Here is a 121,174-nt window from a genome sequence, read left to right as displayed (position 1 = left end):
AGCAACAACAAAAGCAGCTTGAGCAAAAGCTGCAAAATATACCGTTTAATGTCCAATGGCCACGCCCACCAGTTCCCACACTTTGAGCCACACATTCAACCGTATAGTTGGTTTTAGCAAACGAGAGAAAAAGGATGGTCGGGGGGCCATACTATGGTTGGGTGCGGAAAGGGAGTTGGCTAGGTGGCCAAGTCGAGCATAAGGATGAGCATGTGGGTGAGGGCGTTGCCCAGAGTCTGTTCGGCCAGGAGGAGACGTTTAAAAATGCGTAAAAGAGTCAACTTTGACTACAAAACTGCAACTGAAATGTTTGTTTTTCTGGGTTTTAGATCCTGGATCCTGAGTTTTGCCCCTTCAAAATCAAAATACCCTGTAATACCCACATCAAGTTCAGTTTTGGAATCTAAATACATATGTACATACATATATTCAATGAAATCATTAAAATATATAGTATATACTTTCAAAATTTCTTGATCATTTGATAAATGTTTAGGGTAAAGATATTGTCGTGGAGTTTGTTTCTTGGCCATTTGACACACACACACACACACACACACACACATACAGAGACACACACAAATTGATGCTATGCAGTTTTTCAGCTACGGTATTTTAGTATTTTGCAGTTTTGTTTACCCTCAGTCTGTGTCTCCGAGTTGATTGCAACAGCAGCTACCTACATTTGTCACCAGCTACTGCCTCCCCTTCGCCCTCTCTGCTCTCACTGGTCTTGGCCACCGCCACCGCCATCATCCATCCCATGAGGCAACTTCATTCCCATATGTACAACTTGTCGTGTTTTTGTGTTTTTTGATTAACACAAATAAAAAGTTTTTTTTTTTTTTTTTTTTTTTTTTTTGCCTTAAGCAAAAATGGAAAAGTTTTCTTGCTGACGTAAAAATAAACTTTAATAAAATTGTACTCAAAACAAGAGAAAAACATATATACATAAACATATATTAATAAACATTTATGTGTATAAGAAATTGTTATTGTCGACAATGAAATAAATTGTTTTTTCTTTTTTGTGGTAGTTAGTTAACTTTGATTTTTAATTTGTGATTTGTGGGCCAAAGTCAAGAGCAAAACAAAAAAACATTAAGCATTTTTTGTAATTTGATAAGTGTGAGTACTTACTTACTCTAACCGAGAGAAAGAGAGACGGAGCCTACGTGAGTTATGTTCGAGGCAATGTTGGGCACGTGCCTGGACCAAGACTGACGTCTTGGGCGACTGCGCGACTGGGCGACTGGTGACTGGACTGGGTCGATCTCTAATAAACAAGTTTCGGAATGGGAATGAGAAGAGTTGGCATTTTCCAGCTGCCTGGCTAATCGTTGAGGTAATCTTAAACGCGATGCGGCAATTGAAATGCTTGGGAGCTACCTGGAGAGGAGCACCTGGCTAAAAACGCTAAAGCTGTAGCTGTAGCTGTAGCCATGGCTGATCTTTCTGTAGTCCGAAAATGCTGGCGTCCAATAAGCGGGTTTATTTCTCGCTTGTATTTTGGTGGCCCCTGTCAATGCTCAAATTTCATTGGACAAACAACGAAACCAACAAAAAATGAACAAGCGAAGGGGGAGCAAAAAATAAAGAAGTAAAACCGAAAAAAAGAACAAAAAAAAAAAAAATTAATTTTACGCTTGAAAAACGCCAAAGTGTCTGCCCTGTGCGCCGCTGCCTGTCTATGTTGAGGTCGACGCCGAAGCCGATGCCGATGCCAAGAATAGTTGCAAGCCAACTGCACCTAATTGCAGTCGAGTTGCAAAAATAAAAGACAACAATTTTTTTTTTTCTCTCTGTGTATGTGTGCTGCTTAATTTTTTGTTTTTAGATGCAGTGAAAGAGGATTAAGTAGAGTGTGTGAGTGAGGGACATGTCATGAAGGGGGGAGCGGGTGTGAGGGGCCGGGAGGCAGATAGGCGGGTAGGCTGATGCGCCTTGGGTCATCATAAAAACATTATTATGGGTAGGCGCGCGAGCAAAAACAAACAAAAGCATCCATATGAAAACACTGAGAGAAATAGAGAAATAAACAGATTTCTTTTGCTGTTTCTCTTAAAAGATTCCGTTTCCATTCCCATATGTGAGGACTAAGGACCATAAAACTCCTCTTCTTGTGTAAGATATTATCATTAGATTAGGACTCGCTCTAAGGAAGACTTAATCTTAGAAGACGCCTAATAAACCTATGGATCCGACCGAAGGCAAATGTTTTGGAGGTTCCTAATGATTCTCTTTTGGCTTTGCTTTCAACCAGATAATTTCTTTCAATGCATTTTTTGCAACTGGTGGAATTTGTTCGTAAGAATTGGCAGCACCAGCAAAGGGGAGGCTGAGTTAAAGCCGAATGGGAGCCAGTTGAGTTGAAGCTGCAGCTGCAGATGGCGTTGCCCCACGATGATGTCGTCGTCATCATCATTATCATCATCATCATCATCATCATCATCATCTTCATCGTTGTCGTTGTGTGTTTGTGTGTGTTTGTTTGTCACTGGAGTTGGAGTTTGACAGGCAACATGCGAGAATTTGATGAGCAAGTAGAATTTCTCTGTGCCCCCCACCACCTATCTCTACTTTAGTCACTCTCTCTCTTTCTTTTCTCTAAGCCCTACCTTCCAATCCATGTCTCTTTCTCACTCTCTCTCTTTATGTATCTCAACATGTTGGGTGGGTGTGTTGTCTTCTGTTGGGGGTCGGTGTCACAGCCGTCACAATAAAGTTTCTATATGGAATATTGTTGGAAAGGTCAGGTTGCTGTTGCCGCTGAGCTTAGCCAAGGTAAAAGCCAGCGTGCGAACACGTTTCCTACTAGCAGATTGGCACAGACATTGGAGCACAGGTGTCTCTCCCTCTCTCTCGCGTTGTCTTTTTCAAGCGGGGGAAGGGACCCCATTGGGCAGTGTGGCCAAAAGGCACGAAATCGACTGCGATTGGCTTTAGCTGCTGCGGCTGCGGCTGCTGCTGCCTGTTGCCTGTCAACTTTGTTGGCAGTGGTTACTTTTTATTTTATTTTATTTGTCTTTTTTTCGTTGGATTTATTTTTAATAAAACTGGTGTCATTTATTTGTACGTTTATTGTTTATTATTGTTAAATGGCTGTCGAAGAAAAGAATGCTTAATTCTCAACATGAATATCAAAGAGAGAGAGACAGAGAGCAAGAAACATACAAGTTAAATGCATGAATATTATATAGAGAATTTCTATATCATATCTCCCTTGTACATATATCAAGACTATTTTTTCCATTACGTGACTGATTTCTTCTTATTCTTTTCATAGCATAATAACAACATTTGGGCCAACATTTTCTTTTATGATGCTCAAGTTACTCAACTCTTTTTGCTCCTTAGAATTACAACTTTCAATTGGCAAATATGATGAAATAACGTGGATCATAACTTGGATGTGGTTAAAACTGACAATAATGACGGTTCACATCAAAGAGCATCCATTAAATCAGCTGTTTCATAATGAATGATAAACTTATGGCAGCTGTAACGCATCTTCAGACAGCAGTTAACAGTTGTGTTGCTTTATTGTTTTAATTCCGATAATTAACTAAAGAAGAAAACAACAAAAAACAAGATTTCAAGCCCGAATCAATTTCCCCCTGTTTCTCTGTGGCGCTCTCTCTGACTCTTTTTCTGTCTACCATCGAAGTATCTCTGTCTATTGTGAGATGATGTCTGTCTTGGCTCACAACGGGTGGTCAGCATATTTTTAGTTTTATATACAAAAAAAAAAAAAAAAATTGCTACTTACAGCAAACATTTTAATTATGCGAATGCGAAACCATAAGCCAAAAACTAAATGATGAAAACAAGGTCAGGGCTAAGACTATGGCTATAAATTAAAAGTGCATTACAAGCAACGACGAATCGACCTGAGGCTCAAGCTCGAGACAGAGACTGCTGCCGATCGAGATGGAGACGACATCCATTACAACTTTTGCTGCACAACACAACATTTTTTTGACAGCTGTTCCACATTTACTGGGCCATAGTTTGCCGAAGCATCATCATCCACATCCACATCCACAGCCACATCAAAGTCATTTCGAGAGTCTGTTACACTATATTTCTGCGATAAGTGCGTTTCATATTTTTGCGCAAAAAAAGAGACATTGAGATGTTAAAACTATCGCCTCTTAGCTACTGCTCAAGTGTTGATGATGTTGTCGCTGATGATGATGACATATCAAGGTGGTAAATGGATGATTTTGTTTGCCTTTTACTTGGAGAGAAAACCCATTGGAGTGATAACAGTCAAATAAAAGTTTTATTTTGGTTTTTGGCAACTGTTTGATAAAAAACAAAACCCCAACATAAAATATTAAACCTTATGATGAATAGCTTCTTTCACGAGACGAAAGATGTAACCCAATTTAATGGATTTCTCCTAAAACTCTCATTGAGTTAATTTTATTTAATCAAAGGTCCTAGCAGGTTAAGGTTAAGTAGAGTTCGTTTTGCTGTCTTTTTATGTTTTTGTTGGCTAATTGAAATGCTTTGTGGGTATAAATATGAAATCTTCTAATTGGCTAGTTGGATTGTCGTCTGTTGTTTTGCTGCTGTTGCTGTTTCTGTTGGCACGTTGTTTGGCATGCAGTTTATGTATATTGTTGTTGTTGTCGTTGTTGTTATTGCATTTTTACCTATGCAACGTAACCTCACCTCAGCCGCACTGCACCGCAACAAACTCCCCCATGTGGCAACGACATGCACTTCCTTTTTGGGCTTATAGAAAATTTTCTTTATAAATCAGTTTTGTTGTAGGCAAGTTGTTCGTTTGTCCGTTCGCTCGCTCGCTGATTTTCTTTCTCTTTTCCTCTCCCTCTCTCTCTCTCTCTGTTTGTCTCAGCCTCTGGTTAGCTGGTTCGACAACAACAAGGCAAAAGTACAAAGCAAGTTGTTAAAATTCCTGTTTAAAGTTTTCTACGCACATGCAATGTGGATGGGCTGCACTTCAAAGGAAGCTGCTGCTGCATGTTTGCATTAAAGACGCATTTTGTTTGCCCAGTAAAAGCAAAAGCAAAAGACAAAGATGATGATAATGATGATGATGAAAAAGATGATGATGATGAAGAGGATGCTGATGCTGATGACGATGACGACGACGACGACGACGACGTCCTCAGCGTGTTAGAATCTACAACATGTAAGCCAACAACAACAAAACAGTTGGAGCCACTCATAATCAGGTTTTAGCCAGTGGATTGGAATAGAGCAAAAAAGGGAGTAAAAGCCCATGAAGCCAGGCCAAGGCATAGGCATTAAAAAAAGAGCAGTCAGCAGCACAGTGGTTGAAAATACATGATTTCTAAGCGGAATATATTTAATATATCAGCTAAGCAAATTGTTGACTTCTAAAGGATGTTCCTACAGTTGAATAACTGAATCAACGTGTTTAAGGCTAAAGTTGAAATCTATACGATCATTAAGCTATAACAAACTTTTCATTTACCTCATATACCATTCTTATCTACATTTAAATTGGTAAATTTATATAAATCAAATTGCAGAAAAGTCCTTTTGATTTATTAACTTTATATCTGTGCATTTCTCTCGACCTCTCAACATTTCTGTTCTTCCTTCAGGTGGGTAACGTTCGTTTAATTATGGCGATCGCCCAGGTATGTATGTCTATAAGCCAGATGATGAGGTTTCGAATGATGATGAGCGACCACAATGTTGTAGTACCTAGTGTTGCCATCAGTTCCTGGGCTCCACATCCTTCTTTTTCCTTTACCTTACATCTCTCCTTCTTCTCATCGTTTTTCTGTTGCTGCTGCTGCTTCTTGTTCATTGCTCGCGTCCATCTAACAATTCGCGTCGTATCTATGCATCTATAGTTATTTGTATTATTATTTTTTCCTTGTTGTTGTTTTTTGTTTGCTTCCTCAGCTGATGCTTGATGCTTGATGCAGTAGAATCGCATGTGTGTATGTGTGTGTGCCCTGCGCCCTCCTCTTTGGCCGCCCTCAACTTGTTTGTTTTTGTTGAGTTTTTTTTTTGCTATTGTTGTTGCCTTTCGGTTTTATTTATAGTTAGTTTGGTTTTAACGCTAGCTCGGGCTCTTTGACTGGCCTGGTTGCTTGGTTTGGCTGGCTAGCTGGCTGGCTTTAGCTTTGGGTTGCATTGCTGATGATGCCTCCAAGCTTAAAATCATCATAAATGCATGGTTACACAAACAGCAGACGCAACAGACGGCGTTGAAGACGGAGACGAACGCATTTGGCCATGCGGAGAAGGGTAATTGTATGGCCAATGGGTTGCTAGTGAAGTTTACAGGTTTTATATGAAACCAAAAAGGATATTATATGAAAACATTTTATTGATTCAAAGTTCTAAATCATTTGAACCTACTTTGTTTAGCTATACATTATGTTTAGGCAACTTTTGTGGCAACCTTCGCATCTTTTGTGTCATTCATAAGGGAGCAAAATGCTTGATGCTAGTTGCTGCTGCATATTTCTAGTGTTCCTGTGTACTTATACTCGTACATATGTATAAATATATATGGATATACATACATATGTATGCGGTTGCATTTTCTTTTTTTGTTTTTATTTTCGTCATTTTCAAGTGTTTTTCTCTATTTCCTTTTGCCAGTCTACCTCTCTCCTCTGTTCTCTCCCACCCACATGCCATTTTCTTGCTGTCGTTCTTTTTTTATATTTTTAGTTCTTTTTTGCACGTGTTGCTATTTTTACCAAGTTTTTTGTATTATGATTTTTTGTTGTTGTTTTTTGCTTTTTTACTTCAATTTGTTGTTGCTGTTCTTATTGTGACTATAGTAGTGACTTGGCAAGAAAAAAAGTTATCAGAATATCAGACTAGGTCTTTGCTTATTTGTATACCCTTTCGATTTGTTGGAATAGACCGAATTATTTAAATCACAAAAAGGATCGATTCTAAAAACATTCGAGTTAAAACTAAAAGACATAAGATAATATTAAAGAAGACTGAATGTTAGTAGAAGTCGCAGATTTGAGCATTGACTATACCCAATTTTAGTAGAGAATATGAATAGCAAAATAAAATAATAACTAGAACTACAAATCGCCCCCGCCCTGTTTTAACCTCACCTCTCTTTTGGTCTTTCTCTGACCTAACACGACGCGCTGCCAGCGATTTGTGTGCTAATAATTTAGCATTTGTTTCAATTTTTTTCTGTGTGTGTCTTTTTTGTTTTGCAATGTTTTGTTTTCTTTTTTTCTTGTTTTGTGCTTTGCTTTAGCTACATTTGTTTGTAGCTACTTGGTTTTTTTTTGTTGATTTGTTTGTTTGTTTTATGTTTTTTGTGTTTTTCATTCTACACATTTTTTGCCCTTGCCTAAGCTGCTGGTTTTTAGTTTTTAGCTTTTTATTGTTTTTTGTGTGTGTGTGTGTATGTTTTTTTTTTTTTGTAGCTCAAACATAAATACACTTTAGCCACAATTTATCAAGTCAGCTTATGTTTAGTTTTCTTTCAGTCGGTTCTTTTGTGTGTGTGTGTCTATCTGTTTTAGCTCGTTTATCAAACTTGAAAACATATTGAACATCATCACTTAATAATATTGACACTTCTCTTTCATTTGAGCCAACAACGACAAATCCAATCGACCAAAAGCCAAAAAAGCAGGCAGCGGGCAGCAGGCGGCATACGCGCATATAATCAGTAAAATGAAGTGATTATGTTTTTAACCGGTTTTCGTTTCGTTTATTTTTATTTTTTCTTTCTTTATTTTTTTTTTTTTTTTTTTTGTTTTTGGGTATCTTTCATCTGTCCCATCCAAGATGAATCGAAAATTTACATGAAAATTAACTTGTTATGTGGCCAAAACGCCAAGACGACGACGACGACGACGATGAAAAAGAAACCAAATGAAACAAGAACCAAACGAACCGAAAGAGCCAAAAACCAACGTGAAAAACTGACATATCCACTTCACAGAACTCTCCGGCGCAATAATTTGGTATAATTTCAAAAATTAGAGCTCATCATCAGCCCCCATATCAAAGTCGTTGTCGTCCAATTCCGTAGACTCTGAGGAGCAACTTGGTCTTGAACTTGGATTCGGTCTTGGCCATGGTCTGTTGCCTTTTGTCAGTCTCTCTGTGTTTCTTCTCTCCTTCTCCCTCGCTCTCCCTGTGTGTGTGTGTGTGTGTGTGTGTGTGTGTCTCATATTGGTTAAACAAAGTCTTCATTCCCCATAACATATATTGTTGGTAAGTAATGTTCTCTCATTTTAGATTAGATAACAAGAATACAAAAAAAACTCTACCAATTTGCATTCTTTTATTTGTATTCGTTTCTTTTATTTTTTGATTAGTTGAAGTGATTGTGGAAATGGGTTATAAAACTGTCAGATAGAATTATGAATATTCAGTAAATTTGTTGAAATGAAATCCTAGGCTGAGGGTAGCAAATAATTGCCTACTAATAGTATAATTTATGCAATTTAAAAGATCTCACTTTGATTTTAATTAAAACAAATGTATTCTAGAATAATATTAAACACAAAAAATTCACTTGAAAATATGCGATTAGGAAAGTGTATTAAGAAATTTATTCTTCTTATGAAGAAGGATCAAGTCAGAAGAAACGCAATGTCCTATACTATCCTTTAAGAAAAGAAATAAGTCACATGTTTTATGTAAATCCTCTTTTAGCCATGACTTAAAGACTATAAAGTCCTTGATATTGTTTTGACGCTTTCGAAACTGAACTGGTTTCTATAACTTTTGAGATATGAGAAGCATGTGGAAGTTTTTGTTACCTTTTTGGTATGTTTTTTTTTTTTGCCATACTAATTAAATGCTGAAAGTTTTTCATTCAAAGTTGAGATAAACCATAATTTAGTTTAGGTTTTTGTGGGCTACACCTGAATCGAAACGAAACCCAACTAAACTTAATTATGTGGTATAAATAGTATCAGGCAACTAATTTAAGTACAAAGTAACTAAAAGGGGGGCATGAGAGGGAGCAAAAAGAGGGCGTTGGGGGGGACGATAATGTAATTGGCCAATGAGCACGTTTAGTTGGCAATTACCATGAGCTCAAGCAAAAGTTAAGCACCGGCAACTCAAACAGCTGCAAAAGCAACCAAATATCAAGTATACGCACTGTGGCACACGAAACAAAAATTAAAGTAACAGAAAATTTCAATTAAAGCAATGTAAACTTAATATTAATTATAATATACATACACATATATATATATATCATGCAAATCGGCTTATTCGTAAGGATTTAAACCACGTAGACAAATGTAGATAATTTTATATATATATATATATATGTATATCAAAACAGAAATTGCTAATTAAAGTCTTGACAATAATAGACACACACACCGAGGAGTGACAAGGATGAAAATTGAGGGATGTGATGGGGCTAAATGGTGTGGGAGAAAAGCTGCCACTAAGCGGCTCAGACATCAAGATCCTGGTTAAAACAAAAGGTGTCTGGAGAGTAGAGGGTCTTGGCATGAGAGATGATGACTGTCTGGTTGACTGAATGTGTTTCTCTATGTTTTTCCCTATATGCTCTGCCCTTATCATTCTTCGTCCAGGCTGGGGCCCCATTTTTATTCATAAACCAAGCCATGTAAGGGGAGTAGCAGCAACAAAACAAAAGCAAAAAAGAAAAAAAAACACACACACACACACACACAAGACGCAAACCAAAAGGGTTTCTCCCGCCCCTTATCAACCACCATACGCAAATGCAGTAACCCACACACACACACAAATGCAGAATCCCAGGGAGAGAAAAATAGGGTCTCAAGTTCAAGTGCACAGGCTGGGCATGTCCCCAGCTGGCGGGATGGTTGGTCGGCTGGCTGGCTGGCTGGCTATTGGCATTAGCTTCCGTCTAGACTGGCAGACACAAAAGTTCAAGAAGCCCAGCCATCATCATAAGAAAGCCAGCAAAGACAATAATTTGAATAAACATTTAGACAAAAAGTAGCAAAAGATATACACAAAATATGTAAGAATATCTCAGAAGAATTGAAAAGAATTATCAGTTGAGGTCGTAAATGAAAACAAGTCCAAATAAAGCGAATCGACTAATTTGAATTCAATTCTACGTGTCGTCAAAACTTTTCCCCTCCAAGAAATCCCCAATTCACTGAAAATCATTTTTTGTCTCATGGAAGTCACAATTTGTGTGTGTGTGTGTGTGTGTGGACAGTCGTGCTATGGGTTCCATAGTTAAGGGCAAATCTTTTGGCTTTGATTCTTTTATCCAAGAGGTGTGCCTCAAACTTTTGGCCTTGTGCTAGATTTCTTTCACTCTTCGTCTCTCTCTCTCTCTCTCTATCTCTGTGTGTGTGTGATTTTATTACTTTTTACTATTTTTTGTAATGTTTTAGCTTGTTGCACTTTGCACACAGACGGAGACTCAAAGTGGCATGACTTGAACACAGAAGTAACAAAAAACACACACAAACACACACACACAGACAGTTTTCTGTTTGTGCGGAAAAACAAAGTTTTTTTTTGGCAAAAAAAAAAAAAAATAATAAAAGTTTGTCTAAGATTTTTGGCACGTTTTAGTTTACTTTCTCAATTTTGGGCTTAGCTTATGAAAGTTTTATCAACATACATATATTGATATATATACTTTATTTATTTGTTGTCTACATTAATTTTCTTGACTATATTGATCTATGTATTTTGTTTCATCATAGAAAATTATTGAGTCTGTCATCAAACAGATTTATGTTGAAAGATATTAAAAGGGTCAACTCTTTTGAAGAAAGATTTGGTCTGAATAGTATTTCATTCATAAGGGATATATATATTTGAATGATACTTAAAATAGTCCCAAGTCAAGTGGATAAAGTTTTCTTTCTATTAAAATTAGTTTTAATAGTTTTTAGAAAGTTTGTTCTTTGATGAATTTGATTTTCCATCAGGTCCATAATTATAAAGTTTCTCATTTAAACAACTTAAACCTATTTTCTGTAAATAACATGTTGCCCCCGCCCCCATACCCTTTTCCCACCATCCACTTGGACGTCTGCTCAATGTCGTGCGTTGTCATTGTCGAGCCACCTGTTAAATTTCCCGCTCATTTGTTAAATATCTGTCATTAGACCATCACAAAACTAGGCTCTTGAAAATAAAAAACCATAAAAAAGAAGAAGAAGAAACTAAACCGAGCCGAAAAGAAGTAAATGAGACAACGTTTGATGGCAATAAACAAGTTGAGGCTCATTAAATCACGCCCTTGTCGGTCTAGTTAATAACATTTATATATACATATATATATATTCAGTTCAAATGCCAAGTGAATTGACAATTCAACATGCATAAGACTCATGTGCGTGTGTGTGTGTGTATGTAAGTAGAGCGATTTTAACAAAAGTAGATAAAGCACAAAACGTTGTCAACTGTCAAATTTAATCATCAAACAGGGGCAATAAAAACCAACAACAACAACAACAACAGCAGCAGCAACTCAGAAGCAAAACAACCGACAAGATACAAGATACAAAAGCTTTAAGATGCAAAAGAAACTGCAAATAATGCCAGCAGGTTGACATTAATTTTATTTTGGCCGTGTGAAAACTAAACATATAAACACAGTATATTTCAAAAATTCACGCACGTCTTGGAAATTTGTCGCCTTTTATTTAAACAAAACTCGAAACTTGAATAAATTGAGATCACGTTTTCTAAAACTAGGCAGACAAATACAGGACTAAAACTCAGCAAAACTCACAGTGGGTAAAATAGCTTTATGTGTGTAGCAAAAAAAGTATGAAGACTCTTGTTCATAAAATTTTAAATTATAGTTAGTTTATGGTTCTAGTTTTGACTAGGAAAATTTACCTCTTTCCTTTTTTTTTTTGCTTTCTATGTTTGCAAATGTCCGTTGAGATTTCCTTGGCGTTTCCTGTTTTTGCAACTAATAAAAAATATCCAATTAGAATATGGCCAGAAGCAGCATTGGCATTGGCAACGGCATCGGCCCAGTCATTGGCATCGGAATCGGTTGCGCAGGCGTCGCAGAACACACACCGAAAACCGAATTTCTTTCTTTTCGCAAAACTTTTTCCTAATCCTTTTCTCTTTTAGCTTAGCTTTGTTGTACAATTTTGTATATTTTGGTGAATTTTGCACATTTAGTTTGCACTTTAGTTATAATTTTTTTATTTTTTTTTTTGCACAAATTGGTTTATTTTGCACTCAACACAAAACAAAAAGAAGGCAAAGACGCATAAATAATTTTCGAATCTTGTTGTGTGTAGGGGACAGGCACTTTTTTTTTTTTTTTTTAAATAATTTTCACATTCCAACAACAACAACAAGAACCAATACACAAAAGAAAAAGAATTTAAAAAAAAAACAAAAAAAAAAAACGAACAGGAAATTCAAACAAATTCGTTAAAATTATTGATAATTTTTGTCTTTTTTTGCAAATTTATTATTATCGAGATTATTTTTTTTGGCGAATTTTATCTGCTATTGAAATAGTCGCAAAAATAAAAGTGTGAAAAGCGAGCGCGTGTTGGGTTTTTGGTGAACGAACGTCAGAAAGCGCTCAACTTGAACTGAATCAAAAATGTATCTTGAAGTCAGGCGAACGTTTGTGAATCTGCTGCGCCAGCATAAGCAGCAGCCGTGCGTCGATGTTGGCAGCGTCAGCAGCACAGCGAGGCAGCATAGGCAAGTTTGTTTGTTCCACGTGTCCCAGTGTTCCCACACGGCAATGAAACACTCCACTCAACTCCAACATGATAGCCAAAATGTTCCATTTCACTCGAAAGCTGCTTGAACAGGTTCCGTTTCGTTTCGTTTCATTTCGTGTGTGTGTGTGCGGGTGGGGGGCCGGGGAGATTGAGTGAAAATATTGTGAGTAAAGTATCTCAAAGTTAATTACTCAATTATGCTGCTGCTGCGGCTGCTAGAGATACGTACAAGCGACTCAACACTAACCGAAATAGTCATGTGCTATAGATCTCTCTTCGAGGAACCTGTATCCAAATGTATCTGTCTATCTCTACCTCTATCTGGTGTCTGTGTGTGTGTGTGTTAGGTGTATGCAATTTAGTTGGATAGAAATTTATTGTTTTTTATCTGGCAAAGTTCACAGGTAGATGGCAATAGAGATTTTTCTTATATTTTTTGGTTGTTTTGTTTTTTTTCCTTTTACAATGCTTGGGCGTCGATTTGATGAGCGTGTGAAATGTGAGTGAAATATGTTTCCGAGGGGTTGTCGAGGTGCCATCATAAAGCAGGCTCTCGATGCATGAAACCCCTAATTAGCCTATACATAAAAATGTGAAATGAAATGAAATTGTATTGGTAATTAGCAAATATTTTCAAAATGTTAAAAAACTTAACAAAAACTCTTTTTAAAGACTTTTGTTTTGAACAAAAATTTAAATAAAATCCCTTACTAACATTCCTAAAAGTTTTTTTTTTCCTTTTTTTATTCCTTTTTCTTTCTTGTGATCCTTTTATAATATTTTTTGGGATTTTCGCCTGTCTTAAGTGGACAATTCACATTTGTAGATACTTTTAGGGGAAATGATGTGGTATTTGACTTTGACATTGGCAATATGGTGGGCATTTATAGATATGTATGTATGTATGTACTTTCGTGGTTATTTCTTTCACCTCCTCCATTATTTATGTATATTTAAAGAAATGCACAATCTCCAGTTGCTCAACCTGTACCAGATGGTGGCCCGGGATAAGGACGGTAGTTTTGCGGGGGAGGGGGGCTGGGAAAGGGTTGGAGGGAATGCGAATGCAAATCCCTTGACTTGACTTTGGCATTCATAAATATTTATGTGACCGAAACTCTTCATTATGGACTTGTCTCCATCATCCTAACTTCTCATTCCAAGAACATTTTCTCCCTCTCTCTCTCTCTTTCGTTTCTCGTCAAATTCTTTCACTTTGCAAATTTGTTACGGTACTTTGGTTATGTGTCTTTTTTTGCTGTTTCGTTTCGTGTTCATTATTATCATCATCAGCATCGTCATCATCATCCTTTGCATCTTTCTAGCCAAGCACTAGACCAAGTTTTAGTATTTATGCGAAGCAACGTTGACTTCGCACTTCAAGAAAAGATGCCGCATGAGGCAACGAGGTAAACAGCGGGGGAAAGGAGACTTTGTTTGTGTGTGTGTGTGTGTGTGTGTGTGTGCATGTGGATATATCTGTGACAAGTGTCTTTCATTAGCATAAGTAAATCTTCTTGTCGAAATCCTCAAATTTATTTGTCAACACTTGACAATTTCATTGTTTGACATTGAAAGGGGCAAGTTGAAGATGAGAGGCAACATCAGCAGCGGCAGCACCAGAAGTAGATCCAGCTGAAGCATCATCATCTCCATCTCTATCTCCAGCACCAGTTTGTTTTGGGATTGGACAAGAAATCATGATTTGTGTCTGCTTGGCATGTCATTTTTGCCATGCCTATTGGTGGCAACGCAACGGTTTAAAGCCAAAGTCAAGACAATGCAAATGGTCGTCGTCATCGTTGCAAGTGTCGCCTTAAGACCAACCTATCTTCCCCTTCTGAAGCCCTCTTTCCTCATCTACTCCCTCGGCTTAAATCAAAGACAAATATTTGTGTCCATAACACAGAAGAGAAGAGAGAGAGAGAGAGCGAGCTAGAAAGAGAGGCGACAATTTAGCTTTGCGATTGCCGCCTGCCCAGCTCGTCTTTTACCCTCCTCCTATACACATCTTACACTACTCTTCTCCCATACATACATATGATGTGTGAAAATCCACAACTCGAGCTTAGGCAAAGATGCTGTTTCTCTTTCCCTCAGACACACAGTTTTTATTACCCCAAAAAGACATTGCACATTTTTCCAAGAAGAAGAAAACTTTGGCTTTGTGATTTGTGCAAGTTATGACCGCTGAGCCCATCGTCACCCATCCACATAACCGTATGCATGGAAATGCCATTGACCGACCTACCAACCAACGAACCAACCATCCAACCAACTAACCAAACTCTGTAAATGAAACTAAAGACTAACCCGATCATAATTTATGCCCATATCAACATTCTCCATTAAAAGCATACATACATATATAATTTATGAGCTATGGCATTAAAAATGGGAATATGAACAAATATATAGATAGATTCGTCATCCCAATGAGATGAAGCTGTATATAATATATGTAAATACAAAAAAAATTCCCAACCTTTGGCAAAAGACACCTTTTAATAATATTGCATACTTTATGGCTGAGAAAGGACAGCATCATTAATGTATTTATGATATCGTAAAAACGAAAATACTCTACTCTTAACATACAAGGATTAAAAATTCGAAGGGAAATTTTCTTTTTTGTTTTCTTCTCAGACGATTTTCTAGGATTTTTTGTGCTCTTTCCTTTTCTTTTTACAAAAAAAAAAAATGTAAAGCAATGTCGAAAAAGAAACTATCAAGAAGCCAAACTACAATAAGAAAGCGAAAGAAAAAAAACAAACTTGGTTAAATGCATAAGGAAAAAGAAGTTTCTCTTATCTGGGCTTATCTGGGCAGTGTCAACTCCGTCATCGTCATCGTCATCGTAGCATTATGGCCAACACTTCATTAGCAACAAAGCCATTGCCATTCATTAACAGCTGCGTGGCTTTTGTTGTTTGCCTGGACGAACGACAACAGCGAAGACGAGGAGTTGAAGTTGGAGATGGAGATGGAGTTGAAGTTCGACTTGGTTGGTTGGTCGGTATTTTTATACCCTTGCAAAAAGGGTATATTAATTTTGGTCAGAAGTGTGCAACGCATAGAACGAAGCATCTCCGACCATACAAAGTATATATATTCTTGATCAGCACGACGAGACGAGTTCAACTAGCCATGTCCGTCCGTCCGTCCGTCCGTCCGTCCGTCCGTCCGTCCGTCTGGATCAACGCAAACTCCTCCTAGACCGTAAGAGCTACAGAGCTGAAATTTTGCACGTAGGCTTGTATATACTGCAGGCGTTGTATATCTCGGATTCAGCCGGATCGGACCACTATATCATATAGCTCCCATACAAACCCCAAAGTCACGAACAGTGACTTTTGTCAATAACTTCGTTATTTTCTATGCTATTATCGTGAAACTTAATATTAGAGAGTTTACTACGCCTATAAGCGACTATGCCAAATTTGATCAAGATCGGGTGACTATATCATATAGCTCCCATACAAACGGCCAAGTCACGAACAGTGATTTTTTCAATAACTTCGTTATTTTCTGAGCTATTGTCGTGAAACTTAATATTAGAGAGTTTACTACGCCTATAAGCGACTATGCCAAATTTGATCAAGATCGGGTGACTATATAATATAGCTCCCATACAAACGGCCAAGTCACGAACAGTGACTTTCTCAATACCTTCGTTATTTTCTGAGCTATTGTCGTGAAACTTAATATTAGAGAGTTTACTATGCCTATAAGCGACTATGCCAAATTTGATCAAGATCAGGTGACTATATCATATAGCTCCCATAGGAACGATTGGTCGAAAACAGTGACTTTTGTAAATAACTTCGTTACTTTTAACGCGATTGCTTTCAAATTAAACATTTCTTAATTTAATATATACCTATGTTAATGACTGTGCCGAATTTGATAAAGATCAGGTGACTATATCATATAGCTCCTATAGGAACGATCGGTGGAAAACAGTGACTTTGATCAATATCTTCGTTATTTCCTATGATTGTAGGCCTTTCTTTCTCAAGCTTAAGCCTTTTTAGATAAAACGTTCTTCCACATTGATGGCTAATAGGTAAGGATAGAGTTACCAAAAAAGTTGCAAGGGTATACAAACTTTGACGCGGTCGAAGTTAGCCCCGGCCCTCTGGTTTTGTGTTGTGCTTGGTTTTCTGTTTTTTTTCCTTGAGTCGTCTACGCTCATAATGCCAACGTAATCTCAAATTACTGCAAATTTTCACTGCTTACCTTCTTTGTGTTTTTCTTTCTCTCGCGGTCTTTCCTCAACCCTCCCATTGTCGTCGTCGTCGTCGTCGTCATCATCATCTTTCGTCGTCTTTGTGCATATTTATTTTTATTGTGCATTTTCATTGGTTTTGAAGCTGTAAATCTTTTATGTATTTTGATTGTTATGTCAATAAGCTGGCTTTTATATGCTACCAAACCGAAAGAAAGAAAAAAAAAGAAGCCAAAATCACCTGTATGTCAGGAGGAGGTGAGGCGGTTTGCGCGCTTCCGCGCCGACAGGTGCACACACACACACACACACACACAATATTTTCCATTTCCACTATTCTAATGAGCTTAGAGAGGAAGAAAGTAAGCGGGATAAGCCGAGGCTTCAGGCAGATGATTAGAATAAAGTTCTTACGGCATCAGAAACTTAACTGTTTAGATAGGGTATTCTCACAATGCTTCTCAATGGATTCAAAATTATGATTAGTTGCTTTAACTTTGGTTTATCTATATCCAACCATAGTGTGTAACTTACCAATGTTCCAAAATGATATTAAGAAAGTAGCTTCAAATGAGAGTTTTAAGTTGATCCTTTAAAGAGTATTTTAAAGTCTGCTCCTGCCAAAATATGCAATTTTTATGGTTTTTGTTGTTGTTCTGACAAGTATTTGAATGATTTAGCAAAGTCTTCCTGTCGTTAGTTGAAGAATCAGATTTAAATTGCTTGGCAATTGCCGGATGATGATGACAAAGGCAGAAAATGTAAGAATTTGATTGATTATGGAAATTAAAGTGAACAATTTTCCTCATATAGCACGTGCACCTGGCTTTTTTGTGCTCGTTTTGCTGGTTCATATGAGTTTGATTAAATTGAACAAGGCAAACCAAATTAGGATATGTGACAATTGCTAAACACAAACATCTACAACATCATTATCATCATCATCAGCATTATCATCATCCTACCATTGGAGCATCATGGTAGAGCACTTTAATTGTGCCTGGCACTCAATCTTTCAATCACTTGCAGCAACAGGAGGATCTGGAGATTGCGGATGGGGGTTGGGGATAGGGATGAGGAGGCAAATATGTGGATTACATCGCGGCTGACTGAACACACTGACGACTCTAAGGAAGAAAGAGAGAGAGACAGACAGAGAGCCATTGCAAGAAGAGCCAATATAATCTATATAATCATAAGAGTGTGGCCAAGAGTTGCCTTTGTAACATGGCCCCAAAGTCCGGCACGCCGCGGTGCTCCCCCTGCTTGCTGATCCGCAAGCATTTGCGACATGTTGTCAACTCGAATTGCGTTCGACTGATTGAAGGCAGGCCAGTTGCAGTTGTGCCCAGCCCAACTCGAAATGGCTGGCTAACCCAACCCAACTCAAGCCAAAGCATCTTTCTCATCTTCTCATCCACAGTTGATGGCCAAAGTTGGCCACAAAGTAGACAAGTGGCCAAGCCGCAAGTCCAACGAGACAGGTTTGTCGCCAAGACCCCCAGACCTCCAGATCCGAAGATGCAGTTGTTGGCTGCTGCAGTAGAAGTTGCGTTTTTGGGTAGGCGTCCGCAGATTGATCAACACAGACACACACAGAACACTGGAAAAAGAGACATAGACCAGCACCAGACGACCGAAGAACGATGCGATGCGATCCGATGTGAGGCGACGTGTTTTGTCTAAGTCTTGTGTGCCTTGTTTACGTTTTAGGGTTTGCACTGTCATGGATGGAATCCCAACCAACCAACAACAGGAGCGAAATATGTAGCTGATAAAAAGAATACCATTGAAACTTCTCAATCATAGGCGTAACACCTAAATTACCCTAAATACTTTAGTCTTAATTGAGACTCCTTAACTATTGCCAAAACGATATAACAAATGTTTGTTGATCCTTTTGATCTTTTTCTGGGCCCCTCTTGCAATAATTGAACCGCTCGCGTTTACCTCTTGCGCTTACATCGCGCAAACATTTAAAGTAATTTCGTCATCAATCTCTCACTTTTGCACTCATTTCGGACAGCGACCATGCGACCCAGACCCAGACTCGCGGCTTAGTCGTCGTCCATCCAAAGGATGGATGGATGGATGGATGGAATGGTGGAAGGTAGAATGACCTTGTCCAATGTCCAATGGCCAGAGATGCCGTTCTGCCCACTCACTCGCTTACTCGCTCACCTGAGGCCAGAGAGTGCTCTGCGTGCAAGCGTAAAGTTTATTTTGATCTTGGTGTCTCCACGATTTGCATAACTTGTCATCTTCAGAGGCTGCGACGACCACAACAATAACAGCAACAACGACAACAACAACCAAAGGATAAAAGGAACAACAAAAAGAGGGTGGAGATAGAAAGAGGTGAAGTAGAAAGGAAGAGTTCATTGTCAGTATCAATAAATATCAACGCGCTGAGCGACAACTTCTTTCCATGTGACGGCATCGTCATCATCTTCGTTGTTGTTCTTGTTGTCGTCGACGTCGTCGTCGTCGTCATCCTGATGCCGCTTGGCATTGATGAGAGGTGGAAGTACCATCAGTTCGATTCCATCGTACGTCAGCAGCATCTTTATTTTTATTCTGCCTTTTTTCGCATTGCGAACATTTTGCTATTTTATGAACACTGATATAAATGATCTTTTAATTAATATCACTTTAGATAGACCACAAATTGATGGAGCATTCTTATTATGCAAAGTGATGTTTACGATTATAAGGTGGAGCAGCAGCAACAGCCATGTATGCATGTAGTCTGCTAGCTCGGTCTGCAAGTTGTCTTCTTCTCTTCTCCTCAGGAGGAGAATCCTCAACGATTGGCTTTTAAATATTTTTAATGACATTTCGCGTTGGATTAGGGACCCATGGATGGATGGATGACTGGGTGAGGCTCAAAAGGTAAGCAGTCAGGCAGCAAGCCATATTCTCTTTGAGATGTGAGACTAGTTCTGGTACTAGGTCTGGTTAGAGTTGGTCGTTTGGCTCGCTGGCTGGTTGCCTGGTTAGTTGCTTGGGTAATGTGCACTGCCAATGATAATCCGATCAGATTACTAGGTTGATAATGTTAAAAGCTTTTTGCAATTTGCTCTACAAATTTGTTGCTGCAAACATTGAAGATGAAAACATATATATACAAAAAAAAAAAAAAAGAAAAACCCATTTTGAGCCAAAGATATCTCTTGCACTTTAGGCTCAAGGACAAATGTGTGTGAGAAAGAAAGGAAAAGTCACTGAAAGGAAGGGGGGAACGATAATCAAATAGCTGATTAATTTACATATCTTACAATCAACAAACTTGACATACTTACAAAATATACAAATGTCAGAATTTGGACAAGTCATTTATTTCTAGCCCATCTAGCCCAATGGCTAGAACCAGTTGGGAATCGTTAAAATACTTAGAAATAACAAAAAGAAACAGAATTCAACCATATATACTCAGTTAGTTGAGAAATATCGATATTTGTTTGGCAGTCTCGATATATAATGAACACCCCTAATTGAGAGTTCAAGTCTAAGTGTTCCGTTATCGTTTCCATTGCGCTAATTAACAACATCAATTACCTAGCTCTTTTGAACTTCAATCGCTTAAATGTTTCCATTTTGATGAACGAATACACACAAAAAGAAAAATAAAGGAACCAAGAAATTAAGCAAAAGCTAAATTGAAACCAAATTAAGACTCAATGAACAAAATGAAGAGATTAGGAGATAGAATAAAGAAGAAAATGAGAGCGCAAAAAAGGAAAAGATTCAAGTCATTTCCACATATACACACACACACACACACTGAGATACTTCAATTAGGTTCGAACTCAAACCCGAAAAAGAGAGAAAAAATATAAGGGAAATAATAAGGCGTAACTAAATAGGCCGCTTTAGTCTATAATCATGACACAATTTCCGCCAAAGCCACCAGATGAAACATAAGAGAACGAGGCAAGAGAATATGTATGTAATTCTGTTTGAGTTCTAAAACGCCCGCGTTTGTCCAGGAAGTTCACATGACTTCTGGCGATGACTTGGCACAATGTTGCCAAAGAAGAAGTTGAGAGTTCAGCAATGAGAACGAACAATGCTGATGATGATGATTTGTAATAAATTGAATATTAACCAGTGGCAACGGCAAATTGCCAGCATTTGGATAAAGTCGGTACACAAAAGGCCACATAATGTGTAGTATGTTAATTTACTTGCTCAACTGGAAATGGAAATGAAGGAATGTCACTCATATTCAGATATGACAGGTGCACACACACACACACCAACACACCCAACGACTCTAGGGGCAGCGAGTTTGGCCTAGTAAGTCTATAATTAAGATGCCTAAGTGGTGTAAATGTACATTGTTTTGCTGCTGGGGTTAAAACTCACTAAACTAAAGAAGGGTTTGGGTTTGGGGTTGGTGGCATTCGGGTTGAGGTTGGGGTCTCTGTCAATAGGAGTAAGTCTTGTGCCGTTCCCGTTGCCGCTACCTCTGTGTTCCTGTATAATTTGTGAACAATTACGCTTTGTAATAGCATTTAATGACTTTATTTCTTTCGAAACAAAAAGGCGCCTAGCGGGCGCGAGATCTTATCATCAGACACATCATATGAGTGTTACAGGAATTTTGTAGTTTGCATTCAAATGAAGTGCACATTATGTTTGTAGATATTTGTGGGAAACTACATACTTACATATTGATATGGAGCGAAGAGATTCAAGTTGGAGTTTTTATGTTTCAAGTGAAATGAAATTGGTACGAAAATTGTAATAAAAAGCCCACGTTTCTGCCACGAAAAAACAGGAAATCGAAAAATTTCATTAGTTTTTCAATCGTAATATGTTTTTATCATTAGTCAAGATTATAGCCTGGGGAAAACGGTTTTTCTTTTTTGTTCGTTGTTCAGCGTTTACAAAAAATATGTACATATAATACTTGAACATTTTCCAAATAAAATTTTCTCCCCATTTAATTTACTTTGGCACATTTTCTCTACTTGTTGATTATTCCCGAAGGCTGAGCTTAGTGTTTTGTTATTTTAATTTCCCCCCTCTCCTTGCGTTAGAGAGGCTGTTAAAATAAATTAACATTTATAGTTGAACATATTTTTTATGTCTTTTTTGCGATTTTCCTTATTTTCCTTGATTTTCTTTTCTTAGTAAGATTTTCATATACATTTGATTGATTTTTGAAAATTATCTGAAATTTAAGGATAAATATTCAGATTTGCCAGAAGCAAGTGAGAGTCTTGTTGTGATTCCTTCATTTATCATGTTTGAAATGTTAATAGAATCAGTTAAAAGATCATTTAGGCCATTTAAAGATCATTGAATGACTGATTTGAAGCACTCATGTGAACACACTGAGAGATATTGCAACTTGAAACTTGTTCCTTGTAGCCAAAAGATCAATGAGGTTGCAAGACTGCGTACTCTTGTGGTTTTTTTTTTGTTGTTTTCAGCTCATCAATAGTCGAGTCACATGGCCATTGAGGCCCCATCCCGATGCTTTGGAAATTAATCAACGAAACTGCACGAAGAATTCATTTGAAAGTTGTCTATGCGCAGAAAACGCTGTGGCATCAATTAAATGCTTAAGCTACCGTGAGGAATCTTTCAAAACGGCACATTGTCTTACCCAAATTAAAAGTCTGGGTTCGGGTTCGAGTTCGGGTTTGGGTTTGGGTTTGGTTTGGCGTCTACATCCTGGCAGCAGCAGCACCAGCAGCACAGCATCAAGTAGCAATCCAAGTCGACACCTGAGTTTTTGAACATATTCACATGCGGAAGCGTTTTTCGCGTCATTTTTCATGCTGAAATTTAATAAAGAAAATTAATTTGTGGACATTTGACTCGAGGCGAGACAAAAAACAAAACCAAAACCAACCAAAAACAAAAAAAGGAGGGAAAATACAGAAAAGATGAAAAAGAAACAAGTACAAAATAAAAATAAACTGCGTTCAGCATTCACTGTCTTCGTCGCCGCTGCCACCGCCGCATCCTCTTGGACTACTCAAACTGCACGCAGACTTTGATCGATGGCACTCATGATGCTGCAGGCAAAGCAGCAAAGCCCAAAGACGACGACGACGACGACGATGAGGACAATTTCAACTACCAGACCGGTGCAGACCTCAAAGAGATGTTCTCTGGTAATGGGAATGAGAATCTGGAATCTCTATAGTAACTCTTTCCATCTCTGCGATGTGTGTGTCGCCTAAGCCTTGGCCTAAAACTATATATACTACTACTACTACCTACTCTACCTAGCCAACCTAGGCTGAGCAAATGAGCAGTGCAGAGCAAATGCTGTGACCAAAACTCTGTAAAGGAACTCGGAGTGCCGCATGAGTTGCAAGTTAGCGCAATTAATTTATTTCAACACGAATTTAACTCTCATCGTGTGTGCTTGAATGCTTGCTTTGTCGTCCCCCTTCCGACCTTCCTCTCAGCTCTCTTGTAGGAATGGACTTCATACTTCTTTAAAATAGACAGAAAATACTCAAAATAATGTGAATATCCTTTAAAATTAATCTTGACTTGTGTATTTTATATATAATTTTCTTCCCAGACAGTTTATGAAGTATCTAACATAACATCTTCTATTTTCTGTTTCCCATTTTTTCATATAATTAGAATTTTTCGGTGTTATAGAGTGTTTAAATCCCTTAATTGTCCCACTGTGTTCAATGTGTTTTTAACATTATTTTTATGAACGAGAATTCCTGTGTGAGGGCGGCGAGAGGGGAGGCGTGGAGCGGGAGTGCAGTGTGGTTACAGCATTTATACTTATTGTAGAAATTTTTGTCGTTACCTTATCTAAATATGGCCATTGCATATAAAGACTTGCCATACGTTGTCAGTTTGGGTTTGCAGTTGAAGTTGGAGTTGAAGGCAAAAGGAAAAAGAAAAGGAAAAGCAAAGGCAAAGGCAATGCAGCTGCCAAGCCAAAAGGATTCCAATCCCCCATCGTCTTGTCTTGTGTTCTTGTGATTGTTGTTGCTGTTCTTGTCTACGTCGTCGTCGTCTTCGTCGTCTTCGTCGTCTGATGCTGCGTCACTCATTTTTGCACAGTCCATTAGTTCGCGGATGCAGTCAGTGTTGAAGGTTGGACTTGCCGCTGCCGTTGTTCAGAGAGCTTGTCCAGTGGGATCTTCAACCATCTCTCTCCCCACCAAACCAACCCATTAGTTGTGCGTTGTGCGTTTTATTTTAAGCTCTCCTAGGGCTAGACTTTTGCCTTCGTCTTGTCCTCGTCCTCGACTTGGCTCTTGCCCTTCCTTCATTTGTATGTAATTTTCGGTTATGCCAAGTAATTTGAGATCGCGCCACACGCGCCGCTTTTAATGACTTCATTAAATGTTCCACGGGAAACTAGTTTGCCGCCATTTCGTCGTCGTCGTTGTCGTTGTCGTCGTCGTCAGCGTCATCATCGTCATGTTCCTTTGTACTAGAAATGATGATAATTCCTTTCAGGCATTTTACTCTTCGGCTAGAAGGCCAGCTGAAAAATGAAGAATTGTCTGTGTAATGAGACTAGACCACCTTGGTTATAATCTAGTATCTTTTTTGTTTTGTTTTTCGGTTTGCCGTTTAACACAAATATTTCGGTCAACTTCCTTGAGAACCTTGAGAGAGGTGGGAAAAAAATATGTAAAATGTAAATTTTCATTTCTTACTTATTATAAGTTAAATTGCATCTTTTTTTCTTTAGTTTAGTACGGCATTGAAATGAAATGGTTTGGATAACAGAAGTAGTTATTGTCGTTGTTGCTGTTGTTGCTTTTGTCCATTTACCAAGCTTAGTCGTTACTCATTCTCTAGGGCTAAGAGGACGTGGTTGGATAATTATGACGTTGCAACAATTTCAGACGTTGGCCAGAAAGAAGAGCTTATAGAATAGACGTGCACTGCGATTCGCTTTGCGATTGCGAAAAACCAAGTTGAGTATGTGTCTCTGTCTCACTCTCTCTCCAGCTCTCTCTCTGTATGTTGGGGTAAAAAGAGTTGGGGGATTTTTCAGCCATGCAAGTGACAGTGCAACATGATTGCTCTCGGGCTAGCCACATGCCACATTTATCATTCGTCGAAAACGTTGAAAAATTAGTCATTCCTTTATTTTACACCCAAATGCCGAGAGCTTCTACTAGCTAAAAAACCAGTCGCAAAATCCTTGCATCTACAGTGGTCCCTGGGCACTGGCAAACAGGTATGATGGCAAAAAACGATGCTACTCGAATGACTTGCTTAATGCTCACTGTAATAATGGCTTCAACTCGACCACTCGACCAACATGCAAATGACTCTTTTAATTTTTATGAATTTCTCTGATTACGAAAATTGCTTCTGGGCTTTGACTCGACTCGACTCGACGCGACGCGACGCGACTCGACTCCACTTCACTCGACGAGGTGCAAAGCAACGCGATGCCATGCATTGCACTGGCTTTGGAAAGCATCCATGGAAGGCCCCATGATGCATTGCGCATCTTCATTAGTTGACGCTCTGCTCCAATGTCAACTAGGAAAAGATTCTATGGCCAAACGCTGGCGGGCTTTGACTTTGCGATCAGTGTCCATGTTTGCCTCTGCCTGTCGCATGTTCATGTCTCCTTCTTCTTCTTTAGCCTTTATGTGGAGCATCTACAAGTACTTCAAGTCTAGCTCTATTGGCGATTGCTGGTGGTGTTCACCTTCGATTTTGTTTTTTTTTTTTTTTTTTTTTTTGCAGCAGGCATGGAAATTACAAACCAATAAATCATTGACGGGCAACTAGAGTGTTGTTTGGTACTGCCCACATGCACATGCCAGACCCTCCTGTGCCACAGCTCTGTCCTGTTTCTGTCCCTGTCTCTGTCCTGTCCTGTCCTGCCCTCCCCTGCCCTGCCCTGCTAGTAGCTTCTTCTCTTCTCCTGTAATTAGTTGGAATTGTAATTCATGGCGTTTGGATTAGATAAAAATCTGCTGGCAATTAGTAATGCACCAGTCGTGAATCTAATACTTATGGTTATGACTCTATTTGATGTGAGTATGTGCAGAAAAGCCTACGGCCTACATGTCCACCGATGTAAAAACTTAATGAAGAAATCAAAAGAAGAACCACATACTTCATTTGGAATTTACAGTAAAAAACAAACAACAAAAACGAATAAAGTGAAGGTTAATTACAACAATAATTCTTGTCAAAGTATTTTACTGTGTTACCCATTAAAAATGATCAAGTTTCATTTCAATACAAAATCACTTCACTATTTAGTAGTAAAAATAATAATAATAATAAAACAAAAAGAGTTTAGATTTAAATCCCCGACAGAGCTTGTCCATGCTACACACTCAATTCCGCCTATCAGAGCAAGACCACCTAGTGTGAGTTAAGACTATTTGACTACTTCTTGTTTGGAGCGCCCAATTAGAGATCCTTTAGAGATCCAATCAGAGCAACATTTACCGCCTTGGACACAACCTCGTTCTCTTTAGCCAACCTTTTGCCCCGCCTTGGGCCCCGCATTCTACCAACTTGATTTCAATAAAAATCCATTTAATTCGACATTTGTGGCCCACAAAAAAAAAAAAACTCTAAAAAAAATCAAAAACCGAAAAAACACTTGGCGAGCGATTAGTTTGGATCGGTTTTTGGCTGCCGGCTGCGTTCCTTTTGAACTCTACGTGCGGGTGTTTCTCCTATATAAATCTCGCGTTGTAATTGCCACGATAAGGCCAGACAAAAAAAAAAAAAAAAAACGAAAAACTTGTAGAAGGGGGGAAAGAGAGCGCCGGCTGCCGCTTAAAACCGGTGGCCAAATCCAAGTACCAACCGCACAGTTTTTTTTTTTTTTTTTTTGCAGTTCAGGCCACCAAACTACATAAATTTCGCGTGAAATGCATTTGCGGGCGATAAATTCGGCAATGGCCAACGCCAACTTGGACAGCGATAATCAACGCAATTTCAATCGATTTTGGCGTAATTTAGGTTTGGCTTAAGTGGCTTTGGCTCTCTGTGGCTTCAAGCTGCAGAGCTAACAAGCCAACAAAAAAACAAAAAGTCCAAGAAAAAAACAAAACCTCCAAAATGTATCACAAAAACTTCACTTGCAAATGGATACATTGATTGGACCAAAGAGAAGAGAAAACTTAGAAGTAATTGATACCCCGTAAAGTAAATTGAATTTCACCGTTTTGAGTTGCAAAATTAGAAAAACAAATATTTAGAGAGAAAAAGGAGAACAAGGAATATCGAAAATAAGTTCCAGATGAGCGTAGATATTTCCTTAGATATCGAAACAAGAAATTACAGCTACAAATAATAGCTACTTATAGGTTTCGGTTTGGTTTAGTTTCTAAATGTTTGAATGGCTAATGATCAATAAGACTTTTGAATATGGTAGGCCAAATGTCCTTTTTTTTATATCTGAGACATTTTGTGATTATGAATAGCATCTACTTGGCCAGGTCTCGATCAGAGTGTCTGTGTGTGTGTGTGATTGGGTGAAACAAACAGCTCAACCGGCAGCAGCAGCCAACAATAGTGAACAATTTAAATTCAAACAGCGTTGAACGCAATGGAATTGTAAGACAAACTACCGTTAAACTCACTTTCACAGCGGGTTGTCATGACCAAAAAGAAAAAACCAAAAAAAAACCAAGAAATACAAAAAAAAAAACATGTATATGTATATTACTCATACGCACTGTAGAGGCTGACCCCAAAGTTTGAGAGTTGATTTGAGACAGCAGCCACCGTCTTAATCTTATAAGAAAACGATTGGTGTGATACGAGGAGGTGGAGGAGGAGAAGCAGGAGCTGGAGGAGGGTGGTTAGCATGGCGGGGTAAAGTTTGGATGACTTGGGTCTTGTTGCCGCCTTTTGCTGACACTCGACCTCGCCCGTTTCGCGCCGTCGTCGTCGTCGTCGTCGTTCAAGACCATGTCCAAGTCTCGCTAGCTCGTTCCATGTGCCTCTGATTAATTACACCGCCCGCTGTGCGAATTCCTCAATAAAAATCATAATTTCAAAAAATGATGATTATTGCCGCATTTATGTAAGCCTCAGCTTATTAGCTGCACGAGCTGCTAGCAGCAGCAGCACCGGCAGCAGCAGCTCCCCCAATCCCCAAAATTCCCTCACTCTTCCCTTTCTCCCTCACTCTTACCGCAAAGTGTAACGAATTTTTGATTGAAACTTTACGAAAAAAAAGAGGCAACAACAACTTACTCGTTAGGAGAAGGAGAGGTTGTCGATGCGCGTGAGTTTATCTTTTGATTAGATTCGTTAGAGTCTGAGTTTGTACAAAATTGGGCTTCTATATACATTCATACACATACATATACATACATATGTACGTGTGTGTGTGTGTATTTTGAATTCGATTCATGGATGGAGTCATTATTCACAATTTAGTAACACTTGATTTGCGTTTTGGCGTTTTCTATAAACTCTCATAAATTGTTTTTTTTCTCTTGTTGTTGTTGTTGTTGTTTGTGTGTCTTTTGTACGGAAAAAAAATAATAAAAAATACATAGTTTAATTTCGTTTTGGTGTAGTTGATGGCAAAAAAAAAAGGTTTTTTTTTTTTGGTAACCATTATTGGCCAACTAAAATCCATAAAACTTGACCCAAATTTCAATAAAAAGGAATGCCAAAGATGTTTGCTTGACGTCTTGAAGCTTTAGCGAAAACACAAATTGGTTGGCCACAAAAAAGGACATACATATGCTATCTTAAGGACGAATTCAAATTTCTCTCAAATTGTAAGCCAATCTCGATTAAAACTTGATCAATTTAAGCTGAGACTCTCCTCAAAGACAGATTAATAAGAAAACTTTAGAAAAATCACAAACCAAAGATATTTATTTGATTTTGATATCAATTAGAGTTCAAAGTTTCAGTACAGTTTCTGTCAATTACAGGGTATCCTCAGAGTCGACTCTTTAGTAGAACTTTTAATAACTTTGAACGTTCTCATAAAACGAAAACTCAATTAGCCTTAAGAAATTCTTCACAGCTAACATGAATGTTTAAAAATAAAATACCTCTCCTTAATTTATATCGATTTTTTACACATTCGCTTTTTGGTTTTTGTTTTTGTCTCTCTCCTCAACAGCATAATTATTAACCTTTAACATTTTCACGCATGAAAGTTACTGATGATGAGAACGAAGCAAACACAGAAAGAAAAAAAATCTGTAAGTATATGCAACAAATTTTATTTTCCGTAAGTTTTTTTTGTTTTTCTTTGGTGGAGATTATTTATGAGTGTCTATTTGTCAGAAGGAGGAGAAGTAGGAGGAACAGGTAGAGGAGTAGCCGGAAAAAAAAAATCAACAATAAGGGGAATGCGCAGGCAAGCATGACTAATCAGCTTGCGCTTTTCTGTTTCTTATTTTTTTTTTTTGGCTACGGAAAGTTTGTCCGGCTGCTAATTGCCATGAAGGCGCCGCAACTAAACAACAAGACTCCCACTGCCAGAACTCTCTCTCTCTCTCTCTCTATCTCCTCACTCTCTTTGTCATTGTATCCCCGTTTAGGTAAGCGTTGTCTCCTTATGCAAATTGCATCCAACAAGTGCAAGAAATCCTCAGCTTAATTATCATAGAGCACAAGGAATGGAATGAAATAAATGTGAATATATATGTTTGTATGTTTGTAGAGCCAATCAGCAGGCAAAAGCTGTGTGAGATTCTCCTAAATGAGCATCTCATCTAGAGTCTAGTAGTGCAAGGTAACCAAGCGGGGGGGAGGGGAGTGGCTAGGATAGGGACAACGAATGGAACTCCATGTGTCACCCAGTGGCGCAACGTGTTGCGCTAATTTTATATGCAAATTATGGCAAAAGTGCAGCTTGTATGCTAATTTACCATCTCTTGTTGTTGTCCCTCAGCCAGTTAACACTCCTTTATTTATTTTTTTCTGATTTTTTTGGTTGCCTGCACTTTTCTGTTTTTTAATGATCTCAAAAATATTTGGAGAATGCGCACAACTGGTCGGGGTCTTGGTCTTGGTCTTGCTCGTGGTTTCGGGGCCTGTGACGGCTGCTGAGGCTGCACTTCGTCATCCTTCATGTCTTCATGTTTGTCTTGCTTTTTTATCTGGGCTTAAAAGTGTGAAATTTTGACGCAACGTCAAAGCAATTTTTCGCTTCACTTTGCCAGATATGTGGATCAGAGAGCTCCTTTCACCATAAAGTCGGCAACCACCAGAAACACCAGCAACACCAGCAAAAATATGGCCGTTAATGATTTTTGAATACATCATGCTGAGCTCATTTTAGCACATTTCTTTTCTTGTTTTTTTTTTTGTTCACACACCCTATGCAAATACCCTGGACCCGAATATATCAACAATTTCATTTCAGTTAATGTACAATTTCAATCTAAATGAACTGAAGATGAATGCCCAACACTTAAGCAGGGTATCTTCTTCTCGATACTTCAAAATCAGCTGGGAGTTTTTTTTTTTTTTTGGTTTTTTGCACTTGTCAGTTGTTGGTTGTTTTTTTTTTTTTTGGGAGGGAAGAGGTTTTCTTTTCGTTGTGTATCTTAATTAGAAGTGCCACAGCAAACGAGCCAACGATGCTGAAAAAAACAGCAAAGAGGATCGGGAAGGGGGTGTGGTCAAAATGATAATACAACTTTCACAATATTGTTTTCAAAATTAATTCTCAAAATAAGCAATTTCTTTGATTAATTATTATGTAAATGGGGGAGAAAAGCAGAAAACAATCATAAATAATTTAACAAAAGACATTAATTTTTAACTAAGTAAATTATTTTATTTGCTGAGATATTCTTAGAAATGAAATTTTTCACTTTAAAACACGAATTTCCCATTAATTGAGATTTAACCTTGAAAGTTTTTTTTTTATGTCGTTAATAATTTTCTCTCAATTATAAAAGAATTATACCCAAATGAATTGCAATCGACATTGTCATATGCATTTTTAATTTATATAGAAAATTGTATAATACATTAATAAGAATTTAAATAAATATTTATAGTTATATAATTGCATGTCAGATAAAAAATTAAAAAATTATGTGCATGAGACGAAAAGGGTAAAGGAAATTAATTCGATTGCAGTTTATGACAGGCGATTAAAATTGAAATCGACAAAGATACAGGCCCAGTGAGGTGGGTGGAGGGATGGAGGGTGGAATATGCAGTTGGAGGGGAAAAATCGCTGCTTTGGCTGCTTATTTTTAATTATGCCCGGTTTTCGTTTCTGTTTAGTGCCTCAATTAAGTAGCACAAAGCAGAAAAGAGATGCCATAAACAGATAGCTTGTTTCTTTTAATTCGAGACCCAAGAAATATCGATAAGGTTTTATCTAAAGTGGCATGGGAGACAGCTACCGCAGACAGTGTTCATTAGTCAAACGTTAGGTGACAATACCGAAAACGACCAAAAACAAAAAAAAAAAAAAACAAAAAATGGGACAAACCTGTAAAGCGACAGCACCAGCAGCAGCAACAGCAACAGCATTCCCACCATGTCAAACAGCTGGCTGCTGGTTATCAGATAGATTGATATGAACCGAATAGAGAAAGTCGTAAGACATAAGTAAGGGCCTTTACTACTTAAACTTACTAGCATTAACTTTAGCTCGGCCTAGTGGATGGCTGGATGGTTAGGCTAGTAGCTAACCCGCTGAGCCTCCCAAAAGCCAAGTGTCAATAAAATTGCGTAGATTATTGCAAGCGAGCTCGTAAAATTCTTTATAATCGTCGCTCGCACACACACAGACACACATACTCCCCTTGATCCCTCATCATCCATTCAAGTGCCATTTGTGTGCCATAGCCTTGTTGTGTGTGTGTGTCTTGTGTGTTGCGTGATCTGAAGTATCTTGTGTGTGTGTGTGTGTGTGTGTGCCCTGCCAGCGGCAACATTCCATATGAATTTATTAAATAAATGCATTACAAGAGACTAAAACACATTGAAAAATAAACAAGGAAGAAGAACAAAATCTTAATCACAATTTCACCGACCATTACAGACTCTGTCTTCAGATGTTAACTCATCTAATCAGCTTTAATAAGCAACTAAGTTGATTATTCTAAACGTTCAATTAAAATATAACACTTAAATAGAAATCTAAGCAAGTTTATTTAAATCTTCAAAACAAACATTAATAATCTTAAGAAACAGTAATACAAAATGATATACATCTGATATACATAAATAGATCAAATTGGTAATACATATTTAGTGAATTGCAAATAGATGTAGTTAAGAAGTTTTCGATTGATTGTCATGGAAACAATTAGTTAAGTTAAATAGTTAATTAAATGCTTAAATTCGAAACTTTGTCTTTTTGTTTTATACTCTAAAGCATTTGTGTTGTCTTTGCTTTAAAACCCATGTGACTAGACTAACTAGTAAGTATTCACAGCATAGTGCACTAGATTTTAAGCGTCAGTCTATAGACTTGGGCTCTCCCTCTGCTTCACTCTCTCTCTCTCTCTCTCTCTCTTTCTATCTCTGTCTTTCTTACATCCTACGTATTTTAAGCAACGGGTGGTTTCTGCAAAAATTGTCCCATCAGTTAGTTGGTCTTCTATTTTTGTATGTATTCTGGCAATATTATTGTTAATTTCATCGTAAATTTGATATTCTTATGCTTATTGAATTTTCATGTTAAGACACACAGACAGAGAGAGAGAGAGAGAGAGAGAGACACACACACATAGACAATGATTGGCACACAAATTGTCATTCTCCCTTTTAGTTTTACTTGGCATCCTTTCATGTTTGCATGCAAATGATTTTAGTTATGATAAGAGCAGTGTCAATAAATGCAGATCCAGATGCAGATGCAGATGCCATACACACACACACACACACACACACTTACACACACAGGCTCCAAGCAAAATTAACTTTATGGCAATTTTATCAATTTGGCTAAAGATTTTGTTGTGTGTTCAGTTTTCTTTAAGCTTGTTGTTGCTGTTGCTGTTGTTGTTTATTGTTAAATAATAACAATCAAATGTTTATGCTGATTGCCTTTAATTGCAATTTGATTGTTTACTTTTATTACTGCATTGAATTAAATTAGTTTCAAATCGTATGTACTCCCATATATGTGTATGTATATATATATATGATGTCCTTAGCTTTCCATCAATCCTTAACTTGTAGGGATCAGTTTACCAATAACGACAACATAGATACTCTATATTTAAGCAAAGGTATGTACCCATCTTGAAAGGGTAGAAGAAACAGAATGACTATTCAAAAATTATTCCAATTTCCTTCTAATAATGTTTCCACTTTAAAATTCAATTTGTACTTTTAAGCGAAACGATAAAATCTAAAACAAACACTTCACACACACACACACCAAAAATATATAAAAAGCGCGTCACGAAAAAAAGATGTTTCAAGTGCTACCTGAAATGAAAAAAAAAACTGTAACAGAAATATGTTAAGAAAACAAAAAATATAATGAATCTTGAAGCCAAACCAAGCCAAGCCAAGCCTCTCCCATTTGGATTCATCATTATCATCAAATGTGATAAGACCTTGTGGATCGCCCAGTCAGCTGTCAGCTGAAGGAAATATATGTACTTCGAATGCACTTGAGACATTTCTCTTGAACTTCAACGCCTGCCATGCCGCTGTCAAAATATTTCATTGGCATGAGGCGACGATTGCGACAAGGAGGTACAAAAAAAGGTGCGGAAGGGGGGGTAGAGGTGTGTGTGTGTGTGTGGAACTTGTTGTGCGGTCTTTTGATGAGATCTCAATATATGACAGGCTGTCCCTCAAAAAAACTTTTCCACTTGCAGTGGTAGACAAATTAAATCTGTGTGTGTATGTGTGTGTGTGTGTGTGTGTGCGAAATGAAGTGACTTCTAAGTAAGTGCATCTTGTTCCCAATTGGCCATAGAATCAACTGCATTCCCATGTTCTGGCCACCACGTATTTTTTTGTTTTGTTTTCGCCGTAACCACAGATGATCGGATGATCGTCGATGTTGCCCATCAAAGACGAAAAAAATAAGAAGAAGACACGCTATACTCTCACACACATTCAGAGAGCAGAACCAGAGCTAAGCAGATATTCTTGTATTTATAAGGTTTCTGTCATTTCTGTTAAGGATTGAGTTATTTGCCAAGTGAAAAGATGAAGAAAACAACAACAACAACGGGGCTGGCATGGCCAGGGCAATAGTGAGGAACAGATTCTGTATGCCTTGGGGATGCGGTTGTTTGTTATGGTAAAACGATACTTTACCACGTTCTCTATACCCTTTGCTAAATCAGTTAACTAACTTCTACAAGATGTTTCATACAACAAATAAGATGAAAATTAGATCAAGTCATTATAAAGCTAAACTGATTATTTCTGATTTCTTTGCTCCAACACACAACAAGATATGGGGTCAAGTGCACTTTTTCTCAGTGATGAGCAACAGAAATCTGTGGCCAAAAAGCGTATTCACAATTCAGTGAATCGAATTCTCTTTGCTTTTTTTTTCTATTCGCCATCGATCTTGGCTCTGTGGATGGATGTATTTGTATATAAGAATGCAAAAATATTTGAATAAATCAAAGTGATGATATTTTAATGATATTAAGTTTCCATTAAAGGATAGATATGTATGTATGTTCATCGATGCAAGTTGGCAAATCGAGATTCTTAAGTTCTTACATTGTTGTTCAAGTTCTTTGTAAGAAACTTGGAGCTTTGATTATAGAAATGTTGAAAACCTAATAAATTTCCTGTAAACAATTTTAAATCCATGTGTTAGCTTTTCCCTGAAATCTTTCTAAACGTTGCTGTCAACTGCAACATGAAATTCGTTCTACAACACAAAAATCTCTTGCATACATTAACACATACATACATAGATTTATACATACCTCATTCCATACTTCATTATCATATCCCACACATGTGTTTATCTCTTATTTGTTATTACAACAAATTGATTTGGACATACAAGTTGATTGCAAAATACAACTGTCTGAAATGGCATTTAAAAAAAGAAAAAAAGAGAAACCTACGCCAAAAAAGAAGAGAAGAAATAAAACCGAAGCCCTGAAGTTCACTTACATATCCCTCTGCTACTCTCCCTGTCTCTGTCTCCCTATCTCTCTGTCTCTTTTTCAGTTGACAGCTCGCCAAATGCGAAACAGATCAAAGCAAATTATATGCAACGCCTCTTAGCTGCTTAGCAATGGACGAGCATCAAGAGGTCCAGCCTCTTAGCAACTCATCCATAAAGGAGAAAAAAAAAAAAACTACGAAAAATTTGTTTGGCTAGATCAACAAACGTAAAACGCAAAACGCGTGCCTCTTTGGTCCGTCCAATGGATTTTCATTTGCAAAAAGGAAAAATTTCATAAATCAACAAACCGAACGAGAGACCGATTCAGAATCAGTATCAAAATGAGAATGAGAACCAGAACTGGGCAAACAAAATGATGGCTCGATTAAATGGATTTCAATGCCAACTCGCGACTCGCAGTTGAAGTCTTTTGCATTCCCATTTCATCATCAGCAAAACAACATAGAATCAAATAGGGCTCAGGGGATGGGTATTGTAAGACACACACAGAGAGAGAGAGAGAGGAGAGAACTCTCATAACAAATTTGCGCGCTTTTATGCCCACAAATTGCCATGTCTTCAGCCAAGTGACAGTGCAATTATCGAGGACCTATGAGGCCTAAGAGTATGGCCATCAGATGATGTCCATAGGAAGCGCGCGAGAGAGGTAAAGCAACTGCAGATGACAGTTTGAATGATTTGGGTGGAGAATAGGATGGCGATGATGATGATGATGATGATAATGATGATGATGATTATATCCATGATAATAATAATGGCAGAATTGATAAATTGATGAATTCTCCATTATGGTTAAAGACCCTTAGTAAAACATCATCTCACAAATGGCGCCATCTCATCAAAACGCCATGCAATGCTGTAAACATTTTAATTGGATTCTGTAGCTACATATTTGCTTAGCTCAAATTACTGCATTACAACATTTGACGTGGTTGCAAACGAATGAAAGTCTATTGCAATATATTTGAGTTAACAACTAAGTGAACTACCAGGAAACCGATATAGAATATCCTTTTGGCATTTCTTCATATGTAAATAAATTGCCATTTTATGAAAATGAATAAGTTTGGTTTAGAGTCTAGAGTAAACTGAATATTGCCGGTTAAATATTGCCATTAGAATGCAATTTGTTTATTTTTTGAAAGTTTAACATACAAATGGCCTAGAATAAAGTTCTATGGCATTTAAAATTGTGGGAAAGTAAGGCAAAAGAGGCGAAGCTGGAAAAAGGATATGAGTTGTAGAAATTGAAAGAGTAATTACCAAATTAATTTGTTGCGTATCCGCCATGTAGGCTAATATAATTGTCAAGAGTAGATGAACAAATGGCCAAAGTGAATTCAAAAGTCCCTGAATTGGCTGAATCCACTTCGAAAACAAGTGGTGATTTGTGTTTTGTTGTTGTGTGTACAGTTATGCTTCTAAAGCTTATCTAAAGATTTCAAACATTAGGCTTAACATTCTGGTCAGATGAATGCCGATTTTCCGATGCCAATGCCAATGCCAATGCTTAGAAATTATCATACCAGAGTCTATAATTATGCGCCTAGCTGGAATGCTATACATTCAATAAAAGCAGGCAACAATAACAACAACAACAGCAACACAGAAGCAAGCATGCCGCCAGCCAGCCAACAACAATAGCAAATACAGAAAAAGAAACAACAACAACAACAACAATTGTGGCAAGACGAACGAATGGAACAATGGATAGGAAAACCGCCTTACCAATGCTGCTGCTGGTGGTGGTAGTGCCGCCGCCATCGAAGTATCTGGCGGATGCAGTTTTCGGTGAGTTAAGTTGAGTGTGTGCGAGTGCCATTTGTCGAAATAGCCGACGTGTTGTTGTATACTTATTCCTATTCGCATAGAATCAAATGCCGAAAATACAATTATGGCCGCGGACGATCGCTACACGATCTCACTGAGTAACATTGAAAAGCATTCCTTGTTTTGCGCCCAAGACGACAGATGGATATCCTTAAATGAAATTGTTTCTACTTCAGATTAAACCGAAACCAGCCTGCAATTGTTTTATGTGAAATATAAATTATTTGATTGTAAAATATCTTCTAGTATTAAATGTGACCAAAAAGAAAGAGTGTACGAGAAAACAAAAATCAAAATCAAATAGTCAAAAGTCAAATGGATAAGAAAGCACAATATAAACTTTAATCGGCGGGCATTCCTACATACATACAAACATACATACATACATACATAGGCAGCTAGGCTAGGCTAGGCTAGCTAGCTAGATAGGCGGCGGGGTCGGCCCCATTGCCATTCCCTGGTTGTTGTTACCCTGGCATAGCTCATTCTAATGCAAACACTGGCACCTTTTGGCCAAAATGCCGCCTTAGTCTCAGCTGCCAATTGATGGTTATTGCCAATTTGTATGCGGCTACAAAGAGATAGAGAGAAACAAAGAAGTAAAAGACATAGAATGAATGACCGAGAGCCAGCATATCATTTTCAAATGTAGGAAGTGGCAACAACTCAGCAACAACAACACGAATAACAACAACAGCAGATGCTGGCGATAATGGCGATAATAATTGTCTTTATCTTTTCTTATTTTTTTTTTTGTTTTCTCCTTTTAGCTCAACTTGGCTCGTTCCGTTCCGTTTCACAATCAAGCCAAGCCAAGCCAAACCATTGAAATTCCTTCAAACCCCAAAATGCTTTTGACCCGCACCAACCAACAAAAAAAAAAAAAAAAAAAAAGAAGAAAAAGAAAACAAGAATGAAGCTTAGTCCAATTTTTCCTCTATATGAACATCACAGGGCTGGATTTGGTTGTTGGCGGTTTGAATTTCTTATTGTTTGTGGGCGATTTGAAGCTTTCGAATCATAGATAGAACAGAACTTAATCTATATACTACATACTTTATTTTGTTTTAGTATACAAGTCGTACATTCTGATAGTTACGAGGTTGATATTCTGCCTTTGGTTTTATCTGCAACGACCCTGTGTAAACTAGTTTGCTTCTAAATTTTCTTTGTGTATGCTAAAGTAATAAAATTTACACAAAACTATGTGTTGAAAAGCAACAAATTTAGTTATTTGCATATTAGAAGAAGGGCAATATATGTAATTTGTGGAGTCGTTAAAATTGATAAATGCTAATGAACTATGAAGGTTTTGGGAACATTTGTTTTTCTCTCCCTCTCTCTCTCTCTCTCTCTCTCTTTCACTCTACTCACTTATCATTCTGGTTTTCTTAAGATTTTCCTACAGTTATGACAATTCTGTCAAAAGTTAAACTATTTAACAATATTTATTCTTTCAACTGATGAACTCTTTCCTCACAGACACACTCGCACACACACACACACACGCCCAGTAGTAAAGAAAGAGCAACGAGTGGTAGGGGGCGACAGTTTATGTCTTTTTTAATTGAAAACTTAAATTTGAAGCGACATGGAAAGGCTTTTATCTGGCCCTACACCTACCTACCTATCTATCTACTGCTCTATTCTATCCCTATCTCTACCCCTTGATGAATCTAGTAGTTGCTGCAGCAACAGCAGCTCTTACTGCACTTCTTCTCTTGGTTGTCTACAACTACTACTACACGGGCTACTGTCTGTCGAGTTGTCCCTCTGTCTGCCTGTCCGCCTGTCAGCAGCGTTGAAGCTTAAAATGTTGCTGGATGATAAATAAAATAACGAGTTGGCATTAAAATGATGACAGCCGCCGAGAGAAACGTTGGTCGGGAGGCCCATTTGACAATGACATCCACCCCATGATGGCGCTTATTAATAATTAGTTTGACTTTTTATTTTCGGCAGAGAGACCAAAAGACAGATAGACACAGAGAGAGAGAGAGAGAGAGATAGGGGAGTGGGATTGCGCTCATTATAATTAGAAAACTTTCCAAGCTAGTTACAACAAATTAACATAGCTTTCAATTGGCTGCCTGCCCTGGTTACCTCCCATAAAACTTTTGCCACAAAAATTCATCAACATTAAATGGATGGCAGTCAAGTGCCTTGACTCTGACTCTGATTCTGACTCCCAATCCCCTCCTCACATCATATCTTTTGACAACAGATCTTTTGCATCTTGTAATTACCCATATTTTGGGGTTTTCTCTTCAGTTTTTTGACCACCTCATAAAATGTTTTTCGAGCGGCAGGTTTCAAAGTTGCCTTCAATCAATAAATTGCATGTTACATCGTTCATCCTGGTTGCTTTTATTTTTGTTCATTGAAAACGAGTTCATTTAGACAGACGACAGCGATGACGACGATCGAGCTTCATTTCAATAAAGTGTTTTTGGGTTTTCTTTCCCCCTCGTGCTGTCCATATTACACTCACATTACCATTGGAGGCTCTTTCTTCTTCGGTCATAATCATTACCGGAAGGTGAGTGGTTCGTTTTTTTTTTTTTTTGCAATGAAGCCAAAAAAAAAACAACAGCAAAATTGAAAACAAAACAGAAAAACATGTGAAATGAGAGCTTGTTATTGAAATGATCGTGTGTAAGTACTTAGGGGTAAGAAAATAACAAAAAAAAAACTGGGTTTATTGAATTGTTTCACGGTAGTTGCTGAAATTGTAGTACTTACAGCATTATACCTACCGAATCGAAGGAGGAACCTCTCGTAAAATATGAAGCCATAAGGGAAATCGTTTTGTGAGAATGGAACAGGATGAAAACAGAAAAAAAACTAGTGAAAAAGTGAAATTTCTTTTGTTCATTGTCTTCTTGCTCTTAGAAAGGTAAAAAAATACTTGACTCTTAAGCCTTTCGCAACACTAAAATACGTGCTGTCAGGTGCAAGAAAAAATTTGGCCTCTAAACAAACTAGAAGAAATGTCAATTGAGTGGTAACAAAATTCGTTTACTGATTCTTCTTTAAGTACAGTACAGACAAGAGTTCTCTCAGTGTTGAAAAGTAGCATAAAATACATTTTTCTTGGAGCAACCATTTCATGTGGCGAACTGTACAAATTCCATTTGATAGATTGTGTGACAACTGATACCTAAATGGTTCTTTCGTCTGCATTTAAATAAAAATGGCAAATAACTCTTTGGGCTTTGACTCTTGCCGTTGCCGTTTCCGTCTCTGTTGCAACTTCTACTCCTCCACTTTGCTGAGTGAAACAGCTGTCCAATTTCTTAAATGCACACAAACACAGTAGGACCTGGACTAGCCTTTCGGCTGCCCTGCCTTGCTGGCTGGCCGCCTGCCGTTGCCAACGTCAATGTGTCAGTGCATCAAAAAGTTGTCAAATATCAGTTATCAGCAGGCCAAGCAACATGCTGCAAAACACACACTGGGCAACAACAACATTAAGGCCAAGGGGCAGGGGCAAAAACAAAAAGCGAACACAACAACAACAACAAAAAAGAGAGTGCCACATAGACACATATTGATGTCCAGGTTCCAGCCCAACAACTGACTCTGACTCTGACTGACAGTTGACAGTTCAGCGAGGGACACAGACAGAGAGTCAGAGACAAGGAACAGGGGCTGAGTTCGAGTTCAGGTCCGAGTCCAGAGCCAGAGAACAAGAGCCAAGCTGTCTGCTCAGAAATTGTTGTTGCTGCTGTTGCTGTTATTGCCATAAAGATAAAAAAAAAGGGCAACATTTGACAATTAAAGCACAACAAAGTGTGGCAAGTTATCAGCACAAAGAGCTGCCAATAAAATTGGGTAGCAACAGAATGATTAAACAGGCTGAGAATGTATCTAAATAGCTTTAGATATATCAGCCACTTTGGCATTTTGGCAGTTCAATATGGTTTTTGGCTCGGCTCTTTAAAATTTAGCTCTCAGAATATGATAGCCATAACTTTTCGTATTCTGAGTTAGTTTTAAGGAAATATTTTCCAATTAGTAAATAAATGTAGAAAAATAAAACAGACTCGAGTGACGAAATGAACACAGGCGGAAGCCCAGGTACATTTTTTGCCACAACTTCTAGCAGGTAAAGCAAACTTTAAATATAGTGTCCCATCGGGGCGTTGGTTTTATAAACATATATGTATATACAGGTATTCCTAGGGCATTAGCAATTCGTTGAGTTTCCGTTGGTATTAAATTTATGATGGCCTAACTAAACATTCATTAGTGGCTGCTTCCTATGCTTTATACGTTTGGGTGGTTGGCATTCCACACACATACACAAACACAGTCTATGTGGAATTAAATGGGAATGGTCACAACTCACCCGATGCTGCTACCCCGAATGGAGTGGCGGCGGCGGCGGCGATTTCACATCTTAGCAGAGGCAGAGCGGCAAAGGCAGCGGCAGGAAGGATGGTTGGATGGCAGGCACAGGCAGGTATTCATTTCAACGCTGGCCCAAGCTCGTAAAACTGTCAAAATCCACCGGCTACCGGGGGCTTGGGAAATGGCGGTGACTGGCAATGCAATCTATGCCACACATGCAACAATTAGCAAAACAAACGCGATATCATAAAATAATATTAATTTGTAAAACAATCGCTAGCGTAAACAACAACGACAACTAAACTGGCTCTCTAGCATTCACTTCCATGCTCCTCCAGACTCCATACTTGCCTCTCCGGCTCTCTCCCGTTCCTTGCGATCCCATCCATCCTTGCTGGCTTTCGGCTGGGTTGGTGCTGTCTGTGTTTGTAGCCCACAATTATAAGACGCCGTTGCGCATGCGTAATAAGCACTTTTCCGTCTGACAACACAATAAAATGTCATGATATGCCCCACGCTCTGTGGGGGACTCCAGCGATTCCAACTTCGACTTTAACTCCAAACTGGAAGTCTTTGCCTGGTATTCTTTATTTTTCTCTCTTTCTCGGGTTTTTCTTAACATATTTTGTATTTTGTTTTGTAACTTGTCTAAAACTAAGTATCGACCATGGTCATCGTCTGTTGGTCTTCAATGCGGCCTTTTGCCACCAATTCTTATTGCAAATAAACGTCTCAGGTTGCAATTAAAATCAATAAATCGGTAACTAGCCTGCCAGCTGGTTTATAACCATAGAAACAGCCAGAACAGAATTGAACGGTAACCATTTTACAATAATCTTGTAGATTTAACGACTCATGCTCTGGTATTTAGTTAATGGCAATTATTTCCTTATGAAGCGGAAGAAAGGAGAACAGCATACATACATATACACCTAATGGCATGCAATTCAGGAGCGAACAACGTTTCATACTTAAAACTTATGATGCTCGAAAACCAATGCGGAAAATACTTTAGACCTACTCGTAATAGTCAATTACCGCAAATCAACTAAACAAATCGTAAACAAATCTAACTACTAACTAAAAAGTCTTTTAGTAATGCTCGTCAGAACTCCGGAAAACATTTTTAAGTAAAGCCCTTAAAAAATTGATTGCAAGGCCTTCCACTTGTCCTTTTATGAACCTGCCCCAATTGACGCAATCCAGTCCAGTGATTAACCTGATTATTTGGCGAGCCAACAGCCACAACAATCATCATTGATGTTGATGATGATCATCCATCCATCCATCCATCGATCGATCGATCGTGCGATCGAATCTTCGATTGATCGACCACCAAGTTAACAGCAGCTCCTTAAAAAAGGAAAAAACGCGAGAGGGCGACAGAGAGAGAGAGAGATAGAGAAAGAAAAAAGTATGTGCACCTTTTAATCGCTTCGAATGACATGTTGAATGATGCCTCACTTATGTGTGAACCTACCGGGCTGCTGTCAAGAGCTGCCTCGGCCTGTTTGTAACGATCGATAAAGATGATCTCGAGCCGTCGACGGTCTGCCAATAGAAATGTTTTGTGAGGGCCAATGGGGCTGTCCGTCTGTTTGCGGCTGTTGCTGTTGCTGTTACCGGTGCCCAGAGCAAACATTTTGTTGATCATGATTTAATTTTTTTTTTCTTTTTTTTTTTTTTGCGCTGTTTGTTTGTTTGGTTAGTTGTGGCTTGGCTTTGGCTTTTTGTTTAGAGTTGACAAGATGTCACCGCCGGCCATGGAAAGATGGCCAAAGACGTCGCTAGAATGTTGCCTGGCATGTTGCGTCCTTGTTGAGCAACATTTTGCAGAGGTTTCTGTTTTAGTTAACGTTTTCCTTTTTTTTTTTTGTGTTTTTTGCTGGTCTCATCACTTTCTTTGCTTTGGCAAAAGATCGAGCCAACGGATAATAGATCAGTTGGCCAGAATCAGAGTTTTTCCCTCCTCTTTACCTTCTCATCGTTCGGGGTTTTTCAATTGGGAGCACACACATTACATAGTAGATTGCCAGCTAGCTGATAAGTCAGCAGATTGAACCTGAGATCATGGTCGTTCGCAGGTGCCGATCGTGTCCATGGCCGCATTGGGGACATGCTTCCTACCCCATACCCCACAACTCTCCTTCGCCCCCACCCCGGTCTGGTGCACCTCGCAGTGGAATTTTAATCAGCCTTTTGGCTAGTTTTTTGTTTTTGTTTTTTGTTTTTGTAATTTTCAATTACATGCCACGCTTGAGTTACAATTTTACCCTGATCTTGTTGCGTGGGCTTCTTCAGCGATTGTAAATCTTTTGACATCTCCCCTCATTTATCCAACAAGAGAAGAGTAAGGTGGCCGAAGGGAAGGGAGGGAAGGAGGAGGGGGGCTTTCTGGTTGCATTGTGATTGATTTCGGATAAAAGTGACCGCGCAGTCACAGTTCATGGTGACAGGCTTTTTGGTAAATGGCTTCCGGCAACACTTTTGATTGCAATTAAAAACAAGGGAAAACTAGCAGCAAAACAAAAAGGGCACACCATACGAATAGCATCAGAAGAAACGCCGACAGAAGAGTTCTCTCTATTTCTCTCTCTGTCTAGCACCAAGAAAACCAACGCCATCTAAATAGAGGTATGTATCTTTAGTTTAGCTGCCGTTTACGTTTTCGTTTACCCATTGGCGCACAATTGTGCGATTAATCATTGAGCGCGGCTCAGTGAGTTGTCAGCTGTGACTTGGACTTGGACTTGGTCTTGGTCTTGGACTCCCTGTGCCGGCGTTGCCGCCTCAAAAGATCAGATCGCCGCATCGTTCGTCACAAGCGATTGGACAGAACCGACAACCCCAACAGCCACAGCACAGTCAGTTTAGTCAGCTCAGTTCAGTTCTGTTCTGCTCTGCTCTGTTCTGTTCTGTTCAATTCACTTCAGTTTGGTTCAATTCGATCTTGACCAGCCAAATGGGCGCTTGGAGAACGGCCCGAGTTGAAATGCATTTCAAATGCCCAGTTCAACACTTTTTCTTTTCTTGTTTTCTTTTTCCCATGCACTTGTAGGAAAATTTTCAGCCATATCGATTTTTAATTCCCTTAATATAGAAGTGAATATTGTAAAACTTTTGCTTAACTATTTACTAATCAACCGAAGAAAGATCTTCATTTGAATTGAATTAGAAATGGGTATAGATTTTTTAGCGAAACTTGTTGATTTCGAAAGGGAATTGAATTCCTCGGTGTTTAATAGGTTTCTGTTTTTCATTCTTGTTTCAATTTCTATTTGATATGTTTTTTTTCTTTTTCTATGGGCCTTTGCCATTCATGCGTTAAGACTTTGTTTCAGTTGTTGTTATTGTTGATTTGCAGCGCCGTCAATTTGCTGTCTTCTCGGTTTCCCTCTCTCTCCATGGCAACTCTTCTATAGATTCTAAACTCCTTCTTCGATACTTCGATGTATAGCCCTTCATTTGGGGTCTGGTTTGTTTGCACTTCTTGGCTTTTTGGTGGAGTTTTCTCGGTCTATACATACCTACATACATAAATATATGTACATATATAAATGTGTGTGTTTTGCTCCATTTGAGCTGCGAACGCTTCGAACTTCCGCACTAGACTTGCCCACAACAGGGTAAAAGGGAAACACGGCGGAACGGCAGTGCCCAGCTAGAGTTCAGTGAAGCGAGCAATTGTGTGGATGTGGCTCAGTTGACTTCTTTTTCTTGGGCATGGCTCCCCAGTTCGACTACTGTTGACTCCGTCTGTTGCTATTGCTGCTGGTGGTGCTGCTGCTGCGTGCTCTTGGGCAATTCCATAAAGTGTTTTATTTAATGGAAAATCTTTCAATTGTGGAAAATGGTGTTAATTAGCCGCCATTAAGATCATAAATTAGTCGCTACAAACGATTATGACGCGCGATTGTGTGTGTTCACTGCTTGGGAATTTCTATTATGACTTTATATAGGATGGCGCGGCATGGAAGAAGGCCAAATGAGACCCCTAGACCCGGGACCCAAGACCCAAGACATGTTTTTGTTTGTTTTACGGTACATTTGCTGTTATGGCTTTACTTTTAGCCTAGGTAAATGGTGGAATGGTGATGTTTGATTTATCGGAATTGATTTTAATGCAATAATGAGAGGGAAAGTCTTGCCTTTTTTTCATTGTTTTTTTTTTCCCTTCGTTTATTTAATAATTGAATAGAAAAATTCCATTGAAAAGTTGTCGATTCGTCGACTTGACGATACCCAAAAGGAAAAGTTTTTGAAAAATTTGAGATGAAATTGATTAATTTGCAAAACTTACTTTAACTCTACTAAAGATTGATTAAGATGACCAAGATGGACTTAGTACATAATCTAATTTAAGATACTTATTTGCATCTATCGAATAGTGTATGCCCCTAAGCACATGGTTACAGGGTATTATAACAAGCTGAAGGTAATGGTAAATTAAAAGAGAGGAATTTCAAAATGATTCAATCTGTTAAGAATGCGGGGAATACTTTCAAGCTAAAAAACGACGCGAAAATTTTAACTACAGGACTATAAAATCACTGAAACCTAGCATTATTTATATGAAGAAATTAACAAACTTTTTATATGCAGAGCATATAATTCATTTTCATTTCCACCTACACAGAAACATTTTATCCAAGTGCGGTCCCTCAGGAGTCATGGGTCTTGGTTCTGGCTTCGCAGTTTCTGGCTTACATAAACCTAATCAGTGATCACACTTAAAAGTGCTTTCATTTCAGTCCAGTCTGCTCTAATTGAAGTGCCCACCAAGTGTTCGACATCCTTCTTATCCCAAACTCCTATCCACCAACCCCCTTGCCTCTTGCCATGTTTTTTGGTCGCATTTGTCGAGGCAATCGCTCATTATCAGTTGTTTGTTGCCCTGGCGATTGTTAATCAATGTGGTGTGGGCGTGGAAGATTTGTCAAGCCATGGCCATAGCCAATAGCATCCAGCATCTGCATTATATGTAGGTTAATTCCAACTCGCAACTCAAGATACCAGAAGACGACGACGACGACGACGACAACGTCTACGAATAGGCCGAAGAAGCCCACGATGGCTAGGACTGGGATTGAGGGGACTCTGGGTTTTGATTAGCATTACAAATGATGCGAGTAATGTGCACTTAAGGCCCATAGCATCCTGTGTTCTCTAGCCAGCTTTATCCTAGACAGAGTGACGTGTGTGCTGGATATGCTGGAAGATGCTCAGACTCCTTGCGAATGACTTGCAATTCATTTTGTGCTCGTCCTCATCTCTCCCTCAACTGTGTGGGCAAAGCTTTAGCCTTAGACTTTGCCAGATCGCTGAAGACTCTCGCTGGTCCGCTGTCTGGCGCCGACACAGAAAAATCGAAAAAAAAAAGAAAATACGTAAAAGCCGAACGTTGAAACCAGAAGAAAGAATCGCAAACTCGTATGCAGATTCACACTTGTGTGTGCGGCTGACTGAGCGGCTCTTCTCCACCTCCACCAACGTTTCATACACATTGGCCATAAAATATCGGCATTTTATTAGCGCGTGCATCCCATTTGCCGCTTTTCATTGCGATTTTTAAAAGTGTTCCCGTGTTTTGATAGCCACACTATCAGTGACCCATGGAAATAAATGTGGCCTATAGAGATTATGCCATCTCCAACTCCAGTTTCCCTCTCCACCTCTCTCCTATCCCTGTCTTTGTCTTTGTCTCTCTCTCTCTTTCTTTTGCTCTCTTTCCCTGTGCTCTCTGTGTGCATTGGAGTTGTCGTTCTATCTGGATGGCAGAGACTTTTAATGAAATATGGCGCAATAATCTGGGTATAACGGCTATTTAGGATCCACTCATCGCCATGTTGCCATGTTCATTAGGGCTACATTTCTTCAACCTCATCATCAGCAGCACTCCAGAGCATCAGCTCCCATCGTTTCGTTCTCTAATGCGTTGCCCCATTCGCACTTCTGCTTTACGAAAAACCACAAATTAACTACACATCAAACATAATCATTTGTGAAAGCTGCCAGGACCAACAGAGCCACAACAACAAGTTACCAGAGAACAGCACCTACAGAGAGTGTGCTCCAACCTGCAACAAGTTTAACTCTAAATTCAAGCTGTGGCAAATTACTTAAATACAAGGCATACACAACAATAAGGGATTGCCAATCGGCATACGTCAAGTTCACCAAAAAAAAAAAAAACAACAAAAAAATCATATATGTATATTCCGAATTCTCAAAGAAAAAAGTCGGTTTCTAAATGCTCTTTGGAACTATTTGAAAATTATAATCCGACATTGGTTTGCATTGGTTTTTGTATTCAAATCTAAATATTAATATTGTTCCAGTTAGAAAAATTAAGAATATACAAATGAGACTTAATTGAGAATTAAGTATCTGAAAAATGAAAACAAGCTTGTTAAATTTCTTATCAATAAATTCAGAGATTTGTTTAATGCTAAGTTGACCCTTGACTACCCTAAGAAGTAAATATAAATAAGTATATACAAATGTGCATCATGTTAATAAACTCAAACTTTCCGACCTTGTCTGTGTGTCTCGGTTTGCTTCCCTCTCTCTCTCTCTGGCTGCAATCCTTTGACTCTATCCCAAAAACCAATTGGCCAGTTGACAACAAAATTTTTGGTGGTTCGCCCGCCACAAGCGATAATTCTTTTAGTGCTATGACAACTAAATTGCCATGGCCCATGTCCCAGGTCCCAAATCTAAAGAGAGTTGGGTTATTTGACCAGGGCGGTTAAGAGTCGAACTCGAGCGATGCGAGAGAGTCCCGAAACCGAAAAACCCTTCTTGGGGTTATTTTGGGTTCCTGTTTTTGGGATAATTCGCATGATGATGAATTCCAGCGAAAAAGGCTAAGTAAATGGGCTTTTGCATTGGCCAGAAAGAAAACGGATGAACTTGGTTGGGTTGCGTTGTAGAAGAGGCAGGGGATTGTGGGGGCAAAGCATTCGAACTGTTTTGGTTTTCGGTTCAGGCTTTTCGTTTCGTTTATTCACTTGACTGTAATTGCTGGCCTCAGTCTGGGTCGCGAGTCCCACACCACCATCACACACAAACACCACACACACACACACACACACACCAATCGAAAAGGCAACAAAGTCACCAGTTAAGTTCTCACTCTTGGCTTCGTTTATTTGAAAATTTCTTCATTTTTCGGAATTTGGTAATTGCCGGCTTTCGGACTGGGGTTTCGCTTTGGCTTTCTGAAAGAAAGAAGGAACTGAACCTGGTGGAACTGCTGCAGTTCTCTGTGTGTTTGCTGATCTCTCACTGATTTTTTTTTTTTTTTTTTTCGGGTTACCTTCTGGGTATTGCCTCCTTTTTGGGATTTCGGTATTCACCCTCCCCCCACCCCTTTCACTCGCTTGGCGTGTATGTGTGGCTGTGTGATTGTTGTTATCATTGGAGCGACTTGGTGCCAGTGATTGCCACTTTAAACCGTTAAGCAAACGCCGTGTGAGTTGGAGTTGCAGTTGGTTTGGTGGAGAGTTGGTTTTTAAATGAACTTCGTTTGGTTGGGCTTGGTTATTTTGTTTTTTGTTTTTGGTTTTTTTGTGACCGAATGGAGAATTGGAGTTCTTTGCGCCGCGGCATTCCATTGCACTTAACGCATTCTTCAAGAAGATAAGTTTCAATTACAAATTGTGTTGCCTGTTTTTGGAGTTTTAATTGACAATCCCAGCTTGGCTTGACTCAGCTTGACTTGCTTGATATAGATCAGTTGATTTGTTATCCAGTGAAACAGAAGTTATTTGGTAAGGATCTTTAACTCACGTGTTACAGGGCATTATCTATTATGCAAAATTAGCTACCTTATTGACTACTATCCATAGAGAAGAGGTCAAGAAAGAGAAGGGGTAGCTAAAATATGCCAAAAGCTGTTGTTTTGCTTGCTATACTTGACAATTTCTTTAAGCCATGCGCCTCCGCCTCCGCCTACTCCTCTTGCTCCTCTGCCTTTCGATTGGCGACAACAAGCGGCAACAATTCGAAAGCCATAGAAATGCCAAGCAAAGGCGACACACAACCAAAGACCGACCAAATGGACCGATGGAAAGACAGACGATCGACGACCGCAATCTCCTACTCTATGGTGAAACAAGCCCTTAATCAGAGGCAGTCAAAGAATCTCGGCTTGGCTAAAACAACTGCAAAGATTTAATTGCCTGCTGGCCGTCCAGCCGAAGAAGGGAAGCGAAGAGACGAAGAGAGCTACTGAATGCGCTAAATAGTTGGCATCATTCTTATGCCTTACTTTGCCTGCCTGTTTGAACCTCGTCGTCGTCGTCCTCCTCCACCTCCTTTTTGTCTAACTTCTCCCAGTCAGAGCGCATGCCAATTGGTTGGCTAAGTGAATGGGGGAGGTGTGGAGTACTGCGGGGGATTGGACAGTAGCTAAAGAATTGTCATTTAATTGCGTTGCGTACGTGAGATCGAAGCATTTGCTAGCCACAGCCAAGGATCACCTCTAAGTCCTCTACAATTTCTCCTTCTACTCCTAGAGACAAAAAGCTAGTCCCAAAGAGAGAGCGAGCGAGGGGGGAGAGTCTGAGATCGGGACTGGGGCATATATAAATTTATTTCATACTATAGCCAACTGTTGAACAATTCGTTAATAATCCAAATTCCCACATTCCCATCGCCATCGTCGCCGTCGCCGTTGCCGCCGATGTTGCCGCTGATGTTGTTGCTGTTGCTGTTGCTGCCTCCTGTACTGTCCTGTCAATTATTATTATTTTCATTGGAAAACTTCGATGCGAAGCGGGAAAAATGAAATGCCAAACGAGAATGCAGTTTGTTTCTCTTTTTTTTTTTATTATTATTATTATTATATATATACATATGTATGTATGTATGTTTACCTTTTATTGTTGTGTTGTGTGTGAGTGTGTGTGTGTGTGTTTGCTTTTTTTTCTAATGCGTTTTGCAGAGTCGCGCATAAACCGTGATTAAATCTACGGAAAAATTGGCCTTTGTTCTGCGCTTTTGAAGCGGCTACCGAAACACGCATCTCTTTTGCTCGTTTACCTTGCTTTTTTCGGGGTCTTTGGTAGGTAGTTTCTTGCGACCAACTTACCATAAAGCACCGTTACATACATTCTTCCGCTAACAAAGCGAAGGAAAAGGCAACCAAAACAACAACAACAACAAAAAAAAACCGAAACAATGCACCAAGAGGCAACATTGTACCCCAATCGAAACGCTATCGAAAGCTAGGCGCATGCGTAGCCAAGTAGCCACCAAACACTCCACATATTGGCAGTGGTCGATGGCGAAACCAAACGCAGCTTTCAAATTGGTTTGTTTCCTTCAGTCAGACACTAGACTACAAAAGAAATGTAACAGTTCCTTCATTGTCCTTGAGAATCGTAGGCCTTTGTTGCCTACTTTTTTTACAGCTTTTAGTTCAAATGTTTTTGGTTTGAAATACGAAATAGGCTTAAGAATAGAATTCGCTAGATTTTTCTATAGTTTTTCACCTTTTTGTTTCCCCTTTTGGTGTGTGCCCTAGGCCTAAGTGGTTTCTCTTTCCTTGTAGCCAAGTGTAAAATGAATACAAATGAGAAAAGTGAAAAAAAGGAGAAACAAAAATTGAACTCAAAAGCATATCTCACTTACAGAAACTGCTGCGCAAATTCTTGGCTAGGTCAGGCAACACATTTTTGGAAATTGGCCAAAAGACTGAACAGTTCGATTGACCGACCGACCGACCGACCGGCCAGGCACAAGAACCGAAACTTCTCCGATTCTAAACTGGAAATGCATTTTGGTTAATTAAGCGCGTTCCGGCGGCGATTTCCCGCTGCTTGGCAACCAATTAAGTCGCCCCCCAGAGCCAAGACTACCACTATGAGTACGATTCTCAACTCCAATTCTAGACTTTGGCCCAGGATATTTCCTTTCCTGTCACTGTGTGTGTCTGTGTGTGTGTGTGTGAGTGTGTGTGTGCGTTTGTGTGTCGAGTGTATAAATTTTCAAAGGCAGCTGTGTGTGCCCAAGTTGCGATGCTCAAGGCATTTGGCATTCAGAGTGCCTGCCCACGGGTTTTGTGCCTCATTTTTGGACGACGGACAACTACAACGACGACGACGTCGCGACGAAGAAGACGATGCTTTTGGTAGACTAGCGAGTAGGTGTCATATTTATAATTTACAACATTAGCTCGCCATGGGGTAGCTTCGCAATCTTGCTGAATTTATGCATAAAGTAGTTGATGTTATATATTTGCTTCATTCTCAAAACCCGACCCACTTGTACACCCCCTTACGCCGCCATACTCAGGTCCTCCGCTCAGTCTGACCAGAATGCCTAGCGCACCAAGTTTGCCATCCTTTCCCCATCCCCTATCCTGGGGGCCCTCCTGGCGTGTGTGCGTTGGTCCTAGGCATATGTAACACACGTTTACGAGCATGTAAAATGCGTGTATTTTATTTCGCCTTCAGTTTCACTGGCGTGCTCATGGAGTGCAAACCCGGCTAGTTAAATTACCCATGGTCTGGTTGCTAACGAGCCGTATGAGATGAAATAAAATGCCATTTTTATGTTTCGCATATCCAAAACTTGTGAAAATTCTTGCCCTCTTTCTCTCTCTCTCTTTCTATTTGAAAGCGAAAATTTTTGGTTAAGAACTTTTACCAAAAACCACTAACATAGTTTTCCTTCCACCAACTGAAAATGATTATGTGATGTTAGAATCGATCTGCAGTGAAACTACCCTTAGCCTACCTATCCAAGCGAAGTCTAAGTCGAACAATACGAACTCTGTAGTGTTTCCACTCTACAAAGTCCTGGTCAATGGGTTAATCTTTTTACTTCAGCCTACATTTTATGGCCCATTATTCAAATTATTTCCGACATATCTGATGATACATGGATGGAAAGCCTGACCCACTTCCATTCTACCATAACTGCAAGCGAAATATGTCACATTTAAAATGCAGAGACCTCTTATATGAGACAAGCTTAATGAAGTTTTTAGCAGCAGCTTTTAGCGGCTTACGGTTGAAAGAAGAAGAAATGTATTTTTTGTTTTTAAAGTGCCGCCACCGCCGCCGCCGCTGTCATGTGATTCGCAGAATCACAACCGCAAGAACCAAAAAACAAACCAGAGAAAAAAACCAAAGCACAACAGTGGTTTGAACTAACTTTGATCATGCCAAAGATTGTATACCCTTGAAATATGAGAGTTTTATGGTTGATTATAAATTTTCTTAAAGAAATCTGGCAATGGCCAACAAAATTGTATTCTTTCTTGAGGTATTAGTGAGATGTGTGAAACAGATTAAGAATGTTTCATAAAATATGAATTTGTAGATGAAGAAACATTTCAGCATCTAAGTTAGGCTGAAGATGCCCATGGTGTGAGGTGTGAGATGCCAAAAAGTGGGCGATCCTTGACCTGATTTTGTCTCTCTCTCATATCCTTGAGGGACCTTAAAGAGGATCTCTCTCAGCATGCATGAGAAATGTTTTGAGTCACTCTCCCTCGAAATGGAGTAAAAATCTTATGCTCACATGTCAACTTTACTTTGATTCAAATAAAAACAATAATAATCTAATACATAATGTTACATTCTGATGATCGGATTGAACATACACTTCTGTTAGGGTAGCACGAACAAAAAATTAAGAAAAAAAAGGCAAAAAACAACGAAATGAAATATGAAATATTTCTTAATGAAGTCATTTTGTGGCGGCTTAGCGAACCTGGGCCCGCATTGCCCTCTCAACTGTCTCACCTACTCGAAAAAAGCAGAAAAAAAAAGATGAAGTAATAAAAATAAACCTACACACGACAAAAAAAAAATAAAATAAATACAACAACCACGTTAAACTTAACATTTTTTTGGTTTTTTTTTTGTGTAATAATGTGAAAATGTGGATTAAAGTTTATCACAAATTGTCGCGGCGGCGTCGGTGGCGACGTCCCACCTGGTTCTTAAGTTCTAATCATATAGGTACTCAATGATATTGAGTCTGGAGCATTTCCTGGAATCGTCACCATCCAGTAACGATCCGTCCACCACCGTCGATGGCATTCAACGCCAACGCAATTTGCTGAGCCCGGCTTAAGCTTTCGACTCGGGCTTAAGACAATAAATAACCAATTTTTAACAATTAATTTTCCGGCTGCAGGTTTTTGGTTGTTTCTTTTTGTGGAACGGAAGCTGTTGTTGCTGCCCACATGTGGGTGAAAGTTTCATCTGCTTTTTGGTGGGTGCCACTAATTAAGTGTAAATAACTTGTAAATTGTTGTTTCAAATAAATAAATCTTGTTAATTGCTTGACCTTTGACCTAACTCTTTTCATTTCTTTCTCTCTCTCACTCTCTCTCTCTCTCTCTTGTGTTTGATACTTACTCTGCATCTAGGTTTGTTTATTCTCGCAGTTGTTTCTTGATTATTCAACTTTATTCTTACGTTTCTTCGGGTTCATTTTGACCATTTTTGGGTAGGCTCTCCACTCTCTTCCTAGTTCCTTCATCTACTTCCATATGGCAAAACTTCGTTTCGTTTCGTTTTGGTTCTTATAATCAAATGCAGCAGCAACTGGCTGGATGGCTGGCTGCTGCTCCCGAAAAATTCAATCAACATATTTCAGCAGCACTAACGAATTTACAAAATAGGCAAGCCAAAGGATAAGCCGCCAAAAACCTGGAAAGAGACGACGGCGACGACCAAGATCATCCTCATCATCATCATCATCATCATCATCGTGATCATCATCATGATGAAACTGGTTGCATCCAGAAGCTGCAGCTGGTCTGGTCTGTTGATTTTTGTGTTGTTTTCGGTTTTGTTTTCTATTTTTTTGTTTGTTTTTTTTTTTTTTGGGAGTAACCGCTAGGCAAATCTCCGACTGACCACCAAGTCTCGGTGGCTCGTCTTCAAAAAGTCTTGGGCAATTTGTAAAGATTTCCATATTTGGATGGTTTCCTTTACGCTATACTACTACTGCTTTTCCCACTGATTAGAGAAATGGATGTGTATGCTGCGATGTGGCCAGTCTGCTTGGGTAGTACGGGGAAGGTAACTATTTTTTTTTTTTTGAAAGTGAGATTTTATTTCAGGAATTACTTCCAAAAATTAAATTTGCGTGCAAAAAAAAGAAGATGGGAAGGATGGATGAAAGGAAGGAAGGAAGGAGTGGTCGGTATTAGTCGGAAATGGCGAGTCATTTCGTACTTGAAATGTAATCGACAGTGAAGGCACTTGAATGACCGACCGACCAACCGAACCAACAACCAACCAAACCAACCAACCAACTGGTCGACCCTTTCAATTATTTGTTTGTTTGCTTATTCGGCTCTCTTTCTACTTGAAGTAAGCGAAAAAAACACAAACAAATGCAAACATTCATACTGATGGGTAATGAAGGTCTCCTCCTCTATTCGACTCTTTCTCACTGTCTTTCCCTCTCTCTCTTTCTCTCTCTCTCTCTTTCTGTTTCTCCTCTGCTCATTGCATTGTCCCAATGCAGGAGTTCTCGTTTCGATTCCAAGGTCCCAAAGGATTTCCTTCGTTATGCGTAGTGGCAATGTTTGGTTTTAACCCTCCTGCTGGACGTCGACGACACAGGCTGCCCTTTGTCCAGGTTCAGGTCGGTCCGCTCATCCGACCCTCCCGCTACAGTACCCCGTTTCCTCGCCTCGTCCTTAGACTGCATTCGAATGGTTTCGTTTACATTTTACGTGCGAATGTTGCTGTTTTTTGAATTATGGCGACAGGAACACGGCCACAGCCGCCGCACACTCCACACAGAGACCAAAGACCAGAGAAACGTAGAAAACGAGTGAGACTAGTGGTGGTGGTGGTGGAGGGGAAAGGGAAATCCAAAGGAGAGTGAGAGCCACCGAAACCCCTTTTCCGTCTGCGGTTTTTACCAAATCCTCTACACCAGCCACAGTGATCTAGAATTGTTATATAAATCTGTTAATCCAAAAGAAGGGACAACAAAATGCAGCCAACAAGAAAAAAAACTAGAGAACCAAACGGGAAGCAGGAAGCTTAAGAAAGAAAGTTTAAATTCTTTAAATAGGGGAAAATAACAAAGACAAAACAACACAGCTACTAAAACCTAAGTGAAATTTACTTGGACTTTAAAGACTACTACTACAATTTGATGTCCTCGTTAATTGCTCTAGTTCATTGGGCTTTACCTCGAGTCACTGTGCTGTATGGTTGGATACTACATTCCTTCCTTCCTGCTGCTGTTCCTGATGATGATGCGGCTGTTGGTGCTGCTTCTGCTTCTGCTGGTTGTAGAAACCGCAGTCGAAAGTGTTGTGTTTCAGTTTTAACCAACGACATCGTCGTCGTCGTCGCCGTCGTCGTCGTTCTCAACGTTCTCGTTCTCGTCCTCGTCGTATTTTATTCAAAAATGCAGCCACGTAATAGAATTTTTGATGCCAGCTTGTCTGGGGGTAACCCATAAAGATGCCACCAGTAGAGATAACGGTCAACGCCCGTTTCGGATCCTGTCCACTTCAGTTCACTCTCTGAAATTGTTGTAGGCTCGGTTTTTGAGTTCTCCTTTCCAGTGCCTTTGGTTGTCTGTTTTTTTTTTTTTTTGGGCTTGGGCTTGGGCTTGGTTTTGGGCTCTGGTTAAACTGACCATTTCAATTGCATCTCTCTCTCTCACGGGGTACACTCTGTGAAACTTGGGCTACTGGGCAAAATCTCATCATAAATTCATTAGTTGCGACTGCAACACGCAAAATTCCAAACGAAATGTGAGTGGAGAGATCTTCCAGTTTGGCCAGCTGGTAGCTGTCTGTAGGAGGTGGAACCCAAAATGGCAGCCTCAATGATTTATGCTTTAAGTTGTTTAGAAAATATGCCAAGTGTAGTTCAGCACAAAAGCGCAAAAAACCAAAGAACAGAACAGAACCGAGGGAGAGAGGGGGCCCATCGCAGTGCTAGTGTCTTATGTTTTTTGCTTTTCTTTTTTTTTTTTGTCTGTTTTGAAGCCGATTCGTTGTTTTTTTTTTCTTGTTGTTTGGCCTTCCTTATGTTTGATTAAGCGAGGCCCTAGCCATTTTCGATTCCAGCGCCAGGGCAGGACAGGCATTGGCACATAGAGTCACTAAACGCAAATCAACGACGGCGCTGATAATAGCCAGAAGGCTCCCCAAGTTCAAGTCCAATTCGAAGTTCAGCTACAGGTACGACTTGGGCCACATCCACTCATGTCAAGAGTTGTGAAAATATACACCTAGCACCTCTCACTAAATGTATTTTGTATCCCTTTCTCATTCGCTCTTATTGGGCATCAGGTGTTAGGTTTAAGTGTTGCTTAAGTTGGATTCTAATTCAAGGCGTGACTTGAGTTCTGTTCCACAGCTCCATAAACGTTAGACAGTTAAATCGCTTGTTCCACTTAATTCTTTTTTTTTTTTGCCTCCATCGACATTCATTCGAATTGACGCCAGTTTAATTTATTATATGATATCTAGTTCCATTTAGACCTAATCTAAATGTTTCACATCGAAGTGCTTTCGTCACTTTGATTACCTAAACGTCTCAATCAACGGCACAACCAAAAACAAAAAAATTTATATGTGAATAAATATGTATATTTATATATTTGATATGCAATCCACCTACACCAAGAGTCTCTAAATTAAGTGAGAAGGGGTCTCAGGCGTGCCTGCCCTTCTGGCATCCTCCCCTCAATTGTCATACCATTTTTTCTCTCTTCATTTGAAATTTATTATAATCTTTGTTAAACGAAATCAATGCAAGATTTAAGCCAAAAGCTAAACGAATTCAGTCGATACACAAACAGTGGCGTAGAGTGAGGGGATTGTCCTTAGAATATAAATACTTACGACTGTATTTCCATAACTTTTAGATATAAACAGCATTGGAAGGTTCCCTTTCGACTACGTCCATGGATTGGCATACGTATGTGGGCATGGAACATTTTTCGAATCGTTATCGTCAATTTGGTTTAAACAAAAACCAAAGAAGAAAAAAAAGAAGAGAAAACCTTTTGTTTTTTCTGAAATTTTTTTTTTTTTCCATCATACATATTTGTGTTTTTTTTTTTTTTTTTTTTTTGTTTCTTCAATTTTTTGTCGCATTTTGTTTTTTGCTGCTCTTCCGAATGCTTATGACCATAAATTGCTTAGCAAACCGTGACCATAAATTGGAGCTAACAAAGAAATTATGAAATTCAAATGAAGTGCGTTGTTGGCCCAGACCAGAGACCAGATGAGAAGAGAGCTCTCTGAGTGTGCACACACACACACACACAAACATACAGTTCCAGTTGGTGTACTGGGTAGTGGATACTGGTCCTTGTGGTGCACCTGAGGCCTCTGCCTGGCTCAGATTAATCCCCACTGACAACCGCAAGGCAAGGCAAGGCAAAGTTGAGGCCACTTTTTTTTTGTTGCTGCTCGTTTTCTGTTTTTATTTTTGCTTTTTTTTTTTGTTTTTTATAGAGCAACAATTGCCCCCTTCCCCAGATTTGCCGAGTAAATTGTGCAACTTGTTCACTTTTTGCATAAAAATTGTTCATTGAAAATGCATAAATGTGCAGCAAACAATCTGCACAAAGGAAATGGGCCCGATACTTCGGCTCGGACTCCCATTGAAAGAATTATTATGGGTAGACATTGAACTGCGAGTTCGTCGTCGAGTCGTCGATATTGTCGATGCAATTGCTGATTGGAATGCCAGGCCCAGGACCAGCGCCCAACTGCTGCCTGCTTGCTTGCCTCTTGTTATTTTTGTTGTTGTTGCTGTTGTTGTTGTTAACTATGAATTGTCTTTAAATACATGGCATTAAATAACATTTTTTCGGTTTTTAATATATTCATGAGCGATACGCTTCCCGGTATTGCTCGAAATCTAATGCCTTCCTACCTCTTATGGCCCCGCCAGTCTTGCTTTACTCTTCCCCCTTTAGCATCAACATCATCATTATCATCTACATCAACATCATCATCATCATCATTCGTATCTTTTGGCCATCTATCTACCACCAGAAAAGGCTTCTTTTTAACCGTAAGCATATTGGCCCACAGGCCAGCATCAGAGACCACAATGTAAGCCAGCGTGGCCCATTTTGTTCGCCTTAGGGGCCAAGTCAAACTTTGTCTGTGTGTGTGTGTGTTAACCAACACAAATAAAATACCCAGAAGAATCATAGAAATTCACACACACCCACAAAACAAAACTAAATCCAAATGCTCTTATCAGAAAATGGCAAAATGCAAGATGCAATAATTGATAGAGAAACGAAAATTCCAAAATATTCAAGCAACGATATAAATCCAAAAAAAAAAGTTAATTGGGGGAACAAAATTTACTTCAATATGAAAAAACAAATCATAAGTTGACCTTAAGGACAATATAATATAATATATTATAGAAATATATGAACGATTTGTTTCTAAAACTTCTTAGAACTTGAATTTTGTTTTAATTTCATTTACTTTTCGATACTTTTAAAGAAATCAACTAAAATGAATTGAATTCGTTCCGAGCTTGAACCTAACTGAAAAAGGTCACAAAAAAAGTAATTTTTTTCAAAATTTAAAGCGTATTTATATTTGTTGTACAATGCTTTGGTGACTTCTAGAGTATTGTATTGTATTTGGGGTCCGTTTACTGCCTGAGAATTGTGCGTCGTCTTAGTTGTCCATGTCTATTGTCTATTCTAGGCTAACGCAGCAGTTCGTTTCTATATTTGGTCACTCTGGCAAAATCTACGCACCCAATCCAAACCATTTGGCCACGCCAAGTCCAGTTGAGGCCAGCTTCGAGCAGACCAGACCATGCCAGACCATTTGCTGGCTTGCCGAGATTTGCCTTCTTGCTCCGCTCACGATGCGCGCGCGGCGTTCCTCCATCAAATTCAATTCAATTATATTTCGCTTGAGCCCGCTGTTTGCTGTGTGTGTGTGTGTTGTCGTCTGGAAATTGGCCTCTATTGTCTTTATGCAATGCGTGAAATTTATAGTTATGACCAAGGCGGCGGCATTATGACCTCGTGCCTTTTTGTTGTGACATTTGGAGGTGACAGAAGGGGCCAGGCCACGAATTATATGGTCGAAGGAATGTGAGTGGGAACATTCACTTGGGAAGCGAACGCCAGATAAATTCAATTTCATAGATATTGATATATTTGCAGAATAAATGCTTAATGCTTAAGGGATCCTAAAGTATCTTAGTCAAGATCAATGGTCTTATATAAGTTCTCTATCAATAAAATGTTAAAGGTTGCAGAAACTGGGATTAAGCATCATTGATTCGTCCTTATATACCTATAAATATTTAAATGGTAGTTACCAACACTAGTTCCTAAATCATTTTCTTATGGCATTACCAACACTAGTTGTAAAATTCAATTGGTCAAGCGGCTTAAGCAAAAGCTAATCAAAACACAAAGGATAGAAGGAGGAAGGAAGAGAAAGTACAAGGAGAAAATACATTGCAATTTATGAAAAGTAATCCACTTTTGAGCCAATTTGTCAATGACGTGATAGATTAATTAAAGTTGTCAAACGATTTGTTTAAAATAGACTTCTGAGATTTTAAACAATCAGAATCAACTGAAAGTCTTTGATAGAATCAATAAGTCTGGGCGTAGAAGAAGTTACAAAGGACTCGACAGAGATGCAGGATTAAGTAGAATAATAAATTGATTTTATCTATTACTATGCTTAAGCTTGTATATATTGGATAAAATTGAAATTATCTTTGATTAAAAGAAAGAAAATCAGCCAGAAACAAAACAACAAAGAACTGCAATTCACAAAAATTCAATTCGAAATCTGTAAATGCACACACACAGGCACATACACTCACTTAAACACACACATCTTGATGAGATCATTATCGTTTGGCCAACAACGACAGGCCAATTACATTAATTAATTATTAAGGGAACGGAGCGGGTGGAGTGAAGCGAGGGGCATGGGGAGACGGGAAGAAGGATGCCAAGTAACTTTTGCAATCGCCGGATTGCAGCAGCGTTGTTCTCAGGGTTACTACCCAGCCGCAGCTTAAGCCCAGAACCAGCAAGATATCAAGGAATGCCATCAGCGATTCAAGCAAACGAAATCAAACCACACCAAAACCAGACCTCGGCTACTAGGGGGCGTTTGCCTTCTTCTCTCTTGACTAAGCAAGTGCAAGTCGCCAAGACAAAAGATCGATCGACATTGCCTGACTGGCTTACTGTAAGTGTGTGTGTGTGTGTGTGTGTGTATGATTCTCTCCTTTAGCTACACCACTCCACATTCAACCTCATCCACATCCATTTCCATCCGCTTTATGATTTGCAGATTTTCAAATATGCATCGCCTGTTGCCTGCTGTCTCCTTGGCCCTCCGTTAGGTGTGTGATGATTAATTGCTGCCGGCTCACGCAAAAACCAGCTTCTCAGTTCTCGTGAATGTTGCGTGCTTCAAATGAATCTGTGCATCCTCCAATGCTGCTGATGCTGCTGCTGTGGCCATCGTTGAATTAATGATCTTTAGAATGTCTTGTTTCAAAAATCCTAATAAGATCATTTATAACACAGTTTAGAGGATTTCCTGCCCTTGTCAAGAGGGTAATATGATTTTTACACCTTATACGTTAGCTCTTTTATCTACTAGCACTTCATTTTTATGTTTATAAAGAGTATTATATATTTCTTAGTCGATATTCTGATATCTTATTTGGGTTTATCTCTGTGCTGTGGTGTTCTGTTCTGTTCGGTTCGGTTGGTCCAAATAAAAATGCCTCTGCCTCAATTAATCGACAACTCGGCATGGTATCCGATTTCCAATATATACAGATCCTACCCGCAGCGTGTGACGTCAGCAATTTGGCTAGCAGACAAATGTTAGACAATTATTGGAAAATTAACGCCTTGGAGTCTGGAGAGAAGTCTGTGAAGTGGTTAAATTGGTTAAGAAGATTGAATATGTATAGAATGGTGGGGGGGAGTGGCAAGGATAGGGAATGGCAAACAGGAAGTGAGACATGCGTATGGGTCTTAAGTAGGACACTTTAAGCCAAACGCTGACAGCTGATTGGATGATGTACAGGATGTGAAGAGTGAGAGATTACTGCTCTCTCTCACACACACACACGCTTTTACTCTGACTCTCTATCCTGATCTTGGAAGTCAATTAAACTGCCAACACTTGTTAACAAGCTGCAATCACACGCAAACACGCCCCAAGCCCAAAAATAACCAGAAAGAAAACCGAAACGAATTATCACCAAAAAAAAAAAAAAAGGAAACAGAAACCAAAAATGAACTCTGTGGTCCTTGCAAAATTGGGGCGTGTCGCCTCGTCCCTTTTTCGCCTCTATCTCACTCTCTCTCTCTCTCTGTCTCTCTCGCCGTTGCAGTGTGTGGTTATTGTTGTTTTATTTATTTGCAAAAGGCAATTTAAACTTTTTTGTTTCGCATTGAATTTCAATTTGTGTATGTGCTGCTTTCGGTTGTTCCCCCGCACAAAGCACAAAAAAGTCCAAACAAACACCGAAAATATTTTTTCTGCCTTCTACGTATGTTTCTTCCTTTTTTTTCGCTTGATCTTTTAATGTTGATAAGAGGAGAAAAACGAAGGGCGTTTAAGCCAGGCACGCCCATGCTTTTGGGCTGCATCTCAGGAACCCCTCCGCCGCCTCTTCGGTCATCGCTAACCCAACTCTCTCTCTCTCCCCCGGTGCCGTTGTCTGTATATGTTTGTTTGTTTTACAATTTATTTATTTATTTTTGTATATTTGTTTTATTCTTCTTCATTTTTCCTGTTGCTGGGTTTGTGTTTTGTGTTTTTAAGGCTGTTTGTTAAACACCTTCCGCTACACACCACAAAGAAGAAGAAGAAGAAGAAGGCAAAGTTGGCGAATGATGACCAGGGTTACGGCGGGGGGGTAAAATCGCCTCCGTTTTCATCCTTTGTCATGTTTTTTTTTTTTTTTGGGAGATTTAAGAGGAAGCCCCCTCTAGGCCTGTGTGCCCTTTGATGTTTTGTTGTTGCTGATGCTGCTGCATCTTCGCATAACTTTGCTTGTTAACAATTGCATTGTACACGGTTTGCTCGATCTGGGGCTCAATCGATCGATCCTCAACAGATCTGCAACGAGCCGCTCGCCAACCATCCGACCAATCGGTACTCAAAAAGGTGTGGGGGACGTGGACGATCTGCGGGGATATCTTTGCCATTTTTAGAGGTTGTAGCGCGTTGTCGGCACCCCAAAACCCGAGACCAGAGACCAGACCAGGATACACAATGGCCACTCAAGTTTGTTGTTCTTGTTGTTGTTGTAGTTGTTGTTGTAGTTGGTGGTTTTTTAAGAAAATAGGTGGCTTGATTTATTTGTCTGCAAATTCGCTTTCTCAAAAGGCATTCGAGTGGCATTTGGAACTGACCCAACAATAGCAACAACAATAACCACTAACTCTACTTATGGGCAACCCAACTTCCGAAAAACCAAAAACCAAACGACGACTTGACACAACACCAAAATGATTGAGATGGTGATGGTGTGGCGGTAGGAGGAGGGGATCGGTAAAGTAGTGGATACTTTTTGAATATAACTAAACTCACGTCTCACTTGTCTCGGCATTTATCAAACAAAACAATATAAGCAAACAGGATATATCAGATTTATGTTAAAGATGCACAGAGAAAGGATTCCTAATAAGCATTTATGAAAAATCATATCACAATTTGCATAAGGTTATAAGGAATTTGAAATTCAATTGACATTTGCCATAAAATCGATGAGGTATCGATTACCTTGTTCCCTGCAACGATCATAGAGGATCACATGTGTGTGTGTGTGTGTCTCCGTGTTTGCCTGGCTGCTGCCCGGCCGAACCCTTCACTTTAACAATAAAACTTAAAATGTTCTCTTGTTGTAAGTATTTTTTTGTTTGATTTTATTTTATTTTATTTGTTCATGGTTCATTGGTTGCTAGCAATTCCAAGATACACACACACACACACTCACTTTGCTGACTGCTGACAAGCCCATGTATCGACAAAGCGTTCTAAATCACAGCCAAGTAAATGTCGCAACAAAACCCTTACACCAGCTAGAGGCTAGAGCCTAGAGCCCAAGCTTCACTCTGGGAGGAGAGCAAGTGTTCAAATTCCATTAAAGAACATTTACAAATTTGGCAAAGATCAGCGCGCACAGAAAACTACACCAAAAACAAAACGACACAAAAAAAGGCAGTAAAACAAACCTCTCTAACCAAGCGGCGACACCTTCGAAACGACGGGAGAAGAAGACCTTGAGATCATGCCTCCTCAGAGCACACAAGCAGAGGCCCCAACAATGCAGCAACAACCACAAGAGCCACGTAGGTACACCAAAAAAAGGGGCCAGAGGGGGGGGACACCCATTGAAAAGGGGGTTCAACGATTCGGATTCTTTTTTTTTTGGTTTTGGTTTTGTTTTGTCTCCAACAGCGTTTTCCCTAACAACCCGAAGGTGATAAATAAAATTCTTTATATGCAATCTTTTAATGCAATTTACAATAAAATCAACATGGAGTTTAGTTTTGCGCGCTGCTGCTTGGGCTGCTGCTCTGGCTTCTTCCTTCTGGGCCTTCGCTTCAATAACAAGGAGGCAAAGGGGCACAGCTTGATTTGACATTAGCACAATCCCACAGATCACCTTCCCAAAATGGATTTTGCCGCCGCTGCCAGAGCCACCGTCCCTAGAAGTCTACTACCGATGCTGCTGGTGGTACTTGGTAGTAGTGGTAGTGGTGGTGGTGGTGGTGTTTGGTGGTTTTCTAGTGATTGTGGCGGTGGTGGTGCAGTCAAGAAAACGGAAATGGAGGCCCCAAAGCTGGCAATGCGATGATCATTGCGACCAGGGCAATAAATACACCATAGAAATGATGTACGGAAAATTATCGTAGCTCTCCCTCTCGCTCTCTCTCTCTCTCTCTCTCCCTCACTCTCTGCTGAAAGTCAGAATGTTGCCACAGCAACTAGCCAACAACTCTTCAGGCCAGCAGCACAACGGGGGTGCCTGGGTGCCGGCTATGACGCTCCTGATGATGATGACGACTGTGGCACTGTGGTTTGATACCCACAGAAAATTCCAATTTTCTATGAATCCTGCCATTCAAAACATTTTATTTAAGGCGTCCGTAAACTAATCTTCTTAGCCAAACTTATTTTATTTAAATTGTGCTCTTAACTTAAAATTAATGCTTAATTGAAGACAACTTTGCATTATTAAGATTGACTGAGTTTGGTTAAAAGTGAAATTGAGGATTGAAACCTGAAGTCCTGGACTCACTTGTGCGTAACTACAAACCAAAATCGCCAAAAACTATTAGCCAAAGAATTTTACGAACCACTGTAACATGTTAAAGAAGAGGAGAAGCTGCAGCAGCAGCTGCCTAGGCAGATGTGGAGATGCTTGGGGGCTGCCGCTTCTGCTCGTTTGGGCTACCACTTTGCGTCTGGAGCTGCCGCTGCCGCTATTTCTGGTGCTGCTTTGCTTCTTGGTCGGTTGGTTGGTCGGTCGGTCGGTCGGTGCGGCGCGGCATTATTAATGATAAATGTGAGCTGCACTCATGATAAATACAGAGAATCGTTGAAAGGTATAAATCAATAATAGAGAAGTTTGTTTTGCAGTTAGGAGGCGCGCGAGTCTGGTCTGATGCCCGATGCTGGAGCTATTCGAGCTATAGCCGTGATTCAGCCTGCAGACAATGAGTATGCCAAAACATAATTCAAGTTAAAGGTAAAGGTCTTCGTGTGGAAGCTGGCATACGAATCTGATTAGCGGTGCGGCACAGCGGTAGAAGTCCGAGGAGCCGACATCTGCAGACATTCAGACTAAGACATCGTTACAATGTGGACATACAAGCAATTCAGGATTCAGCACTTTCAAGTTCTCTCTATCTCTCACTCGCTCACTCGCGTTTTGTGTCCCCTTTTCTTTGCTTTTCATAGTTTATTAATTGACTAATTAATCGAACGAAGGTCGTCCTTAAAAAGAGAGACATTATCAATAACAATTAGTTGACGCCTGCGACAACTTCCATTCAAGTGAAGGAGGCCATGGAGTGTGGACTGTCAAATGTTCGCAGAACTTTGGTTTTTCAGTGTCAACCTTATCCCTGGCCCCTAGTGGATGGACTCACTCACTTGTATTTGAATGCACACACAAGTTACGCATCCATCAAATGTCAATTGTTTGTCTTGGCGCTCCACCTCCAGCCTCCAGACAGCCATCGAAACAACCAGGCAGCCAGCCATCGTCCGATCTTTGCTAACTTTGCCATTTCTCATAAATCATTCCGGCAAGGCTCTCTGGCGGGCATTACATCAGCAACAGCAACAGCAACAGCAACGGCAACAGCATCGGCACCAACATCAGTTACAACAACAGCAACGACAACGGCAAAAACGTCTTTAGGCCTGTCAAGGAGTACAGAAGTAGGAGGAGCACTTTGATGTCCATTCATGGCATTGAACTTGATGTTACTCTCGTTGCTGTTGTCTAGGCACGAATGCCAGCCAACTGAGTGTCGGTGTTTGTCACAAAACGTGAATTAATTGCCTTATGGACAAGCAAAAAAAAAACAAGGATAACATAAGAAACAAACACGAATTTCTTTATAATTCAATTAAATTACAAAAAAAAAATATGTATGCAAACAAATATTTCCCCTTTTTTTGAAATCGTTTCCCACAAAAGATTTATTTGTTTTAAAGTTTTCTAATTCTCTCAACTTTTTAATATATTTCAGATTATCATAACAAATGGTCAAAATGATTTCAAAACGTAAGTCATTATTTCAATTAATACTTTAGTTTAAGAGACTTTAAGTCATTTAAAATTTAAGTTACTATAAGAAAATGCTTTTGTTTCCCAATGGTTTATTTTTTGTTTGCCCACAAGAATTGTCCTAATTTTGATATGAAAAGGGAATTGTTAAGGAGATTTCCAAGAGTCTCCATCCGTTTTAACTTTGGAACATTCAATCTCAAATTTTGTTCTTTTTTTATATTTATCTATCCAAACGTATTCATGCATTGAGGGGTGATGAAGTCGCCAGTCTGTCTTTGGTCTAAATGGCAGGACGAGTTGGTGACTTCTTTCTGCATGCTGTTGTCCAGCAGTTTGAGTGCCTATCATGGGTTTCTAGTGTGGAGAGGTACCGAATGTCTTCGGATATCGCATTTAGTCGACGGGATGTTAAGGTCTCTGTGGATGAACGACCTTCATCTTCATCCTTTTCATAGTTAAACTAGTCTAAAATAGAAAGAAATGAGACCACCGAAGCTTACTTTAATAACAATTAACTTAGTTGCTGTGATATGTCCGATTTTTCCAACCCAAAGCCTATAAAAGCAAAACAAAATGTTATACCAAATGCCGTGGCTTTGTTTTAGTAAACGAGTCAAGTGTAATAGGGACAGACAGGGAAAACGTGGTCTTTTTTTCTTTTTTTTTTTGGCGTCCTTTCTCTGCTACATTGCATATAGAATATGCCATGCATAATAAAACGAGGGGGGCGTCACTTCAGCTACTTGCATATTATACACAAGGGTGATGGGAAACAGCACAGAATATACGGCCAGACACAGACTAGTCTAGTTGACCCCTGTTCAGGTGGATGACCAGACCTCCGACAGACCCTACCGTGAACGACCTATAGCCTAAGTCTCTTGATAATTGAATGCCAACGACCTGCAAAAAGGATTAAGCATTACTGCACTCCGAGTGCTTACTGAATCTTGTTCTTTTTGGTTTTGTAATAAGAATATGAATATTTATATTAATTGTGAACTGCAATGAGATTTGAAATTATATGGGATGTGCCTGTATCGTCGTCTCACTTTCTTTGTAATGCGACGACGACCCACATAAATCATTCACAATTAGACACACACACACACAGGCACAGCACCTGACCGACTTGTGCCACCAATTGGTTGGTTACTGACTGACTGACTGAACTGAACTGAGTGAGTGGCAATAAGTGAGTGAGTTTCACTCAAGCCAAAACATATCAAAACTCATTCACAACTCACTCAACATTCGTTCCGAATGCCAAAACGTTCCCCGAACGCAGACGAGACACCGTGGACCTGTTCCATGGATTCAGTATGTACTTGAGACCGGTTCGAAGCGTTGCCAACCGACTACCATTTGGCAGTGTCGCGGACGTTTTTCAAAAAACACCACTAGACACACTACAAAATTACCAAAACAATAAGAAGGAGCAAATACCACGAATCGAAGCCGATCAAAAAATTAAAAAAAAAAAAAAAATTTATATAAAAATAAATCCAAAAATTTAAAACCGTGTTCACAATAAGAATCAATGTTGTTTCGTTTCGATTCGATCTTTGTATTATCGTTCGTTTGTTTGTTTGTTTATTTTTTTTAATGTGATTTTTAAAGATATTTTTTGAAAAATTGAGTGAAAGAAAACGAAGGAAAATAGCTATTATCACTATCATCCTTAACCTCATCATCATCATTATCATTCCGAAGTGAAGTTCTATGGGTTAATTGAGCTGTATTCAAAATACAAAACAACAACAACAAAAACAAGGCAAAAAATAACAACAAAACAAATACGAGAAGGAAAAAAAAAACAAAAAAAAGAGAAAAAAAATAAGCAGCGAAAAGGAATTTGCATAGGTACAAGCCATAAACAAATCTCGGCCTTTTTGGAGAGCGCGCGCGTCTTGGTTCACTGATTTAATGCCGCAAACAGATTGCAGATTGTAAACTGCACTCCAACTCCGATTCCTGCTTCTTCACGGTCCTTTCCTGGCGGGCTGGTGGATGGTGGCGGTGGCCAACCTGACTGCTTGTTGTTCTTTTTGGAAGCTTGTTTCTGCGGAAGACCCAGACCCAGTCCCAGCACCCAGACCCAAACACTGACTGAGCGCCAGAGACCGACCCGGTGAATACACCAGCAGCAGCAACAACAACAACAACAACTGCAACAGCAAAAAAAACCTCGCCGTTTGTTGTCGTCCAAAAGAATTTTCTTTAGCAAAAAGTTGGTAGAAGAAAAACAAAAAAAAACAACGAACCTCATCCAAGATTTACAACGACGAGGAAGCCAAAGCAAAAAGTGTAAAGCAACAAAGAAAGAAAAAGAAAAAAAGTGAAATAAAGAAAGAAAAAAAACAACAACAAGCAACAAAAAAATTAGCGCATAGTAAAGTGCATTCTGTGTGTGCGTGCATGTGTATGTGTGTGAGTGTGCCACACAATGTGTGCACGTGTGTGTGTATGTGTGTGTGTGTGTGTAGAAAAGAAAAAAAAGTTGCTTAACTAAAAGAAAAAGTTTGAAAAGTGTCAAGCAAAACGCGGCTCAGGTTTGCTTAACTTGCCTCGGCTTTGGGTCTCGGCCAATAACCTAACGACATTTTGTGGCATGCAACGCGACGGCGACCCCAGTCTGCGGCTTAATTACCGTTATCCTTGCACAGCAGAAACAACAACAAACCCAACACCAACTAAACGGCATACACTGGAGACAGGTGGAAACTACAAACATATACAAACAAACAACTAGCCTCAGAAACATTCCAATTGGCACACAAAAGCCAACTAATTGGTAGCTAAATTAAAACAGGTGAGTTTCCGTTTTAACTTTTTTGTTTTTATTTTGATTTTGGTTCTTAATTGTGCTGTCAGCAACTAGAATTATCATAGCATCTATTATTGCAGCTAAGTATATTAATCATATTCCGATTGACCATTTAGATATGTCGCATACAAAAAATTCTTTAAATTCTCTACCCAGATTTATCAGTTAGCTCTTTGAGTCTTACGTGTTTATCAGCTACATTCTATCTAATTTCGAATAAGCATGCAAATTTATGATTCAGAAATAATTAAGTACTTACATTAATATTGTTAGTAGAAATTCATGAATTCTTAACGTTTGAAGTTCAAATTAAATTGAAATAGTCTCTTAAAGGAAATCTATTAACAATTCGAAGAATTTCAACTGCTATTAAGTGAAATTCAATTGAGAATCAAATGGACATCTTCTCAAGTTTAGATAAGGATAAGCTTAAGAGAGTCAAAACTTTAAGGAATATTCAAACCAAAACTAAAACAAAATCAAACCTTTTTGGTATGGGGGAAATTAAGTCGTGTTAGTAGTTTTGTCCTAAGTTTGTCAAGGTTTTTGTCTAGAAATTAAGTGGTTTGGTAATCGGATGATTAATTTGTTAATTAAAAACAAAACGCTGGAATTAGCGGAAAGATATATATGTATGTATATATATTATTAGCATAACATTCCAGATTATTCAGTTGAAATGTGTGTATGTACACCTTTTTGGAAGCTACCTAGAAGACAAGAAACTTTGATCTTTTAAGCAAGTTTTTTTCTCTTTTATTATCATTCGTCTTCTTCTACTTATGTATTTCCCTTTGTGGCGGCGGTTGGCGGTGCGACATGAAAGAGGAGGGCCGAACAACATAGCTTTCCAAAGCCAATTCCAGGGAAGTCCACTTTAGTTGCATATTGAGTTTTCCTTCATCTGGCTCGAACATACATATGTACATCTGTACATATTGAGGAAAGACAGAGAGAGAGAGGATCAGAGTAGGGGAAAGAGTAGAGGGCACTTGGACAAACGACTGACAGGCTGGCAGACTGCTTGGCTTCATCTCTAAATCTCTATTAGACAGAGACAGACAGCTACAGATGGATAGAGATAGATACAAAGCAACAGTGAGTGTGAATGAGAGAGAGATAAAGGAATAGAGGGGGAGAAAAAGTGAATTTATCTTTAGCTGCACGCTGAAAAATGATGGCAATGACAAAGTGATTACTGAAAAGCGGCATTCAAAAGTACAAGCAATCAAAGTTCAAGTTGAAAAATAACATTTTCAATTTACAATTGAAGTCGTCGACCAAGCACCTCCCTCCCCCCCACCCAACCTCACTAGCCCCTTCAGTGCTCCCCACTCCCCCCGTAGAATGTGTTATGTGTTATGTAGTAGTTTGCCTCTGAGGCAGCAGAAAAGTGAAATGCTTTTTGGTCCAGACAACAAGCACAATACAACAAAAAGAGTTTGATCATTAATCATTTAGTTGTTGTTTTTAACCGCCTTAAATTGTATATATGTATGTATGTATGTGTGTATATAATCGACTCTCTCGAGTGCAAGCCTTACCTTGTATTGGAAGCACGTTCTTGATTTGAATCTTCTTTATACTGTTCTTTTTTTTTTTTACTCTCGCAGTATTTTTGGTTGGCTTTTTTTTTTTGTTCTTCTTCTTCTTCTGTAAATTGCTCGTCGTCATGCTTTTATGATTTGGTATTTTGGTTTCTTATTTTGAAAATTTGATGCGCTCAACTTGATAAGGCCCCCCAACTCCCACCTCCCACCTCGCACCCTTCCCCATCACCTCACCTCACCCATGGATGGATGGAATTGGAGGCCAGGTTATTGTTACACGTATCTTTTCATCCTCACTCCTCCCTCCTGATCGAGTGTAGTTGTAGGTGTAGGTGTGTCCCCAAGCCCATGCCCAAGCCCTACCCTGCCTTACCCCACCCTGTACCCATTCTAAAAACAAACACAAACACTCTATTCAAACAGTAGACAATTTTCCAAAATAAAATCCAAGTATTCATTGCATTGACTATATTTAAAGGTAATGACTAGTAGAGAGTAAATTATATTTAAAGTAACTTATAAATTAAATTTAATTCAAGTGAGAAATATTTTGTAACTTTGTTTAACTTTTAAATATAGAAATCAACTTGAATCAAAGTTCAGTCTTAACCGGGCCAAAACTCCCTTCAATGCACTGCAATTAAGCCAGTAAAAAGTGCTCTGTTCTTGCCCCTTCCCCCCTCAAAATGACAGCACATGTCTCTACCCCTCATCGGCATAAGACCACCCCCTTGTGGACCTACAATGGGAAGAACAAATAATTTTACTTGGTGTACAGTTTATTATATAATTTTTGTCCCTTTCTTGACTTTTATCTTACGTTTATTATGCCCCATGGAATTTTTCCGGGTGATTTTCACTGGCGGCTGGAGGTCAATGTCTTAATATGCCCATCCAAAAGCCCAACCCCCTGCTCAATGCCTTGTCTCACTCTCATTTTGCTCTTCACAGTGTTTAAGAGTTGTAATAACTTTTGCACAAGTTTGTTTAGACATTTCCTTGTTGTTTCCATAGATAGAGAGAGAGAGAGGAGGAGCAGAAGACCCCCCGCCCCCTTCACCCCCTCACTCACCATCGAGGTGGATATACTTGGAGTAAAGTCTTGGTACAACCCTCGTAAGGGGAAAAACGTTGACTTGTAATAATCATAATCGTAAATTTGCAAAAACAAAAAAAAAAAGAAACAAGGAAAAGCGAAGCAAAGAAGCTGGCCAAAAAGCTTCTGCGGCTCGTCCTTTGGGGCCATTTAGCATTTTGCGCGTGGACGTAGGGCGTGGCCATGGGCGTGGGTTGTTGTATTTGTAGGCGTCATCATCATTATTATGGCCTCCTTTATTTTTTTCTTTATACCTACATATACATATATATCTTCTTCTTGGTGTTTTTTTTTTTCTGTATTTTCTTTTGCTGCTTCTAGGATGCGTAGGTTGAGAATGTGTTGGCCCTGCCGCCTGCCCACTTGGCCAAAGCATTTTGTGAAAGCAAAAAAGAAAAACTTTTCTAAGCTTCATTTTCAAGTTTTATTGCTCGGCATTTTTTCCGCGCTCTGAAATTTGCTCTATTAAAATTCCAGGAGTCTTCTCGCTGGTTGTGCTGCTCCTTCGTCTCTTTAGGATGCCGCAGATGCCACACAATCAGCGGGTTGCAGCCTGGTGGCAGTGCTATCATTTATGCAGGTTGCCGCGCTGCAAGTTTCCCCCCCCTCTCACCACCTTCCTCATTTCCTCAATTTCCCTTCACTCTCCTAGTTCTTCTTCTTTCATACTTCATCCTCATAGCTTTATCCTTATTCTTGCTGGCGGCTTAGCAGTTTTGTAAGAGCCAGCTGCTCCGCCATCTTCTTGTCCTCTTGGGCTGGCTGGTTGGTTGTAAGCCTTAGTTATGTCTCTCTCCTTCTCTCTATTTCTGTGTGTGTGTGTGTGTGTGCGTGTTTGTGTGTGTGTGTGTATGCGTGTGTTTGTGTGCGTGTGGAACTGGCATTTATCTTTTGATAATAGTTAGTTGTGCTAGTTGGCTCCCAGCATCGCATCGCATCGCATAGCAGGCACCAGTGGTGTTGCCAGGATGCTAGTCCAATCCAGAAGAGGGTTAAGTGCCACTTGGTTCGAGTGTTTTCTCTAGGAAATCACAAGTTTTTCACTTGTTTACAGTTTGTCAGCTGGCAGTTTCTTTCATGTTCTGAATCGAAAAGCAACTGGTTCTCATTTCCAGAAGACTTTTGAAAGCGTTTTAAAGTTTATTCCATATTTTTAATATTGTCCATGTTAGTCATCCTATTACTTTATTTGATTTTAATGTTAACAGTTGATAGTTTTTGAATCTCTTTATGCTTTTGGCTTAAAATCACCTCAGCCATGTGGAATGTTTGTGATGTTTGAACCCTAGTAAGTAATCTCTGCATCCTACCAAACCCCCTTCTACTTGCAATTCTTGTGACCATGTCTCTGCTCTCAGAAGAAAGTGCTGCAAGCATATGCTACGCTAGTAAATTCGCCATTTTCCTTTTTCCCAGACGGAAAAAAATATGCATTCAAACAAGTCACACACACACACAGAGAGAAGGAACCAGGATAGAGATGGGAAATGAAAGAAGGGGACATAAATATACGTAATATGTATATGTATATATTGGGGAAAGATACTGCTGCACATCCACAAAGCTAGAGGCACTGGCAGTTAGTGGGAGGAGCAAACGTTTGGATCCTTGCTGAATCCTTTTTCCCGGGCATCGTCTTGCAGTTTTTGGTGCGTTTGTCTCTAACAAAAATATTTATCTATATAACTGTAAGCAGGATAAACGCACACACACACACACACACACACTGAGAGACACAGAAGAAGTGTGACCCAGGGAGTGATGAAGAAGAGGATAAGGCGGGGAATGGTGGGAGAGGATAAAGTTTAGCTACAACAACAATAGATCAGTTTAAGTACAAATGCCCAACTTGGCCTTCTACAACTTGAATCCTTGCAGGTTCTTTTGGTCACAGTCATTCCCTTCCCTTCCCTTTGGTCGTCACCATCATCTCATCTCATTTCGTCTTACCCCCCTTTGTCCCCAACATTACTTCAAAATACTTTTGCGGTTATTTTTTTGTTTCTTTTTTCACGCGTCCATTGTTAAAGTTTAATGCCCAATGGGCATGGTTGTGGGCGGCTGCGGTGCGGTGGCGGGGCGTGGCTTTTTACAAATTTCATGAAAATTGTCCACAGCATAGGGAAAACTTTTATTTTTATTATTTTATTCTGCTTCTTGGTCGTTTTTTTTTTTTTGTTTTTTTGATTTTTATTTTGTCTCTTTCTCTTGTCGTCTTTCTCTTTTTAGTTTAGTTCTTCCTTCTGCATTTTCTTTTTCCTTTTTTTAACTTGCTCAAATGGAAAGCGTTATTTTATTGAATTTCTTCTTCTTTTCTTTGTTTTTTTATCCGATGCCAAAAAGAAAATTGTTGCCACAAAGTTTTTCGTTTCATTTTCCATTTTGCTGCCCCTCCACATAACGTAATAGTTGACGAGGCGTAGGTGAGGGAAGAGGGAAAGTGGAAGTGGAGGCTGCTCATTTACTTTACAATGTTGTTGTCCTTGCCGGGTTGGTTGTGGTGTCTCTTCCGGTTTTTGTTGCAAGTTTGTAAGAACTTGAAAGTTTTTTTTTTTTTTTTTGTTCTGTTGGTTTTTTCTCTCATTTTAGTTTTTCCTTTACTTTTTTTTTTGCGCCGTGGCTGCTGCTGCTTTTGTTGCATTAGCTGGCCGTTGAGGCGTAAAGTTCAATGGCGGGTTAAATGGACTTAATACCGGAACTTTTTCCTAACTTTTTCTTTTTTGTGTGTTTGATCGGGCAAAGTTTTTGGTTTTTTTGGTCTCTCTTCCTCCCCTCACTCTTGTTGTTGTTGTTGTTGTTGTGCTGGAACAGCTTAAAAAGAGATTGGCCGGGCCAAAGGATTTGTCAGGTTGCAAGTGTGAGTAAAACTGATTTTTCCTTTTCCTTCCCTCGATCCTGTCGCATTCGTTGACAGTAACCATAAGTGATAACCCTGAAACTGAACTGAACTAGAGAGAAAGAGTAATTCCTTTTGAAAGTTTTCCCTTTCCAACCCCCTGACCCCCTTGAAACGTAAACTTTTCTATTGATGATGACAAAAGAGGGAAAAGTTTTTAAGCATTGTTTAGGAAATACTTTTCCAATTGCTCAATGAATGAAATATTTGGCCAAAAGACACAGAAGAAAAAAAAAATATTCCTAGCCTATGTAAATTTTTGATTCAATTTATGTATGTACTTAACTTTAAGTGCGGTTAGCCATTTGTGTCCTTCCAATTGTTGAAGTTGTAGTGTGAGTGTTGTTTCTTTTAAGAAGAAGCCTATTTCGGAGGCTATAAAATTCTTTGACTTTTGTTTCACTTAATTTTTGCGTTAACCACAAAACGAACACCTTCAACTTAATATTAAATTTCATCTCTACCCACAAATTTTCCTCACCTGTTTTCACCTTAGACGAACACTTAGGGGAGGTTTTCTATTTGTTTTAATTTTAAACAAGCCGCAAAGTCGCCGCAGGAGCCACATGAAGGAGTAAAGTCCGAGAGTTAACTTAAAACCCAATGAGAGAAAGAGATAGCTCGATAGATAGATAGTGAGAGAGGGAGAAAGTCGAAAAACCTTAAGCAAATGATGCGTGAAATTCAATACAGCAGCAAAACCAAGACCCAGCTTAGTCTCAGGCTCAAGTCCAGGCCGAATACCAATTCCAGGGTAAACATAAACCGCAGACAGTATGAAGAGGAGGAGGAGCAGCAGCAACAACAACATCAACAACAAATTCTCCACCCAAGTTTTTGAAGAGCCTTTAAGGATATATGGGCACAGGAAGAAGTCGATGAAAATGATGGGTTGAGTAGAGGAGTAGGGGGAGGAGCAGGAGCAGGCAGCGAGGGATTGAGACTGAGGCTAAGTGTTTCGCTGGTTGTTTGTTTTAACGCTGCTTTTTGCTTTTGCCGAATGTGTGAAAAGGCATCAAATGGCGTTAAAAATGTTTAAGACAACAAACGCTCACACACACACACACACACACAGTCGAGGGGGAACTGGTGACCTATGGAATGGGCTTGTAGAGCCAAAAGGGTGGAGAAGAAAGAAAGGGATGGGGAACCTTTTGGGTTTAGCGACAACATAAATTCCATTTCCATTGATTGTCGCCACGACGAACAGTTTTGTATGACAAGTTCGAAGTCTTGTTGCCGACATTTGTATGACTTCTGTTGGTACTCTCTTGGTTGGTTGGCTAGCTGGTGCTCCTCCTGCTCCAGTGAGTGTCTGTATGTTTTTTTTTTTTTTTGTACCTCGATAACTGCCACTCACCTGCCAGCATTTGTACTTCGCCCGCATGTCACAGAACAACCGCCGCATCCCAGCGCACAAAAGCGAGAAGTGTGAAGCGGAAACCAAACAAAAGCCGCCTCAAAAACACATTTGCAGAGGCCGACCAAGACCAAGAGCAAGAGCAAGTCCACGACCACGGCCAAGAGAAGACAGTCTTTAGTCTTTCTTTTATTTCATTTTTCTTTTTTTCTTCGCTTTTTTAACGAATTTTAATATTGTATTTATAGAGAGAAGAAAAGAAACGAAACCAGAAGAAAACAAGATATTATTCCTCCCTCCTTCTACGTTTCCCATCATGTCGGAATCTGAATCATTTCAATCTCTACGGCGCTTGCTTTTCCTCTCACTTGTTTTGTTTGTTTGTTGACGATGAAAAATCTCCAATGAATATAGTTTCTGCCGCCTTTTTTTTCACACCTTCTACAAACTATGGCTTCCTTTTTTTTCGGTGTGTGTGTGTGTTTTTTTTTCGGAAGGCACTTTTATTTAAGTTGTCGCTGCTTACTTAACAACTTGTCGCCTTGCCAAAAAAAAAAAAAGCCCAAAAGAAAAACCCTCCACACAAAAAAAAAAAACAAGAAAAGAAAACAAAAAATATAGCGAAGAAGTGGAAGTAAAAATTGCTAGCATGTCCTTTGGGCAAAAGGCATAAAAAGTTGACACGGGACGATGTGTTTTTTTTGTTCGTTCTCTTCCTACTCCTTTCTTTTTGTCGTCTTTTGACGGTTTTGTTTGCTGGCCCGACTGACCCCCTTCCATTTTCTGTGTTTTCTTTCTTTTTTTTGCATAACTCAGTCTCTCTCTCTCTCTCTCTTTCTCCCATTCCCTATCCTCTTACTTTTGGCCAAAAGTGTTTCTTTGGGCAACTGAAGTTCTGGTCTGGTTTTGGGTCGAGGGTCGTAGTCTTCGTCGTTGTGATGGAAACTAATTTTTTGACACGCGCTGACACAAAAAAAAAAGGGAAAAAAATACATCAGCAGCGTAAAGAACAGGTGGTGAGAAGTGAAAGAGTTGAGGACTTAAAGGGTGCAAAAAAAAAGCTGCGAAAAATAGACATTAAATACTTGAAAATTAAGCAAAATATAGTGAGCCTTGAAAGAGAATAAAATTTAACCCAAAGATCTTGTTGGTTTATCTATCAGATAATGACTGTTAGAGTTATCAATTGCTTAGTGGAAAAAAAGTGTGGCTGCAAATTTCAAATGCAAAAATGCCACAAAGCATCGCACTCACACATAAAAGCCAGTTAACCAATTTATTTCTTTTTCAGACCAGCTTTTCATCAGCCATATAGCTTTATATGCATATCCCATATATGTATATAGATATACATATATACATAGGTATATGGTATATAGGTATTTACTCACTCGGCTTTTTATTTAATTCGATTTCATGGCAAAAAATTTAAATTTTCCTTTACATGTTGTATATATGTACATATATATTGGGTTTCATTCTGTTTCGATTTCAGTTTTTAATATATATTTTTTGTTGTGTTGCTTTTGGTTTATATATTTTTTTCTCGTTACCTTACAACCGCAAAGCACAGATATTTCGTAATTCCTGTATTAATACGGACAACGAAAAAAAAAACCAGAGATATAAATTTGTTTTTCTTTTTATTGTTGGTCGGGTGGTTGGTCGGTTGGTTGGTTGGTTGGTGTTGGGGTATTGGGGTTTCCCGATTGCTGATTAATGTAGATGGCGGCCAGAGCACAAATGTGTGCACGTTAGCATTAAACAAAAACCAACAACAAAAAAATATACTACAGAAATTTTTGTGTTGAACTTTTATTAGAGCAATTAAATTGCGGTTGAAGGAAACGAGAAAAAAAAAACCGAAAAACTGAAAAAAGAGTTGAATTGAGTTGGATTTTTGTGTTTTTTTAGCTTTGCGATTTAATGTTTAGTAATTTTCACCCTACAAAAGAGACATTGGGACACAATGCATACATAAGTATAGACGATATAAAGTGAAAGAGATAGAGAATAGTGAATGGCCTATTGTCGATTCTAAGTGAGGTGAGTTGAGGTTGGTTGGTGGTTGTTGGCCCGGTGCGGGAAACCTGGCTCAACTAATTAGCCATCATCAACAGCGGCGTCTACACATTTCCCATTAAATAAACTGCAGTCTGACCACAGGTAAGCCATCAAATAGAAATAGAGACATAGAAATGCGGAGAAAGACCAACAGGCAGACAGACAGCCAGAGATAGAGAGAGAAAGAGACACAGTAGGGATTGAGGAAGGGAGCAGGGTAGTCGGGCCAGTGTTAGTAACTAAATTAGCGGCGTGTTTTGTGTACCCTGTAAACGTCTTTGAGGGAAGAAGGGTATGATCAAAAATGGCAAAACTTAATGCTTTCCAATAGCAGCAAAGGAGAGGTTAGGTAAAGTAGAAACAAATAGATAGAAAGGTATATACATACATAAGTAAAAATAAAGAAATCAGATGATCCATTGGCTCACATTAAGACAGGTTCATTGGGTAATTCTTGTTTAAAAGATTCTCAAAAGGACTAAAAGTCAAGTCTTTGTTTCCATTGCTAGGATAAAAGTTGTTTCAGTTCAATGCAGTCTAGGGTATCTTTGCGATCGATGTTTTCCAACTAAATGGTGGGCCATAGTTTTGGTTTTGGTTTTACTTTAGCGTTTTCGGCGCTCACTAAATGCAGCCACAAATTATTGAGCTTCAGTCCCGTCTCGCCGAGACTTGGACCCCTCGCTCCCTCCATCCTAGGTTCCCTTTTGGTACTTCTTTTGTTTCATTTCGGTGGACGACTCTAATACAGACATCTCAGTGTCAGAGTTGGTTCTCTCAGGCACTGTTTTTCGTTTTCTTTTTTTAGATAAAAGGTTTTTCATGTTGTTTTGTGTGGTGTTTCCATTTGATGGTCATGGTCATGGATGCAAAAAGACAACGGTAGTGCTCCATTCCCCGTCGCACCGTCACCATCGTCATCATCATCATCATCATAGTCATCAACGTAGTGCAGTGGTGGCTAAGTGGAGGGTGGAGCGGACTGCGGAGTGCGGAGTGCAGAGTGTCGAGTGTCTCGTTTCGAGTCGGTGGAAAAACTTTTAGTGAAAACCGTTCGACAGCCCAAAAATTATGCATGCAGCCAGCCAGTCAGAAGAACTGACTAAAAGCCTCGACTTTATTAATGTTTGTTCAAAAAATTTAAGTGTCTTTCTTTCTTTCTTTCCCTGCTGTCTCTCTCTCTTTCTTTTTTTGGCTAAAATGATTTCTGGCTGTCATTAATTTTACCAAGAAAGGAAAACCAAAAAACAAAAAAAAAAAAAAAAACGATATCCAAACGAAAGATGAAAAACAAAAAAAAAAAAAAATGTTATTAGCGTGCGGGCCAAACCAAACACGTTTCCTTTCCTCTTCTTACCTCTCTCTCTCTCTCTATCTCTCTCTCCTTTAACTCTAAGTAGTTAGATTGGCTCTAGGCCTTTTTCAGTCTTAGCCGCCTTCTGAAGAAGCTCTTCTTCGTCAACGATGACAACAAATTAGACAGTTAATGTTAACAATCTTCTTTTATGATATTTACATTTTTTTTTCCCCTCTTTTTCTTTTCTTTCTGGCGTCTTTTTCTGTATGGAAAAATGTTTGTTAATGTTGATTTATAAATAGCTTAAGAGAAAAGAAAAGCTTTTTGTTGGCGGTGAGAAAACTTTTAGACGCCGACACATTAACTCAGGTAACTTGCTAAGATAATGTATACACACAAACACACGCATACATAAGTAGAATAAACTTCAATATGATAGATTCCAATCAATCTTTAAAGAGAGAAGTTTCGTATGAGAATTGAAGTTGGCAGAAGATGTTCCTTAGGACCCAGTTAATTCTAAGTTAAGAGACTATTAAATTAAGTTTTGTTTAACTAAATGCTTCTAATAGGTTTTCTTTTTTGTTAAATAGGATTTTTTTATTTGGTGACTTCAAAAAATAACAAAAAAAAAAAGTTTGGCTTTTTTGTTTTTTTTGCATTTTAAATAGAAAATCGTCTCTAAAGACCATCAATCATTTTTCGCTAGTCCCTTTCCCTGCCCACCCACTAAGGATGGTCTTATCCACACAGATGTCTACTCAAATCTGTATCCCTCCCTCTTGGAGCTCCCTTCCCTCCCTAAGGAAACCTCCAACACTGTGAAGCATGTCAACAATACAAATGATGGGCGCGCATCAATGAAAAATGGAGGCGTGGCAAAGGCATCAGCTAACTGTAATAGAGATAAATTTCGCTTCATTTTTTTCTGATAAACAAAAAACAAAAAAAAAAAAAGTGCCGCTGCCTTTGTGCTCAATCAGCGAACGCGCTGACAATGTCATTTGGCGGCAATGGCAAAATCGTCGTCGTCGTCGTCGGCGGCGGCGGCGGCGGCGGCGACCACTTTATTGGCTTTAATGGCAAGGTGTCCCCAGCAAGAAGATTGGAGCAGCTGTTGGCCATCCAGCTGTAGCATTAAAGTGTTCCCAAGTTGCTCTTATTCCTCTGCTCTGTTCGCTCAGTATCTATCTGACTGTCTGTCTGTCGGTACGTGCGATTATTATCATCAATTTTCTGCCGACTGAGTGAGTGATGATTGTTACGGAACGGAACGGAAACTTGGGCTATGGTTTGGCCCATTGCCCCGCTGCTGTTAGCCCGATTGTTGTTGTTCTAACTGTTGGTGGGTGGCAAACAATTTTTGTACGCCCTGAAGTGTAACCTACATAGAATAAGAGGAAGGTAAAGAAAATATACTTAGAGTGGGATGATATTTGTCTGTCTAACTGTCTGTCTATCCGTTCCACAGTCTCTCTGTCTTTCTGTCGCTTTGGCTCTAGCGTTAAAAACGAACTCAAGTGGAAAACAATCTAATTTGCTAAAATTCCTTCCGCTTTTTGCTTTAGCTTTGCCATTTTCCTTTACTCCTTGTCTCTTTTTCCCCACTCTCTCTCTCTCTCTCTCTCTTTCACTGCCTGTCTCTTGTCCCCATCAACTCAATTAAAGTTGATGGCCATTTTGCCATCTCTCTCTCCATCTTTTAGCAACAACTCTGCCAATATAAATTGTTGACTGCCGCCTTTGACTTTGACTTTGTCTTGTTTTATGAGCTCGGGCAGCTCAGAAGAGTTTCTTATTCTTGTTTATAGACATTTTATTCTCTTATAATTTGATTGAAGTTAAGTCAATTGCCATTTTGAATTGGTCGAAATTTGTGAAATTTTGTGCTCTTGGCTCATTTTAAATCTTTTGTACACTTGCTAAAGAATTTCCATGGTTTATTAAGTATAAATTTATAGCAAATATGTATGTAGTTTTGCCATTTCTTGATTGGCAAGTAATTCATTAAGGACGCTTTTCGTTTCTTTCGACATTTGCTTTTCTTTCAGTGTTTTCTTCCATATAAGAGTCGTATCTTAAGTAACAACAATTAGATAAGTTGGTCGTTTAAAGATTTCAGGCCAATGATCAGATCTAGTAACCTACTTATAACTATAACTATGTACCAACTCACACCGATTTAGTTGATATGTCTATCAATTTATCTTATGGCTACTTCACATGCTCTCTCTTATAAGGTTGCTTCTTGTTTGTTCGTTCAATTTCTTGATTATTTGGACTTGGTTGGTTTTTTGTTTTTACTTTTATTCTCTTGTTTTTGCCTTGACCTTTTTTCTCCACAACAATTTTGTTGCCTTTGGACAAGAGCCACGTTAATCTATTGTTTTGGCCAGGGCAAACATGATGACAACCATCTAGACTCCTCCCTCTATTGGCTCATTGGCATTATCGCAAGATGACTTTTAGCATATATGTATGTAGAAATACATATATTTATATATGTATGTATGTAGTATATTTTCTTATTTTCCCATTTTGCCATTAATGTCGGGAAAAATTGTTGTTGCTATTGGAAAATTGTGTGTGCGTGTGTGTATGTATGTATGTGTGTTTGTTTGTTTGTTATCCTTGTCCATGTCCATGTCCTGCTACTCTTGGCTTGACATTGTCTTATCCTTGCTGACCATGACTGCTCCTCCGGCTGCTCTTACTGCTTCTATTGCTATTTTCTCTCATACCACTTCTAGCCCGTTGATATATGAGGCATTTGCATGTGCCATAAATTTTTCGCCTGACTTCTTTCTCTTTCTCCATCCTTGTTTGCTCTCTCTCTCTCTCTCTCTCTGTGTGTGTCTCTGAGCCCTTCCCTGTCTCTGTCTTTTATTCTCATTTAATATTCATAAATTTTTCGGGGTTACAAAAAAATAAAGGAATGAAAATAGAATAAGGACTAAACTAATTTCCACAGCTGTGTGTATTTTGTGTATATATGTGTGTGTGTGTGTATGTGTCTTATTGTCATTTATTTAAGCCAACGCCTCTCTCTCCCTACTTCTCTCCTTCTCTGCTACTGCTTATCCTTGCTAATTGTTTTATGTGCCAAGATTTGTGTCGCTTCTTTTGGATGGCTTTTTTTTGTTTTGGTTGCTTGGAGTCTGCCCTTAACTTGTTTGTGTGACACGCCTCCTACTGAAAGGAAGTATGTGTGTGTGTGTGAACATGTGAAGCATATTGGGCTAAGAGAAGGAACGAGGAGAAGGCGATGGGGATACATTGTTTTCACTTGCTTTTCGATTAGATGTTGCCTTGTTTTCTTGTGCCAAACAACATGGAATTAATTCATTTTATGTTTCCTGTTTAAGAAAAATGAAATCGTTGTATCTCTACTGTTTCCCCTTCCCCTCCACACTTCTTGGCTGCTGCTGCTGCTTACGCCTACATATTGATTTTTGTATTTATTTTCCTTCATTTCGTTTCCCATTTTTTCTCTCTCTCCGTCTCTCTCGACCAATTTTCATTATTTCTAAGGTAAAGAGTCTGTCTTTGCTTGAAGGTTTTTAGCTTTTGTGCGTAGTAGTAGTAGTACAGTGTAAGCTCGTTACAAAGGCCAACGTTGACTTCAAAATCTTCATGGTAATCTTAAGTCAAGTCCCTGAACTACTGTACTCAGAGAGCTCATCCTTTCATCTTCTTTGACTGCCTGTTAGCCTGCTTGCAACGGCTTCTCTCATTGTGTAAAGAAAAATGATGGCCATAAGAGCCAAGAGCCAAGAGCTGAGTGCTGCGAACTGCGAGCCGAGGAAAGGTGAAGTCGTTTGCCGTTTGCTGTTCTGCCCTTCCTTCTGATTCTCTGAACAATTTTTGCGCGTGTGTGGCCTGCGGCTGCCTGAGCAAATCTATCAACTGCCGCTGCTGCTCTCAGCTCCCAACCATGTTGCCTCCTTGGAGCCTCATCGCCTCCCTATTGCTGCCTACGCCCCTGCAGGGGGCAGTCTTTATTGAGTTTGTGAGCAAGCAAATTGCATTAGACACTTGGCAAAAAAAAAAAAAAAAAAAAATAGGGAAAATAATAATGCGAAGAAAAGATGTGGAAAAGAAGCAGGAAAAGTTGAATAAGAAATATTCTTAAAGTATCTTTAAGACATTTTTTTTTATGTTCAAGTCATAACTTTTGCAGCTGCAAAATGAAATTAAAATTTTATTTTTTTAACACAAGAATATATCATAAATATGCATAAGAAAAAGTATAAAAAAAAACCCCAAAATGAAAAGATTCAACTCAAGTGATTTTTCTTTCAAACATTGCTTTCCCCCTCCCTCCCCTTCCCTTCCCTTTCTCGGTTTCTTTCACCATCTCAAGTGTTTGTGTGTGTCTGTGTGTGTGTGTGTAAGGCATCCTTTTTCACTCATCAAGAGTAAACTGCGTTCCGTTTCATTTGGTTGTAACTCGATCGGTTTAGCTGCCCTTTCCCTTAAACATTTCTCTTATGAGTTTAAGGCCTTAATGTCTTATTGACAGCTCAGGATTAGAATGTGAAGCCTCAAGTGTGTGTGTGTGTTTGAAAAGGGATTATAAAGCGATTTGTTTGTCGAAAATTATGAATCTGGGAATCAGTTAGCAAGCAGAGCTCCCACACGCTGTGTGTGGTGGCATTAAACTGATGAGAGAATGAGAGATTGTAATGGAGATTTTCAGACTGTAACAGAGCAGCGAACAGATTACATACATATATGCACATTCATCTCTTTGGGGCAAGTCTCGTTGGCTTATCAATTTTGACAGTCTGTGATGAGAACAATGTCGACAAACCGGCAGAGCAGAGTTCAATGAATGAAAAGGCTTTTGTGGCATTTCATGCGCCAAGGCGATACCAAATTAGTGCATTGTTAAACAATTGCATGAAAGGATTGTACCTGATATGAACCAAAATATAATTAGTTTGCCTTGCTCGTTAGTCCGCCGTTCTGAATGTATCGATAAAGGTAAAACGGTTACGGTTATATAATAATCAAAAATAACCTTAACATATGCTTGGTCTTTATCTTAAATTTTGGAAAATTGTTTGCTTCGATTTTACAGTGAACAAAAAAAAAAAGACAGAAATCTTTTTCCATTTTCGTTTTCAAGTTCGATTTGAATTTGAATCGGCTATAAAATGTCAAGTTTATCAGCTGCCGATGGGTCAGTTTTCCTTCTCTTTGCTTCGGTCTGTCTATCTCTCATTCATTTGATGCGGTTTTCCAGTTTCGCCCCTCCTCTTCCAACTCGTTATACAACTCTATTAGCTTTCATTTCCAGAGCTGATCGCATACAAATCAACTAATTTGTGTGTTGTCTCTTTTGAAATGCACTCAAAGTGGATTTTCGTTGAGGTCTCATTCTCAATAATTTATGTAAATCTTCTCAAAGAGCTTGAAAGCGAAAAAGAAAGAGAATGGGCTTCAAGGAGACAGAAAAATAGAGAGAGAGAGAGAGATAAGTTGATTTCAATTATCATGGAAATGTTTTTTTTGTTTCATTTCGTTTCGTCATTGTCCGTTTTCTAGTTAACTTGGCTCAAAGATTTTCTCTATCTTTATTATCCGTAAGCAAATTATGTTGTTTCTCTACCGCACTCTCTCTCTCCACCTTTTCCAGGAAAGCTTTTCTTTCCAAGAATTAGGTGTGGGCTTCAGACAGGTTTTCTTTTTCGCCCTGTTGTTCTGGTGTGCAAATTTTTTTCCATTTCGAGGGCTTAAAATGCCATTTACAACAAAAACCTCAAAACCAAAAAGAAAACTCAAATTTCGCTGGTGAATGTCCTGAGATGAAAATCAGGCATACAAAAAGTGTGGCTGCAAATTTGTACTTATAAAATGCTAAAAATAATTAATTAGCTTTTACAATTCACTTACTTTTAGAGCAATTATTAAATTTTTAATTAAATGTTTTCTCACTTTGGTAATGCGTTCTTTTCCACTAAATTTCATTCCAAAATACACACACGTTTAGGTAATTAAGCCAAAGAGACAAGAGAAACGGGAGGGGGAGGGGGGGACCAAATGGAAACAATTTGGTGTGTGCCAAATTAAAAGCCAACTCTTATGCCATAACAAACATATTCGACAATTTCCTATATTTGCCCCCTCAGACCCCCACCACACAACCCAAAAATAAAACAACAACAAAAATATGAGCACGCACGCATACAATATTATGTTCAGGACCTCCAAACGTATGTACGTTTATTTGATGGCAAATAAAACTTCCATGCGAAAATATAAATGAAAATAATGTTCAAACATTTCGCACTAATTAAAAAAAACACTGACATAAATGCAGCAAGCGAAGTCGCAAAAGGGGGTGGCGATGGGGAGATGGAGGTGAAACATTTTCTGGGTATTTGAGTGGGTGGTTTTTGGGTTGAATTCAATTGGATTGGGTAAATACAAATATTTAAACGCTGCCAGCGATTCTTATTGAAGGACATGTGTAATTGCTTTTGCCATACAAACGTTGTGCGAGTATGTGTGTGTGTGTGTGTGCGTGTGTATCGCTTCAATTGTTTCGAATGCCATCAATACAGTTATTAAGCGTTTAATGGCCAAATGCCAATGCGAACATTTTAATAATTCAAGCAAAGTACCTCAAGTTGAGACAACAGTGATTACCACATAATACCAAAATCATTCATCAATTCGAAATATCTTAAATTAAAGAAAATTTAAATTAACCAAATCGATTATTAACCGAATGAGGGTCACTTGGACGTTTGTCATTTGAATTTTTCATCAATTGATCAGTTGATAAAGATGGAATAACTTTTAACTGCTTAGATTTGATGTTGGAGTAACTAATAACTAGGTTTTAATCGCAAGAGATAACAAAACCGTGTACATTCAACGCCGAATGGTAAATAAGTTTTTTTTTAAAGGTTTTTCTCCATTTAAAACTTTGAAACGAATGTTTTTGTATTGTTTGATTTTCGGTGGGCGTTACCTCATCCTCGTTCAATTGATAAACCGCTAGAGGCAACAATTTCACACACACGCACACACACACACACTCGCTTCGGACATTGAATTGAAGTTAGCTGAAAGAGGCCCACGCAATGGTGTCGTCATAAGGCAATGAGGCAGTCAGGCAGCTGGCAGCTGTCACAACATGGCCAAAAGACGCAACTTTAAGCCCGACTCCCTCTCTCCCACTCCCGTGGAAACCCTCCAAAAATCAAGGCCCCCTTCCCAGAGCCCCTTTTCCATCTCCATTGAAGGCAAATCAAATAGAAACAACAACAGCAAACTGATACTCACGTGACTTTACAATTTATTTCAAGCATGCAGTAGAGCTAAAGGCAGAGAGAGAGAGAAAAGAAAGAAAAAATGAATTTATTAATAGCCCAAGTCGACGATGTCGAGAAGAATTACTGCCACCCACACACAGGCACACTCCCTCTATCACCTCCCAGTCCCACCACCAACTTTAACTCCATCTGCAATTTCAACTCCATGTCCACCTCCACCACCTTCTTCGTTTTCCTTGTCTTCTTCTCTACTCAGTCACTTCAGTCAGTATTCATTCAGAGATTCGCAATTCGCTTGGTTGCGTTGCGTGAAGGAAGTGCCACACACTCATTCGCCCCCCCTCTTGCTGCTGGTCGTCTCTCTCATCATGGTTTTGGGTCTTGGTCTCTGAGCCCGGCGTCAATTTATGCGCATCACGTTTTCTCATTTTCGAGAATGACTAAATATCGTTTACTCCACACCACCAAACCCATTCACTCCACCTTCCACGTCCCTCCGATCCTTACCACTCTTCCTCTTCACCATCAGCTCTGGCCAGAGTTTTATGCAGTTTGCAGATGCATTTTGGCCAAAAACAAAAACAATATTATTTAACTTTCTGTGTTGCCTCCAAAAAGGCGCGTGGCAAGTGCCAAAGACCTCACCTGAAGTTTTCTGTTTTTTTTTTTCCTTGTATTTTGATTTTGTAATAGGAAGTTCTTCTTTATCTTTCTTTTTTTTTTGGCTAATGCTAGAAACGTGCCAAATAGTTGATGGTTGTTAGTGTCTAGAATTACTCTTCAGCGTGTAGGATATTTCCCATGCATTCCACATAAATTTGCACGTATTGATTAGTTAGTTAGTTGGTTTTTTTGTTTTAAGCAATTTCCCTCCAAACCCATAGAAAACAAAGTAAACCAAAGCCAACTTGAGCTGCCACTGCAAATTAGTGTTAATTTATCATGATTATTGTTTCACAACGTTTTGCCAATTGAGTTCGTTTAGTCAAGTGTGCAGACATTGATACACAGATACACAAATGCACAGATACAGATACAGATACAAATACATTCTTGTACTTTCTCTTCCTAGGATGCTTTTTAATAAAGCAAATTCGTAGGGAGAACTGTAACTAATTCCGACTTTCAGTCTTGATATCAAACTGTCAAACTGTCAATTCTTGTTAGCAGCGAATCGACTGTCATGTGTGTGTGTGTGTGTTTGTGTGTGTTTCGATGTGAGGAGTAGCAGCTACTTTTCAAGTATCTGCTCAAAAATTCAATTTCCAGCTGAAAAGATACAATATCCAAGGCAAAGGGGCTTGGGACATTGCAGGAACGAGGGATAGAAGTAGATAGATACAAATTGGAAATAGGTAGAAAACAGTCATTGAAAAACGATTGCTGACATGACATGATTCTGGCATGCTGCTCTATACATACATACATACATACATGTATAGATGGAATGGAGTAAAGTGTAGGATATGGAGCATGGAGCAGAGATGTCTATAAGAGTAGGTAGTAGAATGAGCAGCAGTCAGCAGGATTACCACCAAAAATAGAAGACCTGGCTTAGCATAGATAAAGTGTGCATGTGTGCAAGTGTTTGTGTGTGTGAATGTGTGTGTGTGAAAAATGAAACACACTACTTGGAAGCATTAATCATTAACAAATCACCAAAAAAACAACAGAAAATATCATTGTATCTTAGAACCTCGTTGCAATTGCATAATATTTCACTCAAGTGAAATGTTTTTCCTCTTTAACTTTGTGTATTTTCACTCTCCACTGACAGCACAATTAAGGTTCCAGTTCAATAGAGAGTAAGCCAAAGAAATAGAGAAACTAATTTAATTCAATTCCTTTTAGAGCTTGGAATAAACTCACCATCATTTACCATGCTGCAAGCCAAGCTACTGCGGCAATAGACAAGCGACAAACGGAAGTCCAACAACACCCAAAATCTAAATCCTTAAACCAACCAATACCAATACCTATTTTTAAACTCGAAGACGAGTAGGAAAGATGCCATCCATAGCGAACGTCAGTAGTAACTTCCTGCCATTGCCATTGACGCTGCCACCAGCCTCGAACGATGTGCGACTGAGTTACGTTGTAAATCAAGTTGCATCCTCCGCATCGTCAAGCTCCTTCTCATCTGCCACATCGTCAGTCTCATCCGCAGCGTCGTCAATATCATCATTATTAGCATCCTCTGCATCCTCATTGCCTGCATTCAGTCCACCAAGGATTGAGAGTTTGGTGGCCAGTTCAGCGGAGGATTTGAGCAGCTTTGGCGGTGATGTGACATTCGACATCTTCGATGACGATGACGATTTGTTTGGCTCACCCATGGCCTTTGATGCCAGCGAGCAGGGTCTATGGAATGGACGTTTTGTGCCCCCACCGCCGCGACCGCCATTCTTTGTGGATGAGCCAATGCCCGTAAGCGATGGCCTTACCACATGTGATTTATGCTCCTGGGCCATGCCCACCAAGAGCACATTTATGTTCGAGGGCACAATAGGTGAGGAAGCTGCGTAATTTTCCGTTACTCGCTCGACATGCTTTCTACCACAATCCTCAATGTTTTTTTTTCGTACTCACTCTCTATTTCTTCTTCCCTCTTTTTTTTTCTTTTTTGCGTGTGTGTGTGTGTGTTTACGTTTCAGCAGAAAAGGCCACGGAACTGGGCTGGCCACTGACGTTGATCATTGTCTCGGTGTTGTCGGCGCTGCTAGGCGCCATCATCATGATTGCCGTTGTGCGCTGTCGGCGCAAAAAGTCCTCCAACAATCGAAATGGTGAGTACATGAAAACAAACTAACCAAGCATCTATTCGCATGTTGAAGGCAAATAGTTTACAATTGCACAATGCACAGTGGGCCTAAGAATCGAACCATTGGAACATACCCAAAGTATAATGATGTAGACCTAATAAGTCTAAAGCGTTTTTAATGCCAATCAAAGGTCGATCATTTTCGCTGATATGCAATATCGTTTACAATAATCTTAAATATTGCTTAAATATCAAGAAATATGTAAGAACAGCAACAACTCTTAACTCTTTTCGAGCATTTGCGACAATCGTTAACATTTCGCAATGTTCCTACTTCATTTTTCAACCACTGTGCATAGTAGTTAGCCTTTCGTTCATAGCCTACATAGTATGTATGTACATATAGACATACATGATGCATTGATGTGCGTTCTGTTGACTCTCTTTCTTTTCTTTTTGCTCTCTACCAACATTTGCCAACTGCCAACTGACTGTTTTCGCATCTGGTGTTTCCTCTTCATCTTTTTCATTGCAGACACGCACGTGCAATGGTGGTCTCGCAACAAACGCGCCCACGGCCATGGAGGCAGCGGTATTGTCGGCGGTGTCGGTGGAGTCGGTGCGGGTGTATTGGGTGGAAGTAGCTCAGCGATTGCTGGCAGCAGTGCCCACAACAACAATAACAGCAGCAACAACAACAACCATTTGAGACGCAGCAACATATACACGGCACACCCGGCGGATAGTATACGTGGATTGCAACCGCTACCGCTGCCTATGCCCATGTCTATGCCACTACCTATGGCAATGCCGATGCAATTGCCATTGCCACCAACAACTCAACCCACGCTAGGGGGCAGTAGCAACATGTCTATGGCGACCATGCCGCCATCAGCAGCAACATCTGCTGCAGCGGCAGCAGCAGCAGCAGAAGCAATGGTAGCCAGCGCGCCGCCAAGCAGCAGCAGCAGCAGCGGCGGCGGCAGCAACAGCTATTTCCATCCATATCATCATGCACATCATCATTCACATCCACATGCACATGGACATGTCCATGGACATGGTCATCCCCACCAGCATCATCACCAACATCAGCATCAGCATCAACATCATCATCATCAACAACAGCAACAGCAGCAGCAGCAGCAACAGCAACAGCAACAACATATTCCTCTCTACCCGCATGACTGTGATGATGTTGATGCTGCCTGTGCTGCTGATGATGAGGATGCCGCCTACGAAGAGCCCGAGTATCATCAGCCCCAGCAACTGCGTCCACATAGCAGCTCCTCCATGTCATCGGTCACGTCTTCGCCTTCGCCTTCGCCCGTGCCCACAGCAGACACGGTTGCATGCCGTTGGCCTCAGGCCTCCACTAGTGCCATGGTGATAGCCAGCTGAGATTCGGCCGACAGCTGCTCCTGGCGGCAGCAGCAGAGCGACGGCGGCGGCGGCGTCGGCGGCAGTACTAGTAACTGGATCTGGCAGTGACATGTTGCTGGCAGCATTGTTGCAGCAACATTGCAGCCTACTTTAAATGCGGCACACAAATTCGAGCGCAGATCATAAAAAGGATTACATGTAACAATTTTGTGAAGTTTATTTTGTGCCACCAGCTTAAAAAGCAACAGCAAAAACAACAAAAATGTAGCAAGTCCATAAGCAAAATCCCAAAACCAAAAAAAGAAGGAGAGAAAAAGAAAATATGAACGCAAAACCGAAACGAATTTAGTGTCACTTCCGTTTCTGTGTGTGCTCCCAAACACTATCGAACCCAGGACCAAGCAAAGGAGTCAATGTCAATGGGTGTCTCGGTGCGGTGCGGGCAGTACCGCCCCGGAATCGGAACTCCGGACTCCGGAGTGCTGTGTGTGCGGTGAGTGAGCTGTGTGTCAAGCTCACATGCTTTTCCTGGCCTGAGCTCTTTTTCATGCCATGCACGTTTTATCCTTTATTGCCGTTCGGCATTAGAACAGGGATTTTGTCAGATTAAAGCAAATAAAAGGGCATGCTTTTTGTTTGCAGCTTGCCAAACTGGCAACTGGCAACTGCCTGTCTGTCTGTCTATCTGTCCGTCTGCCCGTCCCATTGTTGGGATAATGTCTCGCTGCTTATGATGATGACGACGATGGCGGCGATGCCACAAGTTTTCAAAACTTTTGTTTTTTTGTTTCTTTTCTTTTTTTTTTTTTATGGGATGACTTTCGGCGCAGAAAGTCGTTTTGGGGTTTACTCCCAATGGTCTGTCCCTTTTAGCCATAGCCACAAAAATTGTTAACATTCAAATGAATTTTCCAACTCTCTATGAAAACAAAAACTTTTCATATGAATGGAATATTAGAATATTAATATCGGTTACATCGATATTCTCAAAATTTAATGATAAACGAATCGGCCAAGCCGAATCAAAAATTAAATGAATATCTTTTTAACTTATATTTGAATAACTCATTTTTGGATTTGAAAAGTGTCGATAATATTCATACATTATCTGATAAAGATCCAAAAAAGATCTCATATATGAATATTAAGAGATTGCAGGGTATTTCTTGGTCGTCTTCTAATTAAACACCATGCTAAGTATGCAGTCTTCTTTATTGTGTTTAAATAGACAAAATGTTTGGGGTTTAAGCCTTTTTGCAGAAATATCCCATTGGTTTCGGTTTCGGTCTCATTTTCGTTTACTGTTTTTGTATTTTTGTGGCTAATTTTTTGTTGTTTTTTATTTGTGTTTCTTTTGGGGACCTGCTGCTCTTTGGGTTTGCTGTGTTTTCGTTGGCTTTGGGTTGGAGGGCCAAAAGAATTTTGTGGCTTTTCACTTCATTCCTGTGCTGTGTGCTTTTAATTTTTGTCTCTCGTAATTACAACAACAACAAAAAAAGAATATAAGAAATCAAAAATATAAACAGCCACAAAACCTAACCAAAATGAAAACAAAAACAAGATAAATAAATTCATATTGAAAAGCAAGGCAAAGAATATTGAATAATAATAGCCAACATACATATACATATATATGCGAATACTATTATTATTATTATTATTATTATTATGAATAACAACTATTATACACAAAATCATTAATCAAATTACGAGCTCTGAGAGAAGGGGCATTTGCATTTTTAAATAGTTAATAATGCAATTTTTTCATGACAAGCATATCAATTTAACAAACAAACTTTAAACAAAGTACTTAAAAACAATCAAATACCATTACAAACTCGCGCCATTGTAAATACAAACAACAACAACAAAACAAATATTGTATAAAAATGTTTTTTTTTACTCTTTATAATTTTTTTTTTTTTTTTTCTTTTTGTTCTTGTTTGAATTTGCTCTAATTAGCAATTAACTAAGCGTGCATGCAGCAACAAAAAGTTTTTTCTACAATACAAAAACAAAACAAAAAACAATCGTAATAATTAAATACTAAAAAAAAAATATGAATAAAATTATTATATACAAATATAGAAATTCAAATACGTGAATAAGTGAAATGGTAAACGAAACATTCCTCTTGAGAAAAAAAAAAAAACAAAACAAAACAAAAATTAACATAAAGTTCAAGTTTTCATTTTACAAACAATTAAACAACAAATACAACCAAAGACTAGTCACTTAAGTCATCATGTTGCTATGTACTTATATACATATATATATATATATATATGTCTAGTATACATATATATATATATATATGTTAATGAAACTTAAACTTAATTTTTACTCTAATTAAAGCAATATTTATAAGTATATATATATATGGTTTTTTTTTTGGCATGTGTTAGATTTAGAACCAATTGAAAGAACAACTGCAATATTGTATTTTAAATATTTATTCATTAAATGCACACACACACACACACAGAAAGACAGACGATCAGACAGACAGACAGACAGATAACAGACACTTGCTACTTTTCACATAATAAAACAATAAATGATAATTAGCAATTATAATTACAAATTACAAAACAAATTATGATGATAATGTTGTTGCTGCAACAGCAACAAAACGCTAGCAACTTTTCAACTATGAGCAACTCGAAATGTTCCAATTTAGCATAACGAAACTAATTATGTGGCAAGATAAACACAATAACTAAATACTGAATTAATCATTTTCATAAACACACAAAATCCATTCAATTGTGCAGAAATAATTTTTGGCACACACACACAAAACAACAACAACAACAACAAAACAATTTAATGAAACAAAATAATACAACAAATAAATAAAAAAGAAAAGAAACAACATTAAAAAACAAAAACAAAAACAAATAAAAATAAATACAAAAGAAAAATAAACATAAAATGTATGCAAAATGTATTTGTTTTATTCATCTCTTAGCAAAAATTTCATTTCAATTTTTATACAGCTTTTGGGAATTTGTTTTGCCTCAAATCAGATTTGCGCTTACAATTGAAAATTTGTTCAAATAATGGAAAAATTTATCACATTCTTTTAGCCTGGCTATAATTTTCATCCAAGGATCGAAAAAGCCGTCAATTACTGAAACAGACATTTTAGTTACAAACTAAGCTTAATTAACTTTAGTTTTAAAATATAATATAATTGGTGAATTGACCATTATAGCTTTATCGATTTCTAACCCTTTTATTGTATCTCCTTAAACGTTTATATATCTGGAATATCCATCTTTCTATCAGTTTATTTTCTAATCCTTTCGGCTGTTTATTTGCCTTATTACATTGCGAATTGAATCGTTTAGCACTGAGAGACATCATCTTTTGAGAGGTAATCAGCAAATTTTTCTTTTCTCCAAACCGAAACGATTCATTATAAATTCAAATTTCCTTAGAAGATTTTCAAGCAGGTCGAATCAAGTTCATGCACTAATTCCCACTTTCCCATGTAATAAAAGACAAAAATGAATTTTTAGATAACTATCTGGAAAATCGTGTGACATTTTCCCCCTACTGATGTTTGATGATGTTTTCCTATATACCCAATTTGCTGACATGCGCCAATTCCCTGGAAGTTGGGGAAGAAGTTAAATCAGTAGTTAGGAAAAGTTGCAAAAAAAAAAGGTGTCAAACATTCAGTGAGTTAATCATCGAACCATGCTTATAGGACAAATGCCATGCACGACTTCATTATTAGGCAACCTCATATGCACATTGCCATTGGACAGGCGAGTCCGTCGTGCAGACATGCAGAAATACAGACGATATAGACACAGATTCAAAGTCGAAGTCAGCATCATTTGAGTCTAGACGACTTCTCGATGTACCTAAGATGCCTGGTCACAAAATGAAAAACTTTCATTTCCTATACAAACGAGTGGCACACGAATACAAAGTAAAAATATCTACCTCAAATTTGTTTGTCAACTGGAAAAGGGAGTGTGTGTGTGTGTGTCTTTGTCTGTGTATGTTTTATGGAGGGGTGGAGGAGGTGGAGGGCCATTAAATTCCTTGCTGGCTGTCGCTAATGAAGTCATAAAACCGCATGACATTTTCGCTACCTCCAAGGAAATTCCCCTTGATCTTACATTTTGTCAAGACGATCTTGTTGTGCACACACACACACACAACTTACAAATGCACTAAGAGCTTGAGAGAAAGACAGAGAGAGAGAGAGAGAGATCGAAAGGGATAGAGATATATATATGCAATTGTCTGTGTTTCTCCTTGTTCAGGCTTCATTCACTACCTTCATTCGATCGTTCCAATATGCAAATGAAACCTTCACCCGCTGCCACCCACAGACACAGCGACGACAACGACGATGTAGTTGTTGTTGTTGTTGGACCGAGGACTGGTTGAGGATTCAGACGATCCATATGTCCATATGTTTTATATCTGAGCATGAAATCTTTCGCTTTCGATTGGCCTTTATTTTGCCTTTTGTTTTGTTCGTGCTGAAAATATGCAAAAATTGTTGGCAATCTCAGACAGTTAATCCAAAAACGTTCGGAGGGCCTTTCGTGTCATAAATGGCATAAATATTCCCTGTTTGACCGAACAACCTAAATTTTTTTTCCCCATTTTTCTCTTTTTACATGTATTAAAGCCAAAACCAAAAATGAAAAGGAGCAACAACAAGCCAAAACCCAAAGAAAGAACCAGAAAGTAGAAGGAAGTAAAATGAAACGCAGAAGAATCACAATAAACAATGCAGAAGACTTTCACTTTTTTTCTTTCTTTTTTTTTTTCTTGAATCTCTGCTCTTCGGGCTCTTTCCGAAAATGAAATTAAATCGTTTTTCATTTTTATGCATGATATTTGTGATTGGTTACCAATAAATGTCTCGATTGTTAATGGCCAGAGTAAAGTTTATGAATGGAGGTCAATGAGTGAGTGAGTAAGAGCAAGATTGTGAATCGCAAAGAATTCAGAAATAATTGCATTGTGTTTTTTGTATTGAAACATTTTTGAAGATATAACCATTCAATTCCATTCAAAGTAATTTTGGACACTGATTTCCCTAATAAAGTTATTTTGTTTAAGTTGCTTTGAAACTTCACTCAGCCTTTTCAAGTTGAGTTGAATTCTAAGCTCTTAAAAGTGCTTTCTTCTTCTTCTTCTTACTTGCAAGTCGAATTGAGTTCAAGAACTAGTTCGACATGTTAATTGAATTGCTCACGACTTTCTCTGGAACTGAGGTTCTTTAAACTTTGTTAAAGTCCTCGAATAGAAAATTGAAAAAAAAAAAAAATAGTAAAAAATATTGATCACAGTGGAAACGAGCACTTTCCTTTACCAATTTCGTATCCACGCTGGCCTTTCAATAATAACTTTCCTCTTTTCTACATTTCAACAAGCCCACACCGAAAGATCCATTATGCTGAGATAAGGATTGAAAACAGCAATAGCAACAACTACAAATAACTAAGCTAAATTCATGCTAGAGAGCTTCAAACTGACATCGTTGACTTCTGACTGCCAGCTGACGATAATGTCGTCGTTTGTTATGCTTGAATCATCAGCCAAGAAGACTATCGACAGTAAACTTTTGCCTACGATACCCCCCCCTTTCCATGGTCGGTTAGCCTGTTGTTTGCCTGTTGAACTAAAGCGCATGCATCATCATTATTATCATCATTGTCAGCTAGAGAATGGAGGGGTAACAACAAAAAAAAAAAAAAATACAACTACTGCGCATGAATGAATCACATCATCATCGTCCTCATCATCATTCTCATCCACATCCCCCATCGAAGGAGCCTAACGAGAGATCGTTGTGTTCAGATGCAAAAGAAAAGAAAAAAGGAAGCAGAAAAAAAAAAGCAGAAACTGGCATCTCATGCAAAAGCCATCGTCAAGCGAAAGTCGCGACAAAACTCTCTCAATAGCAAAAGCCAAAACCAAAAAACGATACCCCCCAACCATTACCCTACGCTCCTATTTCGTTGCTCCTCCTCTGAGGAGGCTTGTGTAGCCATAATGATGAATTAGGCTGCTGTCATGTCATGACAAAGGCGCACGGCATGCAATGGCATACAGATTGGTTGATCAGAAGCCAGAGAGAGATGGCATGACAGTGGCAGAGAGTTTGAAGAGCAGGCGGGAAATGCAGCCAGGAGCAGCCAGGCAGTTGGCCCAGACTAGACCAGACTCGTCTAAGTAAATACAAGGCACACAAAATGCAAAATGCAATTGCGAATATTCAAACTTAAGTAGGAAGTTGAGTCTTAAATGAGCTACAAAGAAAAACAGTAAACTGACAAATCGTTTGGCTGTAACAGCGAGTTCAGTACAGTGGGGCAAAACGTATTTCAAGTATTTTTAGGTTAGGCTATTATGAAACGAACTCTTCAGCTTACTTCCATTTAGTTTCCTAAAGACTTACCTAAGCTCTTGATAATCTTTGCATCCTGCTTTGGATTTGCACCACTGTAAAAACGTCTGTTGCCTGTCTGCATAAGTTGTGGCTATGGCCGCTCCCCTGGATCTTAAGTGAAATTTTGTGTACAATATGCGCAAATCAAAAGCTTTTTACTTTTCGTGGTTGGGACAGGTTTTTTTTCTTTTCCTTCCATTTGTTCATTTTCGTGTGCATGCAAATTTGATATTTGTTGCGGATCTTGGCCTAGTACGTTGGCGTTTTGTTAATTAATTTGAGGCGACTTGTCGTTGGCAATTAGTTGTTGGTCTTAAGCAGATGAGATGACATATTATGCCATGTTGTTGGGGCAAATGAAGTTATTATGCCCAAGGAGAGGCCTTCCGTCCGTCCATCAGTTTGTCAGTTGGGAGTGGATGGACGGATGGATGGATGAATGTTTGAAATAATACTAAGTATATACATCTATCCATTCGAGTGGCTCTGATGGCCTCTTAGCTGCGAAGGTTAATTGCCAACAATAAGATTCAATCAAGCTAATGATGGAAGCAACTGAGCAGCAGCAGCAGCAGCAACAGCTTCCAGTTCGACAAGGTCCGCCAACAGAAATGCAATTTATGAGGCACAAAATCGTTCAACGGAACCGGACTTCACTCTGGGTCTGGGTCTGGGTCTCCGTCTCGCTCTCGGTTTAGGTCTGACTCTGCTTATGCTTATGCTGCTGTTGCTGCTGCTGCTGCTGCTGCTGGTGTCGACCTTTCGGGGTCGCTGTGCATTAAATGCAACCTCATTCGATGAAAGTTTTTCCCTCTTCTCCTTCATCTGCACTCTTGAATTATTGATAAACCCAAAATCAAGTACAATATAATTTGTGGTACACAATGTTTTATAGTTTCAAGATTAAGCTGGTCCCATAGAATTGTATATAAAGACATCAAGATATAAAAATTGTTGAAGGCTCAAGAATGTAATATTCATTTGTTCTTTAATCCAGGAATTCCAGCAAGATAGTTAGTAAGCCATAGCTTTGCTTTAATATCTATGAAAAATAATTGTAAATGTACGTAATTGATAAGATGATCTTCTTACTACAACTTACAGCCATGCAAGTGACCAAATTGAAGGCAGGCAATGGAGACCTGGCTCCAATATTCAATGGCTTCTGGGCACGCTGAATGAGAAACATAAGATCTCGTTGAATGGTGCTTGATCTGGTTATCCATAGAGGACAATCGTAGGCCTCAAAAGCAGCCACAGCAACATCCTGAGATGTTTGCGTAACTAAATCACCGCATTTGGACCAATAAATTAGACCACCAAAGACTATGGGCATGGTCATCACAAATCTACCGGCCACAAGTGGTTGATGTCTCGCCGCAAGAGCCGCAAATGTGCACAAAAGTAACAAAATGAAATTGGCCAACAAAAATGTAAGTAAAGGATTATAGAACACATCATTGACGCGATCAACAATGCTGGAAAAAGGGGAAAATTTATCAGCTTATAAGTAATCTCTAGACTCTCGAAACTCACTGCATAATTTTCTGATGAAATTCAATTAACTTTTTCAATTCCATGGCAACGATTTGCTCATTGTCTCCCTGGCCGGTGAACTGATTGAGATTTCTTAATTGAATGCAAAGTATTTCCAAGTTGGCTGCCAATTGAAAAAAACAATGGCACGATAGGAATTCGGTTAAGATAAGCCACGGCAGAAAATAGAGCACACAAAATGATTGTGATATGAAGATCAATATATACGAAGTTGGATGCTCCTCTGGATTATGCCAATTAAAGGGATAGACAGCATGAAAGGGCAATTGTTGACTTGTCCACATGGGTGCCAAAATGAGTAAGGCTATTAGAAATAATATCCCAATATGCCAACAAATACTCAGACTGGTTTCTATGTGATAATACCAACGTCTGCGTGATTGCGTTTCTTCAGAATTAGGACCTACATTCCACTGGTGATGGCATTCCTCTAATGCATCGACTATTTCGTCAACTTGATCGGCTTTCAAATAGTAAAATGACCACCGGGCGATCACATAGAGGCCCTAGAACAAGATATTTGGCAAAAGAAATGAATATAATCTCTTGTTAGCGAATCACACAGTTAACTTAGCCAACCGATATTGTCCACAGAGCATCTTCGCTAAACTCGACAATGCTATCTAGTGATTCGGTTAGGCCAATAATCGTTGGCACAATGAACGTGGTTAATTTGACTAAAAGAAAAGCATGCCACACTCGCCGACGGGTCAAAAGGCGTTCTTCGGCATTGGCATAGTTCCCCATAATCCTGTGGGGAAAACAAATGAAAGCCGAACATTCATTTTATCCTAAGACATTCTATTCACCTGACTTACTTCATTTGCTCCCGTGAGTAATATGGCGTCATATGCCTGGGTATTTGTTCTAGATTCTTGTACAGTCGCCAACCGACATTATATTGCTCCAAAAGTCGGACTAAAATGCCATCCCTTGATGGTACTGCCATTTATCTTTAATTCTATGGACACATTCTTATGAGTTTATCTACTTATATATGCCACGAGTTTCAAATTGCCCATATAAAATATGCATACCAATTTGATTCATTTTCATTTTCCTTTCTCATTACGATAATAACGTGTGAATTGTGGATGCATTTAGCATCTGTAACATGCGATTAAGTTAAGTATACAGATTAATTTTTTAAGAAATTCGAAGGCTTATCAATTATCGGCTTTAAAAATTTCTTAAATTCTAATACCTTTTCGAATGGAAGCACTTTTAGTAGTTCATGAATCGAATTGCCAAAGATCTTAACTAAAACAAACTATTGAAGCTTTCTAGCGCGTGTTTGGCAAAGTTTAATGCTGTTAAGGGGCGCAACCTTAATTGAGTTCATATGGCTGCATTTTTTGATTGTCAACGTTGTCATGGCGAGGCAGGACAACAACATTGTTGCTCCTCTCTAGACTCTAGAGAAGACTTCGTTATCACACAACATGCCAGCACTTGGGAATTGTTAAGCGAAGAGGCCTGAAGCCGCCAATGCCGCCGCCTAGTGAACAATGAATGAGGACAAAACATTGGACATTGGCAACAGCAACAGCAACTGCAACTGCAAGAACAACAACCACAGAAGATCCTCAATCGTCGTTCACCAAGCAGATTCGATCAAGCATTTGGCATTTCATGCCCATCAAATGCGTTGACATTGAACAATTGCGCGTAATGTTGTCGTACACTTGACAAGCGCGCAAATTGTAGCCTAGGCTAACGAAATGAAATTGCAAACTAAAGCGAAAGCTTCTCCAGCAATTGCAATCCATCCATCTATCCACCTATCGATCGAGCAATGGATCGATCGACTTCATTCGTTTGTTAGTTTATATTGGTCTAGCCGAAAAAAAAAAGTAGAAAACTAGCAAACAAACAAACAGGGAAACAACTTTTGATGGAAATTGGCAGTGATGTCTGCTTGATTGTTTCAACTTCTTTACCTATTTTTTGTTGTTGTTGTTGTTTCATTTTCTTTATTTTTTATTTGTTTGATGTGTTGTTTCTTTTTGTTTTTATTTGGTGGCCTTAATGAAGCGAACTATGTGTACATTCACTCGACAAGTCAGTGCCACCAGACCAGACAAGCTTGTCAGAGAGCTCCCAATTGCCAAATATGCAGCGGCAGCAACGGGCCCGCAAGTCCAAAACACACACACACACAAAACTCTTCACTAAATGCTATCTCTAAGCCAGATTAATATAACAACCAACAAGCGAACCAAACCAACAAGAGGCAACAACCAACTAACCACCATTCAATGAGTGTGGGTGATATGTAGAGTTTTCGTTTCGTTTCGCAGTTCGATAGCAAAAGTCAAAAGTCATTCATTCTAGCCAATTCTCAATGACCAAATTTGGTCAAGGCAATATTTCTAACTGTAAAATGCATTCCTTTTTGCTTCCCCCAATCGTAGTTATTTGCCTTAAATGGCTCGAAGAAAAAGTGTAGTGCCAACTTTCAACAAAACAAACAAAATTCATGTAAATTTCATTTTGCCTTTCACCCTTCAGCACCCTCCCCAGCACACCAACACAAGTCCCTATTATCCCTATTCAATATGTTTAAATATGTATGCATATACTAGGTAAATACTTAGTAGTTTAATTAGTCTACGCTTCTACATTTGATTGGCCATAATCGCTTTATGTGCAGATTAAATGTTATTTGCTTCAGGTGCTGAGACTAAGACACCTGGAAACAACTTCACGCAACACTAGAAGACTAGGGATGGCCAGCTTATCAATATGATAAGATATATGTAGCTTAACTAAGTAAAAATGAAAAGTGAAAAGTAAAGATTTAACAAAGAAGAATTGGTAAAAATGTAAAAATTGAGATTAGAGATTCAGGATCCTTCTTTGAGAATACATATTAAAGACAATCAATCTTGGCAGTGAATGAAATTGACTTTTTGAATCTTCTAATTCAAGATCTAAAGATCTAATTCTATTTGAATCATAGATGGAGACTTAGATTAAAAGTCATTAAGTGTACATTTAATAATTTATAACAATTATTTAAATTGATATCTATATAAGATTCTCTTGCCATCCCTGAATGGGAATTATCTAACACGTGCCTCTCTCTGTCTGTCTTGTGTCTGTGTTGGGGGTATATAAAAAGTGAAAGACTTCATTCAAGAAACCCGCACTTAATATGCAGTCAATGATGAATTGGCAACGTTTCTATGAGCAATTCGTAGATGGTTGGCAGGTTTTGCATAAATTCACACATCCACGCCACATGACAGTCTACTATAATCGTGAACAGATGAAGTTAGTTTAAAAAAAAAAAAAACAAGGTATTTTAAATAGTTATTTAATTCGATTCTCAATACTTGCAGAGCCATTTGGAATTATATGAATACTGAGGAACGTCAATTGCCCATACGATGCATTTGGCATTACTTTATTATTGTACAGATTTATATATTTTTCTTGTCTTTACTATATGGAATACCAGAATCTCTTGACAGTATTGTGGACTTGGGAGAAGATATATTATGGGTCATTGCAGTAGGTTGCCCATATAAATAATGGTTTTAGTATATTCCTATTAATAATGACTATTTTTAGGCTTTCTTTCTGTGTTTCAAGGTGATATACTTTCTGAACTATGCCGATGATATCGATATAATAATAGATACACTCGAGCAAATGCATCATGAGCCGAAAACGACTAAGCGAATACGTTCAATACAACGGGAACACTTTCTGCTCGAAACAGGATTGAGTGTGGCCTGGTATGGAGCCATGGTTTTCTTTAGTACAGTGATTGTTAGCCATCCCTTGTGGTCGGCCCAAACATTACTTTTTCATTGTGCCTATCCATTCGAGTTGCATGATCCTATCGAGCATCCAATATGTCATTTCATTATATTGCTAACACAAATTTTCATAATGACCTACTATCAATTGTGGATACTCTATACGGAATTGTTCTCAGTACACTGTTTCTCTCAATTGGCTGTAAATTTTCAAATCCTTTGCATTGAGCTACGTGAACTGAATAAAAGAACCGATGATGAGCAGCATTTCTCTAGCGAATTGCGTCGATTGGTGCGTTGCCATCAAAGGATACTCCAGTGAGTATGGATGACAATTGACTATGATGAAAGTTGAATTAAATTTGTGTACTTTCAGTTTGGTTCAACGTGTCAATGAAGTGTTCTATGCACCATTGATACTACAATTTTTTGCCACATTTGCCCTGCTCTGCCTATCGACATTTGTGGTCATGGCATGTCGTGATCAAATTGAAATAGTTGTACGATTTGCAATATTCATGATGATGACATTCTCTTATATATCGTATTGGTCGAAGTTCGGGGATATGGTCACTGAGAAATCGCATGAAGTGGCCTTGGCTGCCTACGATGCCTATCAATATTCTTCAAAATCATCGAAAATATTGAAATCTCAACGTAATCTTATTTTAATAATGCGACGTGCACAAAAACCTTTGACCATGAAGGCAAATCCATTTCCAGCATATAATCTAAGTAACTGTATGCTCGTAAGTAGCAAATCAATTACAATAATACATCAAAATCACATTGAGTATATATATATTTTTCAGTTATTAAAGCAATGCTATACCATATTAACTGTACTCTTGAGGTATTTGGATTGAAGAAGAGTTAAACATATATAGCTAAAAGCAATACTAAAACCAATTGCTGATTGCTGATAATTCTTAGTTATTTTAAAGAGTTAGACCAGCCCCTTATATGTCCTTTATTTTAATATTTATGACAACTGATAATAGTTTTAACCTGGCCCCAGAGCTAACAATTCTTTGCTTAAACTGCTGGCCACTTATTTCAAGTGATTTTTCGGTTAATAAATGCATCAAATTGTTGTATCTAAACAGCAACAAACAACAGCAAACAACAACAACAACAATAACAGCAAGAAAAACAAAAACATTTTTATGTTGTATAATTAATCACAATTATATATTTCTCTGGTTGTCCGAGAACCCAAATTGGCCGCCGTCACAATGGCCAACAAAGCGAAACGTATTTGATGTTGAGGCGCCACAGGGGGTTGGTTGGTTGGTTGGTTGGCTGCTTGGCTGGTTTGAATAGTTGGCCAAAAGGTAAAGGTGGTTGGTTGCTGCAGCCGATGGATGGATGGGCCAGATCTTGGGGGAGCACTTTCGGGGAGAATGCACTAAAATTTTATGACTCTATTATGAGAGTGGCGGTCAGCTATAGAGGAGACTTCACATTGTATAGCCCCATAGTTTTGCCTTTTGCTGTTGCCTCTTTTCGCTATTGTTCTAGACATTGTTCTCTCTCTCTCTTTCTCACATCCTTTATCTGTTGGCTTGTCCACTTTCTGCATCATGTATGTATGCTCTCAAGTGGGATGCCAAAAAGATTTTAGAATGAAGATTATGCAAACACAAACATACACACACACAACCACATACATTCATAGATGACGATGCCTATGGCCCATGTAATTTATAACTAAGCTAAAATGGCCAAGGCACAAACAAAAAAAAAAAAAAAGAGTGAACAAAACTTGCATAAATATATAATGCATACAAATTTGTTTTGCACTCGCTCTTTTTTTTTTTTGGTGGATTCTGGTTTTTGTGGATACCACATATGATTACGAATGTGTGTGTGTGTGTGTGTGTGTGAGGGTCGCCTATATTTGCCACGCCTTTGTCGACAACTGCATTCCAAGGGATATTAATCACGGCCAACTAAATAACAGTAACCTACAGGCCAATTGCTATTCCATTCAGAGCCAACTTCAGTTTGCCTAGACCAAAAAATATGCACAAATATTAGCCAACATGTTGAATTGGTCAAAAAAAACAAATCAATTTGATCAAACTTATTCGAATCTGATTTTGAATTTAATTCAAATATTTGAAACTTTAGTTAAGTGCTTTACCTTCTGAGCTTCTGTTTTCCATATATCATTTTTCAAGATGCATTTTTTGGATTGGCACTCTCAGGCAGGTAGAGGCCCATTAAAAGAGTTTTCCCCTATTTATCTATTAGCCATTTCCACAAATCATACAACTTTGTTGAAGTTAACTCATGTCATTTGAATTTATGTAGGATATCAACACACCATCTTATGCCTCATAGACACACACACACACACACACACACACACACACACACACACACACACACACACACACACATCACATACATATGTGTTGGAATATTTATTAACAATATTGACTGTAGTTGGTATTTGCCTTTGATGGTTGTTGTTGTTGTTGTTATTGATTCAATTGAGGTTCGCTCATGCGCAAACCGCTAAGCAAATGCGGCTCGCGTTCGATCGATTGATAATGGCAACAACAACAACAACTCGCCACAGGCAAACATAACAGGCAAAACATGCAAAATCTAGCCCTCCCTCCCCCTCCTCCTCCTCCTCCAAAAAGAGTGAAACAAATAAAAAAAAAAAGAAACGAATCGAACTCAATCCAAAAACAAAAACAAAAACCAGCCTAACCAACCAACCGAGACCGTTCCCCAACCTAACAGACTCAATAACCAAATTCCAGTTCCCTGTCCTGGACAGAAACTCTTCTCCCTTCCACTCTCCACTTGCCGAAACTCCCTGAAAACACAATTAATATTTATGACCTTGCCTAGCTGATATATTTGCCTGGGCGCACACATATAAATGGTGCGATTTATCATCGCGTTCGAGCGGTTCTCTCGCAGAGAGATATAGCCACAAGGATAATAGAACTGTTAACATGAAAATAAAATACAAATAAAATTCTATAGGTAGATTTCCATCGGCGTCCGAAACCATTCCCAGTTCCCCCAGTTTGGCTCTGTTTATGCCTCACCAAATTCTGTGCCACACCACACACCACACACACACAAACACGCACATACACATTCCATGCAAATCAAAAAAAAAAAAAAAAAAACATAAATTTCTTCTACCGAAAATTTCCATAAAATTGTCCATTTTCATATTTAATGAATTCAAATATCACTAATTAGCTGCCAAAAATATGTAGAAAAAAAAGTGCGCAACGCAACGGGGTCTTTTGTCAAGGGCGGGGGGTAAAGCGGAACGTGCAGGTCATGTCAAAATAAGCAACCAAGCAACCTGCTGCATATGTCAGGCATATAAGAGAAGAAGTCGAAGAGGTGGAAATGGTGGTAAAGATGATGGTTATACTGGAGTTGGAGGAGGCAGTGGCAGTGGCAGTGGCAGTAGGTAAACCCATGGATAAGAACGGGGCTGACAACCCAAAAAACGCACCTCACCTGGGGCGCTTAATTAAGTCAACTCTCATGGCAGCAAACAGAAGCTGCAGCCAACCACCAAAATAAAACAACAACTATGTACATTTCGGAATGTGAGAATAAGTGCAACGAATAGTTAATACCCAAACGTATCCAAAAGTGAGACTCTAAGTTGAAAAGGGCGAAGTATGAACTGAAAGGCTTAAGGGAATGCCAACACACACAGTTGCAGATTGCAGAATCCCTGAAATCCTTGCTAGAAACTCGAAAACTGATTGATTGCATTAGCCGCCGCCTTAATCCGTTTAGTCTTCAGGGGTTTTAGTGTTGAAACTAGCAAGAAAAGGAAAACTATCTGTTCAATGCGTACATTCGACTATTCTCTATGATACCCATTGATTTTGTTGGCCTTTGTTTGTTAGTGAACAAGTGCATGCATATTTCAGCATGAAAATATTCATAATTAAAGTGCGTGAGTTTGGCTGGCTGAAGGGATATAGAGAAGGAGGAGAGGAGAGAAGTCGGGTGGGTGTGTGTGCTTGTGTACATATGTGAGTATTATTTTAATGGTATAGTTAATTTATTAATTAGGTTTCTTACTCTTTCTCCCTCTTGCCGCACACTTTTTGAAGCTCACTGAAGCGTGGCTTGTCGAGGCTCAGCGGGAGGCGTCAAGCGGTTTAAGGTTAAGGGTTTTGGTGTTTGTGAGCGCGTAATTGGAGCTGCCCACGCACATGCCCATAGGATATACAAAAGGGTAGAGAGCCAAGAAGTCGATGGGGAGGGGAAAGTGGTAGATACGACCCAGACGGTTTCTGCTGCTGCTGGACGACAGGTTCAAGGTGGAAACGGCAAATGGGTAAACAGTAGCAGCAATAACAGCTACAACAACAACAACAATTAAATGCTCTCGACTCTCCCATTGAATGGCGCAATTAACAAGTCTGAAGCCAAAAACAGATTTTTGTATGCAAGTTGCAATTTTGCGGCGCTTTTCATTGTCGATTATGTGAGCAATGCAACAGCCAATGGAGCCAACAACAGCCAACGACAATGACGACGACCTCCATGGTTGCCATCGATGACTACTGCCTGCCTACCAACAACTTTGGTAGACGTGCCAACAGATAGAGCGAGAGACAGAGAGAGAAAGAGACAATTGCAAAAATTGTCGCCAGGTTTTTTAAGTTAGCGACGACCTGTACCTCTACCTCAACCTCTACCTCTACTTCTACCTGTAGCCATGGCTGCTGTTTCTGTTTCTGCTGCTACTTTGCTTGTGGTTCATAGGCATACCTGTCGCGCATACCCCAAATCGTTTTGCGAATTGACTGACGACGATTGTTTTTTGGTTTTGTCGTTAAGAACTGAACTGTTTGTGTGTGTATCTCGGTCTGTCTGTCTGTCTGTTTGTCGCCAAGATCTTGGCCCAGCTCATTGTCATCTGTGTTTGGCAAAATTCATTCTTAAAGATCGGCTACGTTTTGAGCGGGAGAAACGCAAAAGAACGCGCAGTCTTCTGCGAACGCAGCAAATGAGCGAATGGTAATGGAATTTTAGGCATGAAATAGGCTTGTTTCGTTTGCAAATCAATGGAATTGTTTTTCGTTTTCTTATAGCCAAGCGAAAAGAATCAGCATCAGAATAATATACATTTTTGACGCCCTAACCTTGAAAATCTGGCGCCCAAGATAAGATAATTGGGATTGTGGAGATCCATTTCGATTATTCATCGTAACAATCAAAGTTCTCAGATGTACTGTGTCTTAAGGCTGGATGACTTTCGATTTGAAGTCTCAAGCATATCGATAACAATGCATGGTGCAACTCTAAACCATCAAGATCTTTGGTGGCTCGCAGGTGACTTTCATTGCCAGACTCTATATGTATGTATATTCAACTTAAGTTAACTTAACTTTTGTGGCTACCGATTCCTTAACTTAACCACATCCAATTGGCATCTGTGGAATTGAGACAATTATTTGCACATTGTGTTGTGCTGTGCTGTGGCCGACAGACAACCGACATGCGACGATTTGGCCGACGATTTTGGCCGTTTTCGCATGCGTGAGATGTGGCTGCTTTTCAAGCGAAATTCATTAAATAAAAGTCGTGAAGCAACAGCAGCAGCAGCAGCAACAGAGGAGGGACAACTTTTGGGACCATCGGGGGCAAAACTGTTGGAAAATATTTTGACAAAACGCCACTTGCGAGACGCCGCCAACGCCATACTGGAGTTGTAACCATTTTTGGCCGGCTGCTGCTGCTGCGGCTGCTGCCTCAACTCAACTCTGTGTGTGCGGTAGGTAGTTTTTCTGTTCTACTCTCTTCCGTTCAGTCCATTGTGATGATGATAATCGTGATGATCGTAATGATGAAGTTCAAGTTCAAGTTTGTATTTTCGAAAGGGATATGCCTGACGAAGTCTTAACATAATTTATATTGAATTTGTATTCCCTTTACCCTTGCCTTCGGGTACATCATCATCAGCATCCAAAATCGACCTTCAATCGTCTAATCTTCATGTTTGAACTTATTATTGAACTTTTCTCTCTTTTCTTTACCTTAAGAGTTTAATTTTGTTTTTGTTTTTCTTATTTTGTTAGCCAAGGGCCACGCCATTTTCATGTTCCTATCTACTGCTAATTGAATTTTGAATTTAGTTTTCATTTTCTTAACCGGAAGTTTGGTCTACCTTAGACATTTTAGGTTCTTGCTTCGGGCATTAGACACGTTGCATGTTTATGCAAATCTTTGTTGGCCATCCCATCGTCCATCGTCCATCGTCCATGGGACATGGGAGAGTGTGAAAGCAACACTTAACTATTACAATTAGCCAGAAGTTTTGTTTTGTTATAATTATTAAAAGGTGTTAAACTAAGTCTTTGCCAAAGGCAGCACCAACAGCAGCTGCAAATGCCCCAGAGAGAAAAAGAGAATTTACACATGTTTCACATATGTATATAGAATTGGCAATAAGGCGAAAAATCTAAAATGCAAGCGGTCAACTGGGCCAAAAAATATAAAATTACAAATGGCTAAAATATTGTCGAGGACAACTGCTGCTGCTGCTGCTTCTGCTGCTGCCTGCTCATTTATTTGTGCTGGGCTGCATTTCCTGGACTGCAACAAAACCGAAGGGGGACAACTTGTTATAGGTCCCTGCTGCTGCTGCTGCTGTTGCTGTTGCAAAATTCATGCGCATGTTTGTGCCTCATTTTTGGACAGGCCAAGCAAAGGAGACGCAAACAGCCAACCAACCAACCAACCAACCAACCAACCAACCGACCGACTGTCCGACGGACTGACCAACACAAGGGGCATCGGGCATCGGCATTTTCGGCATCAAATGTTATGCCAGGGACCGGGCCAAAAGTTGCGTTGTTGCATTTATTGCAAAACTCTGCGTATCCGCACGGATGTGTCCCATGTCCATGTCCCTGTCGAAAGTATACATACATATATGTGTCTATACCTATACAGATATACATACATATATGTATGTATTCCCATATAGTATAAACGCATTCAATGTATTTGCTTGTTTGTTTGTTTGCTCGTTTATTTGTCTGTTTGCTCGCTTGCTTTTGTCTGTTTGTTTGTTTGTTTGCGTTTAGCTCGCACATCGTTTTCAAAAAATCGAAATTGAAATATGAGACCCATGAGCTTGCCCCCACCAATACCCCACCAATGGCCCAGCCTCTCTCTCTCTCTCTATCTCTCTATCTTTTACTCAAATCCCTGTGTCCCTAAAAACAGCTCTTGCCACATTCGGCTGCTGTTGCTGTTGCTGCTGTTGTCATTGTTTATGCGAAATGTAGTTTCATTTTTTGTAGTTGTTTTCGTTGCGTTATCTAACAACAGAGGCCAGCCAAAAAGGTAGAAATAGGTGCAAAACAGAATTTAGAAATGCTTTTCTCTCAATTCCGTAAAAGCTGAAAATATCTTATCTTTCAAAAACCTAAAAAAAAGACCGCATCAGTCTTCGATTTCATTTGGCATTCATTTTTTTAACGATTTTCTTTGCATTTCCATTTCATCATCAAGGTCTTCAGAAGTCTTTAAAAGTTGGTGAACAAATATTACGACTGATAAAGCTGACATTGACTGATTTTCGAATAAAATTTCCCAAGTTTTAAGTAAGTTTCAAGATCGGTTTTAAAAGATTTAAATCATTACTTAAATCTATCTGACAGTCGCTACTTTATCTTAAATTTTCAAGGACTTTTTTTAAACACTTTGTCCAAAATGCTTTAGGGAATAAATACATACATTGTATGATATTTATCTTAAGAATTTAATATTTATTTATTTAACAAATTAAATCTAGTAATAATTACTAAACCAAATGATTTATAAAAGAGCACTAGCTGCAATGGCCTTCGACTCGTAAATTTCTTCTCATATTTTTAAATGTGTTTCATTGATGAAATTGTATTGGATATTGTCTACAAAAGGATTATTTAAAAGGTTGGAGGGGGTTGGGGTTCCAAAATGGGAGACCCTAATGCTCTCTAAGGAACGGTAGGAGTTCAGGATGTGTTCTGCGGTTAGATTTTCCTGGCATAGTCGGCAAAGGGGTCGAGTAGAGCCCTTGAGAAGGTGTACGTGAGTGCACTCTGTGTGCCCGATGCGCAGGCGGATGAAGATTCCGCAAAGCTCGACGATGGAGGTTCGCAGGAAAACGGTTTTCGAGCATCTTGGGTTGATCTTTTGGTATTTGTGATTGAAATGGCTCCACAGAGACTGCTTTTTTTCGTCGAGGGGTCGCCGAATATGGTTCCTTAAGTCCTTGGTGTTAATTGGAGTAAAAAGAGGAGTAACAGCGAGCCTCATTTCGCCCGCAGCTTTGTCAGCGCACTCATTTCCAGAAATCCCCGTGTGGCTGGGGGTCCAGAAGATGGATCAAATTATACAGATTTATACTGAAAACTAAACAAAAGTTAGTTTCTTTGGACTTTTGTTTGTCTTCTGTATTGTCCATTAATTAAATTTTTAAGTTAAAGTACTAAACAATTAATTGGAATTGAGTTTTTTTCTCTAGAGAAAATATACAAATTTCAGGGGGTTTTATTATCGTTTACATATTTCTATTAACATTTTAAATGTTGGCCAGTTAAATTAATTTTTAATATCCCTCCCTCTCTCTCTCTCTAGCTCTCTTGTCTTGCTGTGTCAAATGGGTAAATAAAACAAACAGTTTTACATTTTTATAAATGCATCATTACAACAACAACAACAACAGTTTTATTGGCACTACATAAATGAATGTACATATATATGTTTAAATATCGTATCGTGGGCAGAGGAACCAACGTATACATTACTGATTTATGGCAATGGACTATTCATTAAAAAGGAAACGAACGAACGAAATAAAGAAAGAAAGAAATATATAGCATATAACAAAACATAATGAAAAGCCGAAATATTTAAACATTGATTTTATTCGATTTTAATAGCTGCTCTCGGGCCTTTAAAACTGGACAAAAGAACCGCTAACGGCCGTCATCAGGCCAGATGGAGGAGAGCTCTATATCATCTGGTATGCTGATGCTGATGCCGTAGCCGAAGCGTCGCATGGCCATAAATTTCTGCAATTAAAAATTATGGTGAGTTTTTCTTTGATATACACACATACAACTACATACATATGTATGTATGTATGTATGTATGTTTATGTTTATATATATTTGGGGGAATATTTATGACCAACGGCGCTACATAAACTTGAGGGATATAAATCAGAGAACTATGAAATCAAAGTTAAACGATTTTCGTACAATCCATAAAACAGCTAGATGCAAGTGTGACAGGTTCAGGTGCAGGTGCAGGTCCCCTCATGGTGGAGCCAGCCCCCCCACATGTGGCAATAAAAGGGAGAAGAAAAAAAACAACAACAACACAAAAACTAAACGGCTTAAATGTCACACATATTTTCATTTATTTATGGCAATCTTGATTTTCATTTTCCTATAAATCAAATATTCAATAATTTCTCTTTTTCTCTCAATTTTAATTAATGGCCATGCCCAGGCCACTCCCTAAAGTTAACCCAGCTGCCTTCTTCTCTTTTACATTTAATCAAATAAAGTTCGTCATAAAATAATTAGACCGCACGCAGTGTTTAAGCCAAGGCAAGGAATTGAGTTTGAGTTTTTTTTTTTTTATTTTTGTCTATTTCTATTTCGGTTTTTTTTTTTTTTCGGAAAACTTCGAGTGCCGATAAGCCTATTAAATCATGACATTCCTCACATGGCTCAATCGTAAATCATAGTGAGAGTGTGTGTGTGTGTGTGCGTGAGTGTGTCTATATCCATAGCTATTGCTCTAACTCCTCTATAGATCAATGTGACTTGATTGTTCGAGTGCGTGTTCGATTTTTAACGACTTTGGAGGCAACGTGCAATGCATTGTGAATGCCATTCGAATGCAGTGCATTGCATTGCCCAGGCTTAGGGCACTGAGAGCTGTGTGCATAATTATTCACACACACACACAGAAAGGAATTAAACCAATCGGGTAGATTAGCTATGGCATAATTCTATGATCATGTTAGTTGAATTGGTTCAAAATAGATTATCAAATCGTTATTTAAAGTTAAGTTTTCAAATAAGTGTTTCCCATTTCCATTTGTAGAGTATTTTTATCAAAATATATTTATATTCCAAAGAGGGATTCGATTGAGGAAACCCCTTTTCGACTTTTGCCTGTTCAAATGGCGACGCTTCTGTGCGATTGACCGACCGTCTTACCCAAATCTTTCATGCCCAATTTCAAATGTCACATTCTGGCACCGCCTTCCCCATCATTTGCATCTGGACATTGTTGCTGATGTGTGTAATGTCAGTGAGTTGACAGCTAACATCCCACACAATAAATCGATTGAATATTACCAAAACAAACATACATACAAAATAAAGGAAAGAACTCCCCAACCATTCCTTGGCACTCCCCACTCCTCTGATAATCGATAAGTACAAGTGTGGAAGATTAATTTTTTTGTTTTGGGCATAAATAAACACGATGGGCATTAAGATCAAATTACCTGATAAGATTCCCAAAGGCGTGTGTGTGTGTGTGTGTGTGTGTGTGAGTTTGTGGGTAGGCATTCAATTGGAATGCAGTGGCAATGTCAACATTATTTTTATACATTTCGGGGAGGAGTTGTATATCAACACGATTGAAAAAGAGAGAAAAAAAAGATCATCAACACCCAAAAAAAAAGCATCTCGTTTCACTCATTTTTCATCATTATTAATGATAACCAGATCTATAGAGACTTAGAGAAAAGGAAGAAGCGGAGAGAGAGAGAGAGAGAGATCAAGAGGCCAAATATGAATTGAGGCAAAACGAAAACATTTGGCATGAAAAATAACGAGCAAAAGTAAAATATAACTAAACATAAAATCAAAATGGCAAACCGTTAATAATAACAACAAGCCAAGAATGAGGACGAAGATGAGGATGAGGATGAGGACGAGGACGAGAATCCGTTTTGTCGACACCCATTGGATTGGATTGGATTGGATTGGATGCATGTACATACATACATTGGAGCATAGAGAATAGCATTTGGGGATATGTGAAAATGTTCAGCGATTGAAATCAAACGCCCACTTGGAACTTGAACTTGAAGCTAGGCCAAGCAGCGAAATGCATTTGGCAATTTGCATAAACCAAGAAAAGTAAGAAAGAAAAAAAAACTTCAAAAGCCAACCAACTGACAATTGACAACAACAACAGCAACAACAGTTGCGATTGTCAATTCGGCAACATGTTGCCGCAGCAGTTCCCCAGTTGCCAGTCGTCGGCGTCGGCAGTTTGCCATGGTCAAGTGCAGAAACAGGTTGCTTGGTTGGCAGCCACTTCCTCCTCCTGTTACTGTTGCTGTTGCTGCTGCTGCTGCTTGCTGTGCTTAGATTTTGAAGTGCAGATTGCTGTGTGCTTGGTCGTCGTCGTCGTCGTTTGGCTGTCTTGAAATTTGTAGCAGTCAAGCTAAGAAGAGAGCTTTTTTTTTTTATTTTTGCCTAGGTAATTGTTGCCAACGCCAACGTCGTCGTCGTCGTCGTCATGTTGTTGCTGCTGCAGCCTCTGCCACTGCCGCTGCCGTTTGTTTTTTGATTGTTTCGATATTGTCAGAGACTGATGATGACCATCAAAAGTGATGCATTTGTACACCCATGAGTTTTGACGTGAAATCAAAGACGTCGTCGCATAAATTGAACGAAAGATGTTCAATGAGGGAGCAGCTCTGGCCCCCGAGAAGATTAATGCGCCAAGTCAATTGAATTTTTTATAGCAGTTTATTGTATTTGGCCAAACTACTGCAATTCCTGCTGGCCAGAAGCGTTGATCTTGTTAATTTGATAGGAGTAGCAGCAGCAGCAGCAGCAGCAGCTGAGCTGAAATGATTTGGCCTCCTCCTTGCCTGCTAGCCAATAAATCATCATTAGAAATTTTTGTAAGTTTTCAGCACATTCCACCTCCCGCAATTTAAAAAGAAAGCAACAAAAAAAAAGGAGAAAAAAAAACGGACAGAAAACTTACAGTTAGTTAGTTCATGTCTTTCACCAACTTGGCAATTAACACTCAGCGGCTTACCAGCAACAAATCAATTTTGCTCGCTGTTACTGCTTCATGATGTTGCCAATGCGGTTTCCGCAACATGTTGCAGGAAGATGCATACCAAATCGATTTCAGCATAGCCAGCAAGAAAGAGAGAGAGACACACAGAGCTAGTGGGGGGGAGGAGGGCTTGAGGTAGAGGACTGTGCAATAATTGCTCTAGTTTTGCGACCAAACAACAACACCAACAACAGCGAAAAAAACAGTCAGCAACAACAACAACAACAAATTGTTTAGTCCTATAAGAAACTCTTTGTGGAATGTTACTTTTTGAGCCAGACAAACGCCTTGCGCATACAAAATGAGACAGCAAAACGACAGCAAACGGATGAGCCCAACGAGCATCAAAGAGAGAAAGACTGAGAAAGAGAGATATAGAGAGGGGGAGAAAGAGATAGAGGGGACTATGAGACGATGACTTGAATGAAGAGGTTTTCCGTTGGCAATTCGTTTGTGTTTCTTTTTGCATCGTCCATTTCCATGCTCAATTTTCCAATGTTTCCTGTGACCATCGAACAACAGAATCGAACAGCAACAACAGCAACAGCAACCATCGACGACAGCAACCGTCGCTCGCATACCACGAGGTATGCGTTGAGGCTGCTGCGGTGCGCAAGCTGCAAAACCATTGTGATTATCGTACGTGGCCGCGAAACTCCTTCTTTTTTCTTCCTTTTTCTTAGCAAAATACCCTACGAATCCTAGAGTATGTGTGCTCAGACAGGGCAAATGATTTGTCATTAGACCTTTTCAATTTGAGGCTAATCCATTTCCACTTCTGTGTCTACAATTTCAAAATTTTTATGGCAAAAGTGTTTCGTTATACTGTACGCATAGAGTATATGAAATTCATTCTACTCGAGTTATTATTATTCTAGCCCCCAAGCATTTCAATGGTTCGATAACTCTTCTATCCTCGTATTTCTTTCTCGTCTGTTTTTTTTTTCGGCCTGAGACTGAGTCTCAGTTTTCCTTTATTGTTGCTGCTGCTCGAGTCTGTCTGGATGGAGTCTTCTTGTGTGTGGGGCATTGCGATATAAATTGCAGATTTCTAACGCAATTTTCATAGCTGCGCGCATCCTCCCAACTTTTTGACTTTGACAACGCCATTGTTATTGCTATCGATGTTGTTGTTATTGTTGTTGTTGTGCCATAGCAATTGGCTTCGTCTTGTTGCAAATTTCAGACATTTTTACTTAGATTTCCCCTCAATAATTTTTAGAGTCTTTCAGTTATGATAATTTTCTAGCCGCGGCCTTAACAATTTGCGAAAATCTAAAAGATCTAACCTAGTTTTGAGCAGATGGCCAGATGGAAAGCCATTTAGTTGGCCTTTTCAGCAAAGGCATAACAAATGTGTGTGTTTATATAATTTTAGTAGCTTTTGATGAGTTTCTTTTACAATTTTATTTGCCTATAAGGAATAAGAAGATATATAAGTGGGATGATGGGCTTGGTGATTAGCTTTATTTCTCTCTCCTGATCATGATCTTTGTCACTTAATGTTTCCCGATAGTTGCATTTTACGATTCTTGTCGATGCATCATCGATGTGACTTATGATTTTTAACAATTTAAAGAACCCAAAATTCAGATTGAAGCAAATATGCAACCCTATGAATCATAGATTTTAGGCACTGGGAAGTTTTTCTTGAGTTTGAGGAAATCATCGATTCAAAGAGATATAAAGAGAAAATATCCAACCTGTAAGTTGTTTCCAAAAACTTGTCAAACTTCGTAGTTGTTAGTGATTCCACAATGATATATCTAGGCTATGAACATGAGACATAATGGTTCTAGATTGATTTAAGATTGTTCAAATCGCCGAAACGGACTTCAGTATCAAAAATTGAGATAAATATTCCATAGTTATAGCTAATTTCAAATAGATAAGCATATGTTTGGTAAAAGTTAATAAATTTTAGTTAATTAATGATGATGGAAGAGTTTAAGGTCGCATGGTTTTTGAATTCGAAAGAGAACCTTGCAAACCTTTTTGTTTAAATACTGTTTAACTGCTTAAACCAAAGCAAATATGTGTAAACTCTATGCATCAATCAAGCTGGCAACTTTGGCTTCAATCTCTCCATTGAATCACACGCATGTTCAAACTGCCTGTCTTGCTCATCTGTGATAGCAGCAAGGACGCCTTTTAACCGCATACTTAAGCAGAGATTACGACATGTGCATGTCTTGCATAACATTTCCTTCATCAAGGCATCAAGGCATCAAGATTTAGAATTCAGAGACACAAAATCAGAATCTATGTGAACGCACGCCCACAATAAATATTAATTGGCCTTTTTGTTATGCAATTCCAGTGACTTGACTTGAACACAACAACGAACAGGCATACGAACAGAAACAGACAGAATGGCAGACTGAATGACAAAATGCAACTGCTGCAAAACAGCAACAACAAATAATATTCAATAATCGCCAATTGGCATTCGTATTGTTTAAGTCCAAGGCGGCGGGTGGCTTTTTGGCTTTGCGTTTAGGGTCTAGAGGGGTCTGAGTCGGAGTCGGAGACGGGGTCGGGGTCTGTCGCTCGTGCCTTGCAAGCAAAAAACCATATTTATATGAAAATATTTTTTTGACGGCGTCTGACAGTTACTGTCATTTTATTAAATATGGTTTTTCTTGTGATTTCCACCACCGCCCCACCATCATAATATCAGCTCGAGCACCACCACCAGCAGCAATAGCGGCAACAACTCCTCCACGAGGGACTTGAGCTTGGCTTTTTATCAAAAGCTGCAACAAAATCCCGTTGTCGTTGTCAGCGCCAACAAGTTATGCCGAGTGCCGTGGCGATTAACGGACAATAACAACAACAGCAACAACATTGACGATGACGACGATTGGCGTGGGCTTTGCCTTTGGATATCCAACGGTAGCCCCCAACAACAGGTGTTTCCCTCTTCTACATCAAACCTCCCCTTCCTCGTTGTCCCCTTCCCAACTACCCCGAAATTTAACTGCTGAGCTGTGTGTCTTCTTGTGGGTTGCGTCACGTAGCGTTTTACCTCTCTCTATCTCTGTCTATCTCTCGCTCTGTCTGTCAGGAGGTGCTTGTAATTGAGGTGGCAAACTTAGTGGTAGATGGGTTACTTAGGGGGCGATAGGTGGCTGGGTGTACGGTGTGCAGTTGGTTTTCAGCCTTTTTGATATTCAAGTGCAGCACATGGCGATTATAGCAAAAAGCTGCCCCCTTGAGGTAAACGAGACAAGACTCTCTGATATGATGTGATGGAATGGGAAGTGTTTGACTCTCTTTCTCTAGTTGGCTTGAGGATAAATAAACATGCATACATCTATTGGTATGGATGGGAAGATGGAATGCCATCAAAAGAAGGTGAGAATTTGCAGGTGTTTTGAGGTGTGTTACCATTATTATAAAATTCGTCTAACAGTTAAGTAAAAATAATCAAAAATGCATTCAATAGAGGCAGACAAAGACGGAGAGAGAGAGAGAGGGGGAGCCAAATCAAATCCATTCCCATCCAATCAGTGCTAAATACCTTTAACAGAGTGGAGGAGGAAGAGAGAGAGAGAAAGAGACAGACTAGACCCACATACATAATTCAAGGCCTAACAATGGTCACATTCAGTTGACTGGAGAGCAGACCTAGAGAGTTAAATGCCTTTTTGGCTGTGCGATTTTTTGCGCTAATTGCGCTAATAATGGGGATTACCTGAAAAAAGGAGGAGAAGAAGAAGAAGAAAAAGAGGAGAACAACAACAACAACAACAAAGGAATAGAGAAGAAAAGGAAATCACCGAAAGGAAAGGAAAGCAATGCAAAAGCCAAGCGAATGACAATGACAACGACGACGACCGAGAAGGAGACGCCAACGCACTAATGGCTGCTTTGTGGTGCAACTTGCTAACGATGCCAACTCTCCACCAGTTTAGCCACCACCAAATACCACCACCACCGCCCCCCCACAACTTCCCTAACCCCTTTCGTTACCTCATCATGCCATTGTGCCAGAGTGGTTCCTTTTCTTTTCCTACTCTTTTTGCATGCCATGCAGGCGTTTATTGTAATTTCATTAAAAGGAAAAATAGTCGCGAAAAATAGGCAGGCAAACCCAACACGTTCACTTCCAAAAGCCACACATTGCAGTTGCCTGCCACAACAGTGGCACAATTAGACCAAGGAAAAAAAAATTATGACTCGATGCTGGTGGTTCGTGGTGTGGATGTGTATGTAACTAGTTGACTGGTTGGTTCCTCTCTTTAAATAGGTTGCAATTTATGGTTACTGAGGAGTGGGCGACATGTCACATAGTCTCCTGGCATCAGGAGGACGCCAAAGTGAAAGTCATATGGGTAGGGAGACTTGATTCTCATGTATGTCTCTGTGTGTGTGTGTGTGTGTCGATTGTGGTCAAGCATTTTGACATTTGCAAAACAATTTATCATCCATCTACTTTGAGCTTCAACTCTTCTTATCAAATTAAAGTGCAATTTATTTTCAATTAGCCATGTGCGTGTACCACAAACTAATGTCGCTTTGCTGCTGCTGCTGCCCTTTCAGCTGTCGACTTGTAACCAGAAATTGCATGCAAATTGCTTGAAAACCGCAGCAATTTCATTAAAACAATTAGGCAACTCACTCACTGGGCATTGGGCATTGACCAGAGCAGAAGCAGCAGCAGCAGCAGCAGCTGTTTTCCTGTTACATGTAAAAGATGAAGTCCAGAAGACTCACTGTCAACTGGTCGTCTTCAATTGGGGGAATACCCGTGACATGGCATGCAAAGACATGGCAATGAGGCCCTTTTCTTCCCCCATTTCAAACAAGGTGAACGAAGCAATTGCAAAAATAAAAACCGAGAAAAGGGGAAAGAGAAATTTTTATGCTTATGATTGGTTGAGATACTCCAATCACTCACTCTGCCATATAAACGAATGAGAACTAACCACAAATGGGAGGAGCTTAATCAACTGCCAGCAACTATCTCGGTATATTCAATGTTTTTCACTTTGCATCAACTTTGAATTCACAGACATCAGGCCGCATAGTAGATAGTGTTTGTATGTACATACAAATGTACGAATTGATTTCACTTCTGTCAGCTTTCATATAACTTCCAAATAACAGCCAAACGCACCGGAAGTGAATTTTGTGTCAGAATTTTCAATGCAAGTGAAATGAGAATGTGAATGAAAATGCTTTCATCAGTCTGCAGGCAAAAACCAGTCAGTCAGTTGGTCTACCCTTTTCTATCTATCCTATCCCAAAAATAAGCCAAAACCAAATCAATCTAAACTCAGTTCCGCACACAAACTCACACAACATTGCAAAGGATGTTGCACTTGGAAAACAAATTCCCATCAAAATCTATAGAGTTTATTAAAAAACTCAACGTCTCGAAAATCTATTTGAGTTGAGTTGTCTTGATGAATTTTTCCTAGTATTGAAACTGACAATTAATGAACAAATAGATTCCTAAGCACATTAAAGATTGAGTAGTTTTTTTTCAGTGCATGAAAATGCATTTTTGGCCTTAGTGAAACAGTAAAGCAAGTGAAATAGTTTTGCAAATTTTATGCAGACTTCGCGACGGTTTCGGGACATTGGGACATGTTTTCTCACTCGCAAACTCTCTCTGTCTCGCTCTCTAACACTTTTACTCCTGCATTCTATGCATCCTTTCAGCCCGGTCGGGTCGATTCTGGTGTGTAAAAGAGGTTCTTGGAATAAATTGCCATGTTGTTACAATTTCTTCGTGTTGGCAGCATAAATTTTGCAGGTAAGTTAGCACTGCTTTTACTTGAGGAAACACTACGCATTACGCCATTCTGTGTATACCCAAAAACCATTCTCATTCTCATCCCGATTCGAGTCCCAAAATGGCAGTACATAGTAGTCACAGTCAAAGGAAGGTGCACAACATGCAAATAATTAATAGCATTATAAGATGCACTCACGAAATCGCACAGAACATCGCCTGGTCTTGTAATAACTCAGCAGCCAAGTTCTGTTCAGTTTCAGTTTGCTTCAGTTTGGTGTCGCTCCCATAAAGGACAAGCAGGAGGTGGAGAACGACACACACACACACACACCACACAATAAATGTCTCTGAAGTCACGCTCTGGCCTAGGAAATTACATAATCCAATGGCGAAGGTGTTAATGCAAATCTTCCAAATATGCTAATGAGTCCATGGCTTTGGTTTCTTTTCTTTACGTACTTACCTACTTGCTTTATGCGGCTGCAACATGAAGCAACACCAACGGGAACTCCTATAATTGCCTTGGGGTTCAACAAACCTTTCCACAGGATGGAATTGAAAGACAATCAATGGCGTTTGCCATTCGTTGTTTTTTTTTTCTGACGAAGACATTGATTTATGAACTCATGGAAAATTAGGTAAGACCATTTTTGGTCACTTTTTTTGTCTTGAAGACGTCTTGAAGAAACCCAGAAAGAGAAAAAAAAAAAACACTACATAAGTTACGTTTGCTGTCTGACACGAAGTGAGATGACGAAAAAGATGTGACAGAAAGAACTTTCGACGAACAAACCCAAGAAACCGAAAATATAGTAAAGAGAAGTATTTAAGATTGTTGCTTCAAACCTATTAAGTTCTTATAGCTTCAATCTTGAAACTAGTATAACCAGAGATGGCAAAAGGTGCGAGAGAGAGAGGGAGAGAGAGAGACACTGTGAGAAAGGCGTTTACAGGATATACAAGAACAGATGAGAACTTCTATTCACCAGATAATTTCGAAAGATGAATAAGCATTGCCGCAGACATTAAACCTTTCGACTAATTAGGCAAAAAATATGAGAATTTTATTAGCAATTTACATGCTAATAAAAAATACG

The 121,174-nt window shown here is 39.1% G+C and overlaps 3 protein-coding genes across 3 annotated transcripts; 2 read left to right on the top strand and 1 right to left on the bottom strand.

The window, feature by feature from the left end:
• Window positions 1–67,292: 67,292 nt before the first annotated feature.
• Window positions 67,293–92,017, top strand: LOC137573902 (uncharacterized). The gene is made up of 4 exons (XM_068285976.1): window positions 67,293–68,764; window positions 88,180–88,837; window positions 88,986–89,114; window positions 89,625–92,017. Exons 2-4 carry the CDS (start codon window positions 88,336–88,338, stop codon window positions 90,488–90,490), a joined length of 1,497 nt encoding a protein of 498 aa, XP_068142077.1. The 5' UTR covers window positions 67,293–68,764; window positions 88,180–88,335; the 3' UTR covers window positions 90,491–92,017.
• Window positions 92,018–97,593: 5,576 nt separating this feature from the next.
• On the bottom strand, window positions 97,594–99,405 carry LOC137574053 (odorant receptor 65a-like). The gene is made up of 5 exons (XM_068286160.1): window positions 99,275–99,405; window positions 99,036–99,207; window positions 98,823–98,962; window positions 97,992–98,377; window positions 97,594–97,670 (listed from the first exon to the last, which is right to left on the bottom strand). The coding sequence occupies exons 1-5, from the start codon at window positions 99,403–99,405 to the stop codon at window positions 97,594–97,596; spliced, it is 906 nt and encodes a 301-aa protein (XP_068142261.1).
• A 2,220-nt stretch (window positions 99,406–101,625) lies between these two features.
• Window positions 101,626–103,178, top strand: LOC137574052 (odorant receptor 65a-like). The gene is made up of 5 exons (XM_068286158.1): window positions 101,626–101,732; window positions 101,801–101,972; window positions 102,033–102,541; window positions 102,600–102,972; window positions 103,036–103,178. The coding sequence occupies exons 1-5, from the start codon at window positions 101,626–101,628 to the stop codon at window positions 103,087–103,089; spliced, it is 1,215 nt and encodes a 404-aa protein (XP_068142259.1). The 3' UTR covers window positions 103,090–103,178.
• Window positions 103,179–121,174: the final 17,996 nt, after the last annotated feature.

The sequence above is a fragment of the Drosophila tropicalis genome, unplaced genomic scaffold (assembly GCF_018151085.1).
Source record: "Drosophila tropicalis isolate 14030-0801.00 unplaced genomic scaffold, ASM1815108v1 contig_443, whole genome shotgun sequence".
Classification (NCBI taxonomy): Eukaryota; Metazoa; Arthropoda; class Insecta; order Diptera; family Drosophilidae; genus Drosophila; species Drosophila tropicalis.
Note: the sequence above shows the minus strand (reverse complement) of the source record. Positions and strands in the feature narration are given on the sequence as shown.

Bases quoted from the DNA above. Each gene is read 5' to 3' on its own strand.
- LOC137573902 (XM_068285976.1), top strand. From the start codon at position 88,336: ATGCCATCCATAGCGAACGTCAGTAGTAACTTCCTGCCATTGCCATTG. The intron at 88,838-88,985 runs GTGAGGAAGCTG...ACGTTTCAGCAG, and splicing joins TATGTTCGAGGGCACAATAG to AAAAGGCCACGGAACTGGGC. The intron at 89,115-89,624 runs GTGAGTACATGA...TTTTCATTGCAG, and splicing joins GTCCTCCAACAATCGAAATG to ACACGCACGTGCAATGGTGG.
- LOC137574052 (XM_068286158.1), top strand. From the start codon at position 101,626: ATGAATTGGCAACGTTTCTATGAGCAATTCGTAGATGGTTGGCAGGTT. The intron at 102,542-102,599 runs GTGAGTATGGAT...GTGTACTTTCAG, and splicing joins TGCCATCAAAGGATACTCCA to TTTGGTTCAACGTGTCAATG. The intron at 102,973-103,035 runs GTAAGTAGCAAA...TATATTTTTCAG, and splicing joins ATCTAAGTAACTGTATGCTC to TTATTAAAGCAATGCTATAC.
- LOC137574053 (XM_068286160.1), bottom strand. From the start codon at position 99,405: ATGGCAGTACCATCAAGGGATGGCATTTTAGTCCGACTTTTGGAGCAA. The intron at 98,963-99,035 runs GTTGGCTAAGTT...ATCTTGTTCTAG, and splicing joins ATGCTCTGTGGACAATATCG to GGCCTCTATGTGATCGCCCG. The intron at 98,378-98,822 runs GTATTATCACAT...CCCTTTTTCCAG, and splicing joins ACGCAATCACGCAGACGTTG to CATTGTTGATCGCGTCAATG.